The sequence below is a fragment of the Camellia sinensis genome, chromosome 8 (genome assembly GCF_055761805.1).
Source record: "Camellia sinensis isolate YWXY chromosome 8, ASM5576180v1, whole genome shotgun sequence".
NCBI classification, from domain to species: Eukaryota; Viridiplantae; Streptophyta; class Magnoliopsida; order Ericales; family Theaceae; genus Camellia; species Camellia sinensis.
Genome location: NC_138968.1, coordinates 190,537,664 through 190,680,122, shown reverse-complemented (window position 1 = coordinate 190,680,122; position 142,459 = coordinate 190,537,664). Strand labels below are relative to the sequence as shown.

Sequence of the window (142,459 nt, the reverse complement as noted above, 5' to 3'; positions counted from 1 at the left end):
TCAAAAGGACATGCTTGCATTGGATTTAATGAAGGATGTGGTTTTGAATAGAGCCAACTAGAAAACCATGTCGCTGCCCCTAAGTAATTGGGATTAATTGATTAGGTGATATAAGATAGCTTCGGAAAACTTGGGCTAAATCTGCCAACAATATGTTTTGTGGTGGATTTTTGTTATGGAAAGCGTGATGTTTAGGGTTAGGGTTCTATTAGGTGGAAGAAGGCTGCTAGGATTTCTACATGGAATAGGGTGATGTTTGGTTTGATTTCCAAAATGAACAGGTGGTTGGAGTGAAATCTGTGGACAGTGGCCATTTTTAGGACTTTTGTTGTGAAATTAAAAGCCGAAGGGTGGGTAAGGTGTTAGGATTAATTAAGTTGATCTGGTAATGTTTTATGTCTGATAATGTTTTTGGGTCTGAAAAGGGGATTGTTCTTAGGCTTTGATCAATAATCCTAGAACAACGGTTTTGTGAATGATAGGAAGAGGAGTGGAAGAAAACTCTAGGAATCCCATCTAAAATTTGTTAAGAATTAGCCCCAAGTTAAGACTATAAACATTACACAAAAATTTCAAAGATTCTCAGAAATTTTCAAAATCCAACTCCATTGAAAAGATAATTACTTGCGTATTTATAGGTGACTAGATAGCCTAATTTGATTGCACCTATGAGGCACAATTAAGAAGCTAAGAAACTTTGACTAGATATAATATTATACACATATTATAAACCAGATATAAGATCTAAACACATAACTAGACCTGTAAGAAAACCCAATGTGACCCCTACATCCCATGTCCAACAAATTGTGAAATTAATGATATATTCCTAATTTATAGAACCTACCAAAAAATAAAATAATTTTATACTAGCCGTAAGCTGACCTATAGAATATAAAATAAGACTCAAATTAACCTTGACCATCAGTTGACTATTTCCAATGCATGCTCTATGTGAAATTCTATATTTGACTTTTTTCTTCTTTCCTTCTCTACATCATTAAGGCTTGTTGATTTTAGTTTATTGACCAACACTGCTTGATCCTTCCTAGGTGATCAACAGTGCTCTGTTCATATGTAATGGAGTGAATTTCTTCCGTTCATGATGATCTTGTAATATGTTGTTGTTTTTTCAGATTAATTATATGTGTATGATTGCAATGTTAACCATTTTTGCAGAATCTAATGCTAATTCTTTGGTGTCAGATTCCTTCTGAGTTAAACAAATTAAATGGAGGTCATTTACTTGTCAATGACCACAACAAATACAGATCAATGTGGATCCGTGCATACTCTACTCTGTGGATGCTTGCCGGCTTTGCATTTATTCTCTATTTGGGTCACCTTTATATGTGGGCCATGGTGGTTGTTATCCAGATATTTATGGCACGAGAGCTATTTAATTTACTCAGACGAGCTCACGAAGATACACGCCTTCCAGGATTTAGGCTGCTCAACTGGTATGGAGGTTTTTATTTTTTTAGATTGATAACTGGTAAGAAAGTTAGCCATGATTAATTTGTGTATTGAGTTTTTACGTGTTTGATAGAAAGCCACTTCTTGGCTCCACATTATTGAAAGATAAAAAAACTAATACATTTTGTGTAATCATCGTATAATGCTTAATGACATTAGTTTTATGTGATGTCCTAGGCATTTTTTCTTCACGGCGATGTTGTTCGTATATGGCCGCATTCTCAATCAACAACTTGTGAATATTGTAACTTCAGAAAAAATCTTCTCAAAGCTTGTGAACGGCCTTATCAAGTATCAGATGGTTATTTGTTATTTCTTATATATTGCAGGTTGGTTAATTTTTTAAAAGAATAGTTATACAGAAAAGATATAGATGGCAAACCATTTTCCCCATCTCTTCTTGTTAAGCATGCTTCAAATGTACATTTGACATACGTTTAGCATTGGTTTTATGTTTCTTTGTCTTCAGGAATCAAATTACTTATTTATTTATTTTCTTCTTCTTCTTTTTCTTTCTTCGTTTCATTTACTTTGTTATATACTTGGCTTATTGCTGTTCAGCTGGTAAGTTTGTTGACTCTGAAATGTGTTGTCTCTGAAAGTATGATAATTTATCTGTATTTGGTACAGGATTCATGTGGTTCATTCTTACATTAAAGAAGAAGATGTACAAGTATCAGTTTGGCCAATACGCATGGACACACATGATTCTTATTGTAGTCTTTACCCAGTCCTCATTTACTGTCGCCAATATTTTTGAAGGGATTTTCTGGTAATGTGATTCCCAAGATAAATTTTCCTTATCATAATTTTTTGATCAACAGCTCTATTTGTTTGCCATCTTTGAATTGTTTTGTGATTCCTTGTTACACCGTCATACATAAATTTTGTCATCCCACTTCTCTATTTTTATTAATCCAGTAATTGTGGAGAAATGGATTTAGAATACCCCTTTATCCAAACAGATCCTGGAACAGTTCTTCGTTAATCACCTGAAATAGAACAACAACGCCGGTCAGGGATGCCAGAGTTAGCACTCCGACGGTCTAATTAGTCTTTTCACTCTAAAGATCTTTAGTTAACAAGTTATGGTTTTTCTCACCTCCCTGATAATTGAGGCATTCCCTGCGTACCATCGTTGGGGTTTTATCCCCTGTCACGCCTCCCATCAAGACCCATTTGAATTCAGCAGGTGGAGCCGACACCGAATATAGAGCCTACAATCAGCTCTACGAAAGTGGGCCCCTTGACCGTCACTATGCCATTATATTCAGCGTTTCTTGCATCACTAAAAACGGCTCTCACAATTGCCCCTCGAGTATGCAGCTATGTGTAGTGCCGTTTTAGCCGGTGGAATTGGCCATCAAACGGTTGACATTTAAACTACGTTGGGATTAGGAAATGCGGCAGACGCGCCTACTGTCGTGCTAGAAAAGGCGTGAAAAAATGATTGATGCTTCTCGCCTCTTCGCACACTCCTCATATTTAATGCGTTTTGAAATCTTGCTATCCTTTAATTTCTTACGCGAATTTACTGTTTGCTCGTTCAAGACTCCTGCTTCCCTAACCTTTGGGACTCCCTTCATAACCTCCCTGTTCTTCTTTCTTCTGTCTGTAAGTTTTCTGATCTTTATCTTTTATTTTCACATTTTCGTTCCCTTGCATTTCTTTTTCCTTCTCCTGTCACTTTGGTCCTTCTATGGTGAATCACCTGAAGGCTCTCATTTCTGGGGATAAAGTCGCAGCCTTCCGTTGTCACTTTGCTATCCCCGATGATGTGCAACTCGCCTTAGTTGGGGATGGCGAAGTCGACATGGAGAGGACTGACGAAAATGTCATCCTTTTCCCTCTCCTGGCGATTGTTGAAGGAGGTGTTTGTTTCCCCCGACACCCCACACTTAGGTCTGTATTGCGCCATTGGGGTCTGATTCCATCCCAACCAAATGTTAATTTTTACTGAATTGTAATGGGAATGATAGAATTGAACCGCCGCCTCAGACATGACTTAGGGATTTCGGTCCTTCGGCACTGTTACAATCTTGCCAAATCGTCTGGTTGGCTGGGCCGATACTTCCTCAGAGCTAAAGACACCAATCACCATCTAGTCACCATGCTTGCCAGCTCTGGCATAAGAGTGGATGACATAATGGTGGCCGTTCGTGGCAATTGGGAGTTTGGCGGGGAGGAAGATCGCCAAACTCCCGTGCCTAGGCGCAAGGGAGAACCAGGTCGCCGATTAATTCATGTTCAATTGTTATTCAGCTTTTGTTGATTCTGACTTTATCTTCCTTGTACAGGCAACAACCTCAAAAAGTCCCTCGCTTCAACAGACAAACGGGTGCTTGCCCAAGTGAAGAGGGCATTGGATTTTGTCGGCTGGCCAAGTTTACAAGGATAAGGTCCGCACATATTTTGTTTCACTACGACCCATCTTATTCCACCTTTTCGGCGGCCGACCACATCTCTATTCTGAGAGGCGAACAACAACTAACGGCCCTTGTATTCCCCAACTTTGTCCATTTGAGGGATATTGGTGTCGGGGAGTCGTCAGAAAGTAACCAGTCTAGCAACGATGACAAAGGGGCCGAACAGGTTGGTTAAGAAGAAATAGGAGCGGCCGTCGAACTGGACGAAAACGCCGAGTTTGTAGTCCCTGAGGCCGAAGAACCTAGGAAATGGTTCTTTGATTTTGAACAATTTGGCTCCAGCGAACGAATCGACTTCGGAAATTCTCAAGAAGAGGACATTTTTATAGATTTAGACGATTTGCTTGGTGTTGGCTCGGAGGACATGGCTGGTGAATCACTCGCCCAATTTGCCAGAAGAAGAAATGCCGAGAAGATGGTGGCAAGGAGGAAGACGGTAACTTTTGAAGGGAGTGAGGAACCTCAACCGGTAATTGAAATTGCTCAACCCGAACCAGTGGAATCGGCGCAAACTTTCCTTGAACCGATATCAGAGGACCCACCTACCGAACAGAGAGGCGAGAAATGTCTCGCTGATTCCGAAGCTGTCGAAATTTTAGAGCAACCATTGGAAAAGAGGTTGAGATCGACAGTCGACCTTTCGGTGTTGTTCATTGTCCAACCGAAGGCCAAGGGCTTAGCAATTGCCTCTGCAGTAAAGGATCCTGCGGTGGCTTAGGTGTTGCCGCAGCAGTAGCCTTTCCGATTGATAAGGCTGCATTTCGTGCCTAACCAAACTTGGTCTCGGTTGCTTTGGCTGCGCAATCAGCTCTGTTGGTAAGTGCTTTATTCATTTCTTATTTCCGTTTACATATTTCATGTCGGCTTACTGCCTTTCTTCCAGGCTGCCAAGCGCATTGTTGAAATCGGCCGCCATTAACACGATGCTATAGAGTTGATTAGTTCTTGAAGGTTGATTTGGCGGCCGAGCAGAGCAAGGCCAAATCGGCTCTCGCGAACTTGGCTATCGCAACTCGAAAGGCCGAAGCCGAAGTTAAAAAAGGTGAAGAAGAGCGTGCCAAGGCCGCGGCGGAGGAAGAGAGAACTAGGCTTGTGGAGGTGCTACGTCACGTTGCCGAAGAAAGAGCCAGCGCGGTAGAGACCGTTTTGCAAACGGCGTAGGCAGAGTTGGACCAGCTTAAGGTCGAACTCCAAAAGGCTCATTCGGCAATTGAAGAGGCGAAAAAGAAGGGCTTTGATGTCGGAGAGTTGGCCGCGACAGAAATGTGTGCCGATGAGGCTTTGAAGTTCGAGAATAGAAGGTTCAAGCACGGATGGTTCAAAGCCTTAGCGGTTGCGAACGTCACGCTTGACTTGTCGATTCCCTACGAACAAGAAGAAGTGGATCCCCTGGAGTCGGATCCTGAAGAGATATAAAGGCTGCTGGCTCTGCGTGGACCATTTTAGATATAGAATAGTCAGCATAATTTTGTATGTATTTTGGTTTAGCTGGAGCTTGTTTTCACATATAAAGTGACTTTTGTACTGAACGAATCAGTTTGTGAAAGAAAACGGCTTTACTATTTTTTTGTTTTTTTTGTACTTAATGAATCATTGTATAAATGAAAATGACACTTTTGTACTTAATCATTGTATGAATGAAAACGGCTTTGACACTTTGGTAGAAACATGTTTGGCTCTTCATGCATATTCGGCAACTAGGCATTTCTTTGAGAATGATGACAGGTCGAATAGAAGCGCTTCATGTATATTTGGCTATACGCCAAATAGCGTTATCTACCTGCCCTTGCCCCAGTGGACCGCCTGGTACGCTGTGCACACCTGAGACGGTGCAGGCGGGTACGTGGAATGCTCGAGTGGGGTACTTTATGCATATTTGGTAGCGATGAGTTTCCTTGCGTATTCGGAGGCAGAAATTGCCATGCCGAATAGAGTTCGGAGGCAAAAATAGTTAATTCGGAGGCAGAAATTGCATGTCGAATAGAGTTCGGAGGCAGAAATTGCCATGCCGAGTAGATTTATATATTTGCCCTTGCCCCAGTCGACTGCATGGGATAATGTGCAGGCCTTAGGCGGCGCAGGGGGCACGTGCAAATAAGATATTGGGGTTGGTGCGCGCATAGTTAATGCCAAGCGGTAGGTCTTTCCAAACGCGACGTTATAGGAAAAATGAAGGGGTTTTGCCAACAATGTCATTCCCCAAAGTAGCAAACGTATGTCAGGGAGAATTTTCTACAACAGCAAAGGTGAAGGTAGAACTTTAGCAGATCTCGACGCTGAAATAAATCAAGATTCTCGTAGTGATGTGGCTGCCACCGGAGCTGGAGGGGGAAGAGACAGGTGTAGGTCGCTTGGAAGGCGAAGTAGCTTGCCTAGACGAGACGAACCGTCTAGAAGAGATGGGCGCAACAGATCTCCTAGGGCGCAGATAAGGGGGAGTACGAAAGGTACTGGTACCCCATCTGTAGGCCGCAATGAGCCTAGGCCACCTTGTTTGTAGAGTTTTTCAGTGTTTATTGGAAACAAGCCAATAACGGAAGCTGACTCGATTGTCTATGACCTAAACGTGGCAGTTGAATTTATGCGGCAGATTTTTTCTCCTGAAGTGCATCGGCCAATGGCAACGCAAGCTGATTACGACGTGTTCAGAGAGGGCATCCATGGAGCTGTTAGAGGATTATACAGCTCCTACGAAATCGGAATGCGTCTTCGCAGTGCTCGCAAAGAGATTGATCACAAGGAGGGACGCATATGGAACCTCGAGCGCCAACTAAAGGAGGCGGAAGAGCAGGCCGAGAATGAAGCTCAGAAAGCAAAGATTGCCGAGATGAAAACGGCTGGTGCGACTGGCTCCAAAGATGTGCTTTCGTAACGTTTGTTGGATCGCACAATAGCTGATAAAGATACGGCAGCCATATTTACGTGTGAGGCCATAGAAACTCGGGCGTATAATAAGGGGTTTTTTGACAGGCGAAAGGTTGGTATTGACAAAACGACGGAGAAATTAGCCGATGACATGTGTTGTTGCGAAAATCGTGGATTCAAACACGGATGGCTCAAGGTGCTGCAGGTGGTGGGGGTTAACGCGGCATCCCTATTATATCAAGAGTACACACTGCCATTTGAAGCCTGTGACCCCGAGAAGACTAATGATGAGGAAGAAGTCGCCAATCCATAGACGACGTAATCGGCATATGTTTGCAAGTTTAGTGTTTACAACTTTAGGGCTTATATTTAGTGTAATAAGCGTAGTTGCTTGTACCCTGACCAAACAATGGCTATATGAATAAAATTTCCTTTGCTTTTAATGCATTCGATATAATATCTAAGATGTAATGCGTTCGGAGACTTGCGTTGGCCCTTCGTGCCGGCTATGCATGCATGCTGAGCACGAAGGGCGCTCCGAATTCAGAGACTTGCGTTGGCCCTTCGTGTCGAACATGCATGCATACTGAGCACGAAGGGCGCTCCGGGACTTACGATAGCCTTTCGTGCCGAACATGCATGCATGCTGAGCACGAAGGGCGCTCTAAATTCGAAGACTTGCGTTGGCTCTTCGTGCCGAACAGGCATGCATGCCAAGCATGAAGGGTGCTTCGAATTCGTAGACTTGTGGTGGCTCTTCGTGCCGAACATGCATGCATGCCGAGCATGAAGGGCACTCTGAATTCGGAGACTTGCGGTGTGTAACGCCCTCAGAATAACAACATTAAACCCATCCATATAGAGACATGCATTGATACATAAAAGTCCACATTCATCTATTCATCAGAGTATTTCATTACAAAAGTATTACATGGTTACAACAGAAGCAAATGCCTTTCGGGCTTACAGCTCTCCAAGTTAACACTTGGTTACAAAAGAGGGTGCTAGCTTAAATACACACTAAGTCCTAGGCTCAAATCTATATGAAATACAATCAAGAAAGAATAAGGCAACAAAAGTATGTCTGCCTCTAGCCTCCCAAGCTATGTCCTCAGAAGTGGCATGCTACATGTACCTGAAAATGATGTTCCCATAAAGGGTGAGCCACAGCCCAGTAGAAATATACTAAACCGACTATGAACAATGCCTAAAAGATTAGCAACAGATAGATGGTCAATACTTACACTTCCGTTTACATCTTATTAAAATTCCATGACAGCCAAGTCTATGTTACAATTCACTTTTCATTTTTTATTCAACTTTGAGTTTGAAAACAAGGCTCAATACTCTGGCCAAAACATTTGATGAGATTACACTTCATCACTAGAACACTTTCGAAATCCAAGGTGGATACACATTTTGGTGTTGTATCACTAACACATAAACTACTTCCACACTTCGCAAACAATGATGATATACATTTTAGTGCTATATCAAATCAAACAAACTTTTCAATAGATAAGCATATGAGCTATATCACTACTACAACAGATAAGCATATGAGCTATATCAATACTTCAACAAATAAGCATATGAGCTATATCAATACTACAACAGATAAGCATATGAGCTGTATCAACATTCCGATAGATAAGCATATGAGCTGTATCAACACTTCAACAGATAAGCATATGAGCTGTATCAACACTTCAACAGATAAGCATATGAGTTGTATCATCACTACGATGGGAGAGCATATGAGCTGCATCCCCGGGTTTATTCCCCATCTCCCCTTAGCCATTAACCGGTTTAGAGGTACATCCCCCATCTTCCCCTAAACCGTGGAGTACATCCCCCATCTCCTCCCATACACAAGTAATGCATATAAACACAAAATCACATATGCAATCAATCAATACATAAAATTAATGTATTCTATCAACCGTCTACACATAATGCATATAAACACATTGGTCACATGCACAATCCACAGATACATAAAGTTAATGTATTCTATCAACCGTCATACTCTATGACACATCCAATTGATTAGTTTTAGTTTGCCTAATCATCATGCATTGTCTACAACAATCAATACTACCCTCCACCGGTAGCCCAAAGCAATTATTTCTAAGCAGGAAATAAATGCACAAGTGGATAATATACCAACATTTCAACTAGATGAGCAATAAAAGATTTGATTACACTCTTTAGTCTCATACATTCCCAATTTCAACATTCTCAATTCAATTCCTCGTTTTCTTCAATTAATTAAATGCATTAATTAATTAAACCAATTAGGGCAAATTACCACAATTCACAAAACAACCCTAAGGTTCCATTTCCATCAATGTCCCGACATTAATCTCATTTCTCTATGCCTAACATGCATATAGGTTTATATATCTAAAACCCAACTTTTGTAAAATTTCACAAAGGCCCAAACTTTCTCAAAATTACCCAACAACCCCCAACATATCAAAATGCTAAAATTCAAAGACAAAGTTCATAAGATGGAGTAGGTTATCCCTACCTCAAATAATGGGACCCAACGAAGGAGGTGAAGAAATGGAAATGCTCCAAATCTCGAAATTTTCAGATTAAAAGATAGCCCTCGACGATCAACACAACTTTTGTAAAGGCCCAAGGTGAGAAAACAACTCCTACTAGATCAATCCTAAAAGAGAAGTTAGGGTTTTAGTGTGAGGAACTCTCAAGATAGCTTTTTGGAAAAGTAAGAGAGAGAAAGGATGTTGAAAAGTGAACAAAAAGGTCGGATCTCGGCTTTATATAAAAGTCGCCCCGCTCGAGCGGCAAAATCCCCGCTCGAGCGTCACTCACAGATCCCCGTTCGAGCGTCCAATCTCCCGCTCGAGCGGCCGATGCACGCTCCCAGAACTTTTACAGACGTGGTTCCCGCTCGAGCGTCAAACTCCCCGCTCGAGCGTCAGACACAAACTCCCGCTCGAGCGGCCAATCCTCCGCTTGAGCGTCTACCGCTGCAGACGAAATACTGGATGGGTGATTTCTCCGCTCGAGCGTCAAAAGCGCAGCTCGAGCGGAGAGACCAAAAACTGGGCGAAGATTCTACGTTTTAAACACAACCAACTTATTCCCAACGTGCCCAACACAACTCAAAGCTCGAACACAAAGAGTAAGGGATAGAAAGAGGATAAGACAACAGCACCCTTACGAAACCGAATCCGGATTACAGTTAAGCACAAAAAGGAAAACCGGGATCGTTATACGGTGGCTCTTCGTGCCGAGCATGCATGCGTGCTGAACATGCATGCATGCCGAGCACAAAGGGCGCGTCAAACTTGGAGATTGACATTCAACCACGGCGCATAAATAAACAGTCAGATACAATATATTCCGCATATAATCTGATCCTATTACATCATAAGTGCAAAAAGAGCCACAGTTGGCGCGCACTAATGATAAAATTTGCGGAGATGAGTTGAGTTCCAGGGTCGGGGTAATCGTCTGCCACTCATATTGGAGAGGCGGTATGCCCCTGCGCCGGCGATGGAGTCAACTTGGTAGGGGTCGTCCCAGTTGGGGCTGAGTTTCCCGTCGGACGGAGTCTTAGCTGTGGGAAGAACCTTCTTCAACACCAGCTCGCTAAATACATAACGACACAGGCAGACGCGATAGTTATAAGACTTGGCGAGCAATTGTTGATAACGGGCCAGGGCAACAAGGGTACGGTCCTGGCGTTCTTCGAACAAGTCTCGATCTAGTGCGAGCATCATACAGTTGCGTCCGGTATCGAAAGCCTTTGAGCGAAGGGTCGACAAACCGATTTCGAGAGGGATAATGGCTTCGTTACCAAAACACAAGGCAAATAGCGTTTCACCTGTAGATCTACAAGGCATGGTGTGGTGAGTCCAAAGGACGGTGGAGCTCTTTAACTCACTTGCCTTTAGCTTTCTCCAATCGCTTCTTAATACCGTCCTAGATGACCTTGTTGGAGGCTTCAGCCTGGCGATTACTCTGCGGATAAGTGGGTGATAAGAAGTAGGGCTGAATGCCATATATATTGCACAGTTTGCGATAAACTCCACAATCAAATTGAGTGCTGTTGTCGGAGATAAGTGCTCGAGGGATGCCGAAGCGAGTGATAATGCTTTTCCGCACGAAACGTTTAACATCGATGTCCCAGATGTGGGTTAGAGGCTCGGCCTCCACCCATTTAGTGAAGTAGTCGGTAGCGACTAACAGGAATCACTTGTTACTAGGATCACTTGTTACCAGGAGCACGTGGCAGCGACTCGACAATGTCGAGCCCCTATGGAGCAAAGGGCTATGGACTAGTGACAGAGTGTAATACTTCGGTGGGCAAATGAGTAAGGGGGGAGAATCTTTGGCATCGTTCACACTTCTTTACATATGCGTGGGCATCAGCTCGCATTGTGGGGCCAACAATAACCTTGAGTAATGGCGTGATGAGCCAGTGATCGGCCTCTCGTATGAGCACCACAACTGCCTTCATGAATTTCGGCCAGGAAATCTTCAACTTTAACCGGATGGACACACTTTAGATAGGTCCAGAGAGAGACTTCTTATAGAGTTGATCTTGGGGGTCCAAATAGTACCTTAAGGCCTTGTTGCATAGCTTATGGGCCTCTTTCTTGTCCACGGGTAGTTGTTCGGTGGAAAAAAAAGTCACAATAGGGTCCATCCAACTTGGGCCGGGATGAATAACGTGAACGGCGTTGGCCTCAGGGATATGGATACTCGGCTCTGAGAGAAAGCTCATTTTGATGGTTCGTTTCACTTTTGAATTGGCAGCCGAGGCTAAGCAAGTAAGGGCATTGGCATGTGTGTTCTAATCTCGAGTAATCCGATTGCGTTCATGTGTATCAAATTTCTCAAGAAGAGAATTGACGACTCTCATATAAGCGGCCATGCGCTCATTTTTAGCCGCATATTTCCTTTTCAACTGGTTGATAACTAGTTTGGAGTCACAGAACACCTGCACTTGTTTGGCCCTCATGAGCAATGCGTTTTTGAGGCCAACCAGCAGGGCTTCATACTCGGCTTTATTGTTTGAGGCATTAAACCCAAGCTTTACAAACTGCTCGATGACGGCCCCTTCGGGAATGACAACCCCTGCCCCGCTACTGCGCTGATTCGAGGACCCGTCACAATATAATTGCCAAATATTGCCGACATACATCTGCCACTACGGTGGAGCTGTAGAAGCCGGTGAGGGCAGCAGAGTCGGATGGGATGGCATTGTGAACTCGGCGACGAAATCCGCCAACACTTGCTCTTTAATGGCTGTCCTGGGTGCGAACTGAATATCATACTATCCAAGCTATATAACCCATTTGGACACATGGCCTGACGACTCCGATTTTTGGAGGATTGAGTGGAGAGGATGGTCAATCAACACACGAATAATACAAGCTTGGAAATAATGCATCAACTTTGTTGTGGCCATTTCCAAGGGCTAACATAAAAAATGGGCTTTTGCTCGCCGAGTTCATCATTGAGAAGGATGGCACTGACGGCTTGGTCCAAAACCGCCAGGTATAACACGAGAACATCGCCCGGAGTGGGGGTGGTCAGCAATGGAGAGGCACTGAGATACGCTTTCAATTCCTATAAAGCTGTCTGGCATTCTGGTGTCCATTGAAATGCCCTTCCTTGGCGGAGTGTTTGAAAGAACGGTCTGTAACGATCCAAAGACCAACTAATGAATTTGTTGAGCGCTATGGCCATACCCATGAGCTTTTGTACATCTTTGACTGACTATGGCGAGTCGAGTTCCAAGACAGCCTTAATTTGCTTTGGGTTTGCCTCTATTCCCCGATGATTCACTATGTAGCCAAGAAACTTGCCTGACCCAATACCGAATGCGCATTTCAATGTGTTGAGCTTCATTCTGTACTTGTAAAGACTATTGAATGTCTCGATCAGGTCAGCTAGATGGTCCCCTTTTGCCTTGGACTTCACCACCATGTCATCAATGTATATTTCCATAGTTTTGCTGAGTTGTTCTTTGAACATGCCGGTGACTAATCTTTGATACGTGGCTTCAGCGTTCTTCAGGCCAAAAGGCATGACCTTGTAGCAATAGGTGCCTCTCGGCGTGAGGAATGCCGTCTTGTCTTGGTCTGCCGGATTCATGGCAATTTGATGGTACCGTCAGTAAGCATCCAAGAAACTCATACGTTGGTGCTACGCTGTTGCATCCACGAGTTGATCGATTTTCGGCAAGGGGAAATAATCTTTTGGACAAGCCTTGTTGAGGTCGGTAAAATCCACACAAACACGCCATGAGCCCGTCTTCATTTTCACCACAACAGTGTTTGATAACCATGGGGGATAAGTAACTTCCTGGATAGGCCCCGCTTTTAATAACCTATCTACTTCATCGATCACGGCCGCAGCATGTTCCGCGCCCAAGCGACGGCTCTTCTGGGTGACTGGCTTAATCGTCGAATTGACATTCAGACTGTACATTGCGTATGTTAACTCGACGCCTGGCATATCATAAGATGTCCAAGCAAAAACATCAATGTAACCGAGGAGAAAGGACACCGGTTCTTGTTGTTCGACATCATTAAGACTCGTGCCGAGTAGGAAGAACTTATTCGGATCCTCATTAATCATAATTAGATGCAGATCCTCCGTTACCTCGTCGGCCGAGACTTTCCCGACATCTTCTAGGCTCTCTTGATTCGAGGCTACGATTGAATTCACTTCTATCTCCTTGGGCTTTTTGCTCAGGGCTGAGAGATAGCATTCTTTTGCAGATTGTTGCGAACCGCGGATCTGTTCAATGTTGTGTTGTGTCGGGAAGGGGAGCAGCTGGTGGTAAGTACTCGGCACAGCTTACATGGCATGAAGCCAAGTGCGGCCCATGATTAGATTATAAGGTGAGGGGAGTTTAACGACCAAGAATTCCACATCCAATGCTTGAGTGCCCGCACGCACTGGTAGCACAATTTTGCCGAGAGGATACTCTGGATTGGCATTGAAGTCGAAGAGAGGATACTCGGCTAGTTGTAGATCTACGTCCTTGAAGCTGAGTTAGAGACATTTCTTGTAATACATGATCTCGGAAGTACTTCCTTGGTCGATCAGGATACGCTCGACGGCAAACTTATTAACTCGTAACTCGATCACGAGGGCATTGTCATCTGGTATGGTGATTCCTTGAAGTTCGTCATCCGAAAAACTGATTTCATTCGATAGACGAGTTCGTTTGCTCATCTTGTCACACATCAAGGGAGGAGTGGAAGATTGTACGTGAACTGAATGCACACTGTCGGATGGGGGTATGCTGTATATCACATGGATCACACCAGCTGGAGGCGAATTGGGATGCACGGTTAGCACCCCTAGGGTTTTTTCCATCTTTGGTAGGTATTTTACAACATACTAGGGGTCGATCGCCAAAGAAGAAGGCCATCCACCAATGCCGCTCCTGACGGAACGAGGCTGGTAGTGACTTAGGGACATCGGGAGAAGAACTGAGAAAGCGGGTCCGACCAAACACCTCAGACTCATCGGCCAACAGTCCACGAGCGCGGCACAAGCATGAAAGCAGTAGCGATGATTTGGACGAGAAGGCTACTCATGACCCTTTTGTGCGACGCGTTGCCAAGGCTATTTTGCCTAAAAAGTTCAAAGTCCCGTCGTTTACATCGTACGATGGGAAATCAGACCCTATGGATCATGTTCAACATTATAGGCAAGCTATGACACTGAATGTAGATGATGAAGCGCTCATGTGCAGAATATTCCCCAACAGTTTGGGACCATTAGCTGTTAGATGGTATTACAAGCTTGAACCTGGGTCAGTCGGAAGTTTCCACTAACTCTAGAAATCCTTCAGGGCTAGATTCATCACGAATGAAATGGAGCCAGAGCAAGCCAATTCTCTTTAGGTAATGAAGATAAAGCAAGGAGAAACCTTGTGCTAGTATTCGGCACATTATTGGGAGTGCTTCAATCTCGTGGATGATGATTGTAACGATGCTATGGCAATCACATCCTTCAAAATGGGATTGCACTCTGACAGCCCGCGTCGAAGCTCACTAACTCGGAGGCCTCCTAAAATAGTCTGGTCCTTGATGAAAAATGTGGAGGAATACTGCAAAGTAGAAGATGACGCAATCCAGGTCAAAGCCAACCTGTAAGCCAAACGAACGACAGTGCTGGTCACGGCACAAACCTTTGAACTTTGTGCCCCCGGAAAGAACTCCGCTGAGAAAAAGTCCAGATGCAAGTAGTCGATCCATAAGGGGTAACTGTCGAGATTCGCGACGAAATGAACATTATCAGTGGAAAGCAGGCAAGATGACCGGATAAACTGTATACTGAGTTTAGCGAGCCGATAAGCATGATTATGAACCAAATACAACGTCAGTTGTTTTTCAGATGGCTGAGTAAAATGTTTGGGCCGCCCGACACGAGGCGCAGAGACCAGAGATGTGAATACTTTAAGGATCATGGACATACGACTGATAAATGTTATGCTCTTAAAGATCATCTGGAGGAGTTGGTCCTGGCAGGCAAATTGGCCATTAGACAATTCCTGCCACAGGCGGTCATAGTTCGCTACCAGCTCCTCCATTCTTTGTTCACTTCGCTTGGCTTGGCGATCAGGGTTTGCATGGCGTAAGATGAGGACATGGGAATCAGCGAGTCGAAGTTCAGGGCTCTTCGTGTGGGCATGTCTTCTGGCCCATGCACTGTTTCAGGCGCAACTTCATCGCCTATGAGCGAAAGGTCCCGCGCTAGGTCTGTCATGGATGAGTTTGAGTATTCCCACAAACGGCACCAATTGTAGAGAAATGGATTTAGAATACTCCTTTATCCAAACAGATCCTGGAACAGTTCTTCGTTAATCACTTGAAATAAAACAATAGCGCCGGTCGGGGATGCTGGAGTTAGCACTCCGACAGTCTAATTAGTCTTTTCACTCTAAAGATCTTTAGTTAATATGTTATGGTTTTTCTCACCTCCCTGATAACTGAGGCATTCCCCTCCTTTTATAGCGTACCATCGTTGGGGTTTTAGCTCCTGTCACACCTCCTATTAATATAGAGCCTACAATCGGCTCTACGAAAGTGGGCCCCTTGACCGTCACTATGCCATTATATTCGGCGTTTCTTGCATCGCTAAAAACGGCTGTCACAGTAATATAGTACGTTACAAATGCAACAATGTAAAATTTTATAGTTATTTTCTGGTTGCCAAATGGTACAGTTATATCTTCCATCTTTCCCCCTCCTCTTGTGACCAGACATCAGGGAAGACTATGTTGAGGATCCTGGTCCTATTTTATTTTTCTTAGTTGTATGAAATTCTCTTCTACTGCATGCTGTTGCTTTTTGCAGGAGACTTCTGGTTGATTGGTACTGCTTTTGTTTTTATTTTTCTCTAGGTGGTTGTTCTCCTTGGTTCCTTTTAAATTGTTTGTATTGTAAAATTCGATCCAATTAAACCTCTCTACTTGCATTTTTTGCCTTGATTCGCCAACATCATAATATCACACCATCCAGTTTAGTGAAGGATAGTTTTAATTGCTCAATTTTATAATAATTTCATGAGTTTAGGATATATATTTTATTATAAATCAATGAGTTCATTGAAATTATAAAAATTCAAAAAAGAAATACACATTCTTCAAAAACTAAATACCAATGCTTGAATTTTTTGTTTGTTTTTTTTTTACACGAAACTTTCTAGAATCCACTGCATTGCCATTTTAGACGAACTAAGATATTTATGCAGGTTTCTTCTCCCAGCATTGCTTATTGCTATCAATGATGTAGCTGCTTATATCTTTGGCTTCTTTTTCGGGAAAACACCTTTGATCAAGCTATCTCCGAAGAAAACATGGGAGGGTTTCATAGGAGCATCAGTTGCAACCATGATCTCTGCCTTTGTGGTGAGCATCATTAGCTTTTTATTTGAAGTCACTGTACGTGGAACTACTCTTTTTTCTTGACCTTATTTTCTTTGGATTAATTGATCCAATAATGACAACTATTTTTGAATTTTTTTTTCTTTTGGTGGTGGTGGTGGTGGTGTGTGTGTTTGTTCGAGGAAGCATAATTTCATCATCTTTTTTAGGCCTTCAAATACATGTAACTGATGTAAAGTGCACCTTCTAAAATTTCTTATGTAACTACTTTGAATGGCTTGTTACACATTCATGTCAATGACCATATATACTAGACTGAGTTGATGGTAAATGGCTTGTGGCACACCTGGGTAGGGCTTTTGTTCTTGTCACTCTGGGCTCTTATCTACATGACCTAGGCTATGTTGATGATAGGGAATTTGCACCATCATTACCTCTGCAACAATTTGTTGAATTGAATGTCACACATACATATTCAAAATTGCTTATTTGGCCTTCATATGGCACAATTATTACCTCTTCTACATCATTGCTGCCGTCGATTTTGTAGAATATTTTGTGTAACTCACTACTCGTTGTGTCATGGCTTCGTAGATGATCCTAGGGTTTGTAATAGCATTGGATATGCAATTTGGTTTCTCCTTTTCCCAGGAAGGATTTCTTTTTGTTTTTGGTATTACCGTAATTGTTTTGTTAATATTGAAGTCCTTTTTTAAAACAACAGGCACAAATCCAAACAGTTTGGATAACTGAATTTATGTTTTAATCATGCTTGCAAAAGCCCCACTCCTGCGCAAAAATATTGCAGCCAACACTAGCATGCTACATGCGTGATACACCTCTGTTTTAAACATGTTCTTTAACGGTGCTTCCATCATCTTTTATGCAGCTTGCAAACATCTTGGGCCGTTTCCAATGGTTGACATGTCCAAGGAATGTAAGTTTTCTTAAAGATACAATCATTCCATGTATGAACAAACATGCAATGCTATTGTGAAAAATGGTCATTCAGAGGGTGTGTGCAGGATTTATCAACTGGTTGGCTACAATGTGATCCTGGTCCACTATTTAAGCCGGAATATTATTCTCTAGCTGGATGGGTTCCACAATGGGTGAGTCAGACATATTGAAATCATTGTATTAAGGTCTTGTGTATCCTCCTTACTCAGACTGTGAACTTCTACTTTGTTTCCATTTCATAAGTGGCAATTTTGGCTGTTTGTAGGTGTTAGCATGACCTTTAGAAGTTTTAACCATTCCCAAAAGAAGATAGAAAGATGCTTTCAGAGGTCTTGTCTTTGGTTCAAGCTGACATTTATAAAACATATATGCTATTTAAGAACTTCAATTTCCTGTACTTGCTCATTAAATTGAACTGGAATTTTGTGTGCAAGTTTCAGAAGCAGAGTATGGAGTCTGAATTATTTATATACCTGGTGGTATGCTGTTTACAGATTGATTTCTCTATGGATTCTGGATATTTTTCATTTCAGCAGAAAATTCATTTCAGTTTCAGCTTCAAGAGTCACTGCAATTGTATTCTTGCATGAGTGCTCGTAATCCTTTATAGCATTGTGTAATCAATGTGTGCTGCTGTGCTTCCATGACATAATTGCTAAGCTTGCAGAAGAGAGCAATAAATAACTGTTGAATTATTTTATCTTTGATTTGTCATACATGTTTTAATTAAGTAATTGTACTGTTATTGTTTCATTGACTCTTGCAGTTTCCCTGGAAAGAGATATCAATTTTGCCTGTTCAGTGGCACGCTTTGTGCCTGGGTTTGTTTGCATCAATTATAGCACCTTTTGGGGGCTTTTTTGCAAGTGGCTTCAAGAGAGCTTTCAAAATTAAGGTGCATTGTTTTCATTGTTTGCTTACTCAAAGTTTTGTCAATATGCAAATGAGATTCGTAGCAAGTGACCCTGTGCCTTTTTCCTCGACTATCGCAGGATTTTGGTGATAGTATTCCTGGACATGGTGGGTTCACTGACAGAATGGACTGCCAGGTTAGCTGCTGAAATTTCTAGTTCTTGCAGACATTTATTCATTCCAATTCATTTTTTGCATCTGAATTGCTATTATTCTTGAAATATTTTACTGTTTCTGCCTATTATTGTTCTCTCTCTCTCTCTCTCTCTCATATATTTGGTGCGTGCAAACTTATGTCTCACATTCTCTTTTTGGTGCTGCATAGAAAGCTAATGTTAGATATCGTCTTCTGCCGATTGTAATTAGTGTGTTGACTTTTTAAAAATCTTGTTTTATTTATCATTTTGGCCTTGTCTTTAGCTTTAAAAAAACTTCAAATTGAGCTGAATCTACTAATCTTGAAAGGCAGCCTCATTGTTTTATTTTTATGCCTCGAAGACAACGTTGGAGTGTTTTTCACATTTACAAATGTAACCGAGGTTTTGCATACATCTGCAGATGGTTATGGCCGTCTTCGCCTACATCTATCATCAATCGTTCGTTATTCCTCAAAGCTATCCGGTTGAGGTGCTTTTGGATCAGGTAAGTTCTGCAACCTTGTGGAAATGGGAAAACTATTAAAAATAGCTTGTAGTTAGTAAAGAACAATGAAAATGAAATAATCTCAAATGCTTAGGAAAAACATTACTTTTCTTAGATGATATCAATAATCATAATGATACTTTTTTGGGCAAACTTCACTTTACCCTCTTGTGGTTTGAGCCATGTGTGGTTTACCCTCCTAACATTTGGAAATCACCATATAACCCCCACGTGGTTATTGGATTGAAGTACATAGTTAAAATTTCCATCAAACATAACAGGTTGTGCATAACACGCGTCTAATGTGCAAATGAGCATAGAAAAATGATTTTTTCCTCCGAATTAAATGACTAAAATGCCCTCATCTTCAACATCAATTTTCAAAGTCTACCCTCATCTTCATCATCAATACCCAGATCAAAAACCACTGTAGAGAATGATGGAAGAAGAACAAACACTGGACGATGGCTGGAGCTCTCACCTCTCCGTCGTTGGGCTTTATTTTCTCTCTTTGTTTTGCAGTTCGCTGGTTCACTTTGCTGTCTCAATCCAGGAAATCCAGAAAATTTTCTCATGAAAAGAAAAGTTTTCTGGGCTAAGAAAGTTAATAGTTTTCCTTTAAAAAAAAAAGAAAAAGAAAAAAAAAGAGAGAAATTTAAGATTAGACGGGTGAAGGAATGCATTGTTGGCCATTAGAGCTTCAATGTAGTGCTCTCACCACTCCCTTTGATTCACCTATAGTGTGAAGATTTCGCCATCATTGTCATTCAAGACCAACGAATGCAAATCAAAAATAAAAACCACAAAACCCCAAAACCCACTTGGGCTTGTGTTCTATTGCTTCCTTTCCCGGAAAACTTTCCAAACATAAAATAATCGTCAGAGTCCTCTTTGTTACCCAAAAATATGACTTTAGTTTGTTACATAGAAATATGATTTCAGTGTTTCGGATGATATTGATGAATCCAAAATAATTTTATGATTCTAGAAACATGATGCAGAAATATATATATATATATATAATGATGTATATTTATATGAATGTATATGATGATGTATATGATTCTAGAAAAATAAATATATAATAATATATATACACACATATATATTTTGTCTTGAAAATATAAGTAAATTTAAATTAGGTTGAAAAGTTAGGAATTGAATAAATAATTAGGAAGTTAATGGTAATTTGTAATTTAATTAAATTATTTTTTTATGGAAACTATGTTGTTTAAATTAATTTGATAAATCAAAACCCTAATTTTATATGTCAAAACCCAAAGTTCTCTCCACACAACCCTTGCTCTTCTCAGGTGCATGATTGTTGAATGAGAAATGGTAAATAAGGGTTATATATATAAGGGTAAAATAGTCTTTTTATTTCTGCTGTTAATGGTGTTAATTGTGCACTTCAATCTAGTAACCACGGGGGGTTATGTGGTGATTTCCAAACGTCAAGGGTAAACTGCATGCGACCCAAATCACAGGGGTAAAATGAAGTTTGCCCTATTTTTTTAATCTATTTTTTCTAAAATGACTATATAATGCAAGGGTACTTTTTAATCCTTGTGTAATATCAATTAATATGGTATGGTTTTTGTGATTTTAGATATTAAGGAACCTTACTTTCGAGGAGCAGAAAGCACTATACATGAAGCTTGGGGAGATATTTCGGGAGAGGCATCTTGTGAGATCTTGAAGTATCGTGTCATCTTGTGAAGCTTGGTGCCGTGTTTTCTTTTCTTTTCATTTTATTTATTTATTTTTAGTAAAAATTTACAAGCAAACTCATTTGAAGTATTTGTTAGAGGAATTTTATGTATAGTTAGTTCTTGTTACTCTTTCACTATTCAGTTATTGTGTTGCGGCATTTTTGCCAAGCTTGTGATCCTCTCTTTCTTCGGCTTGGCTTGTATATATTTTTTTGGAATCGCACAGATCATGTAACTGTTCCCATGATTGCCAGCTGCAATGGGGCTTAGCATGTCATTAGTGAATGATTATTTTATTTTTTAAAAATTTTATTTTATTTTTTATTTACTTTAATGACCTAAATTCCATGTTTAACTTGAAAATAACTGGAAAGAGGTGAAAAGTGCGAGAAATAAAGAACTCTCCCTCTTTATGTGTTTGTTTTTAGCTTGAGTCATGAAAATGCAGTAAAATTGAATTTTTTTTTTTTGAGGACTAATGCATCATAGACATTTCATTAATTTTCAAAATCAAGTCTTACAAAAGTTGCGAGAGAATGAGCAGGTTGGACAACTGCTCTGTCTACCTTTTCTAATACAACATATGCAAACTGTTTAGTGCATAACAAAATATTACTTAATAGAGAGTGAAGCTGCCAGTCATTATCTTGATCATAGGTATGCAGAAGCTGCACCAAGACCAGGCAATCTGTTTGCAAAAGGAGACGCTTTATGCCTTGCTGATATGCCCAACGCAGGGCCTGGAGAACCGCAGCAGCTTCCGTTTGCTGAGGAGAGAGCATAGGTGGCCCCAAAATGGCTTCCTGCTTGACCACTTTCTTATCTTCATCCATCCAGACCCAAGCCAAACCAGTCCTGTCCACGACCAAGGTCCAAGACTCATCGACGACGATACGTTGTTGCTGATAGTTTACAAGGGAAGAGGCAACATTCTGCAAAATAATTTGTTTAGCAATGAACTGGTGAGAGTAGGATATGTCATGAGAAACATAAGGAAAATGTGACAGAAAGGTGGATAACAATTCACGGGTTGTTGCTAAGGTATGAGCAGTGGACATAATTGTAGAACGAAATTCAGCCGGGTTACATTGCAACTGATAAACATTGATGTATAAAGAAAATTGTATTATTGATAGATATATTGATTTATGTGTGTTATTGTGTAAATACAAGAGAATGAGCCCTCTCTCTTTATAGAGAGGAGAGGGAGACAATTGGAATCGAAAATATACATTAAAATAATACAAAGGCGTCTGTCGAAGCTGAAGGTGGTAGTGGGTGAGCTCTTTACAGCTTACAAATGCCAGCCTACAAATGCACTATAGTGTATAGTATATTATATTGTTAACAGCCCCCCGCAAACTCAAGGAGGGTAGGAACTAACCAACTTGAGTTTGGAGAGAGTAACAAAACAGAAAAATAAACTGATAAATAAAACAGGATAGGAGACACGGTATGGTCGTGTCAGACCGTTGTAGAAGACAGTTTATGGGGTTATGTCGGACCGATGTAGCAGCTGACCGGAATCAATGTCGGGACAGTTTACGGGGTCATGTCGGACCGTTGTAGAAGCTGACCGGAATTAATGTCGGGACAGTTTATGGGGTCATGTCGGACCGTTGTAGAAGCTGACCGGAATCAATGTCGGGACAGTTTATGGGGTCATGTCGGACCGTAGTAGAAGCTGACCGGAATCAATGTCGGGACAGTTTATGGGGTCATGTCGGACCGTTGTAGAAGCCTGTGGTGGTGCACCAAGGGGGCGACTTAGGGAGTGCGCCATGGGGTGGCTTGGGTGGTTCGCAGGGTGTGTAACTGTGCTCACCATGATATATGTATAACCCCCCCTCAAACTCAAATAGGTGTGAAGATAGAAACCTATTTGAGGTTGAAACAAAGGGATTGATAAAGCTGACCGGTGTAGAAGACACTGTATGAGTATGTAGATAGGCTGCCCAAAAAATGTACATGTAGATATATATCGAGCCCTCAAAAGTCGTGCCCTCAAAAGGTGTGCCCGCACCCTCAAAAGGCGTGTCATCAAAAGGCGTGCCCGAGGCATCAAAAGGCGTGCCATGAAAAGGCGTGCCAGGTTGTCGGCGTCAAAAGGCGCGCGATGCGCGTGGCTGCCTCTGTGTCATGGTCTTTATAAACCGAAGCGGAGGAGGCAGAAATTGAGACAGAAAAACTGAGAGAAACCTCTGAAAAATTCTTCGTTTTGCTGAGAAAGAGAGGTCGTTTTGCTGAGAGAGATAGTCTGTAACACTCGGTTGTGAGAGATATTCTGTAACACTCTGTTGCCCAGAAAATGGCCTCGTCTTCCCGTGGGCTGCTGACTCTCTTTCCCGACCTCAACGAGTCAACAAGAGAGATAACGGGTGCGGTGTCCCGTGAACCTCAACCAAACACCACTGGGTTTGCTCCGTTGAACTTTCCGATGCAGTCGGTGGAGCAAAAAATGGCAGTGCAAACGGATGTGGAGGCGAATCAGTATACTTTAAAGGCATGTGTGGAGTCCATGACGGCGGTCACAAACTTGTCGCACCGGCTGCAGAGTAGGACAAATGAGGTGCAGCAATTAAACTCCCAGCTGGCTCTGCTCCAACGCATGTATAAGGATGCGCGAGCAGAGATAAGCGTGCTAAGGGCAGAAAACAAGGAGCTGAAGCAGAAGTCTACCGTGATGTTCCGATTTGGAGGGCCGCCATATGCTGCAGTGGAGGAGCAGGGAGTAGTGATCGTGCCCAGTGGAGTGGGAAACACGGAGGCAACACCGGCAAGGGCCGCCCAGGACGGAGGCAAGAAGAAGAGACCGGCTGCAGAGTAGAGAAGAAAAATCCCGCCTGTGGATGTGGTTGTTGGGGTTGTGTGTGTTGGGTTGTTGTTGTTGTTGTTTTTTTTTTTTTTTTTTTTTTTTTGATGTAAAATGGTGATCGGGGTGAGCCCCGACATGAATAAAATATGGGCTGTTATGCAAATTTGGAAATGTTTGATAGATAAAGATGAAGAAAAATAATAAAGGTAGGAGTGGGAACAGGGCGAATCAAGAGCACCACTGAAGCTGGATAATAAAAAAATAAAGTTAGAATAAAAAATAAAGTTTGGATGGTGGATGAGTTTTTTTTTTTTTTTTTTTTTTTTTGGAAAGAATAATAATAATAAAAATGTATTAAGGGGGAAGAGGCAATTCCCGTCGGTGTGTGGGATTTTTTTTTTTTTTTTTTTTTGTTGTAATAAAAATAATAAGAATAATAATAATATATTAAAAAAAAAGCATGTGCCTGGGGGATCATCGAGTCGGACCCTGATCCTTGACTACTGGTCCTTGGTTGGACTTGTTGATGGCGCTTTGGGCTCTGTGTTCGGAGAGGTTGGTTCCGTCCTTAAAAAATAAATGTAAAATGTGGAGTTGTTGCGTAGTTGTGGGGTGAAATTGAACTGTGTAGCGCGTTACAAGGCGGCGTCGGGGCCGAGGTCGGCGGCGGTGGCTGCCGCGATGGGCAAGAAGGCCGAGGAGGATTGATAGTTGGAGGAGAAGACGATGGTGGCTCGATGTCGCCATTGATGAACAAATATGTGTGAGGCAGAGAAGAGTTGAGCTATGGACTTTGTGGCAGCGGAGGGAAGGTATGTGTAGAGGTCCGGCGGGCGGCCAAGGCGAGGCTGCCGCCCGCCGGTGAAACAGAATGACCAGGTTCTTAACCTTGCTCTGATACCATGATAAACATTGATGTATAAAGAAAATTGTATTATTGATAGATGTATTGATTTATGTGTGTTATTGTGTAAATACAAGAGAATGAGCCCTCTCTCTTTATAGAGAGGAGAGGGAGACAATTGGAATCGAAAATATACATTAAAATAATACAAAGGCGTCTGTCGAAGCTGAAGGTGGTAGTGGGTGAGCTCTTTACAGCTTACAAATGCCAGCCTACAAATGCACTATAGTGTATAGTATATTATATTGTTAACAGCAACCAGATGGCCCATAATAAAGCAATGGAATGAGATAAAATCTCAACATCGCTAATCTGCTCCACCCAGTTCTTAAACTAGGAAAAGAAGGTTAAGGGAGTTCCAACGCCAAAATCTAATCCCAACATAGACCCACGCCAAACCCTTTGAGAGATGGGGCAATCAAAATATAGATGTTCAATAGTTTCCTCATACTCGGAGCATAGTGAACAGAGTGTATCTATATTGAGCCCTCGCTTCTTGAGTTCGTGTTTGACCGGGAGAATATTGTAAAATTGAATTTGTATTACACTTCATTTCAGCATAGTAACTTGGTTTTTAATTTCTTGCAAATATATATATATATATATGAAAGTAGTCCACGTAAATAAATATAATAAAATATTTTTTTCCCCACTTTTTCTTTAACTTCACTTTTATCACTTCTAATTTTTATACTCTTTTGAGTTTTTTACCCTGATCAAACTGACATTTACAAAAATATCCTAACAAAATGCAAACAAAATGCAATGTGTGTGTTTGGTAACGTTTATGTTTTTAGTTTATATTTACAAAAATTTTATAAACTGGTTTTTGTTTATTTTTAGAAAAACATAAACTACAATGCGTTTGGTAATTGACAAAATATTAAAAAAAAATTAAAAATATAAAAAAGAGTGAAAAATGGCAAGTGGTGGCAAGTGGCGGCGGAAGACGGTGGTGGAAAGTGGCGACGGTGGGTGGTGGGTGCTGGCGGGTGAGTGGTGGTGGTGGGTGGGTGGGTGACGGTGGCGGGTGGTGGGTGGTAGCGAGTGGGTGGTGATGGCGGGTGGTGGCAGGTCGATGGCGGATGGCTGGTGGTGGTGGGTGGTGGCGGGTAGGTGGCGGATGGGTGGGTGAGTGGGTGATGGGTGGTAGCGAGTGGGTGGTAGTGGTAGTAGTGGTGGCGAGTGGTGAGTGGTGGTGGCAGGTGGGTGGCGGATAGCGGGTGGTGGTGGCGGGTAGGTAGTGGATGGTGGTGGGTGGGTGGGTGACGGTGGCGGGTGGTGGTTGGTAGCGAGTGGGCGGTGGTGGTGGTGGTGGCGGGTGTGGTGGCAGGTGGGTGGCGGATGGCGTGTGGTGGTGGGTGGTGGCGGGTAGGTGACGGGAGGTGGCGGGTAGGTGACGGGTGGTGGTGGTGGTGGTGGTGGTGGGTGGGTGGGTGAGTGACGGTGACGATGGCGGGTGATGGGTGGTAGCGAGTGGGTGGTGGTGGCGGCAGGTAGGTACGCGGATGGCGGATGGCGGGTGGTGGTGGATGGGTGGTGGGTGGTGATGGTGGGTAGGTGGGTGACGGTGGCGGGTGGTGGCTGGTAGCGAGTGGGTAGTGGTGGTGGTGGATGGGTGGGTGACGGTGGTGGGTGGTAGGTGGTAGCGAGTGGGTGGTAGTGGCAGGTGGGTGGTGGGTGATGGTGGTGGTGGTGGTGGCGGCGACGGCGAGGGGTGGTTGGTGGTGGTGGTGGTGGTGGTGGCGGTGGCGGCGGCGGCGAGGAGTGGGTGGTGGTGGCGAGTAGGTGGCAGGTGGGTGATGGGTGGCTGGTGGGTGGTGAGTGGTGGTGGCAGCAGGTGGTGGTGGGGGTAGGTGGTGGGTGGTGGTGGCGGAAGACGGTGGTGGAAAATGGTGACGGGTGGTGGCTAGTGTTGGGTGGTAAAAAAAATAAATTTAAAAACTCAAATGGAAACACATTTTTTGTGTTTTCATTTTTTGGCCAAATTTATAAACTGAGACCACTAATTTATAAATCAAAAATTTTACTAAACAAGTTTTTATTTGAGTTTTTAAAATTTTTGTAAATATAAACAGAAAACTAAAAACGTAAGTGTTACCAAACGGCACCAATGTGTGTACGCACATAAACAAAATGTAATTCAATTAGGTACTTTTTTTTTTTTTTTTAATTTTTATTTTATGTTGTTGCTTCTTCTTTTTCGTACAGATATTAGTTACAAAGCATAAAACACAACAATGATATGTAACAACGTTGAAAAGCAAATCTGATGCGTTAATCTCAAGCTTAATCTATTAATCTGAGCAGTTTATTTTATAAAATTTAATAAAAAAATCGTTTATATATAAAAAATTGAGTTAATAAGATATGAATAATTATATAAATTTAATTATAGGAAAATTTACCCATAAGTCCTAGTTTTTGAAACGTTGAACCATTTAGTCCTAAAAGTTTTCTTATGCTCCATTTAGTCCCATTTTTACATCAACATGATGTGAATGATGTAAATGATCTGATGTTTCATTCTATAATTTCAAAATTTATTGAAATCTGATGAACATTAGATGTTTTTCATCCTATATTTTCAAACATTATTGAAATTTGATGAACATTAGATGTTTGAAATCCAATGTTTGTAACATGACTCTGATGTTATTAGCATTGTATCTGATGTTATTAATATTGTAATGGGACCTTTCAGTCTATAAGAAAACTTTTAGGACTAAACAGTGCATAAGTCATTAATTTGGGATTTATTGGTGCATCCCCCATTATTATATTTATCTTTAAAAAATAAATAATTTATTTTTAAAACGGATCAAATCATTGAAAATGGGTAGTGACAAATGGTTCGTTTGGGATGTGAGTTGACTTTTTAGCTATTTTACTTGGGACTAAAAATCTTAGTTTAGGATAGATTTTTTGATTTTTTTAATTTTTGTGAGAGAAAAAATATAATTTAAATGTGATATTTTGTTTTATAAGACTAAAAATTTTATTTTATTATTTTTTAATTAAAATAAATAAAAAGTCAAAAAATCTATACTATATATTAAGCAAAAGGGAGTTTTTAATCTTAAATTTTGTGGAAGCTCCAATCTCCTAATCTAAATTTTCTGATTTTTTTATTTAAAAAAAAAAAACTTAGCATTTATTAACTTTTCTCAACCCCCAAGTCTTACACTTATAATAACACTTTAATGCATTAAGAACAAGCATAAAAAAAATTCTTTGAAATCCAACACATGAATTTCTTGAAAAATCTCAATACATATGATTATTATCCCTCATAATAACACTTTAATGCATTAAGAACAAGCTCTTGGAAAGGTCAACACATATGATTATTATCAAAATATTAAACTTTAATATAATATAATAATAATAAAAAAGGCATTTAAGTCAAGTTTGGGAAGTCCCAAATAATTCATCTTTTTATTTTTTTTCCATCACATCACCTCTATACTTTTCTGCACATGTTTTCGTAAAAAGTTAAAAAGTGCACTTATTTAGGTCATCCCAAACAATTCCTTAATTCATTAAAAAGTCTAACACATATGATTATTATCAAAATATTAAACTTTAATATAATATAAAAAAGAAAAAAAAGAAGACATTTTAAAAAAAAAATTTAAAAATTACAATTCATATATATAGATAATTATAAACACAATTCGTACATAACACGGGTGATATGCTAGTAATTAAAAAGGCAAAATGAAACATATAAGTTTGTATATATCTTTTCATTTTTCAAGTCGATCCAATCCATTCGTAGACCAATCTAATCCTAAAATAAAATATAATCCAATAATGAAATAAGCAGAGAGAGAGAGAGAGAGAGAGAGAGAGGGGCAAACAGCAGGCCCTGGGGCTTAAAATCAGTTGAGCAACGGTTAATCCCGCGATAATCAGTTGGTAATTGTGGGAATTATCTCCATTCCATCCCAAAAATCGAATCCTGGAAATCGAATTGGGATTCTCATCATAATACCTCAAAGTGACAGTTTGCGAGTCTAGTCTCTCACTCTCTGCTTCCTTCCAGTTCCATTGCGGGAAAGAGAGGAGAGAGGATATGGAGGGAGTTGGGTCCAGACTCGGCCGTGCCTCATCTCGTTACGGTCTACCCACCACCACCACCACCGCCGCCGCCGCCACCACCACCACCGTCTTCACAGGCCCTGTTCGGAAATGGAAGAAGCGCTGGGTCCACGTGTCCTCTTCATCCTCCTACCGCAACAACAACAGCAGCAACAATAAAAGCTCTACTCGACCCAACACCAAGAATGGAAATGGAGGCAATGGAAATGGCAATGGCAGTGGCAGTGGCAGTGGCAGCAAAGCCTCAGCTCTCCTTCTGTGCCGGTGGACCCCAATTTCTCCTTCCGACTCCGACAACAACTCCGTCATTCCGGATGAGCCGCCGAGACGCAAGTTCCGCTACACTCCGGTATAAACCTAAAACCTTTACTCTCATGCCCACAGATGCTCCTCCTCTCTTTCTTACTTATGCTTCTTCTTTTTCTTTTTTTTCTTTTTTATTTTTAAAAAGGGTTTTGTTTTGTGGGGTTTAGGTAGGGTTTTCGTTTGGGAGATGTGGGTTTTGGTTCTTTCTACATAATCATATGTAGTAATGTATAGCAGTGGCACACACGTACACTCATGTAGATGCGGCAGTCTGGGTTTCTGTTTTTGTTGTTGTTGTTTCCTTGATCTTTGAATTCAAGGGCTTATGGGTATAAATTGGGGTTTTCCTTAGAGGACGTGTATTTTGGTTCTTAGCAACCCACAAAACCATTCAATTTCCAAAATCGCTGGATACTCTTGTGTTGTTAAATTTGTGAATCTCGTGTCTTCATTACTATGCCCTTTTTGTTACACGTGATTTTGAGATTGATGGGAGAGAAAGCCATACAGTACTAAGAACTTGGAGTTTGGGTTTGGCTCTATATCTGTTAATTTGCTTTGTATTAAGCCTTTTTAAGTTGCTTTGGTCAGTAAATTCCTCAATAGAAAGGACACTTTACAGGGTTTGGTTCCTCTTGAACGCCCCTGGGTTATAGGATGAGAAAAGGATCGGCTTTGGAAGGGATGGATGATGGCATTTTAAACTAGCCTTTGATTTTAGAGCACATTTAGGTCATCTCTACCACCAGATTGAAGGCCAAAGTCACGGTGGAAGGTAGCGGGGGTGCTTAATGTATTTCAGAACAGATATTTTTAATTTTGATTACTACCCATTTTTTGAGGATTTAAACAAGAGAACTGGGTGACCATGCTTCCATCATACGGCATATAGTGGAAGATTACTACCCATTTCTTGGAGAAATTCTTACAATCTGTCTTCTTCTCTCTTTTTAGTCTCTTCTTGTTTGGAAATGTAAAACAAGTGTTGGACAAGGTGATTATTTAAGTTCTCTATAATTTTCACGTATGGCAGATTGTTGCTCTAGAACAAAAAAAGGAAGCTGCTGAAAAGGTTGATGACAAAGCTGAAACAAGCATGGCCCACTCACTCACAATCGGAACAACCACCAAGAGTAATGATGCCTATGAAAAACCTAACACCGAGGGTGCTTTCCTGGAAGAGATTCAGGTGAATAGTTGAACCTTTTGTTTATTTGTCCTCATGAAAAATCTCAGTGCCAGTTTTTGGTGGCATTCTAGTTTTGATGAGCCTTGCATTCAATGTATCCCCATATTTTTGGCTTGTTAATAAATCCTTGGTTCCAGATTGCAGCTATGCCAAAAAATTTGGGATATATATATATATATTTTTGGCGTTAGCAGAATAGAGAATTGTTTGTTTGTTACGTGTTTGTGATAGATGCAGTTAACTTTGTAGAATGCTTAGAAAAGTAGTATTATATTTTGTGAATTGCATTATATACATATATAATCTAGCCAAAGAAAGTAGGTTCAGGGGTGGGGGGCTGTGGTTTGATACTCAGATTTCTTTAGGCAGTTGATTATTACCATTGTTGCTACGTAACACAGAACTATATGATAGAAAATGCATAAAATAGAAAGTAGAATGTATCCCAGGTTTTAGACAATAGTTTCCTTTGCAATTTAGTTTGTAGATATACATGTGAGGTGTTTCGGGGCAACTTCAAAATGCCATGTTGGTAATAAGAAAGAAGAATATAAAACTAATGAAGATTTAATGCACATATTTCTTTTGTAAGTGAATCGCCCTAAAGTATATGCTGGTTGCAAGTATGCTTATTGACTGAAATTTGAGCCTAGATAGAGAGGAATGACTGATTTTTTTTTATTGTTTATAATAATTATATGTTTTTCCCGCTTGACTCCTTGTGTTTGGAAGATGTTTAGTTGAATTACCATGTTTGATGTTTGGTTCAAATAAATTTTTTCGCCTCCTTTTGGTTTCTTTTTCATTTGTCACTTGCTATCCAGCAAATAAGAAAATTTGAGAGGATTTGGCTATTGAATTGAAGATTTCTGTATGTTGGATTCATGATTACTAGTTCTTGATATGCTTAACTGGTTTGTGTTGCAGGCAGCAAACAAGAACCTATTGGTGCGACAACATTCAAACACAAGCCATTTAAATTTGGATCTGGGCTTCAAGAGCCATAATGAAAACCATGAATCAGATGGTGGAAGCAAGGAGGTCGAGTTGGGTAGACCGAGATCAGGTTGGTTTCGGACGTAGCATGATATGCTTCAACGTTATCCCGGACACAGAAAACAGAATGATGAAAGAAATGGCTTGTTGTGTGCAAAGATGAAGTCATCGTTTGTTGACTTTTGTGGTGAACGTTGGTATTGGCTCTTGGATTAGCTTGATATGTAAATTTAGTTTTTGATCAAGATATGTAATATATAATGAAATGACCTTTCATGTAGTGGATAATGGAACGGCTTTCAAAACTGTTCGACTTTGGAATTACTTTTGCTATCAGATGTCTTGGGGATAAACAAGGAAGGGGCTCTCCATTGTGCCTGTTGGAGTTTTTGTTTTGTTTTGTTTTTTTAATCATAAATCTTGCAATATTTGGAAAATTACCGACTGTTGTGGAATGACTGATGGGGCTGGCTGGAAATTTAACAGAACCCCACTGTTTGGGGTCTTCTGTTTCTCTGATGATATAATTATTTTGAATTTATTTTTCGACCATCAGTGGTTTCCCAAATAATGAACATATATATAGCAGTAATTTCTATGTTTTGCATTGAAACATTAATTGTACTGTTTTGAAAAGAAACATGTGAAAGTGGGGAGGCGTAATTTGCAGCCGAAGCCGGAAAAGATTGCATATGGGTGCTTCAAGAACATCAATGGCTATTCTTATATGACATTGATGAAGGAGAGAACACACAAGTCAATTTCCATGAGATTTTAATACATTTTGATGAATCGGTTAGAATTTTGGAAGAAGTCGCAACATCATTAACAGATATCGAGCCATTGAAGCAATGCGTTGGGCTATAATCGGACAAACAATTTCATCGTGCTATTTGAAGAAGTGTTTCATTTGTCTAACGTGTTAGCTTTTTTCTATCCCACATCGATAGAGAATGGGGATAGTGAATTGTTTATAATGTTGGGTTTGGAAGGAAACAATTGCCGAGCTCAGTTGCGAGAGCTTGTAACCCAAGTGGGGGCAACAAGGTGACTGGACTTGGGTTCGGCCCAAAAGGTAGGGCCTTTAGTTGCTTCTTGCTGGCCTGCCCGTTCCAAGTGGGGAGTTGGCCTGCGGGGCCCTAGCGAAAGCGTGGGCTTCGTGGTTCCTAAAGCGCTGGACTTGGGTTCGGCCCAAAAGGTAGGGCCTTTAGTTGCTTCTTGCTGGCCTGCCCGTTCCAAGTGGGGAGTTGGCCTGCGGGGCCCTAGCGAAAGCGTGGGCTTCGTGGTTCCTAAAGCGGAGGGTACAGCGTGAGGCTGGTTTAACAGAGCAGCGATTACCTCCCGCTCTCAACGGTGGAAGGATTGCGGGCCGGTGCTTCCTCGGCCCAATAACGCCTGATGGGTCTCTCCTAATCGGACAGTCATCTTTTTATTTTTTTGCCAAACTCATATCGGGCCCATTTTCTCCAGACCATCGAATAATTCATTTTGTCAAATACATATGGAACAGATTTATTATTCATATATATACTTTTTGGGCAGAATATTAAAAAAAAAAAAAATTAATCTGACGTGATTTTGAAAATCAATTTTTTAATATTTTAAAAATAAATGTAATTTATTTATTAATCGATCTGATATGCCAGAATGGGCTAAAGGCACAAGAAGGCTTGATGATAAAGGCAAAGCACCTCAAATTTAACAAGAAAAAAAATAAAATTGATTAACACAATTTATATACAATTGACTGTTTAAATTTTAAAATTTACGAACATGAAATATAATAATAAATTTGATTACAAAATATGTACTAAACAGTAAAATTGATTATATATATGTATATACTAACAATAGAATTCGAATTGTGAAGAATTTTGCCTAAACTCTAACCATGATGCAGAACTTTATTTCAATATAGATATAGAAATTCTATAGCCTGGCCCAAAACTCTGACAATAAAACAACCAACATAATCACCACCATTATATTCGAAACTCTGAACTCAAAAGGGACTTTAAAATGTTTCCAAAGCCCTCCTGTGAGAGTAAATATAAATTAACGACAACAAATAAACAGAAAACTGGGTCAAAAATTGTTGAACCAAGACTACCCACAGCATCTGAGGTTTTATATAACACTGAAAACAATGAAAACACTTTCTGCTGTCACGCCCAGATATGCAACATATTCTAAATATGTCATGTAAAACAGCCTCAAGCTACTGAGAGCGTTGGTCTGTCACTGTCGCCTAATTATCCACAGCTTCTGTCACGCCAACTTCAGCCGGCCGAAGAACTCGGTCATGCAACATGTATCCCACCTGCAATCACGAAAGCAAATCAAAATCATTTTGCCTGTTACTTCCATTTGTGTTTGAGCAATAGACATGTATTGCTGAGTGTCCCCTAGAAGTGTCTGTGCTTCTTAACAATAAATAAATAAAGCAACCACACATTCTGTATTTGAAAATATTTAGGAAAGATGTTTGATATCTTAGAGAAAGTTGTTCTTCAAATTCATACAATCTTGATCAGAAAAGGAAATATTATTTACCTTCAAAACAACAGCAATAGTGCCTGAGGGCTTAGAAGCATCTGGTACTTGGAATACAGCATTATGCCTATTTGGATCAAATTGCTCATTTGTTGGGTTATATTTTTCCACTCCAAACTTTTTCAATACCTGAACCAGGAGATTCAACAAACGTAATAAGAAAACCATATCTTCAATATCATACATGTTGACTTATATAATAGAACTTCAATTGCTTTGAAGAAACATAAAAAAAAAAAACACGTGATGTCTAACTATAATTGCTTTGAAGCAACATCACACAAATATAATCAAGCGGATTTCAGATGAATGCTGATTATGAGCAAGAGAGTGTAATATACCTCTGCAAGCTGTTTTTCAGTCATTTCAACACCTTCCATAAGTGTTTTGAGAAGGGGCACCGCTCCAGCAGTGTCTTTAGATGTATCGATCTTGGAAAAACTGTCGTTTACAACAGAAGAAGCCCTACCCAGGTTATCTGCAACATCTAATAAATTCTTTGCAAAACTCTGTAGCAGATTTTCAAACAAAGAGCAAGTCAGACTCCCGAATACAAAAAGCACCGCAACATGTGGGTCCAACTTGAAAATGCATAAGCATTATTGAAAAGGATAGACAGACAAACCTGTATGGCAAATTTTTTCGAGTTCTCTGCTTCACGTCTTGTCCTGTCCATGACATTCTCCATTTCTGAATAAGTCCGGAGAACCTTCTCTTGCATTTTCTCAATTTCTTTGTGCTTCTCCTTTAGAAGTTCTTCCTTCTCTGCCACTAGTTTCATCAAATCCTTCATGGATAACTCGTCCTCCTCCGAATCTGAATCAGAAAATGCAGTTCGTTTAGTACCTCTCCTCTTCTTGGTTCCAGACTGGGCATTCTCCCTTTCAATAGTTTCAGGAGACACGGATGATGAGAATCCAAATCGTTGAAATGCAGATGTGTTGTTGAGGGATGAATGATGTAACAGGGACACCTGGCCGGTAACCACCTGGAATATAATAAGCATATGCATTGAATTCTTTTGCTAGTATGTAACAACATCCAGTGAAATTGCAGCCTAATTTTGGTTTGACCTCTCTTGATAGGGGCTAACCCAGGTGGATTTTCACCCCTTGAACTGCTCAAGCAGTATATGTCTTTGTTGGATCCAACTAGAGAGGGAGAAACATCCCACCTTTTCAACAAGACACATGCGACTCAGCACACATGACTATCCAACCAAGGCCTCCTAATGATACAGGCCTTGCAGACTTGATAGTCCCATTAAGGAGGTGATGGCTTCAAATGGTGAGAGCAGAAGTGCACACACACACCCCAAACAGAAACCAAATACTATGTGCTCGCAAACTAGAAGTCAAGCTCCCCAAACCATTCATCTCTTTGTATGTGTGTGTGCACTCTGCTCTCACCACAGCTAGTTTACTTGGATTTGATAGATTTAAGCCTGTGGCCAGCTCAGTCCCATCCCCAAAAACCTCTATAGGGCCCAAATACCATATGCTTGCAAACTAAAAAACCCACCTCTCTGTGTGTGTTGTGCTTGTTTGTGACTCTGCTCCGCCCCCATCTGTGCTAGTTCACTTGGATCATTCCCCAACAACTCTCTGTCACTTCCTCCGACGAGAATCTTGTGTGAAGGTTGTTAAAATTGTGCAAATTGCTACTAATGATGTGCTCTTTATGTTAAATTGCTACTAAGTTCATCAGGTTTTACACTTTAGGGGTTTAAATGTACATTTTTGAACCATAAGGATATGTCTTTTGGGGCCAAACTTAACCCTTCATTATCACATTATAGGTGTTCCCACCTCCTCCTTGATTCTGAAAGTACTCCATTATTTTGACGACCAATGCAGTTGTTAAATTTCATCAATTCATCGAATGGATTGATTATGAATGGAACAATTGCAAAATGATAGGAATCCAACAAACATAAATTACAGCTTCAACATTGATAAAAAGAAGTATTGCACAACTCAAAAACTCAATACACAAGTTTCCAACTTTATGGGTACCCATATCATAAACTAGATTTAACGAGCGATAAAAAAGTTTTTTCAGATCGAAATTCAACATTTAACTCCTCAAAGACATGTGGGCTTAAACCCTAACAAAATCCTCTCTCTTATAGAAAGTTAGAAAGTGAAATTGCAGAGTTGTGATAGATAGATACCTTGCTTTGAGAATCTGAAAGAGAGTGAAATTGATTGGAGGGGATTGGAAGGGGGTGGTGGTGATGTTGACGAGCATAAACTAGCAAGGATTTCCGGCATTGAGCCAAGACTGTCCTCGGAAAACGAGACGAAATTCTATATAGCGACATCGGCAAAGTATGAGTTTATTGACTGGAAATGAAGAAATCGATTTGGCGATAGAGAGAAGGGTTTGGAGACTGCAATGGAGAAGGGTTTTAGATGAGAGAGAAACGGTGGTAAAAGTAGAAAGAAAAGGAAAATACGTGCTTGGAGAGGAAGAAAACAAACGCAGGAAACAAAAAAACCTTAAGAAAAATAAAAATTGGAAATCAATGACCTATTTTCGAAATAAGTTAAAAGTTTATTTTTTTTTAAAAAATGTATAAAAAAAAAAAAGAAGTAAAGAGGTAATATAATTTTAAAAAATTAGTTTTTAACCTTGTTAGCAAAATAGGCCCCTAGGCACTGTTTAATGTTAATGAGTTTAGAAATTAATCAAAGGCAAATACTAATTAGTGCCTTTAGGCATTATTTAATGTTGGAAAATGTATAAAAAATGTTTTTAAAATATATAAAAATATTAAAAAGTGTGTTGATGTTCAATAATACATTGAATTTAACAAAAAAATGTATTGTATTTTTTAATTTTTTTTGTCTTTTATTTGTGCCCCATTAATTAAAAGGTGTTGCTAACAAGTGAAATGAGAAAAAATAAAAATAACAAATTTGAAACACTTTTAAATCAAATTTTATTATATCCGTATAAATAAATTTAAACATACGATCAAGCATTATTCAAAAAGTTATCAACTGTACTTCAGGTATATGCTTCAATTTACCTTTTTATGGTGGCTCTCATTTAATTATTGGGCGAAGACATTAATTGCATGAACTTAAAAACAGTTGGGATAGGATAAGGAGGGTGGGGCAACCTTGACAACATTAATCCCTTGTTTTTGTTGTATTGTATTTGGACATTTTTGTTAATTCATAGAAAGATTAATCTAACAAATGTTAGGCAACCCCAAAATGAATATGTAGTGTACCAAATTTAGGAATACGAAACCGATCAAACACCCCTCTTTTAAGTGACATTGTAGGTCTCTTGTTTTTTTGGATGGGTAAAAAAAAAATTTGGTGGGTAACATTGTAGGCAATTGCATCTAGTTTGTGATTAGTTTTTGTACAAATAAAATAACTAATTTAATAAAAACAAAATTATACCATAAGAAGTACTTCCATGGACAATTCTAAATTTTAGCAACACAGTTTAAAAGTTAGTTTTTTAACTTATTAGCTTTTTTGGGTGATGTTATCTCTCTATTTTTTTTTCATTTCTTTTAACAAAAATTCAAAAAATCAGTTTTTAACCTAGTTTTCAAAATAGGCACCTAATGGCAAAATCACACCCCACATATCATGCTCTTCCATTCTAGTCCATCATAAACACATTTATTCAGTGTAATCAACGGCTAATATTACAACAAACAATGTAAATTTTACACATTTTACAAATGTGGAAATCACATACAAGGACAGTTTTTTTCTGCAATTGTACTAGGCAATACGAACATTTTTTTGCGAACTTGTCATCATCATTCTTTTGCCACATCTTCTTTTTTTGTCTCAGAAAAGTAATCATTCCTGGAAAATAAATTTAAAAAATAAAAAAGGTCAGAGATTTTTAATGTCGACATTTAGTTGCAGGAAGGGTGAGTCTCGGGCTGGCTAAGCCATTCTTCAAGTTTGAAGGAAAATATAAACTATGCTCATTTGCAGCCATACTTGTAGCACAGTCACAGAACATATGCTCAAGATTTTGGAACGCAAATGTTAAGATCACAATAACTATACATGAACTATTGCTAATAAAGTAGTATATGAATTGAATCTGAACTGACTTACTGAATTTTGCGTGACAATTGATAAAAGCCTGTCCCAGACATTGTGAGATTGACACCAACAAGATTCCAGTTTTTCTGCAATCACAATATAAAATAACCAAAGGTTTAGAATTGGACACAATCCACACCCGTACGAATCTTATTATATGCATGAAGCATCATCTTCCCTCATTTTTATTTTCCTGTTTATACAACTAACCAGCATTCATGTGCTTGCAGAATGATTTTCAAGTTATAAACACGCAAACAAAATGAAACAGCAAAGATTCATACCAGGACTTTCCCTCTGTAACCCAAGTTGGTTGCTAAAATCTTGTGCTAAGTAAAATCCAACAGAACTCTTGACAAGTTTTGTTTTAGGGATTATACAATTTCATTGCAAAATGGAGTTAAGGAACCTTTGAGCCTAGAGGCTGGGAAGCAGAATTAGACATTTGAGTTATACGGAAGATAGTTAAGTTCAACAATTCTAGTAAATTCAATCCAGACCTTAACATAGAAGCAAATATAATGAAACAGTCAACAATTTCACAACGCTTAAAAAGCATGGATACATTGAGTAATGAGTGTCAAATATAAAACTTAAGGAAGCAGTTTACAGTACAAATTGTAAATGAAGTAATACAGAAATGAGAAATTAGCCTTACAGGGATAATAACTGTGCTGTAGCGAGTCCAAATGAGTCCACTGATTGCAACAACTGCAAATTTGTAATACAATTCAGTAGTTTGAGAAGAAAGTTGTGACTAAAATCAAAGTCTTCTATGTTCTACCAACAAAACTCGGAGAATCAGTTCTGTAGAATCCGGAAAAAAAAATGCGAGCTTGAATCTCAAGTTATATATGATGAAGTGAGTACCTGATTGATGAGGATATGAGAGCTGTTCAGGTGGTTTTGAGAAGTCGGCAACATTTGCTATGCTGATTACCCATTTGAATGTTGGAGCCCAAAAGTGAACTGCAATTATGACAAGATACCCTTAAATGGTTAAAATGCTATCTTATTACAATTATTGGCGTTTTTATGAGCAAACATAATGGGAAAATTGAAGACTCTGAAGCCTCCTAATGTGCCCCTAACATGTAACTTGAATTCATTAAATCTCTACAGTTGTTTTAATTCTTCTGTAGATTGATGGAGCACTATAGAGAGAGCCACGGAGCAAGATTTTTAACTTCCTCTGTAAAAATTCTGTACTGAACAACTTTCAACAACTTCAATGACAGTCACCAATCAATTTACAACATCTTTGGTGAAGAACAATGCTGTATATCACCTGTTTTTTACCCTTTTTTAGTCACCAAGTACATCATAAGAAAGAAAAAAAAAAAAAAAAAGGAGTGATGCTACGTGGCATATTCTAGTCAAATGGCTCATATTCTAGTCAAATGGTATCTTTTGGAAAGTGAATTGACTTTTTGGATATTTTTGTCTGAGACTAAAAAGTTCGTTGTAGGTTGGGCTTTTTGACTTTTGTGAGGAAAAAAAAATGAAATAATTATGATTTAGATGTAAGATTTTGCCTTATTGACTTTTTATTAAGCCCCCAACCTCAAAAAAGTCTCATGCCAAACAAGGGCAATAATTACTAAATTTGAAATTTTAAAAAAATGAAAAAAAAAAAAAAAATCCACTACAAGATAAGACTAATAACATGAATAGCGTGTGTCACTTCTCTACTATAAAGATCTCCATGTCAATTATTGGCGCTTTTTTAATTTTTTTATTTGGAGGTAGTGCCTTTTTCTGTATATTCCAGGGTGCAAAGCTACACATATAATTTACCAAAAATCAAAAATACAAAGCAACAAAGTACATATATATATCTATATGATCATCATTGATCTTGATTAATCGAGTCAGTACTTTAAAATTGCAAAAAAAAAATGAGCTGATCAAACTGTCGGCAACCACTGCAAAAATTGCAAAAAAAACTACCAAAACGAGACAATTTAGTGAGTCGCATAAGATGATGAGTTTGGAAATTAGTGATTCACATAAGATCTGGATACACTATCAAAAACAGTGTTATTACTTTCTGATCTTTCACTCGTTTCGAAGACCACACAAACACGACTCAGCATCAACGAACACAACAGTAATCCACAATAACAGAGTAGATAAGAGGATTTTTAACACAACCTACAACATCACAACCTGAAATTCAAACCAGTTTCGGCGTTCCATGCGAGAAGATAGAGTCTAATTTAATTGAAGCAAAGAGTGAGCAAAATACGCAAAACAAGAACGATTGAGAGAGAGAGTGAGAGAACGAACTGGTTTTAGGGCCAGCAGGATGGTTCCAGAACGCTTGGAGCTTCGAAGCCACCATTGAAGGAAAAAGTCCACTCTCTGTCTTGGCTTTTTTTTTTTTTGTGTGTGTGTGTGTTTGTTTTTGTAACTAACATACCAACTTATATTCTCTGGAGTTTTTTTTTTTTTTAAAGTTTTTTAGAGTGGTGCATTGTGTGGTTGAAATTTAATGACAAGTCACATCAATTTTTTAACATTAAATCTCAACCACACAATACATCACTTTACGAAACTTTAAGAAAAAAACACTCTAGAAGATCCTTGGTGCATACCAACTCCCAATGACACGGAAGACGGGTCTACTAAAAAGATAACCACCAACGGTGTAATTACGGAAAAATAAGATAAAAGTTAATTTTTTAATTTTTTTAAAAAAATTATGTAAAAAAATAAAGGAAAAATATGATTCAAAAAATTAAAAATATAAAAATTTAATTTTTAACCCAAATGCCAAAATAGGCCTATATAAATGCGTTGTTAGTTCTTGAAAGCCTAAAGTCTCATTTTAATTTTTTAAAAATTATTAAATTTGTAAATTATAAAAATACATATGTCTTGAAAGTATTGGGTTTCATAATATAGTAGTATACATTTAATTAATAGAAATTAAATTTAAAAAAAAATTAAAATGAGAAAATTTGCCATTATTGTTTATTAATTAATATGAAAATGTTTTCAAATTTCCTTAAAATATAATCTTTTTAAAAATGCTTACACAAAAAATATATTTAGTTTTTAATTTCTAAACCCTTCTAAAAATGTTTATAAGAAATATAATTTTTTTTCTTTCTATTTTTCTTATAAAAATGGTATATAATTAAAACTCAATTTAATATTTTTCTATTTTTGTAAGGAAATTTGAAAAAATTTCCTTATTAATTAATAAACAATAATGGCATATTCTTTCATTTTAAAACTTACTTTAATTTAGTTTTTATTAATTATGACACTTTTTTCCCCCTAAATTGCTTTACTATTTAGAATTTTATAAAATATGTCTAGAAAATAATATAATTTTTTTTTTCAAATATCAATATTATACTCGGGGTTTTACATTTTTTATAATTTTTTTGACATAATATTTATTGTTTCTTCAAATATAATATGTGTGAGTGAATTTCCGATCACACTGCCAACTTAATATTCAGCTGGAGAGTACTGGCAGAATAGATGACACCTAACTGACCTGCAACAGAAAGAGAAGATCCCAGCGGTGGTTCGTCCACCCGGGGCACTCCGACGATCAAGTCAGTATATCTCTCAAAGATAATCAATTGCTAAATTCACTGTTCTGAGTATAAATTGCATACCTTAGACCCATCGGGGGTGCCTTTCTTTTATAGTTAACTCAATCCTAGTCTCGATAGAAGCGTAGCTTCAATGGACTTCTGCTCAATGCTTATCCTGGACTCTTCAATAGATGGAAATAAACTCCCTAAGAGCTTTATCTTTATCTAGGCTGAGTCCCCTCATCATTCTAGGACTCTTGTGCCTTATCCGCTTATCTCGGATTCCGATATCTTCGGAGATAACCTCGGCTTTGCCGAGATAACCTTGGCGTCATGACCAGGACACGTGGCACTTCGGCTGACATGTCGGTGTCAGCTTGGCCACATGTTGGTACAACTGCCCCCTAGGTTCTATTACCTCGGCATTCTGAGATGATGGGACCTATATCGGTACTTCCTGCCAGTACATCGGCTTAGAGATTCCCAGCCGACATGTCACTTTAAAGATAAAAAATTTCAAGAGCTCTCTCATGCATATGAGTTGTCAAGCATAATACATCAACCGTCTTAACCACGCGTTTTTCCCTTATTGGATCGTACTCCGTACGCGCTTGTAAGTCATCTCGCGCCTGTGTGTGCCGTCTGACGCATACATCATTTTAGGCGTATTAATTGCTTTCTTTTTGCCGCCGTTTCAAGTTTTAACAAAACCTCTTTCTCCTTCCATTTCTTCACTTTACATCGTTTCTGAAGCTCTCTCTCTCTAGCTTTCTCAAATCTTCCATTGTTCAAACTTCCATAGCTCTGCAACTTGCTCTGTTTACCTCTTCCGGCGTAATTTTCACCGATCTTCTGCCTTTGCAACCGTTGTTAGACTTCATTGTAACACTTTGTACTTTTGGGTTTAAAATTGACATAAGGTGTAATTGAATGATGTTACGGATTGATAGGTATATATATATTGTTACTGTTATGCCTTGTTATTAGATTGGGGTTTGTTGCTGTATTTTGTTATGGTTTTGAGAACGGATGCAATTTCGGGGACGAAATTCCTTAAGGAGGGAAGATTGTAGCAATCTAGAATTTTTCCTTCCGCTCGAGCGGGGGAGTTGACACTCGAGCGGACTTGTGAGGTTTCCAGTATTTTTGCAGTCTGTCCGAAATTCTGAGAGTTGTGAATTCCCACTCGAGTGTAGGAGTGGTTGCTCGAACAGCTGGTTTTGTTGGTCTGCGCGCTCAAGCGCGAGATTGGGCACTCGAGCGGTCTGCCTGGTTGAGTTTGAATTTCTGAGGCTAGTGGGATTGTTTTTGACCCTTTTATTATTGTCTTTGGAGCCTCCTAGTTTTATTTTGGGTCATTGATCGAAGTGGTAACATGATGGTAAAGTAAGATTGGACCAAAAACTTTAATTCGGATAATCTTCCTACGAACAACAGTCACTCTTTTGCCTTTTTCTTTTTCCACACTTTGAATTTGGATGTGAGGCTAGAACCATTGGAAATCTTATTTTCGGGGCTTCAATTTGGACACAAGAACGACCTAAAACGGAGTCTGGATGGGAAAGTTATACCTGTTCGAAGTTTCAAAATCTGTGCTGGAAGTGGGTACGCTCGAGCGGGAAAAGGGATGCTCGAGCGGACTGTGCGAGTTCAGCAGCTTAAAAACGTGATTTTTAGATCATTTCTTACATTTTCTTTTCCCCTCTTCTTTGCTCTCATTCTAGGTCCGAAAACCTAGCCCTAAAAACCTTGATTTCCTCCACTTTTATCAACAAATCCACCGTGGATCTTGCATTAAGGATGGAGAACAAGAGAAGATCAACATTTTCAACCGATTGAAGCTCAGATTTGTGATGGATTCTCATCAAAGCTTCGCTCCTTTGCTTGATTCTTGAGGTAGGGGTTCTTGTTCTTCCTCAATACTTCCATAAATAGATAGATTTGTGGTATTTTGATTATATACATACAAAACCTACATTTTTGGGCATCTAGAGTATATTATGAGAATTGGGGGTTTAGGGTTTGAAATGTTGGGAGTTCAATTGATGGGTTAAAATGGTAGATTGTGAACCCTAGGTGTATAATCAATGGGAAGGTTGGAATAAAAAGTAATGGGTTAAGAAATTTGATTTTTTTCTTGAAATTTCTAGATTTTTTAGAAACCCTAGGTTGATTCATGATGATAATCAATGATTTGGCCCAAATCGAAAATAGAATCATGAAATTGATAGGTTGAATTATATACGTACAAGTTTAATTGGAATTTGGTTATATTTGAAACTTATGTTTAAAATTTGCGAATGAACTTTGTTATGAGCATTGTAAATCATGCTATAATGAGAAAGGAAATTGGGGGAAATGATTTATTAATGATATAGGTGACATAAACTCGGTTATGAAATGTTGAGATGGGATTTAACAATTTACCTTGAATTATGTTGAATTATATCTAGTGGTGTTGAATTGAATCATGTTGAATAGTGTTGATTATGGTGAATTGTGTTGACTATGTTGAGTTGTGTTGAATTAAGTTGAGTTGTATTGATTTTGGGTTGATATAAATAAAGGAAATTTTGCCCTAATTGGATCAAATTGTTATTTTGTATAAGCAATTAAAATTGTTAATGTAAATGTGAAATCGGAGGATTATTAATGATGATGATGGAGTTTGATATGCATTATCACTCCCATATGAGATTTTGGAAAAAAGCATAGCTTCAAAGGAATTTATATATCGGTTTAGATGTATTTGTTTTGGGTTATCGGTGGAAGATTGCTGTGATTGGTGTAGAAATTGCATGTTGACTAGGCAAACCGGACTATTTATAAATCATGCATATCATGGAGAATGAAATGGATTTTGAGGATTTAAATTGCATGTTTTGGAAAAAGATTTTGAAAATTCTTGTGCTATTTTTAAGAGCACTTGTTTCATTTGAAAATCATATTTTGGATCACATGTATTGTGCTAGTTGAAAAGAGTAAATAATATGATAAGTCTGAGAAATGGTTGTCATTGAATATGACTGTGTGTTTTAATACATTGTATATGTATGATTGTTTGGAAGGAGAAAGGGGATGTACTCCATGTGTGATTGTGTGATTAAATATATTGTATAGTATGTTTGTTTGGAAGGAGAAAGGGAATGGACTCCATTGTTTGGGAGGAGAAAGGGGATGGACTCCACTATTTAGGAGGAGAAAGGGGATGGACTCCATTGTTTGGGAGGAGAAAGGGGATGGACTCCACTGTTTGGGAGGAGAAAAGGGATGGACTCCATTATAACTACGTTGGCCGGAGTGTCCTGGGTGATAGTCCCGAAATTTATACATGGGTGCTGATACCGCGGACGAAATTTCCGTAAAATGGTAGTTTGAAGTGTTTATGTATATTTTGTATGATTGGGAAAACCACTGAGTTGTAGTCTCAGTTTGGTGGTTGTGAAATAATGAAATTTACTCATGAATTAAGAAGAATAAATGAATTGAAAATGAACTGAAGGGAAATGGATTAAGGATTGAAATTGGCATTATGTGGGTAATTGGATTAAGGGCTAGTGATGATGAACTCAATGGATTGCTTGTGACAAAAGGGAAGACTATGAGCTTTGTTTTGTAAGTAATTGGGAAATTGAATTAAAAAGGGTTTGTGATTCTTGTGTTATGTTTGAACTCTAATCCTTTGGATTTTGATGTTATGGAGTATGGTAATTAGAAATGGAAATGAAATGTGTAATGCTAGAATGGAAACGAAATGTGGAATATTAAAATGGAAACAAAATGAGGAATAATTTGGAATCGGGTTAATGAATTTAAGATGATGTTCTTCCTTAAGTGTACTTGTTTTCAAAGAAAATTTATGGCTTCTTAATGATGAGAGACTACATTTATGGCAATGAGTTTTCTTAAAAGGTTCAATTGAAATTTTAAGAAAAAATACTTTTTGGTATAATATTTTGAGCTTACAAAATGCCATCTTACTAAATGATATCATTCTGCATGCATGATCATTTCTATCTATGTGGTTGCTATTGTTGTAGACCTATAAGATTCCTACTGGGCATTAGTGCTCACCCCTCGTTGTTTTATTCTTTTTCAGGAAGAGAATTTCGGATTCATTAGTTGAAGAGTATGGATTCTATGTACCTTATATGTAAAATTTATCATAGATGTTAAGGGAATGAAAAAAGTATCTTGTGGTTTGTAATTATTTATTTGTAGCTCCGTAGCGGAAGCTTGGCATGTATTTTTGTTGTCATTGTAATATTCATGGAGAAAGAGAACATGTATCATTGTGTTTCTATCACCCAAGGGTAATAGACCTTTAAAAAAAAAATGGATCTAATTTAAAGGCTTTGGTAATGTTTCAGAGTAATTGAAAAATGGGGCGTGACATGCAATCCCCATTCCGGCTTCCCTCTTTCTGGTAAGCCACTGTTCCTCCTAGTTTTATTTCTTGTTGCTCTCCAAGAAGTTTTGCTTCATTATTAATCGCTATTGCTGTTTTACTCAAGTATTTGATTTATGAGTCATGTATCTGAGTGTGTTTATGTCACGACCTTGTTTTTTGCCCATGTCTTGAATACACGCATAGCTCACAACTTTTCTGCACTTTTGCCACTGTTCTTGACCTTATACCCTTTGTACTTACAATGTTCTTGATAGTTCATCTTTCTTCTTAATTCTGAAGCGCATTCTTGCTTTTCTGTTTTCCAGATTCGTGCCTTCAATCTTCGTTTCCATAGATCTAGGTTCGGGATTTGTTTGTAGAACTCACAAATTCTTAGGAAAAACCGAAACGATCCCCATAATTTCTTACCTCACAAATTTTTAGGTTTTTGCCGAGGTCCCAATAACCCTTTTAAAACACGTTCTTTTTGAAACCCAATTCCTCCTAGTTAGGTCGATATCATGGGTATGTGGAAACATAGGATAGACATCCCGACCAAGCTAGATCACTTTAGGCGTGAGTTTGACATCCCTGCCGACGTCCATCTGAGGTTGGCTGGGGAAGATGACTCCATTATGCCTACAACTGATTCTATGCCCTTCCATGTGGTAGCTTTTATCGAGTGCGGACTTCGGCTCCCACTAAATATCCTTTTCCGTGAGATACTTCATTATTATAAGTTGAACTCGATGCAACTCGCCATTAATTCCTATCGAGTCATCAATGGTATCATAGCCTTAGCCAGACAAGAAAATGCTAGGATTACCTTAGCCGATATCCAATACTGTTACACCATGTGTGGCCTAAAAAAAGATACGGGCTACGTTTACTACCTTAAGCCGAGGTCCACAGAGTACAAAATTGTTGCCGACCTCCCTGACTCCAACAAGGGAGCTGGGAATGACTATTTCATTACCTCAGGGAACTGGGAGTTCGCTCCAGATGAGGACCTCCACCTCTATCCTCTTCCTCAAACAGTTTTTGTAGAGGGTAATGGTAAGAGCGCTATGTTCATACTTACTTGTTTTTAATGTCTTCAATACTTTGTTTGTTCTAATGTCTGTTTTTTCTTGTAGTTCTCCCAAAACTAGAAAAAGGCTTCCACAAGTCTTTTTACCCCAGCAAGGGTCTAAAGAAGCTACTGGACCTACCAGTCCACAAGCGTAAAGCTCCTCTGGTACTTAATTTCATTCCAACCTATAAATCAGTACTCCCCGACGTTCTAAAAAGGAAGAAAAAGAGTCTATCTCCCCCTTCTGCCACAACTCCTCAAGCTGCCTCCACATCTCGGCCAGATCAAGGATCAACTTCTGATCCAGCAGAGCAGCCGTCAACCTCGGCTCCATATCTGATCTCGCCATCTCAATGCCAACGTCGGCGACGAACGGTTGTTGCTACTGAAATGGGCCGTCAGAAAGCAGTTGCAAAAGACCTCTTGGCCAGTATTCCTGATGAAGTTGGTGATCAACTAGCACAAACCCAGCCTCCGAAGCTAAAACAAAAAAGAATTAAGAAGGCTCAGCCAAAGGCAAAGGTGACTCAGATTGACACTGAGGACACCTTGCCAATCTCCAAACTGGCTGAGAGTGATAAGTCCAATTCTGCCGCTGAAAAGAGGCTTGCCGAGACCCAACCATTTGAGCCTGCTAGATCAAAGAGGCCGAGGTCATCCTCTGCAACCACCTCGAGGTCCTTAAAATATGATGCCCCCTGGGCCCCCAAAATCGTACTGGAGGACAAGCCAGTTAGGGCTGGCGACAGCGCTGATGACATTAATGTCGGCGTTGCCCTTAGTACCGCTCTGCTTCTTCCCGGCGATCTCAACCGAAATGTCGAGTTAAGTGAATATGAAAGCTATGCTCTGATGCCGTTGAAAAGAGGCCTGCCGAGACCCAACCATCCGAGTCTGCTAGATCAAAGAGGCCAAGGTCATCCTCTGCAACCACCTCAAGGTCCTTAAAATATGATGCCCCCTGGGCCCCCAAAATCGTACTAGAGGACAAGCTAGTTAGGGGTGGCGATAGCGCTGATGACATTAATGTCGGCGTTGCCCTTAGTACTGCTCTGCTTCTTCCCGGCGATCTCAACCAAAACACCGAGTTAAGTGAATATGAAAACTATGCTCTGATGCTTCAGCGCTTTGTTCAAGTAAGTGGGTTTTTTTAGCAATTTTTCTTTCTTTCTCTCTTTTATACTTTAGAAAATTTTTGTAATAACTTCTGCTCTGTTTTATTTGTTCTTAGGCAATCCAGCATGCCTATTCCTTCTCAGTATAATCTTTTGAGAACCGGAAGGAGCTGGCCGAAAAGAAGAGGGAGGTCTCTAGTCTGCAAAAGACTAATAAAATCTTGCAATTAAAGATGAAGACTTTGGAGGATCAAGCCAAGGCTGCTATCAAAGCTCAAAATGATGCCGAAGAAAAAGCGGATTCCGCTGAGGCTATCAAGAAGGTTCTTGAAGCCGAAAAGAGAGAGGCCGAGGAAAAGACGGCCCAGGCCCAAAAAGAACTGCAAGAAGCCTTGGCCATAAAGGATGCCGAGCTCAAGGCAGCCGATGAGAAGGGCTACAATAAGGGGGTGGCCGATGTCACGGCTGACTATGAAAAGCAAGTGAAGCAGGCATGCAACAAGGGTTTCACCCTGTGTTGGATGTCTCTTCTAAAAAAGCTTGAAGTCCCCAAGGACTCGTCTCTTAGGAATGCCGACGTCATTTCTCTTCCATTCCCTCCAATTCCAACTTAATCCGACGACGAATCTGAGTCTGAGGAGGAGACCTTGGTGAGGAAATCAAAGGAGGCTGCTGGGACCAAGTCCCCTTCTCTGAATGAGCAAGTCCTGGACTTGACTCAAGATGAGGAGGGTGAGGAAGTCCCTAAGGATGCCACTCCTGAGAAGCCATCATCGGACGTGCCTCTTGCCGATAAAAGCCTCGATCTAACCCTTCAAGAAATTGACGCTCAGCTTGCGGCTGAGAAGGCCGCCGAGATGTCTTCTCAGCAGTCCTCCGAGGTTCAAACCCAGCCTGTTAATGATGCTGAAGAATCTTAATTTCATGTTTTTCTCTTTATTCTGTGTTCTGTACTTTCGTTTTTCTTTTGAAACAGTGTAAGCTCTTCATATTGCCGAAGTGCCTTCTTATAAATACAACTTATTTGTTTTGAATGTTTGTATGTTTGCCTTCTCTTTACTATTCTTGTATGATTCCATACGTAGAATATTTTGCATATCTTTAATATATACTTCAATCTTTGTGCAACCTTCTTGGGGTGACCCACCTCGGTTATACAAACTGATGATTTACCTCGGCAAGTACCCAAGTACCTTTCTTAGCATAACCTTGGTTTCAGCTTGTAAATTTTTTCATAAAATTTCAACAAGTGTTTAACCTTAGTCTAACTTCAACTTGTAAACTTTTTAAGTTTCAACAAGTGTTAAACATAATCTCAGTTTAACTTCAACTTGTAAACTTTTCTCAAGTTTCAACAAGTGTTAAACATGGTCTCGGTTTAACTTCAACTTGTAAACTTTTTAAGTTTCAACAAGTGTTAAACATGATCTCGGTTTAACTTCAACTTGTAAACTTTTCTCAAGTTTCAACACGTGTTAAACATGATCTCGGTTTAACTTCAACTCGTAAACTTTTTAAGTTTCAACAAGTGTTAAACATGATATCGGTTTAACTTCAACTTGTAAACTTTTCTCAAGTTTCAACAAGTGTTAAACATAATCTCGGTTTAACTTCAACTTGTAAACTTTTTAAGTTTCAACAAGTGTTAAACATAACCTCAGTTTAACTTCAATTTGTAAACTTTTCTCAAGTTTCAACAAGTGTTAAACATAATCTCGGTTTAACTTCAACTTGTAAACATTTTAAGTGTCAACAAGTGTTAAACATGATCTCGGTTTAACTTCAACTTGTAAACTTTTTAAGTTTCAACAAGTGTTAAACATAATCTCGGTGTAACTTCAACTTGTAAACTTTTTAAGTTTCAACAAGTGTTAAACATAATCTCGATTTAACTTCAACTTGTAAACTTTTCTCAAGTTTCAACAAGTATTAGAACCGTTTTCCAACTTTCTGCCCCCTAATGTGAACTTAAGTTCCACTTGGATTCTCATTACGCATGTATTCTAGAAACATCGGCAAGTATCTTATCAGTCATAAATGTAGAAGAATTCTACTAAAATTTTATTCATTACGTCGGCAAAAAATAAGAAAAATCTAATGATAGAAAAATTTCAGATTACAAGTATTCCAGGGTCTTGGCAACTCTTTGCCCTCATTATCTTCAAGCCGATATGCCCCATTGCCCAATACCGAAGTGATTTTGTAGGGTCCTTCCCAATTTGGGCCAAGCTTGCCCTCTCTGAGATCCTTCTTGTTGCCGACGACTTTTCTCAAGACTAGGTCGCCGACTTGGAACTCCCTTGGGTTAACATTTTTATTGTAAGCCCTGGCAAGCTGCTGCTGGTATGCTGCTAGCTGAATTGCAGCTCTCTCCCTTCTTTTTTCTAGTAGATCCAGATCTCGGGCTAAGAGTACATCATTAGTCCCGTTCTCTACTCCCTAGGTTCTGATCCCTGGTATGCCGACCTCCAGCGGAATGACAGCTTTTGTGCCATAGGCCATAGCAAAGGGGGATTCCTCTGTTGATCTTCTTGGCGTAGTCCGATATGCCCAAAGTATACTTGGCAGTTCATCTACCCATTTTCCCTTTGCTGCTTGCAACCTCTTCTTAATCCCATCCAAGATGACTTTGTTGGATGCTTCTACTTGTCCATTGCTCTAAGGAAAACTCGGGGTAGAAAAGTAATTCTTGATTTTGAACTTTGCACAGAAGCTCTTGATTAGCTTACTGTCAAATTGCGTTCCATTGTCGGCAACTATTGCTCTTGGAATCCCAAATCTGGTGATGATGTTCCTCTATATGAAGTTCTTCACGTCCACATCTCGGATCTTGGCTAGGGGCTCAGCTTCTATCCACTTGGTGACGTAATCTGTTGCTACCAGCAGATACTTCCTTTGTCCAGTTGCTTGGGGCAGTTGCCCAACGAGATCCATGCCCCATTAGGCAAACAACCAAGGACTGAATACTGGGTTCAGGTCTGCTGTTGGTTGGTGTATTAAAGGTGCAAACCTTTGTCACTTTTCACATTTCTTCACATAGGCTTCTGCATCTCTCTGTATGTAGGGCCACCAATACCCCTGCGTAATGGCCCTATGGGCAAATGATCTGCCCCCAGCGTGGCTTCCACAAACTCCTTCATGTATTTCATATAAAAAATCTTCAACTTGTGAGAGATGTACACACCTTAAAAGGGGTCCAGTGAAGGATCTTCTGTAGAGATGTCCTTCCGCTGTCAGACTGAATCCTGTCGACTTCAATTTGATCTTGTGTGCCTCTTTGTGGTTATCTGGAAACTTACCTTCCTTTAAGAAAGAATGCTACAATTGCATCCATCCAGCTTGGTTCCATATTCACACACATTGTTTCATGCTTTGTGGTCAGTGGCTTGATGTTGGGGCCCGACAAGTAGTCAACTATAATTGTTCTTGCTTTCCCAGGTTGTATTGCACTAGCCACGTTGGCCAGTGCATCGCCATGACTGTTATCATTTCGGCTTACCTGATTTAGTTGGCAATTCTGAAATAGGGCTACCAACTTGTTGACTTCCTTTGCGTAGGCCGACATCCTTTCATCTCGGGCTGCGAACTCCCCCGTTGTCTGGTTGACTATGAGCTATGAATCACAGAAGACTATTATCTCATCTGCTTCTACTGCTGCTGCTACTACCAGCTTCAGTCCTGCAATCAATGCTTCATACTCTGCTTCATTGTTTGAGGCCTTAAATCCCAAACGAATGGATTGTTCTAATAGCTGTCCATCTGGAGATACCAAAACTACTCCTGCCCCCGCTCCTTGTCGGTTTGAGCTTCTATCGACAAACAGTCGAAAAGAGTCGCCGATGTAAATGCTGTAGGGTCTGAGTTTTTCCCTCTTCCTTTGTTCTGTTGCATTCGGCTGGGCTTCTCCTTACTTGCTTGGACATCGTTCACCTTGGCTCAACGGAGCCTGATGTACAATGGATTCTAGTGTGAACTCGGCCACGAAGTCGGCCAGAACTTGGCCTTTGATTGCTATTCTGGGTCTGTATTCCAAGTCATACTGTCCCAAGGCCACTGCCCATCTAGCTATTCTTCCTGTTAGGTCTCCCTGCTGCAATAGGGACTTCAATGGATGTTCAGTTAATACCACAATCTTGTGGGCTTGAAAGTAATGGTTCAGCTTCTTTGAAGCCATTACTAGTGCTAGCGCCAACTTCTCTAGGGGTAAATACCTGGTTTCTGCATCGGCCAGCTTTTTGTTTACATAGTAAATAGTCCTTTGTTCCCCTTTTTCTTCTCGGATTACCACTGCACTTACCGCATGTTCTGAAACTGCCAAGTACAGGAACAGCTCCTCTCCAGGTTCGGGATTTGAAAGAACTGGAGCTGTGGTCAGATACTTCTTCAAGTCGGCCAAGGCGGCTTCGCACTCCTCGGTTCATAAGAAGTCTGTGGCTTTCTTCACTAAGTTGAAGAAAGGTTTGCACTTGTCTGAGCTTCTGCTTATGAACCTATTCAGGGCTGCGGCCTGTAGACGTCCCCGAACGTCCCGGGAGGGAATCCTGTCTCATTCATTTGGGCTCACTACAGTTCGGACTCTCAGATTGTCACGGTTCTTAATCTGATCTCACAATGTGCGATGTGAGATTGATAAATCACCAAGGAGTCCAAATCCGGCAAATCGTTTTGAAAAACAGATTTTTAGAAAGAAGTGCCAAACATGGACTGCTTTGCCAGATACAGAGTCGCCACCTAAATGTTTTATTTTTGAGAAATTTAGGAAACCCTCACTAGTTGCCTAAGGCCACATGTCCGTCATCACCAAAGTTGCCTCGGCTCGGGAACTTGGGTACGATTGGGGAAGGTCAGCTATGAGCACCCCCGCTCGCCCGATCAAAGATCGGCCACTACTAGACATGATATCTCGTTTTTGAAACCACATGCGTTCTTATTCTGATTAATTAACTAGAATTACTATGTGATGCGCGCAGCAAAACAAGTATAGACTAGATTGCCTAATTTGGAACAAAGCATCGCATATCCGTTTGTTTGGAAAATGATTTGAAGTTTGCTACTTGTAAGTAGGCTAAAACACGGATTTCAACGAATTATCCCAATTCAAGCAATCCAACCTTCACCCACAAGTATTCAGGCAGTTATATCATATAAGCATATAGCCTCATGGTAAGAATGCTATCATGACAACACTCACACTCATGTAAGGATGCTAAAGCGTAAATGCTTACCGAGTACTCCAAGCCAAAGAAAGAAGCTAATTAGAGATCATGCATGAGCCCTAACTATGCTGAAATGCCTAATGCAACACATGCAAAAATGCAAGTACAATAGGCTCGGCTATTCTAAACATGGCATATGAAATGCAACAGATAACATGTATTCAACTCGGAATTGAAATACAGTGCAGTTAGTATGATGTGCCGAGCCCGGTGTATGCGGGACAAATGAATGGATGCAAACATGCGAGCATAAGTATGCTAATTGAAACATGCCCTAATCTAACCATCATAAGCTAGTAAATAAAAGGGAGAAAGACGTGGGATTGGAAGATATACACATACTCACGCACATTTATTACACAATTGCCCTCGCTCGGAGGGCCTAAAAGAATAATATAAATTTAATTAACTAACAAGCTAATTAAATATTACACAACCACTTAACTAATTAACAAATTAACTAGTCAACTAAAGCAGTAAAGAGGCCGCCGCAGCTCCGCCTCATAATGCTTGGATGATGCATGCTCGATTCGCCTTGCTCGGAAACCCGTCGTCATGCCACTGTTGCCTCTATTTATATTGTTCTGCACCTCTGAGAACCATGAAAACATTTATGATGCTTCTGAAACACTCCCTGCACACTTTGGGATGCCACCGGCCAAGATAGAACATTACCGGCCACGGAAATGTGGCCATCGGCCAAAGATTGGATCACCGACTTAACATTAATGGTCGGTCGGCAGTAAAAGTGGACGGCCGACCATTTCTTCCTGCAGAATACTGGTTTTGCTGCAACAGAGGACGGACAGTGCATGGCATGGAATTTTCAAGACAGTGTGTGCATAGCCACCCTTCCTATCATGCTATGATCTCAAGGGAGTATGGCCCTCGGTACTCGGGCCACCAATCACGCATTTCGACGCATGATGGCCAAAGGTACCAAGTTTGCAAATCAATGTAAATGCATGCAACAAAACAAATGGATGCTTCACGTCCTATCATGTTGAGATCAAGGGCGTCGGCGACCGAGGAGTGAGACATGTTTCGTCACTTTAAGTACGAACATATCTCATTCCTCATGTTTGGTTTGACACCCCAAACCAAACAAAAATGTGATGCATGTATGGCGAATGCAATGCAAAAAAAAAAACATGTAATTGATTCAATGCAACATGACCAATGCAACATATGCAACTAATGTAATGAAACATGAGTATGCCAAATACCGTGCAATGCAACATATCATGCAAACAACATGGCAATATGATAAGTATACAACACTACAATGCGACCTAAATAAGCAACTATGCAAAGTGATAGGCATGCAACAATGCATTAACTACAAGGATGCAACAATCATATAATGTAATGAGCATGCAACAATATACAAATGCATGATCCATGGTCTTACCCTATGGGTGGACAGACCTCAGTCTTGTCCATAACAGTGGCCAATAATGATGTAACAAAAACACGAATGACACATACAGGCATGTATGCACCAAGGCCCATCACCTAAGGCATAAAAGAGGCAATTCTAAGCATACTTAAAAGAGACAAACATGGGCATTTTACAAATATGCTGATCTCTGAAATCATGATAGAAGGAATGCCAAATCCAAACACACAAGTGGAACATAGCATGCAAAGGGCCCCAAAACTTGAGACCAACCAAAGGGTTCAAACCATAGCCACATCAAACGAGCCCCAAAGGGCCAAGAGGACTTAGGACAGTCCTAGGGGAGGCCAAAACAGGGCTGGAACATGCATGGAACATGGCCAAAACATGCTAAGAAATAGGCACCAAAAGCAAAGGCATTCAAGACTACAAAGAGAGCACTCCATTACAACTATCACAACCAAGTAAGGCATGGACTAATCAATACAAATCAGAGTTACAACATGCCAAATAAGCCCCCAAAACCCACCTAAATAGCATCTAAATGGCCTAAGACTAAAGGCATCCACAATGACCTAAACATGGAGTACAAAACAACAACCCTTCAAAGCATTGAGAGGATGGCAAACACAAGTATATAAGCATGAAACATGGACTGAAATGGCACGATAAGTGATTCCAAATCACCGAAATAACCCAAGTAATGCATACTAAAGACTCACACACCCGAAGCCAACAAGCTAGAATGCAAAGAGGCTATACAAAGCATGAAAAACATGACCAAATCAACACCCAACAGAGCTTAAACATGATGAAACATGACTAAAAGCTTCATGAAGTCAAGCTAAAACATGCAAACATGGGGGTCTAAATGCATGGTTCATGTTGTGACAATAGAGGAGATTACAAAGCAAGTGTATGATGCATGCAATGGACTATTAATCCGACCAAAAACAAAGGTATAATATGACCAAATAACACCAAAAAAACCCTCTGAAATGGAACCAAAATTGACTAAGCATGCATGCTACCCTTATGAGCAAAAAACACAAGCAAATGAGACACAAAGGGAGATGGGTGTCCCTCCCCTATACAAGACCTCAAAACTCCTTCACCACCACTGAAAATCCTCTGGATTTCAGTGGTGAGAAGGCCAATACACGAAAGTTCTCAAAGCTCAAACAAAGAAGGCACAAAAAGGGCCAAACAAGGCCTAAGAGGGGGAGGACAACCCCAAACACCAAAATGACCTTAATGAAACATCTTAAACATAAAAAAAATAAAACTTTTATTAGTTATACACTAAGCTTAAAATAGCATGCAAGATACGCTAAAAGCTAGTGCAAAAATGGAGAATATAAAGTAATAGTGCTCACCCTTGAAGAACACTTGAAGAACAGCGACTCCAGCCCCCTCATTCTGATCAAAACCCACTCAAAACTCCAAGAACAAACTCTCAACACCTCCCAAAACCGAAGTATGGTGTAACATTAGGTGTTTTAGTGCAAAACTAAGAACAAAACACCCTTTTGGACACTCTAACACACACAAATGAAGAGAGAGAGAGAGATATAGAGAGAGTGATATATATATCATATATATCTCTGATTTGCTGAACCTCTCTAAAGGAAGGAGAGGCCTCCTTTTATAGAACAAAACAAGGACCAAAGCTTTTTAGAGAAGCTAAGGCAAAGGGGTCAAGCTTCCTCAAGAAGCTAGACCAAAGGTCCAAGCTTCTTGGGAAAGCTAAGACAAAGGGTTCAACCTTCTGGAGGAAGTTAAGACAAAGGGTCTAAGCTTCTTTAAGAAGCTTAGAGCAAAAGGGTGCAAAGGGTGCAAGTCCTCCATACACGTGTATAGAGGACAAGTCCGTGCACTCCAGCTGGCACAACTAGCATGCACAATGCCTAAAAAAGACAAAAAGGAGGCACCGGCCAGGAAAAGAGACAATCGGCCAAATATCTGTGTCGATCGACCAAACAATTGGTCGGTAGAAAGAAAGCAAGGCCGGTGGCTTCATGCCACGGCTGGTGGGTTTAAGGGATGGCTAACAAGCCACTTCCTACCCTCAAGTGCAAAAACCACAAGTCCTTGGTCCACAACTAAGCACAAAACAGTCAAGTCAAGAGATCCTAAGGCAAGGCGCGCAGCCGAGTCTTTCGAGATCTCAAAATGAACACGAACATGGATGATCACCGAGTGTTCAAACGATGATGTCCAAGTATTGAGGACGGTAAAAAATGGAGTGTCTACAGTTGCCTCTCTCTGACAGAACTCAAAAGTCATAACAATGACAGGAGTGAATGTCAAAGCCCAGAGACGACCCATTTTTGACAAGGCCGAAGACTTAGACAAGCATACAAGCTACAAACAAAGATATGCGCCCGAAGGCAGGGGCAAAATGCAAAACAATGCACAAAGCCGAGCATAACTTATGATCATGCAAAGAAAGCTGTAATGCGATAGTTTTAAGCTAGAACAAACCAAACTACACTACAATGCAGAGAGGGTGTAAGAGAATCATTCAATTCTCGCTATGTTTCACGCGGAGAATATAATACCTGTCCGGCTCGTCTGGTCGTGCCAGTTTCAAATGAACCGTACATACAATATCGTGCCTGTAAGAAAAAGAAAACTTAACAGGTACAACATTGTTAGAAGTGTGCATAACAACGTAATTGAAAATGTGTGACAACGCAAGCGAAGGGGTGTATGACAATGCGGGTGAGAGGGGTGCATAACAACACAACCCAAGTGTGTGCATAACAATGCAATTTGAAATAGGCATAACAATGCTATGAAGGAACAAACACATATAAGTAAAGTACACGTGACAACGTGTACGATGTGTGGAGGTGAGGAAGAGTATACACATGTAAGTAAAGTACATGCGACAACATGTACAATGTGTAAAGCGAAGAATAAAACGTACATATGTAAGTAAAGTATATGCGACAACATGTACAATGTGTGGAAATGAAGGAACTTGAACACATATAAGTAAAGCATAACGCGACAACGTATGCAATGTGTATAGGAACTTGAACACATATAAGTAAAGCGCGACGCTACAACGCATGCAATGTGTATAGAAACTTGAACACATATAAGTAAAGCATGACGCGACAACGCATGCAATGTGTATAGAAACTTGAACACATATAAGTAAAGCACAATGCGACAACGCATGCAATGCATATAGAAACTTGAACACATATAAGTAAAGCATGACACGACAACGCATGCAATGTGTATAGAAACTTGAACACATATAAGTAAAGCAGAACGCGACAATGCATGCAATGTGTATAGAAACTTGAACACATATAAGTAAAGCACGACGCGACAACGCATGCAATGTGTATAGAAACTTGAACACATATAAGTAAAGCATAACGCGACAACGCATGTAATGTGTATAGAAACTTGAAAAGGTGTATAAACACATGTAAGTAAAGCATACGTGGAAACGTACGCAATGTGTAAAGCAATGCGAAAAGGGTGGATATTCAATTGAAACATGGTAAAGACGAGGCAAATTCAAAACAAGACTAGGCAGCGCTCAACGCAAGACGCGTAACGAGCGTGCTCTATTAAAGCCAGAACGAAGCAACATAATTCAACATAATTGAAGCAATTTGTGGAATTCGCAGGATACAAAAAGGATACGAGAAAGGGTACTCCTTGCAGGTACCGAGTGTTGCTCATAGAAGACACCGTCCGAAGTCAACACGAAGATTTATTAAGGTTTCAAGAATGCAATTCCTTGCACCGTCCTGAGTAATGAAGGTTCCAAACCACATAATTAGCCTGTAACAAGGGCGTGGGAGGTGTATCGACCACAAAGGGGTGGCCATCGGTATTAATCCAGACACTCTGCTGCTCCTGTCCCTTTTCGCTTTATTTTTTTTCTTTTTACTGGTAGTTTAAGCATATTGCACTGCCTTAGGCAGGTTTCTCTTTCTCAAAACTATGTACTTTTTGCAAAAGACATGATGGAAATGAAACAGCTATTTCGTTCAAAAGGTGTTATATTTTATGCATCGCATCGCATCGCATTACACAACAATGTAAAAGAGATTTGAACCTTTGCTTGAAAAGTAATCACTTGCCTCGTAATAATCAGGTAGTGAACTGAGTAAGGACAAAAACAACTCGATAATCAAAACAAAGAGCTCGATAAGTTAACCAATTGTAAATACAACTCGATAAGTAAAGCAAAGACTTAAAGGATGTAAAATACAACTCGATAAGCAGATGTACAACAACTCGATAAACAAGACGGAGTAACAGGTGTTAGTTCGCAAAATATCACCAGAAGGCATTGGAAGTGGTGTCAATCACCAGTTTTTCATCATGCTTAACACTTATTCGGCTTAGAGCACAATTAGAGGCCATCGGCCAAAGGGAGACATCACCGGCCGAAATTAATTAGAGTCGGCCAATATTTTAGCCAATCGGCCAAAATAGATGGTCGGTCGGTACTACTTTTGGTCGACCGGCCTTGGTCGACCGGCCAAGAATGGCAAGGACCTCCAGAATGTTGACACCTGTCTTCCACTCAACACCTTATCCTCTACAAAAGCCTCAGCCTCGGAGTTTTCCTCGTTTCAACACTGATTTACACCAAATGGAGGAGTTTCTTTCCGAAAATCTCACAACTTGGATTGCCAACTTTGATGGCTCGGAAAAGCTGAATTTTCGGGGCTTTGGCGTAAATGCACTATTCACGCTGAGTCACACCCCGCTGCACTTTCCGTTTCTCCATGCCGCGGCAAGGTTTTGGAATCCGGTAACACATGTCTTTAGCTTTGGCAGGCAAGAGGTGTGTCCTACCTTCGAAGATTTCCAAGCTTTGATGGAATCCGAGCACAACGAAGAAATCTTGCCCTAATTTCGCTTCTGCCTCGCCCAAGCCTTAGGGCGAATGTGTGGACTCACTATGCACGACACTCGATCTTTGATTTGTGACGGAATGCTGGACGTTCCAAGTTTAATTTGTCGATTTTCCAATGCTGATGACCGCGGTGACCATCATTGGCAAGGTTTTCGATGACACGCCCTTTGTTTGTGCATGCTATCTCATTTCTTGCTTGCCTCAGGCTCCGGAGGATCTAGTGTCCGGTTGATCGAGGTTGTTTAAAGCTTAAAGGAGAGCAAAAGCTGCATTGCCATGTCTTTGGCCGAGACATTGATGGGCTTGGATGCTTTTCATCGCCGAGAGATGACCAGATTTGCAGGGAGTCTACTACTGTTGCAGGTAATGTTCCCACCCTTCCTCGCATATATATTGCTCACATCACTCGGCCCTCAAGCTCTATTTTTCTCATAAAGCCCTTTTCTCACTTTTCTCTCATCGTACATCTCTCTATTATTTAATCTCTCGTTTTTTATCCCTCCCCAATGTGGTTGATGGATAAGTTGCAGGTTGTGGACTCTTGCCCAGCGTACTCAGCTCGCGGCTACTTCTTCCGATGTCGTTAGTTGTCGCCCTAGATGAGGGATGGTGGTTCGACTGGATGTGCAATTTGTCCGCAGTCCGTATTGCTTGGCGGTGTCCCTGGCTTAACCTACCAGCAATGAGCTACAGCATGTCTCGGCAGACCGGGATTCAGTTGATTGGCTTGGCTCACTGTGTATTCTATTTCCCGTTCCGGTTCCAACGCCAGTTCGGCCATGATCAGATTTGCCCGGCAGAGGGGATGGAGTATCCAGCCGCATTCCCAGTCCGAGGTGCGCAGCTTGCTCGGCATGCCGTAGCGTGGAGGACTAGAGAACTCCTGGCCCTCGCTCCCACTTTCAGTTGCACCTTATCTGATGAGTGCATAGCTTGGCTTAATGAAGAGGCGCAGATTGGGCCCGGCTTGGCATCAGAGGCTTTGACCAGCTCTGGGAGGGGACGTAGGAACACCTGACTCATCTATGCCCTGAATTTATTTGCTTTAATCAGAACTTTCAAGTTTTCTTTATGAATGTAATGAAAAACAACTTCAATTTGTATGCAAGAGTAGGAGAACTCTGTATTGAAATCAATAAAATTGAAGGTTGTGGGTACTGAAAATTTTCCGTTTGGTCCAAAAATGGTCTAAGTTGTAAAAGATTAATTTGAGCAAAATCAACTTTTATTAAAACTTTTCAAAATCATTTTCGATATGGATCAGAACTGGACACGCCTGAGATCTGTCACTGAGAAGCACAAACCCGGATCCCAGCAACTGGAAAGTTGCCCCTAGTCTGAATAGCACTGCACTGGAGATCACAACCGAAGCTCTTGGATGCTGAATAGACAAAGATGACCGAAGTGATCAAATGGACAAAGTTGATCGGGGAAAAGTTTATGGCTGGACTTCAGGATGAAGTTGCCTACGTATCCCAAAGATGGGAATCAAGCCTTACGTAGTTCGGCTCATGTTCACTCGTGTATTGACCCTCACCTTTTATGCTCTAACTTTTGCCAAGGCCGCCCTCTGCGGGTTTTCAACCTTACGAGCTCAGTTTTTATAATTTCAAAATTTTTTATGCTCTAACTTTTTCCCAGGTCGCCCTTTTGGGTTTTCGGCCTAGCGAGCCTCTCAAGGGTAATATTTCTTCAACTTGTCCATATTGATCGGTTGGGAGAGCTCTAGGCCATCTAGGTCCATCAAAATGACAGCTCCAGCCGACCAGATTGACTTGATGATGTAAAGACCAGTCCAATTGGGTTTGAACTTGCCCCTAGGGTCGTGGATGGAAGCTCAGTTGTCTTTGAGCACCAAATCTCCCTCTCTTAGATTCCTGGACTTAACTTTCTTGTTGAAAGCCCTGGCAATTCTACGCTGATAACCTTGAACATGGTATAGTGCTTTCAGTCTTCTTTCATCGAAGAGCATGAGTTCTTCAAATCTGCTCTGCTACCAATCTGCTTCGGCTATCTGACACTCAACCAGCACTCTCAATGACGGAACCTCAATTTCAATAGGTAGAACATCCTCCATCCCATAAACCAATGAATACGGAGTAGCCCCAGTAGAAGTTCTAATTGAAGTCCGGTAGCCCCACAGAGCAAATAGTAGCTTATCTGGCCAGTCCCGGTAGGTTTCCACCATCCTCTGCAAGATGCGTTTGATGTTCTTGTTGGTGGCCTCAACTGCTCCATTGGTCTGAGGCCGGTATGTGGATGACTTATGAAAAGCCACGTTGTATTTCTCCAACAAGTCAATCACCTCCTTTTTGAAGTAGGAACCATTATCTGAGATAATCTCGTTTGGGACGCCATAGCGACAAATAATGTTGTTCCTGATAAACTTTGCAACGTGCGACGCTTTCAACACCGCATAAGATTGGGCCTCAACCCACTTTGTGAAATAGTCTATCGCGACCGGAATAAACTCATGCCCATTAGACCCTTTTGGAGTGACAGCCCCGATCACATCGATTCCCCAAACTGAAAATGGCCATGATGAAGTCATATTGTACAGCTTCGACGGCGGGATATTCATGCGGTTTGCATGGATCTGACATTTGTGGCATCGCCGAACAAAGCCAATACAATCCTCCTCCATGGTGGACCGGTAGTAACCCTGTCTGAGGATTTTTTGGGCCAGCATTACTCCGTTCACGTGCGCACCACATTCTCCTCCATGGATGGCCTCCATTAGGCGCTTTGACTCTTCAGCCTTAACACACAGCTTATGCATTCCCAGATGACCTCTCTTATACAGTTTTCCTCCGCAAATGATGAATTGGGCAGCCATCCTTTGGATTGCCCTCTTGTCTTTGGCATTTGCCCCTAGCGGATATGCTTCTTTCTCCAAGAAGTTCCAGACATCGTAATACTAGGGGTTCTCATCTTGAACTTCTTCTATGGCGGCAATTGACTCGTAGGCCGGTGCAAACTTCTGGTCAATAATGATCGAACGCATCCGAACTCCAAAAGGGATATCTATCATGGAAGATAGAGTTGCTAGTGAATCTGCGAACCTGTTGTTTTCTCTTAGTAGATGAGTGAAATTTAGTTTCTCAAACCGAGGAATCAGCAGGTCCAAGGTCTGGTGGTATGTTATCATCTTTTTCTCTTTGACTTTCCAATCCCCCTTAGCTTGGGATACAACAAGGTTCGAGTCCCTAATGACGTCCAACCATCTTGCCCCTAGTTCTAGGGCCGCTTCTAAACCAGCAATGCATGCTTCATATTCTGCTTCGTTGTTCGAGACTTTGAACCGGAGTTTAAAGGCTAGAGGGATACGAGAATTATCGGGTGCTATTAGCAACACTCCTATCCCATACCCGTATTGATTTGACGCTCCGTCAAAGTACATCGTCCAAGTTTCGTCTTTGGTATGCAAAATGGCCTCATCTGGGAATAAGTACTCAACTGCTTCATCTCCTTCCACTGGATAATCGGCTAAGAATTCCGCTGCCGCTCTTCCCTTGACTGACTTGCGCGTCACATATTTCAGATCGAATTCAGAGAGCAAAAGTAACCAGCGAGCTAGCCTACCCGTAAATGCTGGTTTCTCGAAGAGATATTTGATGGGGTCTAATCTTGAAACCAACATTACAGAGTGAGCTAACAGGTAGTACCGCAGCTTCCTGGTAGCCTATACCAAGGCTAAGCAAGCTTTTTCCAACGGTGTGTAGTGGGTTTCATACTCCAACATCTTCTTGCTCAGATAGTAGATAGCCCTCTCCACCTTGTCCTCAGACTCTTGTGCGAGCATGCAGCCCATCGTGGTCTTAGTCATTGAAAGATACAAAATCAACGGCTTCCCCGGCTCAGGCGGTGACAACACGAGTAGGTTCTGCAAGTATTCCTTGATCTGTTCAAAAGCAGCTTGGCATCGGCCGTCCCATTAGAACTTCTTTCCTTTCTTCAGAAGACCAAAAAGTGGTTCACAAGTCAAGGTTAATTTTGAGATAAACCGTTTTATGAATTACACTTTACCCAGAAAGCCTTGCACCTCCTTTTCAGTCCTTGGTGGTGGCATTTCTAAGATGGCCTTGATTTTGGAAGGGTCGACTTCGATACCTCTCTGTGTAATCAGAAACCCCAGCATTTTCCCTGTTATAACACCGAACGTACACTTCTGAAGATTCAGCCGCAACCGAAATTCTCTGATCCTGTGGAAAAACTTTTGCAAGGCGGCGTAGTGGCCCTCTCTTTCTTTGGACTTGACAATCATGTCGTCCACATACACCTCAACCTCTTTGTGGATCATGTCGTGCAATATTGTGGTCGCGGCCCGTTGATATGTAGCTCCAGTGTTCTTCAATCCAAATGGAATCACCCTGTAACAGTAAGTCCCCCACGGGGTGGTGAAAGCAGTCTTCTCCCGGTCTTCAAGTGCCATCACTATCTGATTATAGCCCGAGAATCCATCCATGAACGAAAGCAAAGCATGCCCTGCTGTGAAGTCTACTAGCTCATCAATATGCGGTAAGGAAAAGTCGTCCTTCGAACTGGCTCTGTTCAAATCCCTGAAATCCACGCATACTCGGATCTTGCCATCATTCTTTGGCACTAGAACGATGTTGGCCAACCAAGTTGGGTATTCAGATACCAGCAAGAAACCTGCGTCAATTTGCTTGGTGACCTCTTGTTTAATCTTGAGGGCCCAGTCCGGGAGGATCCTTTTGAGTTTCTATTTAATGGGTCAGGCCTCTGGGTCAAGAGGGATTCGGTGTTGTACAATCTCAGGATCGATTCTAGGCATGTCTTCGTAGGACCACACGAAAACATCTTTGAAATCTTTTAATAAAGTGACTAAGCGCTCGCGTTCCTCCGAAGACAACGTGGACCCGATCTGGACCAGCTGCGGGTCCTCCTCAGTACCAACATTAACAGTAGTGATTTCATCAACTAAAAGTTTAACAAATCTCTCCTGCTCTTGATCAATTAGACGCTGTAAAATCGGAGGAATTTCTTCCTCGTCGTTTTCATCGAAATTTTGAAAGTCCTGATTAATACAATAAATTAAGGGCACAGAAAAGTACTCAGAAACCACATCCATTCCGTTCTCATTAAGCATTTCCAAATCGTCAGATTCTTCTATTACAACAAACTCAAAAGAGAAAGAAAAAGACGACCTGGACAGGACTGTGGCATCCGGGTTATCACTCCTAGGAATACCGGACTCAGACTCAGTCGAGCTAGAACCTGATTCCGATTCAACAGATTCGGTGGAATCAGATTCCGACTCACTACTTGATCCGGTGCTGCTTGATAAAAATCCCTCCTCGTACTGCCAGATGAGAGAGGGTGCGATGGATGCATCCAAAATGTTTGATGGTAGGCCCGCAGCCGTTTTATTCCTGATCATGGACACCGAGAAGTTATCCCCCAAGCACTTCTGTACGATCGGAGGATCTAAAAGTAGACAAGCTGGTGCTACCCCCATTTCAATTTCAGTGCTCTCGGAATCCACATTTTTACTCTGCTCAACCTTAGCTGATGGGTCTGTCAGCTCCTTGGCAATATCATCCCTGGATAACTGTAGGTCGAAGAAGATCTCAAAACCGAGCACGCGCTTCCTCTCCGCATTCAACCATGGCTCTGGAAAGCCACAAAATGAAAAGTCCTCCCCTTCCCGGACGAAGCATCCGTTTAGGGTGCCTTGGATGGGCCGGTGCATCAATTCAAAAGGCTTCCCTGCCTGCTTCGCTCTGGCTCTCCCAGCCATTTTCTTTCTTTTCTCACCCAATCCTCTTTGGTGGGCAGATAACCCAAGCCAAAGGTATGTGGGTTGTGTGGCACTTCGGCCAATGCTGCAACGCCCTTCCGGCCACTCTCCTCCAATCCCATCCCAGGGATGTGTTGGAGCTTGTTCATGAGGTATACTGATTGAGCGCTAACATAGACCCCCTCGTTAACAGCCATGATGTTCTGCACAACCCGAGCCTCGGCTAAGGTAAAACCCGACAAAAACACATCCTCCATACCATGTTCGATTTCCAAAACCGGCGTAGATATTTCTGGCGGTGGATGGATCGACAAATTTCCAAAAACAATGGCCACCCTCTTCCCATGGGGATACTTCAACATCTGGTGCAAGGTGGATGAAACTGCCTTTACCTGGTGCAACCACGACCGCCCCAAGAGTAAATTAAAGGTTGCAGGAACTTCCAAGACGTGAAAGTCTATCTCATGTTGTCCCGGACCAACCTTAGTTTGAATTTGCACGGTCCCCTTCACCTCTCTACTTGTGTTGTCATACGCCCTTATCACCTGGATGGTTGGTGCAAAGTCTGCGGGTTTCAACCCGATTGCATAGGCTGTCCTCGCCGGGCACACATTGATGGCGGATCCGGTATCAACAAGAACCACCAGTATCCATTTGTTCTTACACTCCACAGAGATGTAGAGTGGCTTGTTGTGATTCGCACCCTTGGGTTACAATTCTTTGTTGGAGAAGGTCAATATCGGGGAAGCTCCTCCCGGAAAGACCAATCCCACCAGCTGTTCCGGCGTGGTTTCTATTGAGAGCTTGGCCTTATCCATTGCCGATAGGACGGCCTGTCTGTGTACTCGAGAAGCCATAAGCAGTCCCTAGATGGAGATGTCTGCTTGTATCTTTTTCAATTATTTCAGTACACCCTCTTCTTCGAGTTGCTTCTCTTTTTGTTTCTCTGCCTCCTTGTCCTTCCCGGACGCTTCTGGTTGGTCTAAATGCGGGGGTTTGAAATACCGCCCGCTCCTGGTCATATGATCAACTTCGCCGATGTACCAGGTATCATCTGGTTGGTTGTTTCCCCAGTCTTCATCCGTGTGGGCGAGACATAGATCATCGTCTTCCCACCACATTCCATCGGCAGCCGACAGACACCTGTCCGGCTCCGGTTCCACTGTCCTTATACTCGTAGTACCTTCTGTCCACATGCTCGCAGCATTCTCTGTCTTCGTGCACACAACACTTTCAATCTCCACGGGGGCCTTGGCTTTCCTGATTCTCTCAGACTCTTCGATTCCTTCTTGTTCCAACTGCGTCAGTACAGCTGGCTGCTCTATAATTCCCATATTCAAAGTGCCCAGATCCCGAGCGAAATTCTTAGCACCGGCGCTCTCCGGCGATGCATTCTGATCTCCGGCCCTTCCGGCCATAATTGATGTCCTTGCCCCTGCCGGGCCCTGTTCCAACTGAGATTCTTCAACAACGTCTGGTAGGTTATCGAGCCACCCGGTAACCTCTGCTAACTCTTCAAAATCAGACCAGTTGACTGCCATGCCCTCTGGATCTTGTTCATTGAAAAATTGGAGGTTAGTAAAATCCCCCTCCATAGCCGCCAAGTCATCTATCCTCTGACCAAATCTATCCCCCTGTATCACATAAAGCTCTGCCCCTGCCGACAATTCCACATTTGGCCCAACCTGGCCTACTGACAGAATGTAGTCACTCATACTGTATACCGCCTTAGCAAAACTCCCAGATTCCTTAGATTCTGACTCAACAATCCTATTCTCCACTGAAGTCTCCCCTGTACTGTCTTCGACAGTCACCACCATTGGTTCGGGTTGGGTTCGGGAGATGTCTAACATGAACAAGTCTATGCTGTTAGGAAGGAACACCTCCAGCTTGGGTAGGTGGGATGGGGTGATATATATGCTGGGGTCGTATGCCCTAATACCGGTATGGATAAAGTTGATGCGTTTGGGGGATGGAGCTTGGTTGTGTAGTGGGAGAGGGTTGGTTGCGACGTTGGGTTTTTCTGGAGGCACGAACACCCCATTATCAATGAGATCCTGAATCTCATGGCGTAATCGAAAGCACTGGTCGGTGTCATGACCATGCTGTTGGTGAAACGAGCAGTATTTGGCTGGGTTATGGGAAGGGGGGAGTTTTTCCGGCAATGGCCGCGACTCTAGGGGCTTCAAGTGTCATTTTTTGATTAAAACCCCCAGAGCTTTGGACATGGGCATATATAGTGGAGCGAAGGTTCTTTGGCTTTTTGGTGGGTATCTGGCTGTTTGCAGATTACTACCGGACGCACCGGTGAATGGCGTAGCCGCGAGGGTTCTTAGGTTGTTGGTGGTGACCATGCTTACTTCCTGAGATCTGGCAGCTGCAGCACTGCTTGTGCCTGCATTCGTACTGCGGTTATTAAAGGTCCCCCTGGGTGCTCTCTGTCATTATCAATCAAGCCCTGCTTCAAAGCATCCTCGATCTGTACTCTCATCTCATGTAGATCTGGAAAGGTGGGAAAGGGGAGAACAATCATTTTCTGCATGAGCTTGGGTTGGAGATTGCGCACAATCATCCGAATTTGATCTTTATCAGTGGGCCTTAGGGTCATCATTGAGGCCTTGGCCCTCCACCGGGTTACGAACTCAGAAAAGCTCTCCTTAGGCTGTTGCCTGGTCGTCTCGAGATCTCGGGTTGTAATCTCGATTTGTGTATTATAGGAGTACTGAGCGACAAAAGCCTCGGCTATCTCATCCCAACTCCTTTTAACATTGTCTTCCAGTTTTGCGTATCAGATGGCCGTCACACTCGACAGGGTCTGGCCAAACAATGAAAGCTTTTGTAGTCTGGTGAGGCGCATCAGCCTTAATATATCTGAAAACAAACGTAGATGCACCATGGGATCCCCGGACCCGTCAAAGCGGTCGATTTGTGGCATTTTGAACTGATCTGGCAGCGTCACAGCCGCGTCGGTATACCCGTCCTCAATATCTGGGATGGATTTTACCCCTTAGGACTTCTTGAACAACTTCTCAAGCTTGCTCAACTTCAATGCTGTAGGGTCCACCTCGAACTCAAAGAGGGAGTCCGGTTGATTAATAGGCGTGGGTGCCTTGGATAGTTGAGGTAGAATCGGGGACGGAGCCGGCCCCGTTGGGATGTCTGTATCCTCTTGGGCCTTCTAGATGTTCGCTGTCTCCTCAGGTATTGGGACTCTTGTTGGGGAAGGAGCCTGGTGTGAAGCAGATACTCCGGTTTGTTGTTGTAACCAGGTAATTAGCTCTACCTGTTGGACCATGACAACAGCCTGCTGCTTAGCAAATTCTGCTTGACGAACAGCGTCCTCCTGCATGGCTCTCATGCTCTCCTAGAGCTGGCGAACCATGTCTTCCATCCCTGACATACTGCCCTGATTTATCTAAACTGCCGGTGTATCTGCCCCTGTAGTAGGCTTAGAAATCTCAACCCGACTGTTCACAGACCACTGATCTGGTAATCTCGGTACCGATACACTGCGTTTTCTCGATCTCCGCCTAGCAACCGGGGGTAAAAAGTAGAACACTGGTTGTCCGTCTACCAGATCCTCAGATCGATAGAGTCGACGACCTTTACTCCAGAGTGCTTGGAGAATATCTGCTTGGTCGGAAGCAATTGTGCCAAACTACCCAGCAAAAAGATAAATAAAGCAATAATAAGGAAATAAATAACCAGACAAATGGGCAGCATAACAGTGTAAATAAACACACAACACACAGTTGGGCATCACAACACACAGTTGACGAGCTGAATACACTGTTCTTAAACACTGATCAGTGTTCCCAAATTACTGCCCCCAAATCTGAATCTGATACCCGCAGATGACTGATTCCCAAAATACCGATACTGGTGCCCTCAGGCCTGATACCCAAACTTGTAAAATGATACGTGCGTTCCCTGTAGAGACACACTCTAAAAGCACATAGCAAACAAGTGAAAGCCAAAACACCCCTATGTTAGGGTAGGGTTTCCCTGTCCTATTTTGTCTGGAACTAAGGTTTCACTACGTACGCAGCGGTTTCAAACAACCTATAATCGGGTAAGCAACCTGTCCTAGCTTGGAATGGTCACTATGGATTCCGAATATGCACTAGGTCGAATGGTCAAAAAGGGTGCCCCGGTAAAAATCGGGATTTGTGTTCCCATCGTGGCAGAGCCCGTAACCGGTCAGCCTTATGGCACGCTTCTCAAAGCGAGCCTCCGGCAAACCGTTCAGGAATAACAGACGACAAACACGGTGTACTAGGCGCACCGATGCAAATGCAATGTAAAGAAACACATAAGTGTAGTCAAAACAAGATATCATGAGTTCGAGTCAAGTTCTCCAAAAGTCCCCAGCAGAGTCGCCAGAAACTGTAGACGTCCCTGAACGTCCCGGGAGGGAATCCCGTCTCGTTCATTTGGGCTCACTACAGTTCGGACTCTCAGATTGCCACGGTTCTTAATCTAATCTCACAATGTGTGATGTGAGATTGATAAATCACCAAAGAGTCCAAATCCGGCAAATCGTTTTGAAAAATAGATTTTTAGAAAAAAGTGCCAAACATGGACTGCTTTGCCAGATACAGAGTAGCCACCTAAATGTTTTATTTTTAGAAAATTTACGAAACCCTGACTGGTTGCCTAAGGCCACATGTCCGTCATCACCAAAGTTGCCTCGGCTCGGGAACTTGGGTACGATTGGGGAAGGTCAGCTATGAGCACCCCCGCTCGCCCGATCAAAGATCGGCCACTACTATACATGATATCTCGTTTTTGAAAACACATGCGTTCTTATTCCGATTAATTAGCTAGAATTACTATGTGATGCGCGCAGCAAAGCAATCCAACCTTCACCCACAGGCATTCAGGTAGTTATATCATATAAGCATATAGCCTCATGGTAAGCATGATGTCACGGCAACACTCACATTCATGTAAGGATGCTAAAGCGTAAATGCTTACCGATGCTTACCATGAGGCTATATGCTTATATGATATAACTGCCTAAATGCTTGTGGGTGATGGTTGGATTGGTTGAATTGGTTGAATTGGGATAATTCATTGAAATCCGTGTTTTAGCCTACTTACGAGTAGTAAACTTCAAATCATTTTCCAAACAAACGGATATGCGATGCTTTGTTCCAAATTAGGCGATCTAGTCTATACTTGTTTTGCTGCGCGCATCACATAGTAATTCTAGCTAATTAATCAGAATAAGAACGCATGTATTTTCAAAAACGAGATATCATGTTTAGTAGTGGCCGATCTTTGATCGGGCGAGTAGGGGTGCTCATAGCTGACCTTCCCCAATCGTACCCAAGTTCCTGAGCCGAGGCAACTTTGGTAATGGCGGACATGTGGCCTTGGGCAACGAGTCAGGGTTTTCTAAATTTTTCAAAAATAAAACATTTAGGTGGCGACTCTGTATCTGGCAAAGCAGTCCATGTTTGGCACTTCTTTCTAAAAATCTATTTTTCAAAACGATTTGCCGGATTTGGACTCTTCGGTGATTTATCAATCTCACATCACACATTGTGAGATCAGATTAAGAACCATGACAATCTGAGAGTCCGAACTGTAGTGAGCCCAAATGAACGAGACGGGATTCCCTCCCGGGATGTTCGGGGACGTCTACACGGCCCTTCCAGTCAGCATTTGTACCTGTTTTGTCGACGTCGGACTCTTCAATTCCAGGATGGCCTTGATCTGATCTGGGCTGGCCTCAATGCCCTTTCTGGTCACCAAGTACCCTAAGAACTTACCAGATCTAAGTCCAAATGCACACTTCGATGTATTGAGTGGGAGCCGATATGTTTTAAGGATTTCAAAGACTTTTTTTAGGTCGGCCAGATGTCCCTCCAGTTCTTTGGTCTTCATGACCATGTCGTCGATGTAAACTTCCACTGTTCGGCCAATCAGGTGTCTGAACATTTTGGTTACCAATCTTTGGTAAGTTGCTCCTGCGTTTTTCAACCCAAAGGGCATCACTCTGTAGCAATACATCCCTTTTGGGGTGATAAACGCGGTCTTCTCTTCATCTGGAGGGTACATGGCTATCTGGTGATACCCCCTGTAGGCATCTAGGAAGCTCATCCTTCCATGCCCTGAAGTGGCATCCACCAGCTGGTCAATCTTAGGTAAAGGACAGCTGTCTTTCGGACAGGCCTTGTTTAGGCTGGTAAAGTCAACGCAGACCCTCCATTTACCATTCTTTTTCTTCACCATTACTGTGTTCGATAGCCATGTCGGGTAGTTTACCTCTCGAATGGCCCTGGCCTCTAGAAGTCTGTCTACTTCCTCTTCCACTACCTCGACGTGCATCAACGTCGGTCTTCTTGCTCGTTGGATTACAGGTTTGGCTGACCTGTCAACATTCAGTTTATGGTAAATGACCTCGGGGTCAATGCCAGGCATTTCGTAAGGCATCTAGGCAAACACTTCAATGTTTGTTCTCAAGAAAGCCTCCAACTCTTTTTCCTCTTCTTTGGCTAAGCCCGAGCCGAGAACGAAGAAGCGTTCTTCATTCCCTTCCTAGACGAGGATTTTCTTCAGTGCTTCTTCACTCTTCTCGACTGGCTCCTTACCGACATCCTCTAGGACCTCCACGTCCTCGTCTTCGATCTCTGCCTTCTCTGGTTCTCTTATGCTGCAGATGGATTTCATTGCTGCCATGGAGCAATTCTTTGCCTGCAGCTGATCTCCTCTGACCTCCTCAATCTCATGCTTTGTTGGGAACCGCAATAGTTGATGCAATGTTGAGGGAACAGTCCCTATTGCATGCAACCATGGCCTTTCCAAGATGATATTGTGAGGGGATGGTGTGTCGATTACGGTGAACTCCATTTTTATCTTATTAGTGCCAGCCTGCACATCTAAGCTTACTGCTCCCAGTGGTCATGTCGGCGTTCCATTGAACCCGACCATTGGGCCGTTGGATTGCTCCATATCATCTGGGTGAGGGCCAAGCTCTTTGTAACACCTGGCATACATGATGTCACAAGAACTGCCTTGGTCAATCAAGATGTGCTTCACTTGACATTCCCCAACCTGGAGGGATACTACCAAGGCGTCGTTATGTGGATGCTGCACCATTTCAAGGCCGGCTTCTGTAAATGATACTACTGGTCCCTGGCACTCCTCTGCCCGATGTCTCTTCTCCCTGACTTGGTAGACATGCTGCAAGTGCTTTACCTTCTGAGTCTCCTCCCTAATTTCGTTCTCATTGACCTTTGAGTGAATTACATTAATTACCCGAGGTCCTCCTGTCTGAGGTTGCTGTGCTGAGGGAGGCGGGGCTGCTGGTGCCTAAGGCAATCTTGCATGTTCTTCCCTTGTCCTGGCCTCATCGACAAGGTCTCTCAGATGGCCTTGCCTCACCAGGTCTTCTAAGTTTGTTTTTAGGGCTCTACAACCCTGAGTCATGTGCCCATCTTCATTGTGGCAAGCACAATGTCTACCAAGGTTTCTTCTCATAAACTCTCCCGGTGCCCTTGCTGGCGCTCTAAAATAGGGTTGGTTCCGAATTTTATCCAGGACTTTGTGAATTGGGATTCGGAACACAATCGTAACTGCCAGTGTAGCCCTCAGTCCTATCTCTTGCTTGTTGGATCCATTGTTACCTCGGTCTCGCTTCGGCGAGCCGTTTCCTTTTTCTTGCTTTGTCTCCTTAGTCCCCGACGTGTTTTCCTCGGCTCTCGCATACTTCTCGATTCTCGCCATGAGCTCTTCTATGTTTTTTGGCAATGTTTTTGCCAAAGATTTTCGTAGTGGACAGTCGTCTTTTAGGCCGTTCTTGAAAGATACGATCGCCACCTCTTGATTACACTCTGGTATTCGGTTGAACACCTCATAGTACCTTTTTGCATAGGCCCTAAGGCCTTCATCCTTACTGATCTTCAGAGCCATTAATGCGTCCACCCTTAATGGCTGCAGCTTGTTTGCCACGAACCTGGCCACAAACATCTCATCCAGGCCTTCCCAGGTCTTCACACTTCCCTTTGGTAGTTTGTGAAACCAATCTGATGCAATCTCCCCGAAGGATGAGGGGAACACTTTGCAGAGCAACGGCTCGTTCCCACTATACAATGCCATTGAGTTCAAGTATAATCCAACGTGGAAGTTGTGGTTTGACTTACCATCGTATATTTGGAACTTCGGCATACTGAATCTCTTCGGCGCCTCAAATTTGTCCAATTCCACTAAGAAGGGTGTTCTCGGCTTATCAGGAGAGGTTACCTACCTCTGCATCGGCATTCTGTTGCTTCCTCTTGAGGTAATCTCTCAAGTCTTCTTTGGTCCGACCAGGAGCTCGGCTATCTCCTGACTTCAGTCTTTTAGGTGCACTGCTTTCAACTTCGTTATGAGCCCTCTTTGACCCTTCTCCATAAGTTGTATCGAAGCATAGCTTCTGCCCTTGAACATGCCGATGTTCTCTAGGATCTGCTTCTTTAGTGCGATGTGTCCTTTGCTACTATTCTCTCCTTGACTCTCCTCACCCGACCTCCTTGGAAGGCCGGTGAGAGTGTTTTTCGCTTCTGGTATGCTGAGGGGCTATTAGGATTGTTTTCTACCCTCCCTTCTGGGCATTGGCTGCTGGAATCAGCGTGTCCTGCAGTGGAAATGGTGGCTGCATGACACTATTTTGCATCATAAAATTGACGACCGATTGCAGGTCTGCCAACTTGTTTGCCATCTCTTTCACCTCTTCGTCCCTCCACAGGCATCTATTCTTCCATACCTGGAGGTCGTCCTCGTTGTAGTATCCGCTTCGATTTGGTTTCTTTGGCACGTCGCCATCCTGGCCGACGTCTTTCTTGCCGTGATTCTGGTTCTAAGTCTCCTTATTGCGACCATCTTCCTCCACGTTTGGGTCAACGTGTTTTCCACCCCCAGCAGGGATTTCATCCCCAACCTTATCCTTTTGTCCGTCGTTGGCCATCTATTCTCTTTTTTTTCCCACAGACGGCGCCAAATTGTGTGAGTGAATTTCCGATCACACTGCCAACTTAGTATTCAGCTGGAGAGTATTGGCAGAATAGATGACACCTGGCTGACCTGCAACAGAAAGAGAAGATCCCGGCAGTGGTTCATCCACCCGGGGGCACTTCGACGATCAAGTCAGTATATCTCTCAAAGATAATCAATTACTAAACTCACTGTTCTGAGTATAAATTGCGTACCTTAGACCCATCGGGGGTGCCTTTCTTTTATAGTTAACTCAATCCTAGTCCCCATAAAAGCCTAGCTTCAATGGACTTCTGCTCAGTGCTTATCTTGGACTCTTCAATAGACAGAGATAAATTCCCTAAGAGATTTATCTTTATCCAGGCTGAGTCCCCTCATCATTCTAGGACTCTTGTGCCTTATCCGCTTATCTCGGATTCCGATATCTTCAGAAATAACCTCGGCGTCATGACCAGGACATGTGGCACCTCGGCTGACACGTCGGCGTCACCTTGACAACTTGTTGGTACTCAGAAAATATATCTCCACATAATAATATAGTAAGTTGAGATATGCAATCATGTGGATAGTTTGCACAATTATATTAACTTAATATTATAATCTATCTAATAAAAAAAATAGATGCTATTACTATTGTTTTATTTTTGGAGAACGAAAAAAAAAAAATAGAACTAATTATTTTATATAGACCATCTAGTATTTATAATTTAACTATTTTAGCAAGTAAAATTTTGTTGGGTGTTTAATATTAAAACATTCAATCTTTTTTTTTTTTCATAATTTTGATATTGAAAATCTTATTAATTGTGGCCCATATTTTTATCTACTAATTAGGCGTTTGGAATTAGCTTTTTATTAATTGTGGCCCATATTTTTATCTACTAATTAGGCCCATAACTTTTTTCGCCTTTAAAGAATTTTGTTTTTTAAATTTTAAAATGACATTTAAGTTATTCTCAACTAGACAAACCAAAAATGAAAAAATAATGAAAAAAAAATTATGTTGAAGACAAAAAAAAAAAGTCAAAAATAGTTGGCTTTTTTTATTTTTTTACTTTTAAATTATTCTACACTAGATGAACCAAAAAAATAAAAAATTATTAATAAAATTACTAAAGACAAAAGAGTTAAAAAGAACGTGACTTTTTTAATTGGATATCAAACAAAGACTAAGGCATGTTTTGAGAAATTGATATTTTATATAATAATAAAAAAAAGAAGTCATTTTCTCTCTAATTTTTTTTTTTACATATTTTTCATAAAAATTTCAAAAATTTACTAAAAAGGTCAATTCTCAAAAGTTTATTTTAATTTTTTATTAAAATTTGCATCTTAAAATATTATGAAAAAAATAAAATTATGTCAATGAGACAATTATTTCTTCAATGGTAAAATAAATTTTATGAAAACTTAAATTTTTTTAATTTTAGAAGAAAAAATAATAATGAAGAATATTGATCAGAATGTTTGGTTCTAGGGGTGTAAAATGATCCGCCGGCCAGAAACCCACCCAAGACTCGACTAGGTTTGAGGCCCAACCTAGTCCGACCCCCTAACTAGGGCCTGGGCCATGCTTTTTTTCTAGCCTGGCCTAATTGCTCAGCCTGCTCAACTGCCAACTTTATTTTTAAGCTATTTTAGTAAAAAAAAAATAATAAACAAATAAATAAAGTGTCAGGCCCAGCCAGGCTGGAGGCCCAGACCAAGGTTTGAATTTTTCTAAAGCCTGGGCCTAGGCTTGGGCTTGCACTGAGATTTTGCACAAGTAGGTTGACCTGTTTTTTTGCGAGAGCTAACAAGACCAAACTATTTGGTACAGTTTTTGCTTATAACTTATTGGATAGAAATAACTTAAAATAAGCTAGAAAAAATTGATTATTTAAAAGATAGGAGAGGAATGCTTTTAATTTATGTTTTTTTTATTATCATATTTTAGCTTTAAAAAAACTCTACCAAACAGGGCCACTAATAGATGTGGAGTCCGGATCCTTGGTCGCCCTTGTCTGTAGCCGTTCCCTATAGCGCCCCAAAGCGACGTTGTTTTGGGGCAACTTTTCAAGAAAAAAAAAAACATAACAGAACTCAAAAAGGGGGAAGAACAGAACAGAACTCAGAAAGGAGTTGGGGTGGGTTTGAGACGGCACCAAAACCTTGCTGCCATCGCCGCCGCTACTCACCTTCCATTCCTCTTCTTCCATTCCTATTTCTTCTTCTTCCTTCGATGAAGTCCGATCACTTCTCGAGTTCAAAACCAATCGTTCACAGATCTTAACTTTAGAGCAACGGGTTTGTTCCTTCAATGGGTTCGATGACTACTTTAGTTTTACAGGTGGGTTTCCCATTGGAATCAAGAATCTTCAGCAACTGAAGGTGTTTGATGATTTGTTGAGTTTGTTTGATGATTTGTTTGATCGTCTCTCTTTCTCTGCTCTTCCTTTTTTTTTTTTTTTTAGTTAATGTTGTTGATGATGATGATGATGAAGAAATTATTTTGTGTTCTTGGGTTTGAAATTTTGGGTGGGTAAAAAAAAAGATGAAGCAAAAAAAAAAAAAAAAGAAACCCAAGAACACAGGATGAGCACAGGATGTTTGAAGCAAAAAGAGAACACATGATGAAATTTTGGGTGGGTTTGAAATTTGATCAATTTCATCAAGATGTTTGATGCTTTGACAAATTGACTCTGTTCTTAGTTTTGACAAATTGACTATGTTCTTAGCTTTCTTTCTCTCCCTCTCTTTCGTTTTTTTCTCTTTTTTTTTTCTGGTCTTCATCTCTCTGTTTCCTCTTGATTCTGTGTTTATGGTTTCACGGTGGTGTGGGTTACCCTCCGCTGCTTTCTTTCTTCTTCCCCCTTTCTGAGTTCTGTTTTTCTTTTTTTCTTTTTTTCTTTTTTCTCGCAAAGTTGCCCCAAAACGACATCGTCTTGGGGCGCTACAGGGAAGGGCTGCAGACAAGGGCGACCGAGGATTCGGATTCATAGATATGACCACCAAAAAAAAAAAAAACACTCAACTCAACCGACTTTATTTGGATTAGATTTGAATAAGTTTTTGATTTTCATACCAACCCTATTATTTTCTCCAATCACAATTTTTTTTTTTAATTTAAATGGGTAGATATACAAAAATATTTTAGTACAATTTTCTCTTATATTGCAATTTTAAAAAAATCTAAAATGAATGTAAATCAATTTTTCTAAGCCAATTTTTTAAAAAAAGTTTCATTGTATAATGCTTGGATTATGACAATTCTTACTCAAGCTCTGACGAAAATTTAATTCAAGTTCGTAAATTTTTTCCTTAGTCCAAACCAAATTTAAAATAGTTTAGGTCTCGTTTGGGAACAGGCTAATTTAGTAACTTTTTGGCTATTGGCTAAAAAAGTAGGTAAAAAAAACTTATATGTTTGGGATGACTTTTTGACTAATTACGAAAAGATGTGCAAAAAGTAGAGAGAAAAGAGAATCTTTGACTTTTTTGTATGAGTTGTTGACTTTTTGGCTAAAAGGGTAACTTTTTGGCTTTTTAGCTAAAAAGATAACCATAAAAAATTGCAAACTTAAATTACTTAAGGCTCTAAAATTTATGAAATTAAGGGGTTGTTTGGAATGACTTAAATATGTATACTTTTTGTCTTTTTACGAAAAGATGTGCAAAAAAGTAGAGAAGTGATGTGGTGAAAAAAAGATAAAAAGATAAAAAGATGAATTATTCTTGGGTTGCCAAACTTGGCCTAAATTACTGAAGTTGGGTCAACCCAAGTTGCACCTCGGCTCAGTTAGGTAACGGGGTAAAGTAGACGGGGCTCTAAATTTTATAATCTAAAAGTTTATACAATGTTAACAAATATCTTTATCATATATCTAAAAATTCAAAAACAAAAATAAATTCATAATTTAAAAATTTATAAAATATTAATATATATTATAATCATATACATTTAGCTGTGCACAGTGGCAGAGCCACAACTGGTTCAGGGGGGTCACGTGTCTCCTGGGTTTTGGAATATATATATATATATATATATTTTTGCAAACATAAAGAAATATTTTAAATAAAAAAATTATAAAATATTATTTAGAGTGAAATATCAATGATATTTTTAAAATTATGAGAATAATAATGGTTGTTTTTTTATTCAAAATAAAAATATTACGATAAGTCATATTATTATCTATGAAAATTTTAATACAATGGTGATGCCTGTCATTATTGACATACAATTATAATTAATCTCAATGAAAATTTAGAATTAATTGATTTTTTAGTTATATTTGACATGTAGGGTTTCATTCTCTATTTGTTTCTTTACTATTGATTAGTGGTATTACTATTATATTAAATTTTTATTGAAATTTTGTATAAAAAATTACTTTATCATTATATAATTTATTTTAAAACTAATATCCATGACTTTTTTTTTTATTTTTTATATTGTCCATGATATACTAATTACAAATAATATATATATATATATATATATATCTTTCTTGAAGTCAATGGTAAAAATTTATGTGAAATATTTTTATAAAAATTTTTAATATTATAATTAATAAGCGTTTCATCTGATTTAATTTCTTAGATCTGCCATTGACTAATGATAGTTTGATCATAAATAAATACATTTATGTAATATTTTTTATTTTTATTTTCTGACATTAGGTACGATAAAAAAACAAAATCAATGGAACACATTTTCTATTATCAACCCAAAACTTATTTGACTAAAAAATGTTTTTCACTTTTAAAAGCTAAAAATATTTTTTGACTAAAATTTAATCAATATCATTGTATTACCACAGTCACTCTCACCTCCACCATCACGCCAGCGCTTTCGTTCCACTCTCACCACCACCACAAGTAGAAAGAATTTTGAAAAATATTTTTTTAAATAATTTTTTCTTAAAAAAATAATTCTATTAAAAAATATTTTCGTCCAAACAAACAATTGTTAATATATCAATCTACAAATTGATTTTAACTGTTTATAATTTTTTTTATATATACCAAACGGACATAATATATTTGATTGTTATTATTATTATTATTAAAGCACTAAGTGCTTGCACACCCTTAATTCAACTCCTCTAAGGGGAATTGAACCTATGATCTCCTTAGGACTAAACCCTAAGGAAGACATAGTGGCCAACTAGGCGTGGCCTAGTTGGTTAATATATTTGATTGTTATAATTAAATAGAATTTTACAAAAGGATTATATTACATAAACTTAATTTAATTGAACAAAAATATAGTTTAGAAGCTTAATGGAAAGAAAAATGAAAAAGTCAGGTCATGTGACATAATTTATTCATATTTTTATTTATTTAAATAGAATTATATAAGAAATTTAAACCTGATACTACTTAGTCAAAATAATATTATAATTGTGCGTGAAATCTCACATCGGTCTGTGAGGGACTATTTTCTCACTTTATAAGCAGGCTGGCTCCTCTTACCCTTGCCTTTTCCCCCAGTGGGGGAGGGAACAAAACCGTGCGGTCGGAATGCCAATACCCTTGCATAGGCCTTTTCCCCCAGTGGGGGAGGAACAAAACCGTGCGGTCGGAATGCCAAAAAGGACAATATGTGCAAAGCACGGGGACCGGTAGTTTTATTTGGCTCCATCTACGGGAACTCCCTCCATGCTTTGCACATATTGTCCGCTTTGGCATTCCGACCGAACGATTTTGCTCCTCCCCCACTGGGGGAAAAGGCCTATCCAAGGGTAAGAGGAGCCAGCCAACCTGCTTATAAGGTAGGAAAGTAGTCCCTCACAGACCGATGTGAAATTTTCCGCACAATAATATATGATTAATGTTCCGTTAAATTGATTATCCATGTGTCTAATTCTTCTTATACAAGCTTGTGATTTAGGCCTTGTTTGACATATATTAAAAAAATCAAAAAGTTAAAAAGTCACTATTATATTTAAGTCACATCATCTTATTTAAGTCATATCACCTCTCTACCACGTCACTTCAAATTCAACCCATACCCAACCCATATTTCATAAAAAGTAAAAAAATACACTTATTTAGAACATCCCAAACCAACCCTTATTTATTTTTTTATATTAATCGTATCATATTACAATTGACTTTTTATTAAAAATATATTAAGGGGTTGTTTGGGATGACCTAAATAAATGTACTTTTTGTCTTTTTATAAAAAGATATGCAAAGAAATAAAGAAGTGATGTAATAAAAAAAAAGATAAAAAGATGAAAAGATTGATTATTTTTTGGTTGCCAAACTTGGCCTAATTCTGATCTACGGGGCTGAGACTATCACATCAGACAGTTTTTTTTAATTTTTATTTTTGGATTAAAATATGTAAAGTTGGTAGATAAGTGGTCCACGCGTCACACACCTCGAGACGAAAGCTGTCTTCATCAAGATTATTTAATTTTTATGCTTTATATATACATATACATATATATTTCCATTTTTCTCCCTAAAAAACAAAACTTTTCAAATAATATAAGAGCAAATTACATATACACCCCTCCAGGTTTGACAAAATTACAGATACCCCCTGAGGTTTGAGAAATTACGAATTCCCCCCTGAATGCTATATTTGCATAAGAAATTAGGGGGTAATTTGTTATGAAATATAAACCTCAGGGGGTAAATTGTTATGAAAATACAAACCTCAGGGGGCGGGATGTAATTTCCGAAACCTCAAGGGGTATCTGTAATTTAACCAAACCTGGAGGGGTGTATATGTAATTTGCCCATAATATAAAGCGTTTGAAGAGTGCGTGATCTTATCTTGAAGCATTTTTTTTTTCAAAACAAGATTCCATAAATAAAAAAAAATTATTGAGTCTAATTTATGTTTTAGTTTGATAAAAATTTATTCAATATTAGCTCATGACCAATACAAGTTAAATTTAAATATCTTTTGAAGTTCATAATTTTTGTTAAGTTTGATACGATATTAATGTACATTTTAAAATTACGAGTTTGACTAGTAATTAACTTGATTATCATGTTTAAGATTGGGTGAAAAGACAAGCAAGCTAAGTTAAATACAATCTTAAAATTTATTAATTTTTTCAATTATTATATTTTACTCTTAAATAGGTAACATTCTTAAAAAATATATGAGATTTTATAAAAAAGTGAGAATCGGATTTTTACTTAACTTGGTAATGTGATTCTTGGTGACATAGATAATCAGGAATCACTTTTTTATTACAATCTATTCCAAACGCTAGAATCATAAAAATTCAAAATTGCGTTTGTATTTCCCCTCAAGATTTTTGCCATTCAAACATACCCTTGTGTCTTGAGTTAATTATGCAACCATACGGGCACATAGACAACCCCAAAAAACAAAAAAAACACATAGGAGGTCCACTGAAACTGAATTATATACAATCTAGTCAATCCCATACAACCTGTAAACAAACAGGACCTAAGGGCATTAGCTGAATCATCAGAGAAGCTGCAGCAAAATTTTTTATGTACTCAATTGTCGCCAACAATGGCAATACCAGTTTAAGATTTTTTGAGGTATCAGACTTGTTATCAAGAATTTTTTAACTCTAGTGTTTAAAAAGTCGATACTTTTGACAATAAATTTTTCAAATTTTTTTTGTTGTAGACCTTGGACTACAACCTAAATGGCGTAATGGTCGAATAATGTACGGGTAAATGAGCTTTGCTAGTAAAAAAGAACCATGCTAATGTTGGACCTTATCTGCTCAAGTAAGCCTTCCTCTCGAATGTGGGTTGACTTTTTAACCTTTTTTTTCACCTTTTGACTATTTTAACCTAGGTTAAAAAGTCTCATTTGAGATAAACTTTTTTGACTTTTTTGAGAGAAAAAATAAAATGATTATGATTTGGATATAAATTTTGTCTTATTAACTTTTTACCCTATTTTATTTTTTTTAAACTATTTTAGCCCAAACCATTTATGCCAAACATAGCCTAATACATTTTGCCCACGTGTAGAATCAATCAGTAACCACTCAACAAGAAGAAAAAGAAGGTTACAGCCCTAGTCTTTCTGGCCGTTGCAACCCACAGATTTTCCCTCATTTTCCCTCACGCCAAACGCACCTTCTGCCCAGGCAGATAAAACAGGTCACCCACTCTCCCCTACTCTCTCTCTCTTTCTCAAAGCAAAATGCCATTCACGTTTCAGTTGGGATGAAAACAGTGCTAGAAAACTATGTATGCTGGTGCAAGACAAGAAATATATTACTGCCTACCAAGACTATCGTATGTGGCACACAATTCTGTGTCTTCTATCTTGATACATAAGATTATGCATCAAAATTCAAGTATTTCAAAATAGTCATCATTTTTTACTGTTGAGAATGCATTGAAATTAGAAAATACAACCCTAAATGCACGAAACTCTCACAATCATGTTCCTTCTAAGACCATTGAGCTATTATCCATAAAGCATCACAATTTTTCCTTCGTTTCCTTACTCAATATACGGACTCTCCTAAAGGTAACAACTAAAACTCATAATCCAAACTCAAGACAAAGCATTCTTACTATTTATTTCAGCTTTTGCCTTCTGTTGCTTTGCCTAAAAATTTCTTCCTCCTAGCTATCAAGAGCTTCAGAACCTGTTCTAAGTTATACAAGTAAAATCATGGCATATAAGGCCATTCCTCTGCTTCTATTACTACATCTCCTCCAAATACTTGGAATCCAAGCTAAAGTTTCATCCATCATAGTATTTGGAGATTCCTCTGTAGATTCAGGGAACAATAACCATATCTCCACAATCCTGAAGAGCAACTTCGAGCCTTATGGTCGTGATTTCTTTGGCAGTAAGCCAACCGGACGGTTTTCCAATGGTCGAATCCCAACAGACTTCATCTCCGAGGCTTTTGGTCTCCAGCCGATAATACCTGCTTACTTGGATCCAGTGTACAATATTTCAGATTTCACGTCTGGAGTTTGCTTCGCTTCAGCCGGAACTGGTTATGACAATGCTACCTCAGATGTGCTAGTAAGTCCCTCAAATATTTTCTTTGAATAAACTAGTTATATGTAACTTGATGAAAAATATTCCAACTGCATACTATTATCATACAGCAACAATTTCAAGTCAACAATAAACAACTCAATCAAGTTCAGATCGATAACCTCATTCACATATTTCAAATCTAATGTTACAGAAGCAATGGGTAGTTACTCAACCCATATTGATCATTTTGAGTAAAATTGGCACAAGCAACACTCATTCAAGTTCCAAGTAAATTTTGTATAAGTTAAAGGGTAATGCTAAAACAGCCCAATGGGCTATCATTGGCATAACCAAATCAACCTTTAATCTTCAATCTCAAACCACAACTTTTCAAAATACAATACCTAAAGTTGCTGAATCAAATAAATTGGACCAATTTTTAAGGTAGGTTGACTAGTAGAGACTTGACTTTGATTACTCAACTACACTTGCAGTCTGTAATACCTCTGTGGAAAGAATTAGAGTACTACAAGGAATACCAGAAGCAGCTACAATATTTTCTAGGTGATGAGGAGGCTAGCAATGTTCTGAGTGAAGCACTATATCTGATAAGCATAGGAACCAATGATTTCCTAGAGAACTACTATATAGTCCCAGGCAGATCATCTGACTATACCGTTGAAGAGTACCAGAATTTTCTAGCAGGAATTGCAAGAGATTTCGTTACAGGGCTTTACCAACTTGGAGCTCGGAAAATATCTCTAACTGGCCTTCCTCCAATGGGGTGTTTGCCACTGGAGAGGACCACAAACTTAATATTTGGAAGCGATTGTATAGAGGAGTACAATAACGTGGCCCAAGATTTCAATGAGAAGTTGAAAGGATTGGTTGAGAAGCTGAACATAGAGCTTGCTCAAATCCACTTGGTTTTTTCAAATCCATATGATATCCTCTTACAAATCATTCAGAATCCTCACTTTTTTGGTAAGTTTTCTATTATATTTTCACCTCAATCACAAGAAATGTGGCACAGTGTGATATACATTGTATGGGTCGTGCAATATTGGCTCTAAGCCATTAGTTGCTTACATATTCTAGAAGTAAGTCTCATAATGGTATTGAGCGTCAATCATGCTGAATGATGTGTATGTTACTTAAAATCTCAAACAAGCAACGTTTTGTTTGCAGTGAATTTCTACCTAGTTCAAATGTTACTGGCTCAAAAGGCAAATTAATGTGTATTTTTATCCATGAACAACTCAGAACAGGGTCACCCAACATTTCAGTCAATAGCATAATCCTTATCCCCCCATTCAATTTTATATTTTTGTCACTCTCTCCTTCAAAATGTCTTTTTGACTATTTTATTTGCCCGTTCTTTTTCTCTTTTTTTTTAAAAAAATTTGATTTTATTTAAATATATTTATTCATTTTTGGGTGGGGGGACTATAGCCACCTTTTTCATCAGTTTATAGGACTCAAATCTCTGTTGTATATCGGTCTCTACTACAAACTACACACATTTATGCCTCAATGGTAGGTGAGACATACTTTATTAATGATGTCCCTCAAAATTATGGTCCAACCAACCAATCAATTCTTTCGAGCATATATTATTTTCAGGATACATAATTCAAATAACTTGGCTTATTAGGAAGGAATTAATCCTCAATTGTCATTATTCGTTTGTGTTCCATACAAATTCAAAATTATTACTCATATCCGGCTTTTCTGTGCTGAAATTAATATGTTAGTATTCCTAGTGACAGGATTTGACAAAGCAGCAATAGCATGTTGTGCAACTGGCTTGTTTGAGATGGGTTACATGTGTGACAAATTCAACCCTTTCACCTGTACAGATGCCAATAAATATGTATTCTGGGATTCCTTCCATCCTACAGAGAAAACAAATGGTATTGTAGCTGATTACACCATCAAGAATTCCCTAGGTGTATTCCTATAATTTCCTTATGTATATTGTAACATATGTAATCATCAGTGCTGTTTTCAGTATTTATATGAATTAATTAGTCCAGATTCATAAATTAAGATTTTGTTCCCAAAATTGTATAGTTCTCACAATTATGCAATACAGTTGCAGTTAACAAAACCAACTTCTGTATCTTCAAACTTACTTCAGATGTGCAATGCCATCCCAGCATTGTGCTTAAGCAGGCCTGAAAGAAGAATAATATGAGAGCACAACAGGTGTACCTGGGTTCAGTTCCTACTGTTGTAGAGAGATATGTGTGCATTTGTAACAATTGGCAGTTGAGATGCTATGAATGTAATTCCACAAAATCAGCCAAGAATAAGGTCAACTCGAGGATGTTTAAGTACTTATCAGCCATGGTATATGGGTGCAGAGTTGAGATATTATAAGGAAAAGCAGTAAGTCCAAATAAAAAACTCAAATAAGAAACTGGCTAAAAAATGATATAATGGAAATCAAAAGCTGAATCCATTTGGCCAGTAACAAAATGGAACATAAAAATATCTCACCAATTAATTTATCACAACGGGAAGCAGCAAGAGTGTTTGGTAATGTATATAAGGAGAATTTAAAGAAGATAAGCACCTTAATTCAAATAGTTAAAATCATTTTGCCTCTTTTGGGAAATGCAGCTTGATCAGTGTAGGAAGTTCAGCAAGCTCAACTTGAGGTTTACCCAACAAAATACTCCTCAACTTTTCATCACAATTGACCACGTTCTTGTTATTTGGATCCTGAGCAAGAAAGAAAAAAACTCAGTCAGGGTTTTAAAAGAGAGAGAGAGAGTAATACATCCATCCGGACTCGTCCAAATGTGCGAAAAAACCCCCCATATATTATCACTTCAGGATCAAAATGTAAAGGCAATGCTAATACATAATTTCACAGTTACTTCTAGAAATCACAGGCCAACAGAGGCTGCAAGATTTCAGTAGTGGGGTACCTAAAAAAAAGGACTCGGTAATGATTGTCACAACTAAAATTAGGGATGAAGAAGTTTTTAACAACCTAGAAGAAGAAGAAAAAAACCATCAATAAGCATTGTGAATTTATTGTTATCTGTAATTCTTTTACCAAAAAGCATTGTAAATTTATTGTACCAATAAACACAACATGGACCTTCCAAAATAATGCAGAAAATGAGACAAATGTTTAAAGTATGAGAAAATGAACCTGTCATAGCCTAAAAATTTTTCACTATCAAATTCCTGAAAATGCATAGTACACGTCTAGGGAAATTTATTTTTTATTTTTGATAATTCAAAAGGAAATTTTCTTTTACCACACAAAAGTAAAGTGACAACATTTTTTGAAGTGAGTAACTAATGTAGTAATGTGTAAAATGATGGAACATATGGAAATGAGAGATCAATACATTTGTTAAATCATTAAATAACTATTCTCACATTTCCCAAATGAAACCACAAAACATAATGCATTAAGGTTCCACGTAAGATAGAGAAACAATCAGCAGTATGTGCATCATGGATCGTTAATCAATCATACAAGTTACAGTTATTTAAGAAAATATATATATACTTTTTAAAATTTTCAACTACATATTTGAATATATTAACATAAGGCAGAGAGGGAGGACCTGGAGATTGTTGGCCTTGATGTATGACCAGACACGCATGAAACAGCCCAAACGAGAGATCTGAGATTGACCCACAAATTCTCGGAGCGTTGAAGGAAGATTTACAAGGTCAATCAAGTTGGCAAGTTTCTTTGGGTTGTCAGTGATGGCTTTCTTCATCCGCTGTGGCAGCATTTTTGTTAATTGTTTTCTGCTTTCTACAACTTGAAAGCCAATAAAATCATTAGTGGTGTGATCAAACCGCTTCTACTAAACTAAACCCTCACTTTAGGAGAATAATAGAAAGAAAATTTACATATACCAATATGAGCAATCATTGTCTCATTGGTCTTACTAGAAATCATTGGTGATCCACATCAGACATGCACAGACCAAACGGAGTCTTGTAGTGTGGCATAATTAAACAGGAAACTTTTCTCAACAGATCCCACTTCCATTTTCTCCCAATAAAGCAATTTTAAGAAAAAACAAAACAAATGGTTCAAATACTATGAGAAAATATTATAAGTCACTTTTTCCGGCGTATTGTGTCAGTAACTTTAAGATCCATGCTCAAACATAAGTTAGAAGGAGCAGTGGTGGACTTAACTATTTCATAACCAGTGGGCAACCGTGCAAGGACAACTCGGCAATTTTATTCTTCTAAATTAGTGTACATTTATAGAATATAATGTATCAATGTGCGGCCTATTCTCCACTTTTAGGCTAGTAAGAACCACAACCTTGAAGAAACTCATCACCAGAATCACTTTTTTAAAATATAATGAATTTCGCAAGCATTAGCATCGACTTTATTTTATTTTATTAATGAAAACCAGATTTATGGTTCAGTAATTACTCCAAAAAGAGTCCAACAATCCTAAAAACAAGCCTACAAATGAGAGTGAATCCATGTTGAAACAGCTGTTCATTCCAGATGTACATAACCATTAAAAAAGTAAGCTATATAGTGCATACAGAAAGAATGATACCCAAAAAAACCAAGAAAAAAAGAGTCATGTTCTTTGATGGCAAGATCAAATGCGTCACAGTAATCTTCAGGATTTCAGGATGAAATAATTAGTGCACAAAATTTCAAACAGTTACAGAAAAACAAATTTCCAATGAAGAATTGGAAAATTAGCCTAAATTGCCAACAAAGAGAAAACGATACCACGACTTTGGTCACCAATTTCTTTCTCAGAATAGTTCATAATGTTCAAAACGCAATCTATCGCTCCAATAATGATAAAAAAATAATTAAAAAGACAAGATTTCTGAGGGGAATTTAATCAAACACCTAACAATCAATCGGCTTTTGATGCTTATGAAGCATGTGCGGAACTACTGCTTAGGCAGAGAGAGAGAGAGAGAGAGAGAGAGAGAGAGACCAGGGTAGTGACAGAGACACTTCCAGAGCTACGAAAGGACTTCAACTATGGGAATTCGAGCAATGTTTATCGTCGCGGTGGTCCGGGCTGCTCGGTCGAATCTTGGTCATCCTTGTCCAGTCTGAGCTACCGACCGGGTGGTCGATAGTCTTCTCCTAGGTTTTTGGATTGGGCTCCGCGTATTGGATTTGGGCCTGAAGATTAATGGTCTTGGTCCAATCATCCAATGTTTATTTTTATTATTTTATACTTTTTCACAACTCAAACACTAGAAAATTAAGACACTTAAAAATTGATTCAAAATTTACTTATTTACATAATAAATCGATGAATTGAATTTTTAATAAGTTGAAAACAAATTAAGTATGAGTAATTTAATTCATTTAAAGTCTTAGCTCTATAACTACTAAACATTTTTTTTTTATAACTTTTATTGTCAAGATAATATTTAGTTCAAAATTTCTTATTCAGAAAAACTAAAATTTCAAGAAAGCGTTTTATACATCATATATGAATTATTTTATCCTTCTTCAAGGGTAGGACAGCTTATTCTAGAACAACCAATTTGCCAAAAAAAATAAAATAAAAAGTGAAATAAGATATTTGTAAATTGTAATATCACTTATTCTACTTAATTTTGTTCATGAACTAATCAAATATAAACGTATATATGTATCCAATCCCTTGTCATGACAAACAATAAAACAAAGCCATAATAATACACTACGAAACAATTGAAAAGAATGAGAGCTTCTATACAAATGAGATAGCCTCTGATATATATCACAATAATAAACACTGTTCTACGCATCAGAAAGTCACCAACATTGATTGAAAATGAAATACCCAAATATTACATACATTAATTGGTGCATGAGTTTCAAATGCCACCCATTTCCACTTCTCTTTAACCACCATACGGTTCTCTCTCTTAAGCTCCACAAAAAAACTTTATTCGTAGGGATTTCTGAAACTCTGCAAGAGTTTCGGAATGTCATGACCCAGCATGTCATCAACAGTTTGTATCATTTTGGATTTCAACTTCTCAAATTTGTCGATGTTGTAACCACTCAAAGCCTCCCTAAAGTGTTCGACATTTGGGAAATCTCCAGCCGGTAAACGGTGCTCCCTTTGGACCTGTTGCAGAAAAAAGAAGGGGGAAAAAAAACGAAATAAAAGGAAAAAATAAAACTGCTTGTAAAATGGGTACATTTATGAGCATCAGTAATTTGTACATAAAAATTGTGATGGCACGAGAGAGAGACCTTTGCAAACTCATCTTCCAGATTATCAATCAGCTTCTGTTGAGCTTTAGCTTTGCCCATCATAGCAGGCATCTCCTTCTTAAGATGCCCAATAACGTAAGCATGAATCTTGGCAGCTCTGGCACGTTTCACGAATTCATTGATCTGTGCAGGACATATGTCATCAGGGTCTCTCACATAATTTTTTGCATAAATTTTTGCTTGCTTACACATGCAAAAAACAGTAATACAAACATTAAAAAAACTTCAAAAGAGTAAACTGCATTGGACTCACTCGACGATCACAGGCCTTCTTGGGTATGCCTTTTAAATCAGAAAGAAGATCACCCTGTTCTTTCTCGAAAAGTTCTTTGCCAGTTGGACCCGCAACAGCTTCATTTACAGGTTTCTCATTGAATGAGCTGACAAAATCAGGAATAAGAATTTAACTATTCAGCTAAGGAGCATTTGATAATCCAATTTTTTTAGAAAAAAGCACAAAGAAATATGAACCGAGAAAAAAAATCCCATTTATTCTCCTTTTTTAAAAATAAATAAATAAATAAAAAACAGTAAAAGTAAAAAATGATGCAATGACCATAAGATTGAGACCCCACCCAATGTAAACACGGTTAACCTCAGGAGTATTTAGAACTTTACCAAGCGACCACATCAATGCTCCATATACCCTCATCAGCTACATCATAAAGCCATCAGTATGCAGATTAGATTGCTATTACCAGACAGCAGACACTGATACTCAGAGATCAATTTGGTGTGTCAAATAATATCACAGTACACTATTCTTACTTGTTGGGTATCAACTTGATCTGACTTGTTCAAAACCACTCGTATCTTGTCATCATGACCTCGTAGAGATGAAATCACACGTTTGAATTCATCACTGATGTCAAGTTTATGTGGATCAAACAGTAGCAGAATGAGGTCGCACTTTGCAGCAAACCAAGATGTCACACCAGTAAAATCATAGCTTCTCTGTGTTCGTTGCTTTTCACCTGCTAAAACTCCAGGAGTATCGACAAATGTTATGTGCTCCAGCAGCTTCAGATATTCAAAATCAAAAAGTGTTTCAGATCATACAATTATACAGAGATAATTCAAAGAATTTTAATTGAAGTTACAGTATATACAACAACTAACCGGATGTGGCATTTGGGAACACTCAAATTTTGACAGAAACGAAGTTCCAAATGTTGTCAGACCACTAAATGGCATATCTGCTTGAACAGCAATAGTGTTCCCTGGAATACTTCTTTCATCAGGTCCATTCTGTACAGAAGCATAATAAACTAGTAAAACTATTGAACAAAAAAATACAATCATGAAAGGAGGGAAAAAAATCATATGGCTCTTACCAAATCAATATGTATGATAAGTCCAGCAGAAAGAGCTGATTAAAAGTGTACTTAACAATTCTGTTACATGGACTCAGGTGGGGTGTTGGCAGTAGATACGTATCTGTGTGGATTCATCTAAAATATTAGGTATTTATCTTCAACTTGTTGATTAAGGTTGATGCTCTTTATTTATTTGGGGGCTTTGATAGGATGTACGAACACAAAAAATTATAAAGGCTTCATTAGATCAAAGGGTTGATATCAAATCTTTAACAAATCTGGCACAATTGAAACAGGCGCACTCCTTTCTGCACCTTGTGCTTCAGCTACGCTTCATTAAAGTTCATTTGTCTTATGGATGTTGAACCCTTAAGGACACCTAGGCACATGCGTCAGCACGATTTTGATAACACTACCTCACTCAAGTGTCAACACAACTACTTAGCAAATTTAGAAGTGTCCATGTAACATAACTCAAAGCCTTGCAGATATGCTTACACCACAGGCCTTGATCTAGCCTCTTACAAAGTATTTGAAGCAAATTATCTTTATCTATTGTTAAACTTTCACTACAAGATCTCTGTTTCTCTTTCAGCAATTAAAATGACACTATATCATAGGATTTATTTTAGTTAAGATGTCAAGATATATATCTATATATATATATTTTTTTTGAAAAAAAAAAAAGGCAAAAGAAAATGTTTTTATAAATACCATAACAACAACAAATCTATCGGTTGTTGGCTCAGGTCCAATGTGAGCTCCTGTTGAAAATGAAGACAGACAAACAAAATTAATTTTTCCACTTGCTACAGAGAGAGAGAGACAGAGATAGGGACAGAGAGACACAGAATATCATGCCTGGATAACTACTTTTCAGTAAATGTTTAATGAATGTTGTTTTCCCGGTGGAGTATTGACCCAGCAGCATAACCATAGGTTTGGCATCAAAATCACTGTTTGTCTGCCAAAAACAACACACCAAAAGCAAGTACTAAACAATGTATACATACTCATTTATATGGAAACAGCCATAAAACTGTTTATAAGTTTGTGAAAATACAAAGAAAAAGAAATTGAATCATGAGCATTCTAGCATTTCGTTCAGGTGAAGGTAATTATGGCCATATGCATTTATCACTCACCAATAAAGGGGACTCAAAATCGTTGAACCGATAAGTAACTTCCAATGGCTTCAATTTCTGTATGTACAACTTCTTCAAGCCGTCAACAATTGATGTAACAGAGGATATAGGCACCTGATAAGATAATGAATGAGAGGAAGAAAGCACCATTCTCAGAACTAAGGTATAAGAAATGAAACTTAGCAAATTAAGAGAGGAAGTCAAATTAAACAATTATATATAACATTCAGGATCCCATAATAACCTAGGTAAGAATGAAAAGGTGACAAAATTTCTCAGATGTATAACTAAATCCAGTCACTTATTAACTAAATTTGCAACATGTACCTTTTTCGCGGATTTTGTAGAAGTAAACCAATTAGCTGATGAAGATTGCGGCAAACTACCTGCATCATTATGATTAGTGCACTTAAAAGAAAAATGGCATTTCTATAGTTAAAGAGGAAAAAAACTTTTTACTTTTTACCATTCAGTTCAGGGTCACTTGTTTTAGATGCACGCTTTTTCTTCTTCTGAATATTATCAATTATCAAGTTAGGACTTCCATAAAATAATTTAGAATTTTTTTTAAAAAAAAAAACATTAGTATACTTACAGCTAGTATTGCATCCAAACCTTCCATGACAGGAGGCTTTAGATTTTCCAAGTCAACTGCAAGAGGTTACAATATTTTACCCTGTTAGTGTATATTAGTGTATCATTATGTAGTGCATTATCATGTTAGTGTAGCATTATGTTAGTGCATTATGTTAGTGTAGCATTATCATGTTAGTGTAGCATTATGTTAGTGCATTATGTTAGTGTAGCATTATGTTAGTGCATTATGTTAGTGTAGCATTATGTTATTGTTCATAGGCATCCAAGGCATCCTCTATAAATAGAGTGCCTTCTTTGTGTAATAGACATGTACAATTCATAGAAACAATTGTGCCTCTCTCTCTCTCTCTCTCTCTATTCGCTCATCTCTATCTTCTCTCACTTTCTCCAATTATTATTTCATGGTATCAGAGCACAGTGTTACATTTCTGGCAATTTGCGATTTTGGTGTTTAGTCCCATCCACAGCGGCACTACATCAAACCACTCGGAATTTCCTCACGATTCCAACGGCACCAAGCCCGGCCTCAAAAAACCTTTCACGCGCCCACACGCGCCGCCAGTGTCCACTGCGCGTCATCATTTCCGCCACCACTCTCACACGCGCCCGCACGCGCCATCCGTTGTTTCTCCCTTCCGACACGTGCCTACACGCGCCCACACGACCCGCGGCTGACGTCAGCCCTGCCTCTCCCGTACGCCGCGCCTGCTACTGTGCGCCTCTCGTGCGCCGTTTCACTACTGTGCACCCGCGTGCGCCGAATCCGCTACCGTGCACCGCGTCTGCGCCTGCCGCTACCGTGCACCGCCGCTTCCTGCTAACGTGTTCCTTCCTGCACTCTGCTAACGTGCGCCGCTGACATATTTGCTGACATCATCTCTGTCCAGCATACCTTTCCTGGCTATTTTCGACCTTCCGGACTCACTGGTACACTCTGTTTTACCTAATTTTGCTCCTACAGGTCTATCATATTACTTTAAACCCTATTCAACTAGTATTATGGATCGTCATGATGCCTCCCATCCTATTTCCGTTATTTTGAATGGTTCAAACTATGTTCTGTGGGCCCAAGCCATGTCCTCCTTCCTAAAAGGAAAGAAGCTCTGGCGAATTGTTACCGGGGATGTGACTAAACCGGTGAAAGACAGTGACACTAATGAAACCACTGTTCCTACTGCTACATTTGAAGACCGACTTGAGGAATGGGACAGTAAGAATTACCAAATCATTACCTGGTTTCGTAATACCTCTGTTACATCTATCAGTCTTCAGTTTGGTCGCTTTCAGCTTGACTCTGTAACTACTCCTGCAAAAGACATCTGGGATTTCTTGAAAGAACGATACCAGACTACTGGTCTTGCCCACCAATATCAACTTCAGAACCAACTTCATCGCATGCGCCAAGAATCCACTCAGTCCATTAATGACTTCCTTTCTCAAATGTACTCTGTTTGGGATCAGCTTGCTCTTTCAGAACCAACTTGGCATACCCCTGAAGATGCTGTTTTATTTACTATCTATCGCAACCAGCAAAGGTTGGTGCATTTTCTTATGGCTCTTACTTCCTCCTTTGAGCCCGTACGTGCCTCTCTGCTTCATCGCCATCCATTGCCCACTCTTGAACAAGCAATTTCTGAGTTGCTATCAGAGGAGACGCGTCTCGGTACTCTTCAAACTCATCATGTGGACTCTGTTCTGGCCACTCCTCCGTACCGGCCATCATTTACCCAACGGACCACTGCTTGCCTCTATTGTCAGAATCGGGGTCTTCCTTCAACCCATCTCCTGGTCAATTGCCCCGTCAGATCCTGCCGCTACTGCAACAAACTTGGTCCTGGTCATCTGCAACAGGATTGTTTTCGCAATCCATCCCGATCATCGTCCAATAGCCACTCCTCTCGCGGTGGCTCTGCCCGGGGAAGCTTTCATCGTTCCGGGAATCAGTCTCATCACACTGCTACTACTGCTTCTAGGAATCAGCCTCATCCCACTGCTGCTGCTGCTTCCGGGAATCATTCTCCCCACACTGATGCTGTCACCTCTGCGGGGTTCTCTGAGTCGTCTGCTCCGTCTACCCCTCGCTTTTCTCCAACGGATGTAGAGGCCATGCTCAAACAACTTCTCTCCCCATCTGGTACACCTCCTCCTACTGCTTTGTCTGTAATCCCAGGTAACTCTTCTTGGTATTTTGACTCTGCTTGTTGTAATCATATGACCTCCAGTTCTACTATCTTTTCTTCCTTCTCTTCATCTCCTCATATTCCCTCAATACATACTGCTGATGGTTCCCTCATGTCTGTCCGTCATGTTGGTACTGTTTCCACCTCTTCTTTATCTATCCCTCAAGTTTATCATATCCCTGCTCTTACCTTAAACCTTATTTCCATTGGTCAATTATGTGAACTTGGTCTAACTGTCACATTTTCTGCTACTGATTGTTTGGTACAGGACCCTCAGACGGGGCAGACTATTGGGATCGGCCGTAAGCATGGACGTCTCTATGAACTCATTCACCTTCATGTTCCTGCCTCTCCTCCGATTGCTGCTCCTACATCTACTTCCTCATTATCTCCCTTTCATCTTTGGCATTGTCGTTTAGGGCATATTTCTGTTAATCGCTTACGGTCTTTGGTTTCTAGTGGACAGTTGGGTCATGTAATTCCGGATAATTTCGATTGTATCCCCTGTCAACTTGCCAAACAACCTGCTTTATCATTTAATAAAAGTACTTCAGTTTCCCTTGCACCTTTTGATCTTATCCATTCCGATATTTGGGGGCCCTCCCCTACTACTACTATGGGGGGATCCCGCTATTTTGTTGTCTTTATTGATGATTTTTCCCGGTTTACTTGGCTTTTTCTCATGAAAACTAGGTCTGAACTTAAACACATTTATTATAGATTTGCCCAAATGGTCCACACCCAATTTTCCAAAACCATCAAAATTTTTCGCTCTGACAATGCTATGGAATATCGGGATTCTGATTTCCTTTCCTTTCTTCAGCATCATGGTACACTGCCTCATCGTTCTTGTGCTGGCACGTCCCAGCAAAATGGCCGTGCTGAACGGAAACATAGGCATATTCTTGACACTACTCGCGCCCTTCTTCTCTCTTCTTCCTGCCCTGAAAACTTTTGGGGGGAAGCTGCCCTCACTGCTGTTTACACTATCAACTGTGCTCCTTCTCCTGTCATCCATAATCAAACTCCCTTTGAACGTCTGCATGGCACTCCCCCTCCTTACGCTAATCTCCGGGTTTTTGGCTCTGCCTGCTTTGTTCTACTTCAATCCCATGAACACACCAAGCTTGAACCTCGTTCTCGTCTTTGTTGCTTTCTTGGGTATGGAATTGAACATAAAGGCTTTCGCTGTTGGGATCCTCTCTCTAAACGTCTTCGTATCTCCCGCCATGTCGTTTTCTGGGAGCACCAAATGTTTTCCTCGCTATCCTCTTTTCACTTACCCGCACTCTCCACTACTGTCCTGTTTACTAATCCTTCTGTCGATCTTTTCTCTGCTGATTTTGATACAGGTTCCTCCTCCATCGAGACGCCCTTGCTCACTCCTGATCCTGTCCAGCCTGCTCTCCCTGAAGGTCTACCTCTTATTGCCACACCTCCTTCTCCACCGGTTCTTCCTCCCACCGATCCTCCTACGGGTCGACCACGCCGGGTCACTCAACCTCCTATCCATCTTCGTGATTATATTGTTGGATCTGCTGCCTTCTCTACTTATGAACCTACCTCCTATCGTGAGGCTTGTACTAATCCTCTTTGGCAGCAAGCTATGACCGATGAACTACAGGCCTTGGACAAAGCTCATACTTGGGATCTTGTTGATCTTCCTCCTGGCAAGACTGCCATTGGCTGCAAATGGGTTTACAAAATCAAAACACATTCTGATGGCTCTATTGAACGCTACAAAGCTCGTCTTGTTGCCAAGGGTTTCAACCAGGAATATGGTATTGATTATGAGGAGACATTCTCTCCTGTTGCTCGGCTAACCTCTGTTCGCAGTTTACTTGCTGTTGCCGCTGCTCGCCACTGGGGGCTCTTTCAGATGGATGTCAAAAATGCTTTCCTCAATGGTCATCTTATTGAGGAGGTCTACATGCAACCTCCACCTGGGTCCACTTTTCCCCCTCATCAGGTTTGCAAACTACAGCGTGCTCTCTATGGCCTCAAGCAAGCACCTCGTGCTTGGTTTGCTACGTTCAGTTCTACCATTCATGATTTTGGGTTCACCTCTAGCTCCTATGACTCTGCTCTTTTTATCCGGACTACTTCTCATGGTACCACTCTTCTTCTTCTGTATGTGGATGATATGATTATCACTGGTAATGATGAAGCTGGTATTCTCCACCTCAAACAGTTTCTCCACCACCAGTTTGAGATGAAGGACCTTGGTACTCTTAACTACTTCTTAGGCCTTGAAGTCTCTCATGATTCTACTGGTTCCTATTTGTCCCAGGCCAAATATGCATCCGATCTTCTGGCTCGTGCTGGTCTGACTGATTGCAAAACTACCTCTACTCCAGTTGATCCTCAGATTCGTCTCACTCCTCTCGATGGGACTCTTCTCTCTGATGCTACTCTTTATCGCCAACTCGTCGGCAGCCTTGTCTATCTCACAGTAACTCGTCCTGACATTGCCTATGCTGTTCACATTGTCAGTCAGTACATGTCGGCTCCTCGCACTCCCCACTATACTGCTCTACTCCGCATCCTTCGCTACCTCAAAGGCACTCTGTTCCATGGTCTTCACTTCTCTGCTTCCTCCTCTCTTGAACTGCGTGCCTTTTCCGATGCTGATTGGGCTGGGGATCCTACGGATCGACGCTCCACCACGGGATTCTGCTTCTTCTTAGGGGACTCTCTTCTTGCTTGGCGTAGCAAAAAACAATCCCTCACTGCCCGCTCTAGCACCGAAGCTGAATACCGAGCTCTTGCTGATACTACTCAGGAACTTCTCTGGCTTCGCTGGCTCCTTGCTGATATGGGTGTTTCTTCTTCTGATCCTACCCCTCTCTATTGTGACAATCAGAGTGCCATTCAGATTGCTCACAATGATGTTTTTCATGATCGCACCAAACATATTGAGATTGATTGTCATTTCATTCGCCAGCATGTTACCTGTGGTACTGTTCGTCTTCTCCCTATCGCTTCCGTCGATCAACCCGCTGATATCTTCACTAAGGCTCATCCTCCTGGCCGCTTCAATGATCTTGTTTCCAAACTCAACTTGGTTGATGCTTCCCCTCCTTGAGTTTGCGGGGGGATGTTAGTGTATATTAGTGTATCATTATGTAGTGCATTATCATGTTAGTGTAGCATTATGTTAGTGCATTATGTTAGTGTAGCATTATCATGTTAGTGTAGCATTATGTTAGTGCATTATGTTAGTGTAGCATTATGTTAGTGCATTATGTTAGTGTAGCATTATGTTATTGTTCATAGGCATCCAAGGCATCCTCTATAAATAGAGTGCCTTCTTTGTGTAATAGACATGTACAATTCATAGAAACAATTGTGCCTCTCTCTCTCTCTCTCTCTCTATTCGCTCATCTCTATCTTCTCTCACTTTCTCCAATTATTATTTCACAAACTATGACCATCATTTATCCACAGTTCAGGTTGTCAACATGAACTTGCAGTCAAACCACCCCAAGCATCCAACAGGCAATGACAATAACTACACAACGAACACTACTCACCTTCGCCATTTAAGATATCATTAGTTGGTGCATGTCCACCTTGTGCCAAAGAAACTAGCTGCAATTTACAAGTAAAAAGAGGTCAATTTCCAAAAGATAAGTTGACTTTACATCCATTAAAGATTTGGACAAAAATAAATAAATAAATAAAGGACAAAAATGAATTTGAACCTGCATTGCAGCAATGAACTCTGCAAAACCGAGAAAACCTTGTCGTTTGGAATCTGCAATTGCCCACACCTTGTGAAAAATTTTTACAAAAAAAGAAAAAGAAAAAAGAGAAGGTTTGTCATTATGAAGTAGACATCAAATAAAAGATAAACGAAAACAAAATTGGGAAACACTTAAAAACAGCAGGCACCAAACTTTAATTACAAATGCAACTGAAACACAAAGACCATTATGAAAGTTGATTAAAAAACTAACATGGCATTGAAGACTATGCCCAGCATAAAAATCCATACACGTGTGTGTGTGTGCATGTCTGGAAACATATATGCATACATGAATATTGACTTGTGTCCTGTTCCTTACCCAGTGATTTATTCCTTTCAGGAAAATAAAGATGTAGATGGCACAGGACACTCCCATTTTAACAACTCACCCCACTAGGAAGAAAAAAAAGAGGTTGGTAAGAACAAAAAAGGTCATACCCCTGTGGCTTTATTTGGAATGAGTTGTCCCAGTTAAACTATATAATTTAAAATAATAAAAAAACTAGCCACATCTGGTTCATAGCATTGAAAAGCTCTGGCTCTAGCAGGACCAAAGTTTAGCAAATTCAACATCAATTGAGGAGAGCAAATTTGATCACACTAACAATACACACTTTCCTATTGGTTTCTCAATGAGGTGGTCCCAACACCAACACCAACACCAACACCAACCAATGAGCATCAAGTGTATTGTTCACACTTATTTAGTGTTTGAACAAATTTATACTCTCAATTGAGCGGACACAAAATCTGTAGACGTGAAAAGGGGAATAAAGTAGGTTGCTTAGCGCAATGGTAAAAGCTCGAGCTGCCAACGATGAGAACACTAGTAATGAACCAACGCGACCCTTTAGATTAAGTCTGTCTGACCACCTTTCAACATCTTTGATTGAGAGGATCAACAAGACCTTTTAGGAAAACGGTAAGGGAGACAGGGTGCATAGGTCCATGGAAGTAAATTTAAACAATTATCTACACAAATAAGCAATAAAACGCCATTGTTTTCCCAAAATGAAATCAGAAAAGCAAAACACAATCAAACAGAGCTATACATAATAACACTTTTCCTTGTTTTATTTTGAAAAAGCATAACCGAATTAAATGATAAAAGTAGAACTTCTTAATTCGCTGTTTTTCCCTCCATTTTCTCAGCAAACAAACAGGGAACAACAATCAATGGAAAATCAAGTATACAGAGCGAGAGAGAGAGAGAGAGAGACCTGCTTGAGATCTTGTCGAGGCAAATTCGACATAGCGAAGATCTTGGTGGCGTCGTTTCCCGTAATGCGCCCATCGCCGTCTGAATTAAATGTTCAATTTGTGAAAAAAAAGATAAGAATTCACCCAAACATACACAGATTCATATACATACATAGATATGTATGGAGACAAACCTTTGTCCACGTAATTGAACCATTGTTGATAGATGTTCTGTTGGTCTTTGGAGCACTTCGGAGAGGAATGAATCTCCATTCCTGATTCGTTTCAGGTTTTTTTTTATTTATAAAATTTTCGAATATATTGGAGATTGTTTTCTCTCTCTCTCTCTCCCTCGCGTTTTTTGTTTTTCGTTTTGTTTCGCCCTTTCGTGAGAGAGAGAGAGAGGGACAGAGAGTCCTGCAGACGGGAATGTTTTTAACAAGACAGTAGTTTTCTTTCCGATGTAAAAAAAAAAACCCCACCAAGGATCTTCTAAAGTGAAATTTTCCTAAAGTTTTCTAGAGTGCTATATTGTGTGGTTGAGATTTATTGGCAAGTCACATCAGAAAAATTGATGTGATTTGCCAGTAAATCTCAACCACACAATGTAGCACTCTAGAAAACTTTAGAAAAAAATCACTCTAGAGGATCCTTGCTCCAAAAAAAAACAGAATAGTAGCGGAATGGAAAACTAGATTGAAAACGACGGCGTGTCTTTGCAGGATAATGAACATTAGAAGGAGCTCTACATATAGACAACGCCAAAAATAGTCACAAAAATAAATAAATAAATAAATAATTCTCGTACTTAATTTTTTTTATTTAATGATTAACGTACTTGTAGAAAATTATAGGGGGATGCACCAATAAATCTCAAATTAATAACTTATACATTGTTTAGTCTTAAAAGTTTTTTTATAGACTGAAAGGTCCCATTACAATGTTTCAAACATCAGATTAATGTTTTAAACATTAGATTTCAAACATCTAATGTTCATCGGATTTCAATAATGTTTGAAATTATAGGATGAATGTTTCAAACATTAGATTTCAAACATCTAATGTTCATCAGATTTCAAAAAATTTTGAAATTATAGAATGAAACATCAGATTCATTTACATCATGAACATCATGATGATGTATGAATGGGACTAAATGGAGCATAAGAAAACTTTTAAGACTAAATGGTTCAACTTTTCAGAAACTAAGACTTATGGGTAAATTTTCCATACTTTTCACATTGTCTAAAATAAAATAATATAATTGTGGGGACATATTTTTAAGCTCGTCTACTTGGCCAAAATTGTTAGTCGAGGTGCTACGTGAATGGACCGAGATGTCTTAAGATATTTGAATAGAAGATAGAAGTCCTAAATGATATGAGATTCTATATTCGAATAGAGATGAGACTCTTAAAAGAGTTCATTCAAATTTAGATTAGAGGAGTGTAAGATAGATATTATCCATATATGATAGTCTTATAAAGTAAGATTTTTAAAGGATGAGGGCACTGCCGATTATAAAAGTAAAATACCGGTGTAAGGTATGTTTTTGCTTGTGCATTATTTACTTGTTTTGATATTTTTGATAGAAAAATTAACTAACTTGATCGTCGGAGTACTCCCGACTGGGCTAGCTGCCATGATTTGTTGTTTTCTTTTGAGTGGACCAGCCACCGTGATTTGTTGTCTTATGTGCTCTAAGGCTAAATTTCTTAAATTTTGATTAAAATATTTAATTTGATTGTAAAATTTAAAAATCAACACCTATAAAAAGGGAAAGAATGAAAAAAAAAAAAAATGTCAAGAAAGATTATATTGAAATGGGATTCATCGTGTAAAAGTAGGGCTGCAAATGAACAGAACCGTTCGTGAACGGCTCAAACTTGGCTCGGTGAGAGCTCGTTTGAACTCGGTTCGTTATTTTTTTTTTTTTGCGTTCGAGGTCGAGGTCGAGCTCGTTAAATTTTTAATAAACAAGTCCAAACATTCCAAAACTCAGCTCGTAAGCTCGGCTCGTTAGCTGGCTCGTTTAATATTTATTAGTTATATATTAAATAATATAAAAATATGTATAAAAAATAAAAGAAATATGTTATTTATATATTTAAAAAATATAAATGTAAATAATAGTTGACTATAGATAGTACATTTATATAATAGTGGTAATAGATATTATTATTTTACTAAAATATGGATTTTTTTTTAGCATGTTTATATATATTGTATATATAATTATATAATCAAAGTTTTAATTATAACTTTAGTCTCACATGCAAGTATGAATTTATAAATTTTTTGACTGATTAAGGCTCGTGAACAGACTCGAACTCGAGTCGAGCTTAAGCCAATTCGGTTCGAGCTCGGTTCGTTAAATTTTTATTCAGTTCAAGTTCGTTAAAATCTTAATAAATAAATCCAAACATATTAAAGCTCGACTCGGCTCGACTCGTTTGCAGCCTGTGTAAAAGTTACCGAATACACTATTAAATTGTCAAATGTACATATGTTTTTGTTGGAACGTTGACTTTAGTGTTTCTAGAAATATTGTATATGTGAAAAAGGAGTCGTGTGTACAATAAAAAATAAAAAAAAAGGAAAAAAAATGATCGATCTTAAGTTGATAACAAAGGATTCTAAGGAAAACTTTGTTGCTTTGTGTGGAAAATTAGATTTTAAGACAATTTTTTTCACAATTAAGTCTAATTAATGCAATTATCATAAGGCTTTTCTTGAAAATTAGTTTATAAGCTTGGTTATTAATTTATTAATTTATTTTAATCATATTATCCATATATTTTTTACACATTTTTTTTTATAATAAATCAAAAAATTAATTTATAAGTCACTTTCCAAAATAACTAGAAACATCTATTTCTCAATGGAATTAAATTAAATTGATTAAAGGTGTACATTTGTGAACCCATGCTAAAGGTTCAGTCAATTCCTACGAAAGAACTTTAAGCTCTTGTATAAAACCTTGCCCTTTTTGTAAGAATAAAGTATGCAAGTCGAAAATATTGAGGGAAAAAAATGCCTACCATTTTTTAACAGAACGGATATTCATAAATCATTTGGAGATGGTCTGTCTCCAATCCAATAATAGATTAATTGGTTTAGTTCAAGCCCATGGGCTCATCATTGATGTATAGACCATTTATCAAAAAAAAAAATAGTATATTAATTTGATAATTGTACTCACATATTTGCACCGTGTTAAACTTTTTAAAAAATTCCAAAATTATTAGACACATTCCTGACTGGTTCATTGGTTTAAAATTGTCTACACATTAATCTTATTTAATTTTAATTTTTTGAATTCAATTTTTTGAAAATTGAGTTTTGTTTTTTTTTTTTTTGTGTTTTTTTAATTAATTTTTTTAATATTTTAAACAAATATTTTACTTTTTAGATGCACCTAACCTAAATGTACCTAAAAAATAAAAAAAAAATTAAAATTTTTTAAAAAATCAATAAATATACAATAATACGAAATTGTACTAAATTTTCATATTTTTGGTATTTAGTGAATTTTTAAAGATTTTTTTATACATATTATACTTTTTAATTGTATTTATATTAAGTGTATCTAAAAAGTAAAAAAATTACTTAAAATATTAAAAAAATTTACTAAAAAAAAAACTAAAATTTAAAAAAATTAAATTCAAAAAATTGAAACAAAATCGGGATAATATTATTATTATACAAAAAACTATGACATGATACAACTACAAAAAAAAGGAAGGAAAATGGATAAACAATACAGCGAAAAGAAAAAGAAAGAATGTAGTCTTTAATGCTGTGTTTGGTTGAAGGATTTGGTAAGAAATTTGAAAAGAAAAAAAGAAAAAATATATGAAATATGAATAAAATATAACTATATTTCACATTATTTCATATACTTTTTCATTTTCTTTTTCTAAATTTCTTCCTAAATTCTTGAACCAACACGGCCTCAATAATACACACCCTTTACGTGAACAAACCATCATATCCCTATCTGCAACAAATCATCATAGCTCTCTCTTGCATCTGATTTAAAGAGATTTGTCAAATCCCGAATGGCTATATACGTAAAGCCAGGAGCTTTCAAACACTAGCAATGGTCTTCCCAAGCAACCAGAGGACTAGGGACAACTCTATCCCAAATATGGTGTGAAGTGAACCCCTATCCAGCATAAATCCATATATCGTTATCCCTGCTCTGTTGTTCTCAAAATATGTCACTGTCCACCCCAAAAAAAAATTAAAATTAAAATTAAAATAAAAAACTAAAAAACAGTTAGATGTCAATTATAGTACCAAAACGGCACTGCGAGAATTTATACGCAACTTCAAAAAGTTCAAAAAATAAAATCAAAATGAAACAAAATGCATACTTTGAAATCGGTTAATTTTGTAATTTGCAAATTTGATTGTTTGTAGAAGACTCACCTAATGCTTGTCTTTTCTGGAATGAGATAGTACTGTACGTGTAGGCCGGGATAAGTTTGGTGTTGTCAAGGTCATCTTCTTCGTCACCACCATCCTCACAGTCCGATGAACCATCGGTGCTGAGTGGGAAAACTAGATTACGGTCAACTTGAGGAGCCATTGGAGTCTCAGATTCGACTGTATCGAAGGAATCTATGGTTGCACACACATGCCACTTTGCAGCAAGGCTCGTTACAGACTGGGCCTTGTGCGTGATCCTCGTTGCACTCCGCAGTATAATTAAGATCCCAGCCAGAAGGCTCATGGAGCATAGCTGCAGTCCACAAACAAAACCATTGTTGAGAGAGAGAGAGAGAGTGAGAGAGAGCTATAAAAGTTGTTTTCCAACGCCAAATTTACAAAAGATGCAGCCTCAAAATTTACTAAAGATTGACGGGCTTATTTATATTTATAGGGTTGATTACCACACATACCTGAATATTTTCAGCCATATTTTTTTTAAAAAAATTATAATAAAATATCAAATAAGATATAATTAAAATCTCTTAAATTATAATTAAAATAATATTATAACAAATATTAAAAAAATTCATAACTAACATCATAATATGTATATTAATATCTAAATATGTCATAATCAAATATCACAAATATCGTAACTAAAATATAGAAAACGCACTACAAAACACGTATGTCTTATAGAATTTCCTAATATGCAAATATTAGAACATTTGGGCCTATATTTTAGCAAGGATGTTTTTCACAATTGGACCTGTAAATAATACATTTCCATTATACCCAACTAAAAAGGGTCCAAGTGGTCCCGCTAATATGATCAGAGTTTGATTACTATAACAAAAATGCTACAATTTTAAATGGATTATCAAATTTTATGGGTCTTATCATCATGAGAGAAGCCTCATAACCATATGCTTATAAATTAGATAAAATATTTAATAATTTATTTGAATACTTAGTACTGTTCAATTTGTTATTTATTATTATGATTATTATTATTTTATTATTGATATAGCAGTTTTGGTGTAGTATGGCATGGTGTAGAGTCTCACCGCAAGTTCGCCTGCTGTGTAAATATTGACTTCGGCGTCAGCTTTAGTAGTCAATAGGAGTGATGCAAATTGACTCGCTGTGATGAAGATCAGGGCCCACAATATGAACACGCGGTATCGATGGCTTATGATTTGCAGATGCCTCCTGATCCTGAGGTGCTCCCTCAACACTGACTCCACATCAGATTCCACCTGGAACACCTGAGCGAAGTCTTGTAATCGGAGAATCTGCAAATAACAGATCAGACGAAAGAGGACGCACACCAAGAAAAACACCACCGTCCGATAGAGCCACGAGCATAACTCCAGGATGCATGCTACTGTGTCACTCACCAAAGCATTGCCTAAGAAGGGTATCCCACTGGCCCCTGAGGCATACCACCAGATCTTGTACGCAATCTCCGCAGCAAAACAAGGCAGGACGAAGATGAAGAGAATTTGCAGTGATCTCTACATAATTAACAGAAAATTGAGATGTGAATACAGGTTTTCTATCAATGAAATCACACAAATAAGAATGGAAGGAGTTTGATTTTAACTCCATTCAACTGATTAAGATGAGTTTGATCTATTCTATTTTGAGATTAATCAATCTCATATTGATCCGAATTCCGGAGCAATCTTATATAATTACTGAGAATTATTCAAATTATGTTGCAAATCATATCAAGCCCTTGTTACCTCATGTTTTTGCTATTTTATCATGATTAGCTTCCTTTCCAACAACCTCGAGTGATGTAGGCAAGAAAGGTCAGGGAAAAGGGGTTCAAGAGTGGTTCAGTGGACTGTTGTTGTCGTTTGAATAATACCAAAATAATTAAAATTTCAATGCATTTTTGGCATATTCATATATAGTCTTACATTGGAAAAATTACATATCAGAAAAAATATTTATAAAAAAATAATAAATATTAAAAATATTAATAATTATAATTATAAATTTTTTCATTAATGTGTAATAATTTTTTAAAACCCCACCTCAACGGTAATTTCCCTTTTACATTTCCTATATATGTTTTTACAAATTTTTTTTTTTTTTTTTTTTTCATCCATCAAAGCTAATGATACCACTACACGGTTACGAGCATTTTTCTTGAGAGAAAGTCAACTCTCACAAAATCTGAGGACTTCTCGCAAAACAAATTCTCTCTGTTGTCCTTTTGAGTTGATGGAAATAGAATTTTTTTTTCTAATGGTAAAGAACATTCGAAATTTGCAATTTCGACATTGATTCTTTCAATTTCATCAAGAAATTCTAAAAGGGCATATTACTGGCCTCTCTGATTAAATCGCTTATCAACAATGTTTTCCCTTTACATAAGAAAGAGAGTATTCTTTGCATACTGTGTTGATAATACAACTGTCTTTAATCAAAGTAATTTTAGATTTTGTTTGGTACATATTATTTTAGTAATTTTTTAATTTTTTACAAAAAATTATATATATATAAAATAAAAAAAAAAATTGATGTGACAATTTAATTTTAATGTGCAATTAAAGAAATGCAAAAAGTACAAAATTTTAATTAAAAAAAAAAAAACTTATGGCCACTGCTTTAGAGTGAGCAGTGGATATATTGATCCGTCGAAACCGATCGAACCGAACAGATCCGTCACATTTTGGACGGATGCATGATGACGAACGGATGGTTACAAATTGATTCTTTTCAATACGCTTAGTTTTGGACAGATGACAGATTTGAGGTTCTTTTGACCGCAACCGAATCGCCAAACCGCGAACACCCTTAGAAATTTGTAAGACTTTGTATTTTTAATTTGTTTAAATATTCTATTTGTATTTTCAATTGAAAAAAAATTTAAATATTTTATTGAATATATTTTGTTGAAAAAGAATTTTCAACTTAAATATATTTTTTGAATTGAAAAAAATAAATGTATAATTTTTTTATATTTTTTGGTTTTTAAATCTAACTCTAAAAATAATAAATAAAAAAGATGATATATGCTGGTTGGTTTTTATTTTCAAAAACAGATATAGATGTAATAATACAGAGGCATACAATCTCTACTATTTCTCTGTTCATGATTTTGGTGATTTGAATTATTTTTATATTTTAAAAATCACAGATTGTAATACTTTATTTAGATGAGATATGCTGTGATTGTAATATGTAGATGAAGTACGTAGTAATTGTAATACTTTTTTAAGTCATTGACTATAATATATATATATATATATTAAGAAGTGCACAAGTTGAATTATGTTCCGTCAAACTGATTCGTATTCATCCACTAATCTGCTCAATCCACATTCATCGAATTAGTGGACGGATGTGAATTAATTTTTTCTAATCTATTAATTTGACGGATGAACGACGAATTAAAAGTTTGTGACCCAAACTAACCCGCACCCACCCCCTATATAGTCATACTACTACAAGTGTCCTAATCTTGCCTGTCACATTTCCTCTCATTTTTTCTCTTCAGTGATTGAGAGAATCACGGACTGCTTGCTTGGACTTTTTCTTTCTTTCCTCAACTTCAAAAGTGACACAAATTTTGTGTGATCTAATCCAACTCCTCACCTTCTTCATATTAAAGTGGTAAAATTTATGAGCCCAAAGACAACTGATTGCTCGGAGAAGCAGAGAGGATGATAATGATTGGTGGTGTTCAATATTCTTAGGGTGCGTTTGTTTGGACGGATTGGATAAGAGGGATTGTAATCTATCGGACTGTTAGTCTCGGAATACATTGTTCCCGGACTATTTGGTTGGACTGGATTTATATCCTATGTTTGTTTAGTCATGGGATTAGATGTCTGGATTGGACTATTTTTAATGAATCCAATGTTTAGTTAGACGGACTGGATAAGGATAAATGTTCAAAAGACCATTTCATCCTTGTAATTTATAATTTTTATTTAATATATAATTTTAAATTTGTAATCTATAATTTATAATTTAATAACACTAAAAAAATTTAATTTATAAGGCCATGATTTTTAATTTATTATTTTCAATTAAATTAAATTTATAATCTATATTTTTTATTTAATATATAATTTTAAATTAACGACAATAAAAAAATAATTTTATTTAATATATAAATTAAATTTTCAACAACACTAAAAAAATTTAATTTATAAGGCTATAATTTATAATTTATTATTTTTAAATAAATTTAATTAATAATTTATAATTTTTATTTAATATATAATTTTAAATTAACAACACAAAAAAAATAATTTTAGAGAAATATGTAAATTTAATTTTTTAACAACACTAAAAAAAATTAATTTGTAAGGTCATAATTTTTAATTTATTATTTTTAATTAAATTAAATTTATAATTTATAATTTAATTTTTTTATTTAATATATAATTTTAAATTAACAACACTAAAAAAATAATTTATAAATGTTCAAAAGACTATTTTATCATTTCTAATTGTTTACTAAGTAATAGCATGGAGGGTAAAATGGACATTTCACCAAATAATCTCATGGGATACCAATTTCATGATTTCTATCCCACACCCCTATGGGATAGAATAGTCCCATATTTGTGGGACTAATAGTTATGGCCTAGTATTTAAACTTATATTTAAAGTTCCCAGTATTTCTCTATTTGGCTTAGTTTTTAAATCTATTTTGTGGAAGAAAAAAAAAATCATATTATTTTCAATTTTTGTTTAGTGTTTCTTTTACCAAATTTTTTTTTTTTAAGTATATTTTCAAAAAACAGATTTTGAAAACTAAACCATTCATTGAAAAATAAACTTCACAATGATAAAGAGAGGACCTAAATCATCAAATTACCAAAATTTTCTCATGATCCTGAAAATTCAAAGTTTCCCACACAAAAACACACAATTTAAGCAAAACTAAACTTCCTTCAAAATCTAAAAATCAATATATATATGTATATATCAAATTCTAAAAAACCGAGAGAGAGAGAGAGAGAGAGAACATACATTTAGCTGTTGCGTATAGCAGTTGCGAACCGTCTCGCTCTCATCCCACAACTTATCAAAGAAGAGAAACCTCCTGAGGCCATACTTGCTGACGAACCTGGAGAGGCAAAGGAAGGACAAGGTAGCGATGGTGCTGAGAGACAATTGAACGACGCCGTCGTAAGGCCTGGCGTGTTTGGTGTCGCAGTCGGAACAGGCGAGGACGAAGTGAGAGAGACAAGGGACGACGATCGCCATTACAACGAACACCAACCACGAGAGACACGTCGTCCACGCATTCGACTGGTCCACGCACATCCATCTGAGCCACGATCTGAAGCTTTTCAATTCGTCTTGTGCGTGCGAAACGCTTCGCGAGTATTTGTTCTTCCTGTTCAACAATGCCTCTCCTTCGTCCGCCATTGCAAATTGACGAATTTACAGAGAGAGATACAGAGAGAGAGGGGTCAGCCCCTTGTAAGTGTAGATGTATATACGTATTATAGAGAGAGAGAGAGAGAGAGAGAGAGAAAAGATGGGAATGGCCGTGATGATATGAGGTGTCTTCTCTTCTTTGATCAAATATATGTATACAAGTAGGAATAAAAAAAAATAATAATAAAATTAATATTATAGTGTATACTTAGTTTAAGTAGTATGAGTCCTCGTACTTATATTCATGGTCATGGGTTGAAATTTTACCTATCTCTTTGTTTAACTTTTTTTTTAAAAATAAAAAATACTGCCACATAGTATGAGGAGAGTAAAACTTCAGGACACCATAAGAGCTGTTAACTTTATAATAGTATAGATATATATGAGGTGTCTTCTATTCTATGGAAGAAAATTGGTTTGTTCACTCGACGGTGGGAAATGGGGGAGCGTGTATTAGACAGGCCAATGAGAGGATGCTAAGTGGCAGTACTGGGTTGGTTTTTGGGTTAGAATAAAGTGAGGTAGACGTTTTGTACAAATTGATCCTTTTCTCATAAATCAGCAATGCTAGGTATCATGAAAAATGTTTTATGAAAATAATCATGAAAGCTTTGTGACCCTTGGATTACACTTAGAATAAAGCATCACACACTAACCAAAGTAATCCAAGGATCATAAATCTTTCATGTTCATTTTCATGAAAAAAATTTCATGATCCTTAACTTTTCTCTATATAAATTAATTTGTAATGGTAGGGATCATGAAAAATATATCATGAAATGTATCATGAAAATTTTTCATTCCTTAATTAGTGTGTAGTATTTTATTGTATGGGTAATTTAAAAGTTGAAAATTTTTCATGATAATTTTCATGATATTTTTTTCATGATCCTTAATATTACTCTAAATTAATATACTAATAAATGATATAATATAATTTTAAAATTTTAAAATATTTATAATTTATATAATAAATTAAATTACTAATAGAAAAATGTTTCCGCCCCCCTCAAAATAAGACCCCCTCGACCCCCTCTGAGCTGGACAGCACGTGATGGGTCACGTGACATACCAAGCCCGACGCCCCTCCTATTTCAGAATTCAAACACATTTTTGAACGGGAAAAAATAGAGGAGATGACAATGGCGATCGAGAGGCAAAACGACTCCTCCTGAACTCGACGACTCCAACTCCCAACTCCGAAGGCCGATTCCTTCAGCTCCTCTCTTTCACTTCGACGTCTTTGACTGCCACGCCCGACGCCCGACGCACTCTCTCTCTCTCTCCCTTTCCATCTTATTCAACGGACCCCCTCCTCCCTTTCACGCCCCAACGACAGGTCTGACTCTGTCCACTCGAGTCCCGACTGCCTCTATTTCAATCTGGTGTATATATATATATATATATAAATGTATATATGTTGATTTTGCCCTAATTTTGCCAACTTCCGAAATTTCAGAAATTGTCATCCCCAAGTTGAGGTAATATATATGTTGTTAAAATTTTTGAAATTAACATATATATGTTGTTGATGCCCTAATTTATACAGATTTGTTCATATTTCTGAAATCTGTGTAAAAATCTATGTAAAATCTGAACAGATGGATTGAATTTCTGAAATTGAAAATCTGTGTAAAATCTGTGTAAAATCTACTGAAATCAACAACTACTATCTTTTACCATATGGTATAGCTTAATTTATATAGATTTTACACAGGGATTGGGGTGTGAATTGGAGTTTAGCTTAATTTATACAGATTTGTTGCAAAGTTTAGCTTAATTTATATGGTATAGCTTAATGGTTTAGCTTAATCCCTGTGTAGGAATTGAAATTGATAGGTTAGGAAGGAAACAGATTTGTTGCAAAGTTTAGCTTAATGGTTTAGTTTAATGGTTCAGATTTTACACAGATTTAATCTATGAAAGATAGTTTAAGCTAAACTCCAATTCCTATATGGTTTAGCTTAATGGTATAGCTAATAGACACCCCAAATATGTTGGAGTTTAATTTATAAATTAAGCTATACTAAATCTGTGTACAATCTGAACAGGTTCCTATACCATATAGGAATTGGAGTTTGAATACACTAAGCTATACCATATAGCTTAGTGTTTGAATACACGCAGGTTCCTATATCAATAGTTAATGGTTCCATTTCAATTTGTTTGAATTGGAGTTTGAATAGTTAATGAGCTATTTACTTACACTAAGCTATTTACTGAATCTGTGTAAAATCTGTGACTATCAAATTTGCCAAAGTAGTTAAGTGAAATGGAGTTTGAATTGGAGTTTGAATAGTTAATGAGTTATTTACTTAACTATTTGAAATCTGCCAAAGTAGATTAAAATTGAAAAGTCACTATCAAATTTCTGAAATCAAATTTGCCAAAGTAGATCAAATAGTTGTTTAATACTTCTATTTACTTAATGGAGTTTGAATTGGATTTATGAAATGGAACTAGCCCAATGTTCAAATTTCACTTAAACAGCATGAACCAAGGTGTTAATGTTCAAGTTTCACTTACAATTCAAAAATGGAAGTAGCCCAATGCACAGAAAATGTAACTTGTATGAGTTCAAATTCAAACTGACAGTGTTTGAATTTGAACTTTTTGATTCAATTTCAGACTATTCCCATATGAGACTATTAAGTTCACTTTTTGATTCAATTTTCAGTTAATGAAGATAACTTGTTATTGCAGATGTCAAGTTCAACTGTGAACGCCAGTAGCTCAGATCGGTTGATGTACTTGAACAAAAATTGTCCTACATGTAAGAAAAAGGCCATCATTCAAATTTTTGAGACAGATCGAAACAAAAACAAGCTATTCTACTCTTGTAATGGTTGTGGTCTTTTCATTGGATGGTGTGTGCCTATGAATTTAGAATGTGGAGATCAAGAAATTCCAAGACAAGTAGAAAGAGAACTGCTAAGATCTATGACGGAACAAGTTCGAGCTATGACCGAACAACAAAGATCTATGACGGAACAACTTCGCGCTATGACCGAACAACAAAGATCTATGACGGAACAATTTAGCTGTGTTACTGCAAAGATGCAAAAACTAGAATTTGTGATGTTTTTCTTGCTAGTAATTGGTGTGTTATTACTTATGAAGATGTAATGCTAGTTAGAAGTAGAAGTAGAAGTAGATTGAACTATGTTTTGTTATGGAATGGAATATGTATTGTTGAATATGTTTTGTGGAATGGAATATGTGTTGTTGTTAATTGTTGAATTTTTGAGTGGAATGGAAATGACCCACTGAATTGTTGAATTGTCATTGTTGAATGAAGATGTGGTATTGTGGAATTGTTGTGGAATGAAGATGTGTTATTGTGGAATTGTTGTGGAATGAATATGTGTACCATGAACAGGTTTTAAACCATGAATTGAACCATGACCCATGACAGATTTTAATCCATGTCAGAATTTAAATAGGTTTGTTGTGGAATGAAGATGTTGTGGAATCAAGATGTTGAGCATGAACCATGACAGATTTTTTACAGATTTGAACCATGATTTGAACCATAAACAGACATATTTTGGCAACCATGATTTGAACCATACACAGATATATTTTTGCAACCATGATTTGAACCATAAACAGATTTTTACAGATTTGAACCATAAACAGATTTTAAACAACATGAACCATGAACCCTCATTGACAGCATAAACCATGAACCATCATTGACAGCATGAACCAGCATTGACAGATTTTAAACAGCATGAACCATGAACCATCATTGATAGAACCAGATTTCAGACATTTCAACATGATTTTACACAGATTACACAGATTTGTAAACCAGATTTTAGACAGATTTTTAAACCAGATTTCAGACATTTGAGCATGAAATGTGAACCATGAACCAGATTTTACACAGATTTGTACACAGATTTCAGATTTTTACCAGATTTCACATCGTTGACAGATTTTTGCAATTTTTACACAGATTTTTACAGATTTGAACCATGAACTAAAAAAACTATATTTTGGCTAAAATCATTTTTCTTACAAATTTCTTAAACCATGAACTGTGAACAGAGATTCTGCATGAACTCTCAAAAAATCATGCTCAAACACTGACAAAATGCTCAAACACTGTCAAAATAGCAAAATGAAACAGATTTTTTTACAGAATTTTTTAAACCATCAACTATGAAATGAAAATGCTGAAATATAGATTGTCAAAATAAACCATGAACTCAATAACCAATCTTCAAAATTCATACACAACATGCGTTAGACATGTAATATGGGACTTAACATAATAAGTTTCAATCTCAAAAACAAAATGTCAATGTTCAATAAACTAGTCAAACATTTCTACAATCTCCATCATTCTTTCGCGCTGTGCAATGCCCGTCATTCATTCCCGGTGTGCATGCATTAGAACCCGATGGGGTTAGAGATCCAGATCCAAAAAATTGAGTTGGACCATGAATCAAACTTCTCGGTGTGCCGCTTACAAAGTTCAATGGGATAAGAGATGTGCCTCCAATAGCATTTACGACCTGTCATAATTCAAGTAAAAAAAGACATGTTACAAAATATTTGTAAATGAAAACAAAAAATGAATGTAAAGTCGTCTTATGAACACATACCGGTGCATACACACTATTTTGCATGCCAACCATATATGGATAATATGATGTATAAGCTTGAGCTTGAGCTTGAGCTTGAGCTTGAACTTCAGCTTGAGCTTGAGCTTCAAATTGAAGAACCTTAGCAGCCTATATTGGTTCAAGAGTTTGTAAAAATGTAGTTGAAAAGAGTTTGTTAAAAAAATAAAAAACAAGTTCAATTCCATATACAATTTACCTTTGCTTTTGTTTGCTTTTTTTCCGTTGCCTTGAACCGATTAACTATTTGATCTACTTTGGCAACCTTTCGTTTCGTTACTGGACGGCCTCTTCGCCGAACAACCAAAGGACTAACCACCTTCCTTGTACTAGCACCCGATGTACATCCGGTGGCAATTGGACTTTTTGTAGAAGATGGTATCCTATTAGTAGAAGGTGGTAAATTACTCCCATCACCCGATTCATCGTGCATGACTCTATCCTTCATTTCATCCAACCCATGGTCTATAATTTTAATTTTCCCTTCCGAATTACCAGCAAGTTGTATAATGGCGATCAATTTCTTGTTCATCCTCTCATAACAACTTGTATTGAAATCATCTCCAAAGCCAGTGTACGTGGTTTTGATGCATGTGTACTCTCGAACCAAATCTTTCCTCCAACGTGGCAAAATATACTTACTTGGCACCTCATTTATGCACCTTCTTACAAGCACCGCGAGTGAGTGAGCACACATAATCCCTCTAAACTGAAACAATCGACACATACACTGAACTTCACATTCAATTGAATTAAAATACACAACAAAATCCACATGCTTCATCTTGTCACAAACTATCATCGCTTCTTGGACATTATATGTACAAATTGCTCCCTCCTCTCTGACAATCACGGCTTGACAGTACACTAATCTCTTCAACTCTCCTTGAACTTCTTTGAATTTTGCATTGGTGTAGGCTTGTTGAAATTGCTTCTCGAAGCCATATATAGTTAGAAAATCAAACAATTTGTGTCGAGACTTGAAGTTTGATTTCTTCTCTTTCTCTACCTTACTTCTCAATACATTGTCATATTGTTCAACAAATTGTTTTAATGTAGTCTTTGGGTTGACATATCCATCAAAAAAAGCATTCATGCTTTCACTTCGTTGTGTTGTTGACATGCCAGCCCAAAAAATGTCTTTAACATATACAGGAACCCATCGATGCCGCTCATGATATAGTACCCCCAACCAGTCATTATCATAAAGATTGAATTTAGTAAGCATCTCTTCCCATTTTTCCTCAAATTCATCTGTTGTCAAACAATCATAAATTGCATTTTGCATAGCCAACTTCATGGGTTCATACTGAGCATATCCTTTCAACTTCTCCGGTATTTTCTTCATTACATGCCATAAGCACCATCGATGCCGGGCCTGTGAAAAGACAATTTCTATAGCATTTTGCATAACTCTGCACTGATCAGTTATGATAGCTTTTGGAGGTTTATTTGACATGCAACTTAACCACGACTTAAATAGCCAAACAAATGTGTCGGTGTTTTCACTAGATAACAATCCACAACCAAGCAAAATAGACTATCCATGGTGATTGACTCCTACAAATGGAGCAAATGGCATGTCATATTTGTTCGTCAGATAAGTTGTGTCAAATGAAACAACATCTCCAAATGATTCATACATAGCCCGACTCCTTGCATCAGCCCAAAACAAGTTTCTAATGCGAAACTCCTCATCAACATCAATCACATAAAAAAATTTCTCACTATGTGCTTGCATCCTCATAAAATAACTTTGAAGTGATTCGGCATCACCTTCACTAAGCCTTAATCTTCTAGCTCTATTGATGTAATTCCTTGCATCTCGCTCATCAAATGTCAATGACTCGTATCCCCCCGCTTCAACAACCATTGAATGATAGTTCCTAGACACCCCAATCCCTGCTTCATCATTGATTTCTAATCTTCTCTTCACAGGAGTACGAATTTTCTTATTCATTGCAAAATGACGAGAGTCGGTGGGAATCAACTCATGATTATGTTCAAGGTTAACTGTGGTTAACATATATGTCCCATTCTTTTGTAGAGTACCTCGTACCCTTGCTTTGTAACCAATTTTTGTGGACAAAGATGGCTTCAAAGGGTTCACTTCTGATTTCTTTTTTCTCTCCCCCGCTCGAGAACATTCAATTGCAAAGTTTTTTAATTCGCCATCATCTCCAAAATGTTGTGCTCTATGAGCTATAGAAAATCCAACATGCTTAGCATATGTGGCATAAAATGTGTACACTTCTTCCCTTGAGCTAAAACACATACCCTTCTTCGGTTCTTCAACTTGTTTTTGAGGGGGTCGGAAATCAGATTCAACTTGTTCACCTTCATTTACTAAAGAATTGTCACAACCACTTGAATCAACCTCCATTCTACAAGAATCAAAAATGAAATTCAAATAGAATGATTTTAGAATAATAATTTTATAAGATCAAACATCAGCTAATCAACTGTACAAGCTGTTGAAATAAACCATCAAACAAATTGAAACATCTGTGATGTGTAAAACTAATCACAGATGTTTATAAGATCAAACATGAGCTAAAATATTATAAAACTAATAATAAAATTATTAAACTAATCAAACATCTAATAATAAACTTTGTTCAACATATCTATGATGATTGAAACATTGAAAAAGTTTGCATTTTGGTTTAATTTATCATATATCAATGCTACATGCTGTTGGTGTTCTCACACAGTGCCAGTTTCTTCTCCATTTCTAATTGCATACCATGATCTATCCAGTTTTACTACGGGTTCCTATACCATATATGCAGACCTGTTAAAATTTCTTGGGGTTGAGGTAGGTGCATGTATTCAAGTCGCAACCTATGAAAGATGGATCCAAGAAATTCCAATTGGAGCAATAGTGGAATTCAGGCCTTTTATTGAATCGAGTTGTTGTGTCCAACTTTAAAACCCCTGTTTTATCTGTATTATGCTTCCATACTTCCTGGTAGGATTCACCACTATGGTGATAACATAATAACTTGTAATGGTCAAAAATTGGTAGTTATTTTCGCACCTTCTGTAATGTCCAAAAAGTGAATGACTACAATCAAAAATTTGATAATCACAAAGAAATTCTCTGCTTCAATTCTCGGCCAAAACAAACTGATAACATGCAGTCATGTCATCATTTGGGGTTATGAACAGATTTTATATACAACCCCAAATTATGAGCATCAATCATGACAGTTTCAGCATGGTTGATGTAGATAGAGAGAGAGAGAGGGAGAATCAGGGAGAATCAGGGGTTTTCGAGTAACATTACCTGACAAAATGCTATGGTCGACGGAAAGCTATGGTTGACAGAGAGCTATGGCTAACGGAGGAGAGCTATGGTCGACGGAGGAGAGCCATGGGGGACGCACGATGGAAGGGAAGAGGGAAGACGTTCCCGCTTTTTTTTTTCTGTCTTTCTTTTCAGTATTTTTCTTGTCTTTCAGGTGCGTGTATAACACCTTCTTCATTGTGCGATTCTTCTTCAGATGCCTTCATTAGCTGCCACCTCAGAGGGGGTGGAGGGGGTCTTCAATTGAGGGGGTCTGTATCGGAATTGTTAATAATAATATAGTAACATATTGATATAGTACTCAGTATACATGTAATATCACCGGGACGTGACAGATAGTTGATGAATATTTCATTACTTCTCTTTTTTTTTTTTTTTTTGAACGTGGTAAAATTCATAAAGGAGAAGCCAAATGGCACTTACAATGGATTTTGATGATACATCGTGTTTCAGATGAAATGGGTCGGATTGATCCACGCTTTTCAAACCGGTGCCGGAGGTACCAAGCCCACAGAGAAACCTGCACAAGAGTTCAACGGGGAACGGGGAGTCCCCAGCGAACTCTCTGACGAGCAAGTTAGAAAGAGAGATGGAATGTAGAGATAGATTAGTGATAGAAAAGCTTAACCCTTACCTTGTCTTCGATACCTGCTTATATCCTCTGCTAATCATTTCGTTGTCCCTTCTGACCTGTCACCTTGGCTGAAAGTCTATGCTCTAGCTTACCTTGTTCATGGTGAGGCCATTCTGTCCCGACGGGGAAGGGCTATCGCAATAAATGCTGCAGGAAAACTCATTAATGACTGATGTGTGGTGCAATAACTTTGCAGGATCTTTGTCTACTGATGCAGGTGATTCTCTACTTGCCAAGTGTTTAGATGTCATTGGTGTTTGGTGTAATGCTGGGTTTCACGAGTGTTGGGCTTTAGTATTTGAATCATGGATTGGACCTTAGGTGGTGGGCCATATCCTTTATTGGCTTACCCATGTCAGTAGTCCCCCATTTCCAAGTACAGCTTTAGTCCAATGAAGGGAATAATGAAGAAAACGAGGGTTGTGAGAGACCGGTGGGGCGAAGACCGACCGAGAGGTAGGCCGATGGCGAGGGGTGACCGTGCGGAGGAATCGGTCGTGAGGAGGGCTGACTGCGAAGGGTGACCGAGTGGAGGGACCGACCGTGAAGAGGGCGGACTGCGAATGGTGAATGAGGGGGGGGGGGGACCGACCGTAAGGAGGGCCGACCATGAAGAGTGACCGAGTGAAGGGACTAACCGTGAGGAGGGCCGACCGCGAAGGGTGACCGAGTGGAGGAAGAAGTGGCGATGCGCGGGGCTCGAGGAGTGGCAGGGCACGTGGTGATTTGAAGTGGAAAAGATAGGGTAGGGGAAGGGGGCAGTGGATCGTGGTCGTACACGTGGCGAAATCCCGTAATGGGGAAGGTTAGACGTTGAGCAAGAAACGAAGGGATAGGTTAATATAGGGTGTTTGAAAAGGCGGTTTTGAAAAAAAAAATTGAAAACTTTCAAACTGGCAAAATTTGACCTTGACCCTTGGAATACAGGCAAGCCTTGGGCGGTTGGTTTTATCCGTTTTACCTATCTTTGTGCAAAAAACCAGCACGTTCCAGAAGTAAACTCGTTTGTTTCCAGTGATACACCTCTGTAACATTTTGTGAACGTTCTTGTGCCCACGTCTGAAGCCATTCGCAGACACACAAGAGAAATGGTCCAAGAGGAAGTAGCAACTGCAAGGCTTGATTCGTTAGGCGACGACGATGCGGTGGAGTTAGCGGAACAGTACCGTATGGAGCGAAGGAGGGGGGGTAGTTAGGCAGACAGTGTAGGCTCATCCTATGACGATGATTGCGGCCGCGAAACCTATTAGTCAAGTGGGGCCAGACAATTGGCACACGAAGGCTGATAAATCGACATGTATGGCGGAGGAGTTAGAGGAGATGCGCGAGAGGTGTCAGATTCCCGCGGAGATAGAGTTGAAATTGCCAACGTCGAAGGAGAGGCCATCCGACGCTCGACCGGGGGAGTTTGCCCTCTACGAAGAGGCGCTAAAGGGGGGGTTGAGGTTGCCGCTTCCCCGGATAGTAGTGGACGTGTTGAATTGCTGGAGGTGGCTCCGAGCCAACTGATGCCCAATGCGTGAAAGATTTTATTGACCTGTGCAAGCGCATAGCCGCGGGCGAACGAAGGGGCTGCAATGACGGTGGATGAGTTTTTTGTATGCTACAAGGCTTCGGGCCAGCAAGAGACTTGGGTCATCCTACAAGCGGCGGAAGGGAAGGGTCTGGTGGCGGGGTTACCGTCGTCAGTAAAGGGGTGGAGGCCGCAGTGGTTCTATGTGTCCGCCAACGGGGGAGTAGGAGTGTGCACGGTGTGGAAGGTGCCAACCAAGTCGGTTGAGCCAAGGTTGGAGGCGGAGACAGAGGAAAGGGTGAAAAAGGTGAAGGCATGGAGGGAGAAAAAGGGCGCCAAGTGGGACGACCTTGTTCAGCCCTCAGTCTTGTTTGCCTCAAGGGTGGGCCCTCAGCCGACCGGTGGAGATCTTGCACCGGAAAAACTAGAGGCGAGGAGGAAGAGGCAAGAGGTGGAGGACAGAACCACCTTCGCCAAGCCCGATCAGTATAAAGAGGCGTAGTTAGGCCGCCGCCCAAACCGATCGTGAAGAAACGAGTCCGACCACGCCCCAAGCCGCTGGGGGAGAAGGACCTGAGTAGTTTTGAGCCACGACCACCTCCAGTGGATCCTCTGAAGAAAAAGGGCAAAAAAGAGGTGGAGGCTGTGCTGAAGAAGAAGAATAGAGTAAAGGAAAGGGATGAGGGGCCAGCCTTGAAGAGGATGAATGAGGGGATGGCAGAGAGGACCCCCGAAGTGGAGTTGGAGGGAACAACGAAGGGGATGGAGAGTGCCCTGGGCCCCGAAACATAAGTGGAAGGTGGGGTAACTGGCCCTCAGCAGGGGACAGAACAACAGCCCAAGGGGGGTCCTGTGCCCCAAGGAGAAGGAGAGAGGGCCAGGTTGAAGACCGCCATTTACCACGCTTCAGCAGTGTCCGGCCGACTGGAGGGAGAAGGAGGTGAAGCCAGGACTGCTGCAGATCAGCACTTGGGAGTAGTGGAGAATGCGGCCGTGCATTCGATGGTAAGTTTCATAGAGGCCGAACTGCTAAGGGGGCTGTGCTCGCCCCAAATGGAGGCAACGGCCTTAGCAGAAGCCTTACTGAACAAAGCAGTGCGCGCAAAAGGCGAAGTTGGGCCACTGAAAGCAAAGCTGGAGGAGGTGAAGGCCCAGCTTGAAAGTTTAAGGAGGGAGACCGAGGGCTGGAGGAAAGCCACGCAGAGTGCGTGTGTTAGGGGACTGGAGTATGACCAGAACGCCAAGAAGATGGAGGTGTGAGCGATGGTGCAGGGCTATTTAGCAGACCGTGCTAATTCTGAGCTGCTTGCAACCAAGTTAGAGCTGGAGACGGAACGCCGCAAGGTGGTGTCGCTCGAGTTCTAGTTGGTTGGTGAGCAGAAGAAGCTAGAAGAGGCCCAGAAAGCTTGCACCGTCGCCAATGAAAGGTGGGATGAGGCCATGGTCTGTAATGAAGATTTATGCACTCAGTCGATCAAAGAAAAGGAAGAAGCAGATCAGAAGATCGCTGAGTTAGAGAGGACGCTGGCGAACAAGCGGGCTAGACTGGCGGTTGAGAGGACAGAGATGGAGAAGGCCCTGGCCAGTGAAAGGGCCAAGTCAGTGGCTAAGAAGGTAGGGTTGGAGAAGACCTTGGAAGAGGAGAGGACCAAGTTGGCATCTAAGAGGGCGGCGTATCCCGACCTATGTGTTACAGCGGTAGAGCAGTTGAAGGGGTCCGCTGACTTCCAGATGGCTATTGGCGCCATCGCCAGTAGCTTGGCGAGAGAGGGGGATAGGGGGGCTGGCCCGTCGGGAGCGACCGCTGTAAATAAGAGTGAAGAGGAAGTGATCCAGAGCTTCCAGCGGTTGGACTTCTACAAGCATGAGATGGCTGAGTTTTGGGACAGTGGCTGGAAGACTTTTAAACGTAAAGCAAAAGAGTTGTTCCCAGACTTGGACTTTAGCAATGTGAGAATAGATGAAGACGATGTGGCCCAGACCCCCCTAGATGAGGGGGTTGACGAAGAAGACCTGGCCTCGAGTGAGGATGAATGATTGATGTAAAATTTTTTCGTTTTGCATGTTGTTGTTTGTAAATAAAATTTTTGTTGTTGTTGTTTTTTTTTGGTCGTGTAATTTCTATAGTGAATTTATGTGTAAGTTTGTAAATAAAATACTGAGTTGTGCTTTTTCGTACTGTTGTCTTTATTTCTTGTAGATCTGAAAAGAATGAGAATGGACATTTAAATAAGGCTTGTGTATAAATCGTAGTAAAAGTTGAGAAGTAGGGAGCCAGTCTAACTTGTGAGAAAACCATGACGCAAAGAATGTTAACAATAAAAACGTTGAAATGTAAAGGTCTTAAAGTGTGAAGTTTTAAATCATGCTGTAAGAGTGTTAAGAAATGAAAGATTGGGTTGGGCGACGAGGCGTGTGGATTGTAACGGAATTAAAAATGAAAGTTAAAAATGTAAAGAATGTTAAGAGACGTAAAAGCATGGACCTGGATTTTAACTAAGTATGGCAACTATGCTACAATCATGAAGTTGCAAGAATGGCCTTGGCCGAACTCTTCATTCGTGTTCGGTTTGGCTTGAGCCATAATTAACTCAGTCTGGCTGAGCCCTTTGTGCTCAGTCTGGCCGAGGCTTTAAGTAACTCAGTCTGGCTGAGCCCTTTGTGCTCAGTCTGGCTGAGGCTTCAAGTAACTTAGTCTGGCTGAGCCCTTCGTGTTCAGTCTGGCTGAGGCTTTAAGTAACTCAGTCTAGCTGAGTCCTTCGTGCTCAGTCTGGCTGAGGCTTTAAGTAACTCAGTCTAGCTAAGCTCTTAGTGCTCAGTCTGGCTGAGGCTTTAAGTAACTCAGTCTAGCTAAGCTCTTAGTGCTCAGTCTGGCTGAGGCTTTAAGTTACTCAGTCTAGTTTAGGCTACAAGCAAGGTGTTATTGAAAGCGTAGATTGTCAAAAAGGACAAAAGCAACAACTGACAATAAAGCGTAGCCCACTGATCATTTAAAACATTGTCATTTAAAGCGTAGTCCACTGATCACAAATTTACACCATGTGAGAAAAGGAAAAAAGCATCCAAGTGTGTAGATTTTCAAAAAGAACATACAACAATTGATCAATACAAAAATAGGGCTTTATTGAAAATAACGCTTCAAGTGCTCGGCGTCCCATGGATGGGGGAGATCTCGACCTTCCATGTCTTGAAGTCGGTAAGTGTCTAGACAAGGTCTGGCCTTAACAATGTAAGGTCTCTCCTACTTGGCTGCCAGCTTGCCCTCAGCCGGATTTTTGGTGGCAAGAGTTGCTTCGCGGAAAACAAGGTCCCCCACGGCGAACTCCCTTGGTCGGACTTTGCGGTTGTAGTGTGTTCTCATTTTTTGTTGACATGAGGCCCGCCTGACAGCAGTGGTCTCTCGGAGCTCTTCAATTAGGTCTAAGTCTGCCCAACGCAGTTCTTCAGTTAGTTCTAGATTCGGATGCAGAACCCTCGAGGTAGGTAGAACGATTTCCACTAGGATGACCGCCTCAGCGCCGTATGTTAAGCGAAAGGGGGTCTTCCCAGTGGGGGTTCGGGCGGTAGTGTGGTAGGTGTAGACACCCTATTTTGACCGACCTTAAGACTCAGACGTCATCGATTGAGCGCTCGTTGATAGTACATGTTGTGCTCGTTTCGAGTTTCCTGAATTTTGGCTGAGAGCCTTGCCTTCAGGTCTCTGAACTTTTTGTGCTTTGGCTCGGTTTGCAGACCAGGACTTGTTTCTCTTCCCTGGAGGGAGGGAGTGGTCTGGTAGACCATCTTTTTGTGGTCGTAGACCACTTTTCGTGGTCGTAGACCAGTTTCTGATTTTCAGAGCCTTCGGCCGCGCGCCTTGGCTCGGGACCGCTTAACGTTCTCCGTTTAGCGTGGTTTTTGAACCACACCTTGTTGCCTCTGCCTAGAGGGACATTGTGGTCCAGGAGAGCACTTTTGGTGCCAGTAGACTAGTTTTCGAGGCTTCCGGCTGTGCGGTTTGCCTCCCGAACTTTTGTCTTGCATCCGTTTTGGTTTGTTTTTGGTACAAATCTTGTTTTCCTTGTTTGGAAGGTGGTACAAGGCTGGGAGACTAGTATTTCCCCTTGGAGACCACTTTTCTTCCCGCCAGCTAGTTTTTTGGTCTAGCAACTAGTCTCCTTGGTCTTTGGGCTATCTTTTCTGGTCGGCCACGACACCATTGCATTGTTTTCATGCTCTAGACTCTCTCCCACCATGGCTAACCAGTTTTTGTCTTGGGAGACCACTTATGTTGGTCGGCTGACCACTATAAGTAGCTGGCCGACCACTTCAAGTGGTCAGCTACTTTTTGTCACCTTTTTGGAGAAATTTTCTTCCAGCTGGCATAGCTGGAAGTCACTGAAACTATCCTCCATACACGTGTATAGAGGGATGGCCTTGGACCCTTTGCTTCCTCAAGAAGCTTACACTTTTGTTCTCTATATAAGAGAACCTCCTCCTCCCTCCTCTAGGTTCAGAAAATTTGGCCTTGAGAGATAGATATACATTTGTATTTATATTTCCTTGTTTGTTCTTGTTTTGTGCCTTAAAGTGTCATTTTGTCTCACTTTTGTACACAAACACACACTCAAACACCATCCTTTGGTTGCTGAGGCTTCTTGAGGTTTGTTTTGAAGTTTTTGAACTGGTTTGAGCTCAAAGAAGTTGCTGGAGTTGTAGCTTTAAAGGTGGTCTTCAAGGGTGAACTTTTAACCTTTTAAACCCCAATTTTTGCTTAAGCTTTTAGCCCTACTTCCATGCTGTTTTAGGCTTAACTTCCTACTACAAAAAGTTCTGTTTTTCAGTCCTTGTGAAGTTTGTTTTAGGTCACTTTTGTGTTGGGGGTTGTCTATCCCCTCTTAGGACTTGTTTGGCCTTGCTTTTGTGCCTTCTTTTTGAGCCTTTGGGACCACCTTGTTTTGACCTTCTCACCACTGAAACTCAAAGGAATTTCAGTGGTGGAAGTGGTGTTTTGAGGTCCCAATAAGGAAATGGTCATTCCCTCTCCTTGTGTCTTCAATACTTGTTTCATTAGCCTCATGTGTGAGCATGTTTGTTAAGCTTATGTTGGCCATATCTTAGCATGTATTTGGGATTATTTCAGCATGCCTCAGATCTATTTTGACTTGGTTTGGTCATTCCTTGCATGCCTTATACACTTTTAGTGTAAATGTTACAAACTAGCTTTATGTGCCTCATGTTTGAGCATGTCTTTCTGGCTTGTTTTGGGGCTATCTCAGTAGGTTTTTGGTGTTGTTTTAGCATGCCTTAGATCTATTTTGGGTTGGTTTAGTTGGCTCTTGCATGCCTTATACACTTGTAGTGCAAATTTCATAAACTAATCTTGTATGCTTCATGAAGTAGCATGTCTTTCTAGCTTATGTTGAGTCTAGTTCAGCATATTTTTAGTGATGTTCTACCATGTCATACCTCTGTTAAGGTTTGGTTTGGTTAGCACTTGCATGCTCCATGGACTTGTAGTGCAATTCCATGATTTAGCCTAACATGCATCATGTTTTAACATGTCATTTTAGCATACTTTTGGCTTAACTCCAAGAAACTTTTGTCCATGTTTTACCATGCTCTAGCTCTGATTTGTGTTGTCTTGGTCATGCATGCCATGCTTTGTATAGCTATTGTGTATTTTAGCTTGTTAGCTTTGTGTATTAAGTCCACTAGCATGCTTTACTTGGACTATTTGGATGATTTGGCATCATTTGTTATGTGATTTCAGTTCATGTTTCATGGTCATACACTCATATCTTTCACTTATTCAATGCGTTGGAGGGTTTGCCCATTTATGCCTTAACATGAATCATTGCGTATGCCTTCTTGCCTGAGCGTGCGAGCTATCATTTCAATGTGTTTTTGGGGTTATTTTGCCATGATATAACTCTGATTTTTATTGGTTAAGTTATCTCATGCTCGGTTTTAATAGGTGTAGTGTAATCCACCTTACTTGCCTTGTATGTATTATGCCTTATGCCCTTCACGTTAGCTTGTGTTGGCTTCCTTCCATATATGTTTTAGTATCATTTTGACATGTTCTAGGATTGTTTTGGGTTGCCTTTTCCATATGCTTCATGCTTTGTATAGCTGTAGTGCAATTAGCCTCGCTAGCTTTGTGTTTTGATGACTCATGCATGCTATCTTTGAGCTATTTAGATGATTTGGCATCATTTAATACTTCATTTCAGAGCTTATAGCATGACTATGTTCCCACTTCATTCATGCTTTGAATGCCTTTGAGTATTGTGCATTGTTTCCTTGTTTATGGCTTAGTGTGTATGCATGCATGCCTAGGTCCTTGAGCATCTATCTCAGGATATTTTGGTCTTTGTTTAGACCTATTTGAACTCTGTCTATAATTGGTTCATGCATTTGTGCCATGTATTGCATGCCCCCGTTATAGTCCTCTTTATTAGCTTCATGCTTTAAGAACCTTTGCATGCTATGCTTGCTTTGTTTGAATGATTTGGCATCATTTCTTACCATATTTCAGTGCACTTAGTGTTGTTACACTTCCATGTTTATCACTCCTTGAGCACCCTTGAGGGTTGTGCTCTTAGGCCTACTTGATAGGCCAAGGCATGTGCATGTTTGCCTTGCCCTTTTGTGCCTTTGTTTTGGTGTTATGGCCACTGATTTGGATATGACTGAGGTCTGTCCATTTTGGTTTAAGTCCATTTAGCATTGTGTATGCCATGTTGTTTGCATGCTTATATCACATTGCATTGAGTATGCCATATTATTTATCACATTGTGTATGCCATCATGTTACATTGCATTGAGTATGCGATGTTATTCTTTGCATTGTGTATGCCATGATGTTACATTGCATTGAGTATGCCATGTTATTCTTTGCATTGTGTATGCTATGTAGTTGCATTGTTGTTTGCATGCTTGTCTCTTACATGTTTGCATGCTTAAGCTACATTACATGTTTGCATGCTTTTGTTGCATTTTTGTTTGGAATAGGTGTTAGTCCAAAAACGAGAAAAGATAGACGTTTCATACTTGAAGTGATGAAACGTGCCTCAATTCTCGGTCGCTGACGCTCTTGATCATACATGATAGAGTTTTAGGTTCTGTTTGGTAAACCTCTCAAATTATAGTTTCACCAATTGATTTGAGTGTATTGTTTGTTTTGAGCTTTCAAATCATAATTTTACACTCATTTCTCAAAACTCAATTCAAAACATAATCATTATTTTTCAAAACTTATAACCAAACACATAATTCAAAACTCTTTTGAAAACTCAATTCAAATCAATATTTTAATTTTTTAAATATTTTAATATTTTAAAAATATTTTAATTTTGTTAAGATTTTAAATATGTTACTATTTTTTTAATTTTTTAATTTTTTTGAATATTTTTAAATATTTTAATTTCAAAATATTACGATTTTAATTTTTTAAATTTTAAAATATTTTATAAAAATAAATTCAAACTCTATTTTATAAAAATATTTTTAAATATTTTAATTTTTTTGTTATGTATTTGGTTTTGATTTGAGTGTAGAGTTGTGAAAGTAATATGGAGTTTCGAGTTATGTGTTTGGTTATGACTTTTAAAAATAATTTCTTAATTGAGTTTTGTTTTATGTGTTTAGTTACGATTTGAGTGTAGAGTTGTTTTTAAATTTAAAATATTAACATTTTAAATGATTTAAATTTTTTGAATATTTAAATTATTTAAATTTTTAAGATTTAAATTTTTTGAATATTTATTTTAATTTTTTACTTATTAATTTTTTTAGATTATTTAAATTATTTAAATATTTATGATTTAAATTTTTTGAATATTTATTTTGAAAAAAAATTATTTCCTTTGTAGTATTTTCAATTAAAAAATTGATTAATGTTATTTTCTGTTAATAATAAATTTTTTAATTAAATTTTAAAAAGAGTATGGTTATGAGTGTTGATCAGAATTTTCAAAAGTGTGAAAGTAGTGTATTTTGTTATGAGTTATAACAATTTGAATTAAGTTTTGAAAACTCTTTCCAAAACTCATAACCAAACAAATTTTTTTTACTTCACATGTCAAATCAAACTTTCAAAATTCAATTCTATACTCAATTCAAAACACAATTCAACACTCTATTAAGAAATCATAACCAAACAAATTTTTTACACTCAAATCATAATTTCACAACTCATAAACTCAAAATACAACTCATATTCTCAAATCATATTTACAAAACTATACCAAACGCAATCTTAGGCTTTATGTGTTTATTTGCGCATTCATTTCATATTGAATTGTGCAATTTCGCCTCTCGGCCATCATGCATTGAAATGCGCGATTGGTGGCCCGAGGGTCGAGAACCACACCCCCTTGAGCTTATGAAATGATAGGGAGGGTAGTTGTGCACACATATCTTGCAAACACATTGCCATGCCCTTTCTTGTTCTCTGTTGCAGAAAACTGGAGTTTGGCAGCAACAACTGGTCGGCCAGCCAGAAAAACTAGTTAGCCGATCATTGTTTCTGGTTCACAGCAAGGATAGGTGGTCGGCCATGGCTGGTGACACCCCTAGGTGGTCGGCTATCCTCCCACAGGTTCCCATGGTGGAGTTTAAGCTTTCTGGAACTTGGTGCAAGGTTCTGAGAACAATTACAAACAGAGGCAAGTTGGGGCATCGCGTTGGATTTCCGAACGAGGCGACCGGACATGCATACACTCTTCTCCCTCTGAAGCTTCTGTTTTACTGCTTTACTTAGCTAATTTGCTTAGCTAGTTTATGCTTTGGTTTTGTACCTATTTAGTTAATGCGTTTAACTATTCAATTTGTGTTGTAATAGCTTAATTAGTTAGCTTGTTAGTTAATTAATTTTGTTTGTAATAATTATTTTAATTAGCTTAGATTAGCTAGTTAGTTTCTTATTCGGACCCTCCTGCGAGAGGGCGTATTGTTGTAATAAGCGTGCGTGTGTGTGATGCATGTCTTCTAACCGCCATTTCTTTCTCCCTTTTACTTAACCGCTTACGATAGTTAGTTTTAGGGCATGTTTCATTTAGCATACCTTATGTCTGCATGCGTGCATCCATTCATCTGTATTGCATGCACCGAGCTCGGCGCAACATACTAACTGCATTGTATTTTCAGTACATTTACTTGAATACGTGTTCAACAGCATGTTATCAAGTTACATTTCACATGACATTCTAGAATAGCCGAGCCTATTTTAGTTGCATTCTTGCATGTGTTACATTAGTCATCTTAACATGAACTACGATCATGCATGATTTCTAACTAGTTCTTTGTTTTGGCTCGGAGTACACTGTGAGTATTTACGCTTTAGCATACTGTATGTGTGTTATTGACTACCATATTAAGCATGCTTACCATGAGGCTAATTGCTTATTTGATTAACTGCCTGAATGCCTGTGGGTGAAGGTTGGATTACCTGAATTGGAACAATTCATCAAATCCTCGATTTGGCCTACTTACGAGTAGCAAACTTCAAACCGTTTTCACAAACGAATATGCATTGTTTTGTTCCAAATTAGGCGATCTAGCCTATACTTGTATGTTGTTCGCATTACGTAGTAAGATTAGCTAATTAACCGGAATAAGAACACATGTATTTTCAAAAACAAAATATCATGCTTAGTACAGGCTGATCTTTGATCGGGCGAGCGAGGGTGCTCATTGCATGACCTTCCCCTCTCGTACCCAAGTTCCCGAGCCGAGGCAACTTTGGTGATGACGGACACGTGGCCTTAGACACGAGTTAGGGTTTCCTAAATCTCCAAAATAAAACATTTAGATGGCGACTCTGTATCTGGCAAAACAGTCCATGTTTGGCACTTCTTTATGAAAATCAGTTTTCCAAAACGATTTGCTGGATTTGGACTCTTTGGTGATTTATCGGTCTTACATCGCATATTGTAAGATTAGATTCAAAACTGTGACATGAGTCCGAACTTGTAGTATCTTAGAACAAAACGAGATCTATGCCTCGCAGCGCGGATATCGGAGAGTTCCCGGGGCACGTCTACAGTAGGCCCATAGTACGTTTAGTAATTCCTTAGCCCAGAGTCCCTTAGTAGCTTCCAACTTACTTTTGATGATCTTTAGAAAAGAACGGTTGGTAACCTCAGCTTGGTCGTTGGCTTGGGGATGACCTGGGGAAGAGAAACATGATTGGATTTGAAGTTCTGCACATAATTTCCTGAACTTGGCATTGTCGAATTGTTTGCTGTTGTCAGAGATGATGGCATGAGGGATGCCAAATCGGCACACGATCGACTGCCAGATGAATCTGGTTGTGTTCCGCTCGGTAATTGTGGCGAGGGGTTCCACCTCCATCCATTTAGTGAAGTAATCAATAGCGACGATTGCGAATTTGGTTTGGCCTCGGCCGGTGGGCAATGGGCCAACTAAGTCGATCCCCCATTTGGCGAATGGGTAAGGACTGCAAAGTGTGATCAGTTTTGTAAGAGGAGCATGTGGGATGTTGGCAAAGCGTTGGCACTTATCACATTTAAGCACAAATTCAGTGGCATCTTGATTGAGAGTAGGCCAGAAGTAACCGGTGCGAAGTATTTTGTGGACTAGTAACTTGGCACCCGAATGATTACCACATACACCCTTGTGGATTTCCCTCATCACGTAGGTCGCTTGAGCAGGATTGAGGCATCTCAGGTATGGGTGTAAAAGGCCACGTTTGTACAAGAGGCCGCTGATAAGAATGTAGTTGGACGACTGGGCCCTGACTTTGGCGGCCTGGTGTTTGTCAGCAGGCAATTCCCCATTTGTCAAAAATAGCAGGATATCTGCCGCCCATGGAATAGGTTCATTTTGGAGGAAATGGACTTGTTGCTGTTGTGGGGAAATAGCAGGGTGGGCCAGGTATTCAAGGTAGATGCCATGGTTGAGGTCTGACTGGTCAGCATAAGCTAATTCAGCCATTTCATCTGCCTTGGAGTTTTTCGTCCAAGGGATGTGCTTGATGTGGAAAGTGTTGAAGATGCGAGCAAGGGGGAGTGCAATATCCCTGTAAGCTCGCATTGTGTCTTCCTTGGCATCGAATTCCCCCGTAATTTGTCCGACAATGAGCTGGGAATTGCTGAACACCTAGATTTGGCTGACACCAATGTCTCTAGCTAGGCGGAGACCTGCTATCAATGCCTCATATTCGGCCTCATTATTGCTTGCGTCGAACAAGAAACGGGGAGCACTCTTGAAATAACTAGCCTCGAGGGCAGTGAGGATGAGACCAGCCCCGCTGCCTTCTTTGAGGGATGATCCGTCGATGTTGAGGGTCCAAGAGTGGGGGTCTTCTGCCTCAGTGTGGGATTGCGGGGGCGGGGGGGGGTCGTGGTTGGAGTGGGATTAGTGAATTCCATGATAAAATCGACAACGGCCTGCCATTTGATCGCCGCTCGAGGTTGGTAGGAGATGTCAAATTGGCTGAGCTCGACTGACCATTGCATAAGTTTGCCGGATCGCTCTGGTTGTTGCATTATCTTCTTCAAAGGTTGGTCAGTGAGGACCACTATGGAGTGGGTTTGGAAGTAAGAACGGAGTCGTCTTGAGGCGGTGACCTAGGCCAAGGACATTTTTTCTAGCAATGGATAGTTCTGTTCTGCGCCTCTGAGAGCCCGGCTAATGTAACAAACTGGGCGTTGTACTGAACCGTCCTCCCTGATGAGGGCTGCACTGACTGCGATGCTCGATACGGCTAAATAGAGAAAAATGGGCTCTCCCGTGAGCGCCTGGGAGAGTAAGGGGAGTTAGCCATGCACTGCTTCAATTGTTGGAAAGCCTCTTCGGATTCGTTCGTCCACTCGAAAGCCTGTCGAAGAACTTTGAAGAAGGGGAGGCACTTGTCCGTTGCGCGGGAAATAAAGCGGTTGAGGGCGGCGACTCTGCCAGTAAGCCTCTGAACCTCCTTAACCGTTCTGGGTGACTGCATTTCTATTAAGGCCTTGATCTTTTCGGGGTTAGCCTCGATACCCCGCTGGCTGACCATAAAACTCAAGAACTTCCTAGATCCTACGCTGGAGGCGTATTTCTCCGGATTGAGCTTCATTTGATACTTTCGTAGGGTGCCGAAGGTCTCTCACAGGTTGGCCAGATGATCAGAGGAGAGTTTGCTCTTAACTAGCATGTCATCAACGTATACTTCCATGTTCCGGCTATCTAATGATAAAAGACGGCGTTGACCAACCGTTGGTAAGTTGCTCCGGCATTTTTCAACCCAAATGGCATGACACGATAATGGTAGGTTTCCCGATCGGTGATGAAAGAGGTGTGTTCCTGGTCAGACGGATGCATCAAAATTTGGTTGTACCTAGAGAAGACGTCCATGAAGCTGAGCATTTGATGACCGGCTGTGGCGTCGACAAGCAGATCTATGCGAGGAAGGGGATAACTATCTTTGGGGCAAACTCGATTGAGGTTGGAGTAATCGACGCAGAGTCGCCATTTACTGTTGTTTTTACGGACTAAGACCACATTCGACAGCCACCTGGGGTGGTCCACATTCTTGACAAACTGTGCCTCCAGTAGCTTATCTACCTCAGAGGCAATAAGAGCATTGCATTCCGGGTGGAAGATGCGCTGTTTCTGGCGGAAGGGTCGGAAATGGGGTTCGATACTCAAATGACGAGTGATGAAGGAAGGATCGATACCTGGCATATCAGAATGGGTCCAGGCAAACACATCATTGTGTTCAGTCAGAAGGGTTGTAAGATTGGCCTTGGCTTGAGGGGATAGTTGGCTGCCGATCTTGGCTGTTTTTGTCGGGTTGGTAGGATCAATGAGGGCCTCGACAAGCTCTTCCACTGGTTTCCCTCTGACCAGCTCGTCTTCATCTCTGACGTCGAGTCCTTCAATGATCATAGCCTCCTTTAGCTTGACCTCTTTAAGTGAAGCAACGTAACATTCTCTGGCCACAGTCTGCTCTCCCCTCGTCGTGCTGACACCAAGGTCGGTGGAAAATTTGATGGCAAAATGGAAAGTGGATGTGACAGCTTGGAAAGCATTTAGAGTGGTGCGGCCGAGGATAATGTTGTAAGTAGAGGGACAATCGACGACGAGAAAAGTGAGCAACTTTGTGGTCTGCCGCGGGTATTCTTCGATTGTGATGAGAATGTCGATGGAGCCTATGGAGGTCACCTGATCTCCAGTAAAACCGACCAATGGGGTTTGAAGAGGGGACAGACTTTCTTCCTCGACCTTGAGCTGGCGAAAGGCATTTAGGAAGATGATGTCTGAAGAATTGTCGTTGTCGACGAGAACCCGTCTGACTTTGTAAATGGAGATGAGGGCAGAGATGACGATGGGGTTGTCATGGGGGTAACGAATTCCTGTGCAGTCGGCCTCCGTAAAGGTGATGGGCTCCAACCACTGCTTGGGCTATTTGGAAGGGCGGTCCAATGTGGTATTTTCTTTATCTGAGCCTTGCCTTATTTTTTTGAGTTCTGCCCACTGAGCCGAGCGAGATGGTCCTCTACAAACAAGCCCGCCAGTAATAACTCTGATCTCTCCAACAGGGGGGGCATGGTTGCCTTGTGCCCGGGGTTGCTATGGAGGCCTATCACGACCTTGGTTAAGTTGTGCGAGTTGTCGAGGAGGGGTGTGCTGGTGGTTGTTTCTGATAGGTTCAGTCATTTGCCTTTGCTGAGGGCGGGCTTCCGTGAACCGACTGAGACGTCCCTGACGTATTAAGACCTCAACTTGGTCTTTGAGGTTAACACACTCCTCCGTATTATGGCCATGGTCCTGATGAAAGCGGTAGCATTTGGACTGGTCTCGCCGGTTGGAAGGAGACCGTGACGGTTGGGGCCATTTTAAGGGATAATCTCGTTGGATCTGGTTCAGGACTTGTTCTATGGGGGAATTGAGGGGTGTGTATCGTTCGAACCGGCCGGGCGGTCGGGTTGGCGCCGATCGGTCTGCTCGATTTGGTCGGTCGGTATACTGAGGTGTTTGGTGAGTGTACTGGGTGTTTCTGGTTTCGGAGTCCTTTCTCTTATCTCTGGAGGTTGGGTTTTTGGCTGTAGGATCTTTGTCTAGCTAGGGAATGTTCGACGTTCATGTATTTTTGGGCTTTGGAAAGTAGGGTTGCCATGGAGGTCGGGGGGTTTTTGGAGAGGAAAAAAAGGAAATCAGATGATCGTAGACCGGCCATGAAAGCCATGAGAATGACCTTGTCGTCATTTTTCGCTACCTGCAAGGCTTCGGTGTTGAAATGGGTGATGAAGCTGCGCAGCGACTTCCCCTCGGTCTGACGAATGTTGAGGAGCTGGGTTGCTGGACGTCGCTGGCACTGGGCACCAATGAAATGGCTGAGAAATGAGTCACTTAGGTGCTGGAACGTGGAGACAAAGTCTGTTTGCAGTTGACTAAACCAGAGTCGAGCCGACCCCTTAAGTGTTACGGGGAAAGCCCGACACATGATCTTGTCAGGGAATGCATGAAGGACCATGAGGGTCCTGTAAGTTTCCAGATGGTCGACCGGGTCCGTTGTGCCGTCGAAAGAGTCGAGCGAGGGCATTTTGAACTTAGGAGGTAAGGGTTTGTCCTTGATAAAGGCAACGAATGGTGAGTTGGCTGTGGTAAAAGGTTTATTCTGTATGTTCTGCATGACTCCTTGGAGGTGGAGCTTCATGGCTCGGAGTTCTGCATCCCAGAGAGAAACGTTGTCACCACCGGAATGCAACGGAGGCTGGACACTACTGGCCTCTCCCTCGGGAGTAGGTGCCTGGACCGATGGATGTGGGGCCCGGAGTGACGAGTTCATATCTGGGGGAGGGGGTCGCAAGCTTTCCAAGTTTGGTGGGTAGGGTTGTTGGATGGGATGGCTCGGGGCTCGTTCTTGGTTGGGTGGGATATCTTGAGGTGGAGAAAGAGGGATGAGAAGGTCTCTTTGAAGCAAAACATTGATCAGGGCTTGGTTTTGCTTTACTAAGCGGTTGATGCTGTTGGTAAGTTCTGTGAAGTACTGCGGCGGGTTGTTTAGATTGGGAGGGTCGGCTTGGTGGTCGGCAACATTGTGGTGAGAAACCATGGATCTAGTTGTGACCATCCACCTTGGTGGGTGGCAGGAAGGGGGTTATTGGGAAGGGGTCCCCGGCGAGAATGAGCACAACTGGCGCGCGGAGCAAAAGGATTCCCACAGACGACGCCAACTGATGATACAGCGTATTCCAGATGGAACGGGTCGGATTGATCCACGCTTCCCAAACCGGTGCCCGAGGTACCAAGCCTACAGAGAGACCTGCACAAGAGTTCAACGGGAAACGGGGAGTCCCCTTGCGAACCCTCCGACGAGCAAGTTAGAAAGAGAGATGGAATGTAGAGATAGACTAGTGATAGAAAAGCTTAACTCTTTCCTTGTCTTCGATGCCTGCTTGTATCCTCTGCTAATCATTTCGTTGTCCCTTTCGACCTGTCACTTTGGCTGAAAGTCTATGCTCTAGCTTACCTTGTTCATGGTGAGACCGTTCTATCCCGACGAGGAAGGGTTATCGCAATAAATGCTGCAGGAAAACTCATTAATGGCTAATGTGTGGTGCAATAACTTTGCAGGATCTTTGTCTGCTGATGTGGGTGGTTCTCTACTTGCCAAGTGTTTAGATGTCATTGGTGTTTGGTGTAACGCTGGGTTTCACGAGTATTGGGTATTAGTATTTGAATCATGGATTGGACCTTAGGTGGTGGGCCATATCCTTTATGGGCTTACCCATGTCAGATTCCATGCCAAAGCAGATAGAGCTTACACTAAGCAAAGGAAAAATGAGCAAAAAGGCACACATGTAAGGCTAAAATAGCATCAAAGATATGATCAAAACAAGATCCTAACCCGTACTGCAAGGCAGAAGCGATCATAAGAGATCAACACTAGGGCTAGTCAGAGATACCACAAAAGCTTTCTCCCAGAGAAGATAAGCTACCAATAACACACCCATGGAGTCTAAACAAACAAACAAACAAACTGAAAAAAAAAAAAATGTAAACAGCAAACAGCAAACCGAAGCCATAGATCTGGAGGGTGAGAGTTATCAGATCTGGTGGAGGATGGTCGCGGTGTGGTGATGGTGGCTGCTGCGACGAGAGAAGGCGAAGGGTGGTATAAATCTAGAAGGAGGGAGAAAGTTAGCAGATTTGGTGGAGGATGGTCGTGGCGTGGTGATGGTGGCTTCTGCAGAGAGAAATGGCGAAGGGTTGTAGAATCGGCGTCGAGAAATGGTAGATCTTGCTCCGGCTTGGAGGGAGAGGAGGAGAAAACTCAAAAAATCCACCCTAAGGGGAAAAAAACACCTCAAAAAGAGGAAGAGATTGGAAAAAAAGAACTCCCAAAGATTATTTTGCAGAAAGTAGAAGAAAAAATAGGGGAGAGAGGAGGGAGGTGGCCGGAGGAAGGCCGAAACCCCCCTCCCCGTCTCAAGCGGCACACTTTCTGAAAAAATCCTAAGAGAGAAAAACTTAGAGAGAGAGAAAAACTTTGGAAAAGTGCATATGAAAGGTTTGCTTCTGCTTCTGGACCCTTCCAATTGTATAACCAATTACTACTCTCTAATTTTGTCTTGTAATCGAGATTCTTGTTAATGACAATTTAAAGCCCGTTTGTTTAAGGAAATTATTATGAATAAGGTGAGATTTATGTTAAATTTGGAAATATATTATTTTAATAATTTTTTAGTTAAAATATAAGATAAAAGAAGTTAGTATATTAGGATAAATTTTTAATTTTTTATGAAAAAATATACAAAAAGCAGAAGAAATTTTTTTTGTATAGTTTGTTAATTTTTTTAAAATTATTTTTTAATGATTTTTTAACTTTTAAGCTAAAATTAATGTTTTCAAACGAGATCTAAGTGAATTGGGTGATGGAATTACTAGTGTAATAATATTAAGTTGAATATTTAAGATAAATTATATTTATTTATGTACTAGATATTAATTAATTGAAATTAAATTTATGAAATTATGTAAAAATCTTTATTATATAGAAAGTGGTTTCGTTATTATTGTAGCAAGGGGCAAATTTTTCACCTCTAATCTCATGAGATTTGTATTTTAATACTATCTCCCACTAAGATTGCTGGTCTCTTCATTGAAAGCATTTCATAATCCTATGAGGCTTTTAATTACATATCAATTTTTCAAAATAAACATAATTTTTGTAAACCCAACTCACTGCCAATCCAATCCCCTCATCTTTTGTTCAAAAACAAATATGGCGAAAGGATTCTCAATAAACAATGTAAAATTTTAAATATTTGTAATTTGTAATATTTAATATATTTCTTTTATATTTCAAAATATTAGTACACAAATTTTTAACACTATTTGATAGAAAATTATTGAAATTCCTTAAATGTCTCTTTTAATTGTTGTAAGTCTCTAATATTCTCAAATTTGAGGACTTAATGTATTTTTTAAGATTCCAAGATAGATTAGTGTAATTTACTCAATTATTTATATCATTATCTAGCAATTCGAAGACTTAAGTACTTATACCATATGAAAAAATTCTAAATACTTCCATAATATCATGAGTCATTATGAAATATATATTCACTAATGAGAAATATCATTCATCACTTAATTATTTAATAAATGTAATTTAACATATTTCGTCTATAAAACTTGTTCTTAGGTGATTGAATTGAAGTTATGAGTTGATTACAATTTTTATCCTTATAATTTGATTCAAATTTTAATTTAGTCCATATAGTTTTAATTTAAATAATTTAATTTCTACACATTAAGTCTAATTTTTTAATTTTATCTCTTTGTCCAAATTTTCGTTAATTTTTCTACATGCACATGTACACCTTAGGAAACTAACAATAATAATTGAAGAGACTGACAAGTATCTCAAAATTTTTAATTTTAACATCCAATTTAAAAGACCAAACTAAAATTAGATTTAAAATAATAGTATTATTCTGACCCAATGATAGAGACCACTAATATTTAAGAGCCGCAGATTGTAATATTTTATGTGGATGAGGTATGTTGTGATTGTAATATGTAGATAACGTATGTAATAATTGTAATATTCTAAAATTTCAAACTTTTTTTTTAATGAGGCATGCAGTGATTGTAATACTTTTTTAAGTCATTGAATGTAATATTTTTTTTTGAGGAAATGCACAAGTTAAATTATGTTAAAAATTTATAAAATTTTAAACCACCAAACCGATTTGTGTTCATACGCCAATCCGCTCGATCCACATCCGCCGAATTTTGGATGCGGATTGATTTTCTCCAATCCGCCAATCTGATGGACGGATGGCGGATTGAAGGTTTTGTGGTCACAATCGACCCGTGCCCAACCCTACTTTTATACATCGCAATATCTTAAAAATGAATTTAAAAATAGACTTTTATATCATTTTATTTGAAAATATAAAAACTAAAATATTCAATTTAAAACAATAAAACCAAAATAAAACTTGAATCAAATTACAATGAATAAAAATGTAATTAATCCTAAATAACACTAGATGATAGTTTGGAACTAGTGGTGAATATGAAACACGGTAAACAGTAATTATTTGGTAGTTTTCTATTATTACTTCATGCTATTCATTATTTAATATTTGCCGAGTTATTTTTCAAAAACTCAATAAAAAGTACTTCATCCCATATTTCAACCAATAAATATGCATTTGGGATACCACATGAATTTGTCGCAATCGCAAAAAATAATTTCTCGCTATAAAACACTTCAAAGAAAGAAAAAAAAAAAAAGAAAGAGAGAGAGAAACACTATATGCTTCTTACAATTTAAGAAAAAAAATAACATAATTTCATATTTTCTGAGTTATAATTAAAAAAAATGTCATAATCAAAATCATATAAGGCATAATCAAATATTTTATAAGTTATAATTAAAATAAAAAGTTAATCATTTACATTGACACCCCCTTGAGCTTTGGTCCAATTACTACCCACCCCCTGACGTTTTAGAAAATACATTTTCACTCATGTGGTTAATAGTTTCATTTCACAAACCCCTTACTTATATAAAAGGTAACAACTCCTAATAAAAAAAAAAAGAAAAAGAAATTACATTAAAAAACAAAGTAAAGGAAAGGGAAAAAAAAAGAAAAGAGTAAAGCAAAGCAAAGCAAAAAAAGAGAGAGTGCATGAGTTCAATATTTTCATTTCATCTAAATAATTACAATGACAAGGGATTAGTGTAATTTCTCAAACATCATGGGGTGATATGTATTAAATCCAAACTTCAGAAGGTGTAAGTGTAATTTATCCTAAAAAAATATATAATATAATTAGAAGTGTATATGATGTTCCTTACCAGAGGTATCTATAGTAGTTTTTTTTTTTTTTTTAAAAAAAAATGCTTAGGTAGCGATTGGTAACGTTTACGTTTTTTTGTTTATGTTTACAAAAATTTTAGGGCAAATTACACTAGCCGTCCCTATAGTTTGGGACTCGTGTCACTATAGTCCCTGACTTTTCAGTTGTGACATATTTGACTCTGAATTTTGAATCTTGTTTCAAATAAGGACAATTGAACATACTATTACTTAATTTCAAGGGCAAAATTATCAATTTGATAAAATATAAACTAATTTGACAAAAATAAATGTCGAAAAAATATATTAAAAATTTTAAAAATTGTTTCTACCCACCAAAGATAAAATTATGTAAAATTGATATAAATTAATAAAAATTACATGATTAATTTTTAAAAATTAATTTTACATGATTATCATCCAAATACATAATAAAAATTAATTTGGTAAAAATAAAATATATGTCTAAAAGATTTATCAATTTTATATAATTTTATATTTAGTAGGTAGAAATAATTTTAAAAAATACAAAAATAATTTTTTGACATTTATTTTTGTCAAATTAATTTATATTTTATCAAATTGACGAATTTGCCCTTAAAAAATTCAATAGTGTCTTCAATTATCCTTATTTGGAACAAGATTCAAAACTCAGGGTCAAATGTGTCACAATTGAAAAGTCATGAACCAAAGTGACACAAACTCCAAACTATAGGGACTGTTGGTTTAATTCACCCAAAATTTTATAAACTGGTTTTTGTTTATTTTTAGAAAAACATAAATTACAAATGCGTTTGGTTTGAATAAAATATTTAAAAAAATTTAAAAACATAAACTAAAAAATATGTTTGTTCAGACCTAAAATATTTATTTTTATTTTTATTATTTATGACAATGAGATCACACACATTATAATTGAAAAAAAAAATTTAATTGGAAAAAAAATATTTGAAAAAAAAATTAATGGAAAAAAAATATTTGAAAAAAAAATTATTTAAAAAAAAAAATTTGAAAAAAAAATTTGAAAACTGAAAACGTAAACTCATTTTTTGAGTTTACGTTTTTTCTTCAAATTTATAAACTGAGACAATCATTTATAAATTAAAAAAATTATCAAACAAGTTTTTATGACAATTTTTTAAATTTTTATAAATATAAACTAAAAACTGAAAATGAAATAGTTACCAAACAAACCCTTAACAATACTCATCGCATGCTACAACTAGTGGGTCTGGGTCTGGATCTGAGTTTGGATCCGGATCCGGGACGACTCAATCACTAGTTTGATCTCCAAGCATCTTAAAAGATGACTCCCACATGATGCCTCCTGTTGGACTTCATATAAACTAAGAGCTTGTTTTCGGTGCATCAAAATAATATATTTTTTGTGTGGCACATGATAAGGTTTATAGGATGTTTCCGTAACAAAGACCTCATTTGGAAATAAGTTTTTTTTTAATAATTTTTTAATTTTTAAGTTAAAATATGAAGTAAAAAAATTATTGTTTAGGATGATTTTTTAATTTTTTATGAAAAGATATATAAAAAATAGAGAGAAAAAAAATATTTAACTTTTTAGTATAAGTTATTAATTTTTAAATTTTTTACAGTGATTTTTTGACTTTTAAATTAAAAATAATGTTACCAAACAAAACTTAAATCTTTCTTATAAAATGTGTTAAATTTGGCTGGTAATAAGTTATTTCAAATCAAATTTGGCTTTTTCGGTGGAATGTGATGAAGTTTATTGAGCCTCCGTTTGGGAAGTGGGTTGGCTTTTTGGCTTTTTGACTTTTTTGGCTATTTTAGCCTAGGCTAAAAAGCTTGGTTTGGGAAGGGCTTTTTGGCTTTTTGGCTTTTTTGGTTTTTTTTGTGAGAGAAGAGTGTAATGATTATGGGTTGGATGTGATGTTTTGTTTGTTATGGCTAAAATAGCCTATTTTGTTTTTTGTGGCTAAAATAGCCAAAAAAGCCCAACCAACTTCTTCCCAAACGGATTATCTTAAAATTAAGTTAAATCTAATAAATTAAGCCCAACCAACTTCTTCCTATAAATTAAGTTAAATCTAATTAACAATGGATTATCTTAAAATCAGAGTTTACAAATATTATGATGTCTCAAATGAAATGTCATTTTTTTTTATTAAAAAAAAAAATTCAATCATGCACGGGTTAGTGGTGGGACCATACCAGCATGCAACGTGTACAATGAGAGCGTCATTTACGGAAATTGTCAAGATGCCTCCTGCCACATGGGATGCCAGTGGTCCGATAATCGCCTATTCTCTTATTTAAAGATAAAACAAGTGAGAGAGAGAGAGAGAGAGAGAGAGAGAGAGAGAGAGTGAGAGAGAGGCTTGTCCATTGCATCATTATTGCCTGGATTACACTCAAGTTACGTAACTAGTTACCATTAAAAAATAGTTTTTTAATATACAACCACTCCTTTTGGTCTAGTTTTTTTAAATTTTTTTAATTTTTGTATTTAATAAAATTTATTTATATTATAATGAAAAAATTACTTTTTAAATACATATAATTCAAATATATTTAAAAAGTTAAATATTTTTAAAAAAATTTAGGAATTTTTTGTATTAAATACAAAAATATCAACATATACTTATTTTTTATTTTATAATTTTTTCACAAATATTTTAATTTTTAAGTATATTTATATTTTATTTTTTAAAGTAGAAGAAGTGTGTTTAGATTAAGTGAATAAAAAAAAAAATTCATTAAAGACAAAAACAGACATGAAAAATTAAAACTAAAAAAATTAAATAACTTAAAAAATTCTATCTCTAACTTTGAGAGCTTCTTTCTCTACACTCTTCTCGCCTTAGGGTTTAGGCGTGAGCGACGGCTGGAGTGGGGCAAAGGGTTTTCCGCTGGCCTCTTGCTTCTTCTCCCTCCTCCTACCCCTCTCTCTCTCTCTCTCTCTCTCTCTTTCATGCTTTCTACACAATAACTTGGAAGCTTTGGGCTTTTCACCATCTCCCTCTTTTGTGAAGTGTTTATCTCCCTTTGCTTCAACTCCGATCGTGGCCTTTACGGATCTACCGCCTCTCTTCTCCTCCGATCCGCTCCGACATCGCCTCCATGTTCTGCGCCTTATGTTTTGGCCACCATCACCACCTACTTGCCTCCTCTTTCCGTTGGATCTACTGCCCCTCCCTCAAATCTGCCGCTATCATTCCGCTCCAAGCGGATCCGTCACTGCCATTGCCTCGAGTTATGGGTTTTGAGGGTTTGTATTTTGTTTTTTTGTTTTGTTGTGTTATTAACTTACCCACACAGTTTAGATATACTTTATGTATTTATCTTAGACTTAGACCTCGTTTGGGAACAGGCTAATTTAGTAACTTTTTGGTTATTTGGCTAAAAAGGTAGGTAAAAAAAACTTGTATGTTTGGGATGACTTTTTGGCTTATTACGAAAAGATGTGCAAAAAGTAGAGAGAAAAGAGAATCTTTGACTTTTTGGTATGAGTTGTTGGCTTTTTGACTAATTTAGTAACTTTTTGGCTAATTGACTAAAAAAGTAAGTCCCCAAACAGGGCCTTATTCTAGTGTTGAGCTTTTATAATTGACCCTGCTTTGCAGTATGAATGTTATGACTA

The 142,459-nt window shown here is 39.1% G+C and overlaps 9 protein-coding genes across 26 annotated transcripts in view; 3 read left to right on the top strand and 6 right to left on the bottom strand.

Annotated features, from left to right (window-relative positions):
* The window catches only part of LOC145797396 (phosphatidate cytidylyltransferase 1-like), a 22,862-nt gene extending 1,673 nt beyond the window's left edge, over nt 1–21,189 (top strand). Inside the window, exons 3-12 of the mRNA XM_082884444.1 lie at nt 1,207–1,460; nt 1,654–1,805; nt 2,107–2,248; nt 16,524–16,680; nt 17,546–17,593; nt 17,682–17,768; nt 18,383–18,511; nt 18,609–18,665; nt 19,087–19,170; nt 20,780–21,189. Coding sequence (XP_082740570.1) covers nt 1,207–1,460; nt 1,654–1,805; nt 2,107–2,248; nt 16,524–16,680; nt 17,546–17,593; nt 17,682–17,768; nt 18,383–18,511; nt 18,609–18,665; nt 19,087–19,170; nt 20,780–20,869 — 1,200 coding nt within the window. The 3' untranslated portion in view covers nt 20,870–21,189. The remainder of the gene's footprint in view (nt 1–1,206; nt 1,461–1,653; nt 1,806–2,106; nt 2,249–16,523; nt 16,681–17,545; nt 17,594–17,681; nt 17,769–18,382; nt 18,512–18,608; nt 18,666–19,086; nt 19,171–20,779) is intronic.
* Nucleotides 21,190–28,336: 7,147 nt separating this feature from the next.
* On the top strand, nt 28,337–31,517 carry LOC145797395 (uncharacterized). Its single transcript, XM_082884443.1, has 3 exons — nt 28,337–29,054; nt 30,045–30,200; nt 31,128–31,517. The coding sequence occupies exons 1-3, from the start codon at nt 28,680–28,682 to the stop codon at nt 31,281–31,283; spliced, it is 687 nt and encodes a 228-aa protein (XP_082740569.1). The 5' UTR covers nt 28,337–28,679; the 3' UTR covers nt 31,284–31,517.
* Nucleotides 31,518–33,152: 1,635 nt separating this feature from the next.
* Nucleotides 33,153–36,283, bottom strand: AR192 (Co-chaperone GrpE family protein). 2 transcript variants are annotated; one of them, XM_082884441.1, is made up of 5 exons: nt 35,923–36,283; nt 34,375–34,737; nt 34,091–34,258; nt 33,750–33,878; nt 33,153–33,516 (listed from the first exon to the last, which is right to left on the bottom strand). In XM_082884441.1, exons 1-5 carry the CDS (start codon nt 36,070–36,072, stop codon nt 33,445–33,447), a joined length of 882 nt encoding a protein of 293 aa, XP_082740567.1. In that variant the 5' UTR covers nt 36,073–36,283; the 3' UTR covers nt 33,153–33,444. The 2 variants fall into 2 exon arrangements, with proteins under 2 accessions (XP_082740567.1, XP_082740568.1); XM_082884442.1 differs by having other exon boundaries at nt 34,375–34,722; nt 35,923–36,268.
* A 1,094-nt stretch (nt 36,284–37,377) lies between these two features.
* Nucleotides 37,378–40,443, bottom strand: LOC145797393 (mitochondrial pyruvate carrier 4-like). The gene is made up of 5 exons (XM_082884440.1): nt 40,127–40,443; nt 38,708–38,806; nt 38,496–38,548; nt 37,850–37,923; nt 37,378–37,588 (listed from the first exon to the last, which is right to left on the bottom strand). The coding sequence occupies exons 1-5, from the start codon at nt 40,179–40,181 to the stop codon at nt 37,540–37,542; spliced, it is 330 nt and encodes a 109-aa protein (XP_082740566.1). The 5' UTR covers nt 40,182–40,443; the 3' UTR covers nt 37,378–37,539.
* A 42,074-nt stretch (nt 40,444–82,517) lies between these two features.
* Nucleotides 82,518–88,335, bottom strand: LOC114322062 (upstream activation factor subunit UAF30). Of its 14 annotated transcripts, XR_014338902.1 has the most exons (5): nt 87,902–87,956; nt 86,749–86,951; nt 85,737–85,885; nt 85,294–85,335; nt 84,788–85,053 (listed from the first exon to the last, which is right to left on the bottom strand). XR_014338902.1 is itself a non-coding variant. In XM_082884434.1 (4 exons), exons 1-3 carry the CDS (start codon nt 87,939–87,941, stop codon nt 85,757–85,759), a joined length of 366 nt encoding a protein of 121 aa, XP_082740560.1. In that variant the 5' UTR covers nt 87,942–88,156; the 3' UTR covers nt 82,518–83,168; nt 85,737–85,756. The 14 variants fall into 14 exon arrangements, 13 of the variants coding, with proteins under 13 accessions (XP_082740560.1, XP_082740555.1, XP_082740556.1 ...); XM_082884434.1 differs by lacking the exons at nt 84,788–85,053; nt 85,294–85,335 and adding an exon at nt 82,518–83,168 and having other exon boundaries at nt 86,749–86,945; nt 87,902–88,156; XM_082884429.1 differs by lacking the exons at nt 84,788–85,053; nt 85,294–85,335 and adding an exon at nt 82,518–83,168.
* LOC145797392 (GDSL-like Lipase/Acylhydrolase superfamily protein) lies at nt 82,770–85,203 on the top strand. The gene is made up of 3 exons (XM_082884425.1): nt 82,770–83,200; nt 83,653–84,142; nt 84,928–85,203. The coding sequence occupies exons 1-3, from the start codon at nt 82,838–82,840 to the stop codon at nt 85,119–85,121; spliced, it is 1,047 nt and encodes a 348-aa protein (XP_082740551.1). The 5' UTR covers nt 82,770–82,837; the 3' UTR covers nt 85,122–85,203.
* Nucleotides 88,336–88,852: 517 nt separating the features above from the next.
* Nucleotides 88,853–100,056, bottom strand: LOC114267603 (EH domain-containing protein 1). Of its 4 annotated transcripts, none has more exons than XM_082884420.1 (16): nt 99,785–100,056; nt 99,611–99,690; nt 98,347–98,415; nt 98,176–98,233; nt 92,461–92,516; nt 92,332–92,377; nt 92,193–92,251; nt 91,866–91,979; nt 91,582–91,684; nt 91,435–91,484; nt 90,524–90,652; nt 90,173–90,424; nt 89,980–90,059; nt 89,658–89,784; nt 89,384–89,527; nt 88,853–89,255 (listed from the first exon to the last, which is right to left on the bottom strand). In XM_082884420.1, exons 1-16 carry the CDS (start codon nt 99,861–99,863, stop codon nt 89,070–89,072), a joined length of 1,632 nt encoding a protein of 543 aa, XP_082740546.1. In that variant the 5' UTR covers nt 99,864–100,056; the 3' UTR covers nt 88,853–89,069. The 4 variants fall into 4 exon arrangements, with proteins under 4 accessions (XP_082740546.1, XP_082740548.1, XP_082740549.1 ...); XM_082884422.1 differs by having other exon boundaries at nt 98,176–98,229; nt 99,785–100,018; XM_082884423.1 differs by having other exon boundaries at nt 98,347–98,399; nt 99,785–100,015.
* A 3,206-nt stretch (nt 100,057–103,262) lies between these two features.
* On the bottom strand, nt 103,263–109,777 carry LOC145797391 (extracellular ligand-gated ion channel protein (DUF3537)). The gene is made up of 4 exons (XM_082884419.1): nt 109,029–109,777; nt 105,095–105,544; nt 104,025–104,337; nt 103,263–103,816 (listed from the first exon to the last, which is right to left on the bottom strand). Exons 1-4 carry the CDS (start codon nt 109,428–109,430, stop codon nt 103,680–103,682), a joined length of 1,302 nt encoding a protein of 433 aa, XP_082740545.1. The 5' UTR covers nt 109,431–109,777; the 3' UTR covers nt 103,263–103,679.
* Nucleotides 109,778–115,613: 5,836 nt separating this feature from the next.
* On the bottom strand, nt 115,614–118,268 carry LOC145798368 (protein FAR1-RELATED SEQUENCE 5-like). The gene is made up of 3 exons (XM_082885896.1): nt 118,110–118,268; nt 116,784–116,848; nt 115,614–116,457 (listed from the first exon to the last, which is right to left on the bottom strand). The coding sequence occupies exons 1-3, from the start codon at nt 118,266–118,268 to the stop codon at nt 115,614–115,616; spliced, it is 1,068 nt and encodes a 355-aa protein (XP_082742022.1).
* Nucleotides 118,269–142,459: the final 24,191 nt, after the last annotated feature.

Excerpts from the sequence above, each read along its gene's own strand:
- LOC145797395 (XM_082884443.1), top strand. The coding sequence starts at position 28,680 with ATGGAGGGAGTTGGGTCCAGACTCGGCCGTGCCTCATCTCGTTACGGT. Across the intron at positions 29,055-30,044 it reads GCAAGTTCCGCTACACTCCG|ATTGTTGCTCTAGAACAAAA; the intron begins GTATAAACCTAA and ends CACGTATGGCAG. Across the intron at positions 30,201-31,127 it reads CTTTCCTGGAAGAGATTCAG|GCAGCAAACAAGAACCTATT; the intron begins GTGAATAGTTGA and ends TTTGTGTTGCAG.
- AR192 (XM_082884441.1), bottom strand. The coding sequence starts at position 36,072 with ATGTCGCTATATAGAATTTCGTCTCGTTTTCCGAGGACAGTCTTGGCT. Across the intron at positions 34,259-34,374 it reads CGAAAAAATTTGCCATACAG|AGTTTTGCAAAGAATTTATT; the intron begins GTTTGTCTGTCT and ends AATCTGCTACAG. Across the intron at positions 33,879-34,090 it reads CTGAAAAACAGCTTGCAGAG|GTATTGAAAAAGTTTGGAGT; the intron begins GTATATTACACT and ends CTCCTGGTTCAG.
- LOC145797393 (XM_082884440.1), bottom strand. The coding sequence starts at position 40,181 with ATGGTGGCTTCGAAGCTCCAAGCGTTCTGGAACCATCCTGCTGGCCCT. Across the intron at positions 38,807-40,126 it reads TCCTGCTGGCCCTAAAACCA|TTCACTTTTGGGCTCCAACA; the intron begins GTTCGTTCTCTC and ends TCATAATTGCAG. Across the intron at positions 38,549-38,707 it reads CTCATATCCTCATCAATCAG|TTGTTGCAATCAGTGGACTC; the intron begins GTACTCACTTCA and ends ACAAATTTGCAG.
- LOC145797392 (XM_082884425.1), top strand. The coding sequence starts at position 82,838 with ATGGCATATAAGGCCATTCCTCTGCTTCTATTACTACATCTCCTCCAA. Across the intron at positions 83,201-83,652 it reads ATGCTACCTCAGATGTGCTA|TCTGTAATACCTCTGTGGAA; the intron begins GTAAGTCCCTCA and ends CTACACTTGCAG. Across the intron at positions 84,143-84,927 it reads TCAGAATCCTCACTTTTTTG|GATTTGACAAAGCAGCAATA; the intron begins GTAAGTTTTCTA and ends TCCTAGTGACAG.
- LOC114322062 (XM_082884429.1), bottom strand. The coding sequence starts at position 87,941 with ATGAACTATTCTGAGAAAGAAATTGGTGACCAAAGTCGTG. Across the intron at positions 86,952-87,901 it reads AATTGGTGACCAAAGTCGTG|TTGTAGAAAGCAGAAAACAA; the intron begins GTATCGTTTTCT and ends TTGGCTTTCAAG. Across the intron at positions 85,886-86,748 it reads TCAAGGCCAACAATCTCCAG|GATCCAAATAACAAGAACGT; the intron begins GTCCTCCCTCTC and ends TTTCTTGCTCAG.
- LOC114267603 (XM_082884420.1), bottom strand. The coding sequence starts at position 99,863 with ATGGAGATTCATTCCTCTCCGAAGTGCTCCAAAGACCAACAGAACATC. Across the intron at positions 91,685-91,865 it reads ATTTTGAGTCCCCTTTATTG|ACAAACAGTGATTTTGATGC; the intron begins GTGAGTGATAAA and ends TGTTTTTGGCAG. Across the intron at positions 89,785-89,979 it reads GTTAACCGTGTTTACATTGG|CTCATTCAATGAGAAACCTG; the intron begins GTGGGGTCTCAA and ends TGATTTTGTCAG.
- LOC145797391 (XM_082884419.1), bottom strand. The coding sequence starts at position 109,430 with ATGGCGGACGAAGGAGAGGCATTGTTGAACAGGAAGAACAAATACTCG. Across the intron at positions 105,545-109,028 it reads GCTATACGCAACAGCTAAAT|AGATCACTGCAAATTCTCTT; the intron begins GTATGTTCTCTC and ends TTAATTATGTAG. Across the intron at positions 103,817-104,024 it reads CCAGAAAAGACAAGCATTAG|TGACATATTTTGAGAACAAC; the intron begins GTGAGTCTTCTA and ends TGGGGTGGACAG.
- LOC145798368 (XM_082885896.1), bottom strand. The coding sequence starts at position 118,268 with ATGACATCTAAACACTTGGCAAGTAGAGAATCACCTGCATCAGTAGAC. Across the intron at positions 116,849-118,109 it reads ATGGCCTCACCATGAACAAG|GAACCCGTAGTAAAACTGGA; the intron begins GTAAGCTAGAGC and ends TATATGGTATAG. Across the intron at positions 116,458-116,783 it reads GGAGAAGAAACTGGCACTGT|AATGGAGGTTGATTCAAGTG; the intron begins GTGAGAACACCA and ends TGATTCTTGTAG.